The 141,120-nt window shown below is 50.1% G+C and overlaps 3 protein-coding genes across 7 annotated transcripts; 2 read left to right on the top strand and 1 right to left on the bottom strand.

Annotated features, from left to right (window-relative positions):
- Nucleotides 1–58,542: 58,542 nt before the first annotated feature.
- ADAMTS15 (ADAM metallopeptidase with thrombospondin type 1 motif 15) lies at nt 58,543–70,570 on the bottom strand (the record flags this gene model as incomplete). The annotated part of the gene is made up of 8 exons (XM_082330616.1): nt 58,543–61,517; nt 61,971–62,146; nt 62,763–62,944; nt 63,065–63,242; nt 63,568–63,851; nt 64,302–64,469; nt 65,121–65,253; nt 69,650–70,570. 8 exons carry the CDS (start codon nt 70,568–70,570, stop codon nt 60,737–60,739), a joined length of 2,823 nt encoding a protein of 940 aa, XP_082186742.1. The 3' UTR covers nt 58,543–60,736.
- A 9,387-nt stretch (nt 70,571–79,957) lies between these two features.
- Nucleotides 79,958–94,241, top strand: ADAMTS8 (ADAM metallopeptidase with thrombospondin type 1 motif 8; the record flags this gene model as incomplete). Its single annotated transcript, XM_082330579.1, has 9 exons — nt 79,958–80,560; nt 88,473–88,712; nt 88,955–89,087; nt 89,599–89,766; nt 89,941–90,239; nt 90,790–90,973; nt 91,306–91,478; nt 91,567–91,742; nt 93,509–94,241. The coding sequence occupies 9 exons, from the start codon at nt 79,958–79,960 to the stop codon at nt 94,239–94,241; spliced, it is 2,709 nt and encodes a 902-aa protein (XP_082186705.1).
- A 9,314-nt stretch (nt 94,242–103,555) lies between these two features.
- Nucleotides 103,556–140,331, top strand: ZBTB44 (zinc finger and BTB domain containing 44). 5 transcript variants are annotated; one of them, XM_082330551.1, is made up of 7 exons: nt 103,558–103,754; nt 115,010–115,216; nt 122,663–123,732; nt 128,411–128,495; nt 133,507–133,670; nt 136,023–136,323; nt 138,433–140,331. In XM_082330551.1, exons 3-7 carry the CDS (start codon nt 122,715–122,717, stop codon nt 138,713–138,715), a joined length of 1,851 nt encoding a protein of 616 aa, XP_082186677.1. In that variant the 5' UTR covers nt 103,558–103,754; nt 115,010–115,216; nt 122,663–122,714; the 3' UTR covers nt 138,716–140,331. The 5 variants fall into 5 exon arrangements, with proteins under 5 accessions (XP_082186679.1, XP_082186678.1, XP_082186677.1 ...); XM_082330553.1 differs by lacking the exon at nt 115,010–115,216 and having other exon boundaries at nt 103,556–103,754; nt 133,561–133,670; XM_082330552.1 differs by lacking the exon at nt 115,010–115,216 and having other exon boundaries at nt 103,556–103,754; nt 133,558–133,670.
- Nucleotides 140,332–141,120: the final 789 nt, after the last annotated feature.

The following is a 141,120-nucleotide window of genomic DNA, read 5'->3' as shown; positions in this document are numbered from 1 at the left end:
CCAAACTGCAAATTTCTCCTGCTTTGTTATTTTTTTCCTTCCCCTATTTTAACCACCGAGGCCACAAACCTATTATGTTCAGCAAAAAAGCTCCCCTCTAATTATAGCCTTGAGCTCTGTGTTTGCTCTTTTATTTCTCCAGGGGAAGCCAGCTTGCTCACACCTATATGTTTTAGCTGCTTTTCTGCTTGGGCAAGCCCACTTTGAGGGCAGTAATGGTTTAAAAAACCAACAAAAACAAAATGAAAAAAAACAACCCAAACCTCCTGGTTATGGGCACTACCTTGAGTTATTGTAGTGCCAGGTATTTCCCAACTATTTTGGGGAAGAGCCTGCGATCGATGGCTGGAATAAGTAGCCCCTTGCTTTATTTACCTCCCTGGCTCGCTGCTTGCTCCGGCGCTGTTTTGGAGGCTGCTGCGGTATTTCAGCCCCAAACCCCCGGGGCGTAATTTCGGGCAGGCTTCCTCTAGGCAGCAGCCCACCGAATTAGCACCCAGGCCCACCCAGCCCCACGCCTGCTTTAAATCATCCGCAACCCACGTAAGTGGGGGTGATGTCAGCCCTGTGGTGGCTGCCCGTCCACCTTTTTAGCGTGGGGTCCACCCAAATTTCCCCTCTCGACCTCCGCCGCTGCCAATTCCCACACCCCGGGCTTGGATGCGAAGGGCGAGCAATCGCTTCGCCTGCATCCAAATCACGCGTAGCAACCGTGACCGAACCTCCGTCCCCAGCCCATCTGCTCTTCCCACACTTGCAAGCTTTATGTGAAAACAGCTTAAAAACTGCCTTATAAACTTGAGCTAATACTGTCATCTCATTAAACATCAAGCTCTTGTACAAGTGAATCCCAGACCAAACCCCCTCGTGGCATCTGCAGCTTTTTAGGCTGAGCTTAAAGCTGTTTCCCAAGCGCCCGGTGACTGTGAGGACCCATCTGAAAAGTTTGGCTCGATTAAATTTTCAGGAAGTCTTAAATTCTGCTTTCTGCGAGGTTCCCAGGTCAGGAATACAAAGCCTGACCTGTGTGAATAATGGTTTCTGTGGTTTACGGGCAGTTCCTAAAAGCTTAATAATTAAGAAAGTGCCTTGTGGCTCAGTCCAAATAATTCTGTTGATTTTTCTCAGCTAGTAAAAAAATCTGAAGGGTTTCTTATCGAATCAAGACTTGCTTCAGTCAGTAGGGAATTATTTTTCCGTTTCCATTCTGATTCTTTCAACTAAATTTAAAAGGTGAAAATTTAGAAGTGGCAATCTATTTTGAATCAGAAAATTGTAGGTGTGAGAGGAATGAAACCTGTGCCTAGGTCATCTGAAAAAGTCAAAGGGACTATTTTTACTCCCTCAAAATTGTTTCCTTTTGGCACGATTTGCAAAACCAGCGTGAACTTGCGGCGTGTTGTGCTATTTGCAGAGCTCTGAAAACATTTCAGGAAAAAAATGGCATACAGGTGTACTCAAGATGACAAGTCCAGCCTTCCTCCTGCCCTGATTTCTCCTTTTCAGTCTCCGAATATCCGTGACTTGCCTGCAGGATAACCGGTGGGTGCAGCAAACCCTGCATGTGCCGGTGGAGCGGGGCTGTGAGCAGCGTGACACCTATTTTTTGGGTGATTTTTCTGGCCTTTCCTGTTTTTCTGGCTAAGCTGGCAGGAGAAGAGCATTCTGCTGGGGGTGGGAGCTGTTGGGAAGATGAAAACAAGGGAAACTTTTACTGGTGACTTGAGACATCCAAAGAAAATCATCGGTGTAGTGATTTGGAGCCAGTAACAGGCTTCTCAATAGTGCCATTCATCCGGGAGCCCAAAGCCCTTCGCAGGGGAGGGCTCCTCGTTTCTCGGTGGGGATGCAGAGGTGACATGGCCGAGGAGCAGCCGCTGTCCCCTTGTCTCACCCGCTGCTTTACCTCTGTCCCGTCCACTCTGGAGCAGCCTGGATGTGGGTAGATTGGGCCAGACTCTGCTTTGGTCTAAAGTATCGAAGCTCTGCCAAGGTATTATAATGGTTATAAAAGCTATTATGCACCAATATATTGTTGTGTTATACCAATAACAGCAATGATTATTAATTGCAATTGCTAAAATAAGGCAGGACTGTGACTTTTAGGTAGGAGAAAAGGAGGCAGTGAGCGCAAGAAATAAAAAAACCTGGAGACTCACGGCATCGTGTTGCAGAATAGAAAACGAGGGAGACCCTTGGGACAGAGCTCCCTGCCCTGTACCTGTTTTCCTTTGGGCGCTGACAGCTCCCCCAGGGGTTTAGTGCCAAGGTGGCTGCAGAAACCTCAGCAAACCCCAGGGAAGGTGCAGGATTTGGAGCCTCGGGGGGCTGCGCATTTGCGAGGTGTCCAGGGAGGGGGCAGAGGAGGCCCTGGGCCAGAAGGCAAGCTTAAACCTGGACCGACTCTGTGAACCACAGAAAGTATTACACCTCTCCAGACCTGCCTTTATGGATTAAGCCAGTATGATAGTAAATCTGGGATTTTACTATCCCTTATGATAGTAAAGCTGGGACTAAATCTTGCTACTAATAAACTACTTATGATAGTAAAGCTGGGACTAAAACTTGCTCAGAAGCACATTGCATCCTTGAAGCAGGGATCCTGACCCTATCCTAGGATGTGCTGTCATCAATTTGTAATTATCTGTCTCTTTACCAGACTAGAAAAGAGGAGGGTGGCTTGGTAAAGCAACAGGTACCTTTGGTGCTGATAAATGCTCAGCACCGGATTAGAGCGGTGAAATGTCTTCAGTGAACCGTGGGATCTTCCTCAAGATCCAGGGGCTTCTGCAGCGAAGCTAAAGCTGAACCTGGCAGGAATGAAGGAATTAATCTGGACGGAGTACATGTTAATCAGTGGATGGAAACAATTTGCTGTTCAAGCAGAGGGATGGGGGAAAACAAGATGAGAGGTATCCTCGGGGGGGGAATACTATTTTCAAATAAAAGTTTTCTGTTAGAAGTGTCCACTCTGGTATTTCTCCTCTTGCAAGGTTCTGGCATATTCTTTTCAAAGGAAGCCTGAAACCTTTTAAAGAGAAATATCAAAGGAATCATTTTTTCTTTCACTGACATTTTTTCACAAAACCCAAATATATTTCCTGACAGACTATGAAGTGACCCAGATCCTCAATCCAAATGCAAACGGGCATTTAGGAGAGCTTACCAACATATCAAAGAGCTCTAGGCCAGGCCTTTCCTTTCACTGCAGTTGCTGCCATTCCTGTCAAGAAACGTGAAAAGAGGGTAGGGAAAATACCTCCTTGTGCGTGTTTTTGGTGTGAATGCCTCAGAAGAGCTGTTCTACATCCCTCGCCCTGGGCGTATTTGCTAGCTGGAACGGCAGGGCTTGTGGTGGTAAAGATTTTGGCCATGATTAGAGCGCTGTTTCTTTTAGGTCCTTTTGAAAAATTCTCTTTGAGGGTGCTGTAGAAGATGGGGTAACTGTGATCAGCAGTAAAACCTGAGGAAAGACAAAGTTGGGGAATAAATGAGATTTTGTGGACTGGATGTGGCTTTTGCAAAGAACTCTGCCCCAGCATCTTTTGGAGTGAGTCCTTTCCTACCCCCAGGCTTGAGGCTTTTTTCCCCAGGCTATCAGCAATAATCCTCCATCGAATAAGCTGAAGCACTACTGTGCATGAAGGCCTTGCTGGTCCCCACACAAAGGGGTTGCAGAAGCGTGTTTGCTTCGTGCCGAGCCCCAGCAGGTTTGCGTTACACCATGGGCAGCCCTATCCCAGGAAAACGGGGCAAGACCAGCGCAGGCTGGGGAGGTACAAGCGGAGCGACACCAATATGTCCCTGGGCATCGGTGAACGGTGCTGCCAAACGGGGACGTCTGCAGGAACACCGTGTAGGAGGGGGAGATGGAGGAGCCCCATCCAGGCTGCCGTGTGCCATCCTCATGTATTGCTGCAGATTAGAAACATGCAGGGCAGGCAAGAAGGAAATAGGCAGCAACATGAACATTTGCTCATCTTTCATGAAAATTTATGAAAATACTGTGCTCTCAGACAATTTTTTTTTTCCTCTTAGCCCTTGGTGCCACCCACCATTAGTCGGAGGGATGTTGTGACTTATAAATAACCGGAGCGGAGGCTTAAAGCACAGTTATGCGGCTTTATTTTCTGAGTCGCTCCGAATGCACCTGAAGCTGTAACTGGGAAGGTTTATTGCCAATGCTGAGTGCAACAAAAACACAAAGCCTGGCATTTAGAACTGGGGGTTCCTCCAGGGAGTGCTGCAAGCATCTCCCTCGCGTTTTAGCTCCCCATCTGTAAATGAGGAAGGCTGGGGTTTACGTTTGTGCCCCTTGGTACGGGAATGGTCGCTTAACGTGTGCACTCATAGCACCTAGCAGCCTGCAAACCCCCTCTCAGCAGGCCTGTAGAGAAACCATCAGCATTAAAGCATCCCTGTTACCTTACCAGGGGTTGTCTTCTGCAGTGTCTTAAACTCAGCCACGTTTGTCCCGTTCCAGTTAAGCTGAGCTCCAGGCTGATGCCAAAGCACCTTTGCCGTGTGCCCCTTGTACGTTCAGCTGTGCCTGGCAGCACAGGCAGGGATTAGGCAGAGGTTCTCTCTGCAAATCATGGAGGCTGACATTTCAGAGTACCCATTTTTTTTTAATCTGCTTGTTATTTTTTTTTCCTTTTAACAATGATGAGGTTAGAAAGACCAGAAAATGGCTTTCCTTTTTAGGGTGGGGGGGGAAAAAAAACCATTGTCAGGAATTCGTGTGAAGTCTTATTTGCTATAATTTGCCTAACCTTCTGCCTGATGTTTTTACCAAGTGCTTAAAGGGGAGCTGGGCTTACTGAGCACTTTTTCCAGAAGTATGGAATCTCCTTTGTTGTATGAGTATGCGCATGTATGGATATATATAGTTTTTATAGCACTGAGTGCAGCGCAGGACGTCAAACCTCATGTCATATTTTTCCCCTCCTAATGGCATATCTCTGGAGTCCCAATTGCTTGAGCTATTCCAAAAATGTAGTTGATGTCTGTGCTCTGGATGGATGGAAAGCTTCTCCTGTCAATGGCCTTTCCAGCTCCTCGGTAGCGGCTGTAACATTACAGTAGCCATTAGCAGCTCATATCAAAGCGGGGGGCCCTGTAGCTCTGGGACCATCTAAGCAAACACCCGATCCCTGTTACCTGCAAGCATCCATGTGAAATAATTCTTGAGAGAGGAGATGGTCGTGGTGTTCCCTAAATCCACACCAGTTCAGGCACGGAGCCTTGCAGTTGATATGTGAGAATCATTCCTGGGACGTGTTTCCAAATTGCTTAAGAAACTAAGCCCTAAATCCCATTAGGATTAAAGGCTCTTTGGCATTTGGGAAAACATTACCCTTTGGGAGCCAAAAAAGCCACGTTTTTAGGCTGTGTCCTCAAACCTTAGCAAAGGATTCGCTCCATGATCATCCCAGCCAAACCCTGTCTGCTCTGTGCCACGAAGGGTGTTGCAGTGCTCGGTCTGCGTGTTCGATTTGTCTGTATCGAAAGCTGTATCTCCCCAGCAGCGAGATCCATTACGTGGGAATTAGCATCCCAAGAGGAGTTCTGGTGCCAGCAAACAAATGTTTCTGGCTTTTCTGTGTTCATTTTTTCAACAAAGGCCTGAAAAACTTGAAGGAGGGGGGCGGGAAATGTTAATCAAACTTTGCCATGGGAAGAAAACGTAATTTCCTGAGCAGGCTGGAGATGTTGGATGCATCCAGACCTGCAGTTAGTCTTTTCCCAGTTTTTCAAGGTGTTCAGGACCAGGATAGAGTCAGGTCACTGATTGTATACGGGATGCTGTTTCGGTGCAAAATCCGATTACCGCAGGCTTTGGTTGGAGACAGTGGGTGCAGCTCACGCTCCCTGGGGAGCCCCCCCGGCCATCATCGCCCCTGATGGCACCTCGGTGGAAGGACCAGGAGATGCGCCTAGCCCAAAAACCTCCTCAGGATACACGGAGACGTGACCAGCAGTCCGGGGAGCCTCTTTTCCCAGCCCTGCCAAGCTCTGATGCTAACAAGGAGGCTGCTTTTATCTCTGCGGGTATTAGCGCCGCTGTAAGCGTGATAACGCTGGAGTTCCCATAAAAATTCAAGAGGTGGGACTCCCATGAAATGGACACTTCCCAGTGCCGGTGCCGCATATGGAAATAGTGCAGAGGCTGTGGGTTTTTTTTGTAGCCGCCACAACTGCAATTTGAAGAGAGAAAGAGAAGTATTCCAACTATTTTGCCTTTAAAAGGAAATACTGAATAACTTATGGATAAGACATTAACCCGCCCTAGACCACTCATGGTTGTTAAAGAGCCCTCGGCACTATTTGCAAGAGAGGAGGCGGAGGGGTGTTAGTCTTGGACTCCTGCCTAAATTCCAGTTTAAGGAAATGCATCCCAACTATCTAAAATTCCACCTGCATTTTAACTTGGTCCTGGGTGTGTATTCCCAACCATCGATCAATAGGTCGGAATAGTACCTCTGCCCTTCATCAGCGCTACCGGTGAGAAAATAGCTACCGCTTTAGTGATGCGGCTGATTCAGCTGGGAGTCTGGCTTTCATCCCCTTCGGGGGAAGCAAAAGCCTCGCTTTTGGGGTAGGGTGTATGGTTTGGATCTCAAGCCTTTAGCTTTAAAGGGAAAAGGCTTGTTCAGAGGTGGAACAGGTCTTGTGGTGGAAACCCAGGATGCTTAGTTAGCAAAAATATGGAGGGGGAAAAAGGACTAGCGGGGCTGGGGGGATCCAGCATGTGTCTGGTCCAGCATCCGTACTCCAGTCATGCCCTGGGCTGGTTTCTAACATAGAAGATGCTCTGCCCCTGGATCAGGCCTCACCTTTATCCCTGCTGATTAGAGGCTGGCCTCGCAGCCAGCATTGCAATACTGTGTTTAATCACCCTTCCAGAGAAGCTGTTATTAATAACTGCTGCAAGGCCAGCTTATCATTTTAATGGGATACATATCCTATCCCCTGCTGCAGCACGGTCCTGCGTGGGGAAGCCGCTGCTGCATTCCAGCCCGAAGGTGGCCACGCTGCAGCCGCAGAAAAAGTGAGCCCTGTGAAACAAGTTAAAAACAATCCTTCTGGATGAAAGGTGGTGATATTTGAAGACAGTTATTTTATCTTTCTTTGGCTTTAAAGATAACACGCTACCAACATGTAAAAGGGCATCATTTTTCTTCTCTGGGAGTTATTTATGATCTTAATCCTGCTCCACCCTACACATTACAGTTTGTGAGTCTTTTGGGTGAAACTGTTATTGCTTTAAAAAGCAGATCAAATCACATCTTCCCACCCTTGGTTTTTTGGTGGTTTTTTTTTTTTTCCACTTCATCTTCTCTGCACCCCAGCACTGGCACACTTTAATGGAAGAAATCAGCTTACCTTCACAGCCATTTCCACAAATATGGCTCAGGTTCCTGAGCGTGCAGGGAATTGCAAATTTGAGAGGCGCTTTGTATTTGGATATAAATATTTTTCACACTTTGGCAAAGCACGCTTCGCCTTGTCTTTATGAGTAATGATGTGCCGTCCTCTGCTATCTCAGTTTTGCATTTCAAAGTCACCCTCGAAGGAAGTTTCCCGGACGCCTCAGCAGCGGGTGGTAAGGCTGCCATCCTGGTTTTGCAAATGACAGTCTCAATGTGAGATGAGGTTATTTAATATCGGGTGGTTCAGTGATGGAGCAGCTGGGGAGCGGATCTGGTTATGCCCCTGGCGCGGGGGGGCGGTGGGTTTGAACAGGCGCACCCTTTGTTTGATGGGGCAAATGTCAGAAGAGGAACTTTATTGAAAAAGATGGTGGTGGGACTGGAAGCAAGGGGTGATTTCTTGGCTCCGCTGAGACCTGTGGCAAAGCCTGCTGTGCTTTTGAGAAAACCAGAATTTCACTTCAAGCTTTTCACAGCATCCCAGGCATAGGACTTGGTGGCTGAGCTGAGGGAAGGGCTCCCCAGGAGCCTCCAGCTCGACTCATGCTCAGCTGTAGTAGGACAGTGAAGGGGGTTTTATCTTTATTGCTCCCTCGTGACAGCAGCCCCTGAATCTCTGTCCCTGGCTAGTCCATCCTACTTCTCACTTCCAGTAGGGAAAAGGTGTTTCCCATCCTCCTCATAGCCCTGCAGAAGGATATCTTCTGGGTACAGACTCATGAACTCATTTTGCAGCTGGGGCATCACCAGGTAGTGGGCAGTGCCTGCCCAGGCTTTCCCAAAGCACCGCTATCCCTGAATTACACCAGTCAAGGTGCTGTATGGCTGGGCAGAAAAGAAATAGCCCTGCATGGACCCAGCCCTGACTGGGGAGGCTTGGGGAAGGATGCCATAAATGTCTGGAGGGAAGGCAATTGTATCCATGGCATGCGCAAGCGGCCCTCTTCATCCAGCTGCTTTCCTTGTTTTGGAGCTCTCCTGTTATTTGTAATAAGTTGTTCATGCTTTAATCAATCAGGCACATGCCACAGGAATCCTGCCGGTTGCGGGGACCGATTGACTCCAGATGGGAAACGTCTGAGTAAGGAGTGCTGCGATAGCCACGGTCCACAACAAAGCTCGTAGGGAAGCGGAGACTGATGCCGAGGTGGAGTGGGGGGAATTGGTCTTTTCATCGTATCCTTTTGCAGCCAAGACATCGCAGGGAGTTCAGGAGACCTAGTGTTTTAATTGCTTGCAGGTCAGGCAGGTCCTTAGGGTATGGGGTTGGAGAGGAAAAAATGCTGATAATGCAGATGAAAATTCCAGCATCAGGATTCATTCAGCACAAGGCTAAGGAGCACTAACCGGTGAGAGAGTGGGTGCTGCACCAAAAAGGGGTTGCACGGGCAGGTGGGGCTGGTGGCGATGGCTGCAGCAGCCTACAGGAGATCTACAGGCGCGTCCCTGCGCTCCTGCGTTATTGCGGGACAGCCTCGTCCCGGCTGGCCGTGCCGCCCTTCCAAGGGGACCGTGGGCTGCCAAGGGTGACGCTGCGCAGAGCAGCAGGGGCTCAGAGCAGGATTTAAAGGTGATATGAGAACAGGACGGCTAGGGATTCAACATAGATACTCTGCTTTAAGCTCCTGGTGTACTTCATGCTTATTTTTCATGCAAGCCCTGAGATGCAGGACCTTTTCAAAGACCAAGTGTAGCGCAGATGGGGCACTGATGGATGGTGCCTGCGATAGCTCTGCTGAGTAGAGTCCATCTGGTCCAGGCTAGACTGAAAGCATGCTTACTTCTAAACTAGGGTTCACAAATGAACCCGAGCTCCTGGAAGACGGAGGAATAAGCCGGTTTGTGCGTGCAAGAGAGAAAACCCCTTTGGGCAACGTGTGTGTTTTGGTGAGTCTGCATGTCCTGAGCATCCTCCCTTGGGATGAGAGAGCAGGTACGTCTGGGGATGGCTGCCCGTGAGAGGATGGTTGTTTATGTTCACGCGGGAGCTGGAGGTGCCACATTTAGGAGCAGGTTGGGGCGTGAGCGCGTCTGGTACGAGCTGACGTTGCTTTAAGACTAGAATAGGTTTACATTTTCCACCTTCCAGGCAATCAGCAAGGAAGGAGATTGTCTCATTTTTTCATGTACATATATCTCGTCTCTGAGTTGCCGAGGCAACGCTGTATATGTTTGCAGGCTGGAAGGATCTGGGGATGGAAAATGAAGCCAGGGAGTGGACTGAGGAGAGAAGTCCAGCAGGAATTTTCCTCTGGTCTTTTGCGGCCGATTGGTTAGCACTAATTTAAGCTGGTCTCCTGGGATTAGTCATCAAATCTGAGATTTCCATTTTTATTATTTTAAATCAACCGCACTTGCTCTTGGGAGGCCGTTTTTCATGTTAAAAATTAACCTCGCAGAGATTTAGCCGGTGGGGGCTGTAGGATGGGAGCCAGCAGGCAGGGTAATACCATAGAAACATAAACAAGGTACAACATCTCGCTCTACCGGCTGGTGGAAAGCTGAGCCCCTGGAGAGCAGCGGCTCCGTGGCGGTGCAGCCCGCTGCTTCAAGCTTGACGGGAGGCACCGGGATACCTGGATTTTCTCCATGGCCACTCAGTGCATGATTACGGCTCATAACGTTGCTCCGGGGCTTGATTTCTTTAGGATGCTTCTGGTGCCGGGAGGAGCCACTGCAAGGGTGTGCCTGGACAAATAGTGTGCCTATAGCCAAGGAAGCTCTTTGCTATGCAATTGTCTGGAGAGTCCTGTGGCACTGGTGAAGGTTTTTTATAAATTTCTTTTCCTCCCAGGAAAAACCTCTGGCGTTATCATTCCCTGTAAGCATGCGATCTTGCTGCCTCTGTGCTGTGGCCTCGAGTTTGCTCTCAGCGGTGTGCGAGCACGCGGAGGTAGATGGGCACTGCCCCAAAGCTGCAGCATCCCTCGGGCATGGGAAAAGAGTCGGCCCTGGGGGAGGTGGAAGCGACTTTTGTGGATGCCTTAAAGAGCTGAAAGAGGGCATTAATGAGAAAAATGAGTATCTATAAGCTGAGGCACATCCCGCCACTCAGAAATGGGAGATTTCCATCTGCTCTGGAGAGGTTTTGGGGGGCAGCATCTTCTAAGTTCTTACTGATTTTAAGGTTTGTATATTATTAAGGTATCTTGCAGCCTGTATTGCCCTGGCCCTACGAGCTGGAGCCTGTGCATGCCATAACCGTGCAGGCACTTTTCTCCCACCCATCCTTCCCACCGCCGCTTCCCCAAACTCCTCTGGCACCTTCCCCCCTCCAACCAGCTGCCTGCACGATGAAAAGGCCCCTTCGGCTCTCCGAAGCACTTTGGGGGTTTCCTCAAGAACAAATGACCTTCTCTCTACCTCTTCGCCCCGCACCCCTGCCTGTAAAAAGCAATTTGTGCTGAAACTTCAAAACGCTTGGCAAAAAGCTGGTATTTCTGCTGGGCGGCTTCCCCCAGCTTTTCTGATCTCAAGCAAATAAATAAGGTAAGAACTTCACAAGGACAGGGAAAGCGGCGGAGGTGATGGTGCCGTTCCTGTTGGAAAGCTGGCATTCCCCACCTTTGCTAAATGAGGTTGAGAGAGGCCATCTGGTACGTGTATTTCTAATCTCATCATTTTATTTCACTGGATCGAGGGTTGTTTTTCACTCTTTCTTTTTGTCAAGTCACTTGGGAACAGACTTATAAATAGACGAACTGTCCAACGTGCCAGGAATTGGTGTTCAAAAATCCTCCCTGCGAGAAGTATAAGATTTGATAAGAAGTATGTGGAAGGAGTTACCGATGCTGAAGTCACCTTGGGGTATTTCTCCAACCTCCCCCTGTCCCCGCTCCGGTCTCTGAGCCCTTCCATGCAGGTGGCACTTTGCTTTGGGGCGGTTGCGCAGGGACACGGAGGGGTGACATCCATCCATACCTGGGGAGAGCTGGCTTAGCTGGGTGTGCGTGTGTCTTGGAGCAGCATATGGAGGGTGGTTACGGCCGGAGCGTTTTCAGCTGTTGGGAAAAAGGCTGTAAAATATGATTCCCACCATAAGCAGCCCTCTGGGTTCGGAGTACATCAAATTGGGTATTTTGCCTCTGGCAGAAACCAAAACCTGATGTGCCAGAGGATGGTAAAGCCCTCGACTAATCCCTTTAATTGTTTAATACCACAGCTGGCAAGGAAATGTTTTCTGATCCTGTTAATCTTTGCTGTGAAAGAAAAGCTTTTGTAACTGCATCTGTAGCTAGCAAACTCCCCTGTTATTCCCATAGTCTAAATACCAGCCTTTCTCTAGCCATTGCCCTGTGCAGAGCCTGCGACAGCACTGTTGACAGGTTAACAGGAGAGAAGGAAAGATGCTGTCTGCAGCTTTTAAACCCCCCAAAATAAAAAAAAAAAAAAATAGATGAAGCATGAGGCCAGCCAAGGTCCAGCTTGGCAAGAGATGGATGGGAGCAGAATGATGGTGGGCACACGGCAGGGCAAGGCGATGGGGCTGCACCCCGATTGAGGGGATGCTACAGGGAGCTGCCTGGCTCCCCACCAGGGTTTTTAGCCCCTCCGATATCCTAAGCACTGCATTTCATACAAAAAGGAAAAGAGGAAAAGCTCGGAGGGAGGGAGAGAGGGTGTTTCTGGTATTGAGCAGTGGTGCAGTGCTATTTCTCTCGGCAGCTGACAGTGTAAATGCATTTCCTGGCAGGCAGCTCGCTTTGTATTAAAATTCTTGATGAAGATTATTAAAGTGTGTTTATGAAAAGCCTGCGAGTGCTTCTTGGACTCCAACCTGCCTTTTCCAAATGAGATGTTTGGGTGCGGGCTGAGCGCTCGTGGGTTATTAAAACCAGCCTGTCCAAACCCACCCTCTCCATTGGCAAAGCGTGATATCTGCAGCAACCTGGATGGCCTGAGCCCGCTCCGGCTGGGGACTGGTGTGGGGGGACCGGTGTGGGGGGACGGCAGCTGGTGCAACCCCTAGCCATTCCTCAAAACCTCGCTGCAAATACATTTGAGTGTGGTGCATGATGTAAGGAAATGCTCCTGTCCCCCTGACCCAGGCTGGGGCGAGGGATGATTAGGAGCTGCGGTGCTGTGTTGAAGCCCCGATGGGGGCTGTAGGGAAGACATGGGGACATCTGCAGCGACCAGCCCTCCATCTGTGCCGGCAAAGCTTTTGGGAGACGTTTCTGCGCTGGACACAGAGCCCTCAGCTGCCGCACACAGATAAATGTCCCACCAGCGATGCCACCTCCGCTGCCGACGCCGAGAGGTCCCGGTCACCCGCCGCCAGGTAGCCGCCAGCACGTGCTCGTGGCCCAGCTACCGCCCACCCCTTGCACACACACGTGTGCACGAATGCACACCCACTGCAGGCACACCTCGCGCGGGCTCGCGCAGCCCTGCAGCACGTGCCTCCTGCGGCGCGCGCCGTGCGCGCCTCGGGCAGCAGCCTTGGCCTGGGGCCTGGTTCCCTTTTTCTACGTGCTCTTCCCTTTCCAGCCTGAGGTAGGATTTTTTAACGTGGGAGACCAGGTTGTATATCTAAATATATGTCCTTAAAAAAAAAAGTTTCCAAGAACAATGGTGGAAGCAGCCCAAAAATGTGCTAAGAAGGACGAATGTGTTAGGATTGGAGTCCAAGCAAAATATCAGAAGGGTGAATCAGAAAGAAGGAAGGGAAGGGGGGGAAAAAATAGAAACGTATGGAGTTTTTAAAAAGCTATTTTTTCCTTTTAATGTTAATGGCAGCTTTTCAATTTGGGCTTTGAGTGCCGAAGAAATGTGTCAACTGTTCCTGCCCCGAGCCATACTTTGGGGGGATGCAAAAGCATTGTTGCGATGATACATTCAAGCTGGTTTCAGTCCAGCCCTACTTAGCCATTGCAAAGATGTCTTTGCTATTATTGTTATTAATTAGGCTCATTAATTTATGTTCTGTGCTTTCTTACAGCCTCCCTGTCTCTGGGCAGCATGATTCCCCAGTGATGTTTGATTAGCGGGGCCGATTAGCCACTGCACCTCTGGTTTCGACCCTGTGCCTCTGGTTTCAGCCCTGGCTCACCTGTTCCTCTCCCTTGCACTGTGGCAAGCCTGGTAGAAATAAACTGTTGGGAGTGTTTCACAGTAGTTTCTTGATGGGGGGAAAAGCTGAGCTGCTTTGCAGTTCCTCCCTCTGTAGGAAAACGGGAGGTGCGGTAATGGGTGCCAGATAGGAAAGCTGCTGGTTGAGCAGTTCAGTAGCCCAGCAGAAAAAAAGTGTGTGGGTGATGCTGGAGTTGTAAGTAGCATTTTCAGGAGCAGGGACAGCCCTGTGTCCTCTGGAAACGGCATCCACGTGTCACACTGGGTTTAGGCTGGTTTCTTATAACCGGTTATAGTGTCCGGTGGTTGCTGCACTCTCGAGCATCATCGTATGCGTCCTGGCAGATCCCTCTCCCCTAATTCAGTAGTGTGCTTTGGGCAGGCTAAACCCAAGTTGTCTTCTGCCTCACCTCTCCAGCTCCCTCCTTTATTTGTTGTTCGATCTGTCCCTTCGCTTTCTCTGAGCTAATTGCAGCTCAGGCTCCCTTCCCGTGTCATCAGAGGTCCCAGCTAAAAGAGGGCTGATTGCAGAGGGTAGATGGAGAGACCATAAAAAAGAAAGTAATAAAATCTGGGGTTTGATTGCATGGAAAGGGAAGAAAATCTGTTCTCCAGGCCAATCAGGATGGCGTGGTGGCTGCAGTTGGAGGTGGGAGGAGAAAGGGGGAGATCAAGCCCAAATTCATACTTACCCCTGGTGACTGCAACATCCGTCAGGGCTAAAGACAATCTGTGTCTCATTAATCATCTGATATAAACAGAGGGGGACTCACTGCAACAGAGCAGTGTCACTGGATGAATGGCCTGGAGTTGGAAAATAAACATTTCAAACTCTGCCTCGGCGTTTATTTTTGCTAAATGCCTTCGCTGCGCCTGGGCGTTTTGCTAGCAGCGGGGTACAGCTGCCCCAAATCCATCCCCAGGAGCGCGGCTGGAGCGCGAGCTTGTGATTCCCGGCGAGAAACGCAGCAGACAGAAGCGCAAGAAAAATTTTGGAGCAGCCAGAGTAGTAGTCTGTCCTGGGTGCTCCGGTGCTTGGAGCTGAAGGGTTTCTCTCTTTGCAGTGCTTGGTTTTTTAGCAGGTGGGAAATGCAGCAGCGAGGCAGCGTGGCTGAGCTTGCAGGCAGGATGCCTCTCCACCTTGGTCCCACAAACCCGTGGTCAGCAGCGATCCAGGGAGGTGGCACTTGCAGATATAATCGGTGTGTCTCCATCAAACGCTCTCCACGTTCACGCACTGCTGGATTTCCATGAACAGCAGTTGTTTTCGCTACAAACCTCTTCTGCGTGGTGGTTGCTCCCCCCTGCCCCCTTCCCCTCTACAAAAACCCACCAGGTGCAGTCTGGAATCCACGCTCACCCAAATATGCCTCTAATTCTGATTTATTAAGATAGTTATTGTATAGACGATTAGAAACATTCTGGAAGATTTAACGGCCTCCCAACAGACATATAGCCATTACAGAGCTGTTAATCCTTTATAAATATGTTTTTAATCATGTCAGTATTTAACATACGATAACTGTCCTATTAAATGTAATGTATAGCTGGCAGCCGTGTTATAAAGAATTGCAAGCTATTTTTTTTTTTTTTTTTCCTACAGGCTCATTAACTTCTACTGCTCAGGAGATATTAGCAAAACCACAAGTGGACGGCTCAGCTCAGATATCCGACCCTTCCATGCCGCACGAGGATCCCAGCTGGCGCTTGCACTTGCCGTACGAGGACCTTCACCAGGAGAGGGGTTTGCTGAGACCCTAGCAGGTGAGGGGCTTTTGCTCCAGCCAGTGCCTTGCTACCCGTTTGTTTTTAACGTTGCTCGGTGCATCTTGTTCCACCTTTGCCACGCTATCTGTTCAGGTTGTAAGAGCAGCAAAACAACGTGTATAAAGCTATGTCAGTGCTTACAACTTCAGTAGCTGGGTGAGCTCTGCTAAAACAAACCTTTTACATCTTATTCTGGTGCGCGCATGCAGTGTGGCAGCAAAAGCAGTGTTTCCATCTGCAGACCGGGAGCTTTGCGCAAAGCGTGTGCACACGTACTACTGCCTAGCTCATAGCACGGTGCGTACCCCCTCCCGTGTATCTGCTCTGACATCAGGAATAGTAAATTCCATTGGCAATGACATTTTGGGCCTTACGTTTCTGGTGGTGAGAAGAAAACAAGCACCCCCCAGCTATACTCGGTTGGAAAATAAATGACATAACCTGGGCTGGCTTTTCATGTGCCTTCTGACTTGACGTGCCATCCAGCTTGGTTCCCATCCAGCTGACCAGCCATTCCTGAGGATGGGCTGGTTACAGGGAAAAGCAGGTTGAGAAGGAGAAAAATTTCCACTAAATTAAATTATTTTAGCTGGAAAAATAAACCCTCGCCGCAGCTTGAAGCAAATGCCTGCCTGGTTCCTCCCCTGCTTAGCATGAGACGCTGCCATGCAGCAGGAGGACTTGTTCCCATCCAAACTGCTCCATGCCGAGCCAAGGGAAGGCAGATGTGTGTGAGACCCCCCTCGCTCGCCCGACGTCCCCCCGGCACTGTCCCCCAGCGTGCCACTCATGCAATGTGTCCCTCGCTGCCGAATAAGCAAAGCTTCATGGGGAAGGGGCAGCAGCCCTTTCCCTTTTGCCCTGGCGTGAAGCCATCGCTGCGGTACCGCTGGGTAGGGGCCAAGGACTGGGGCAGCCCTGTCTGACCCCCTTTTGCAGCTCTTTTGTCTCTGGGTCTCCGAACTAATGCTTTTTGTCCCCAACACCATGCTGCCCCGCTACCCCCAGCCCCCTTGGCCAAGGGGGAGCTGTCAGGGCGGGACAAGGGACTATTCTTTGCGGAGAACAGTGGGCGATCTCATAACGGGGTGGCTGGCCCTCGGCCATCGCCTGCCACCGTCCTCCACACCTAGGTCACGTCTGGGCACTGGCATTTATCGGGACCGGGCTGCGTCGGACACCACGAGTGAATTGCGCATAGAGGGAGGATGGGGAGACGGGGTCAGCGCTCGGGAGGCAGCCCCCATGTCTGCAGAGGGGTCCTGGGCTCAGCGCTCGAGCACAACCGGTGCCAGATATGGAGTGTTTAACACGTTTTCCTAAAACTGTTTCATTTGCATGTTTCTATGGGGGGAAGGGGTGTGGGTGCTCTGGGCTGGGGGCTTGTTGCTGAGAGTGCAAATGAAACATCCCCCTGGACCCTTCTCCAGCAGCACTGCAAGCCCAGAAGCAGCCAGGGTTAAGGGACGGAGTTATTTCCAGGTCCCTTTGCAGTGGTCCCCCTCGCACCCCATGGTGGCTGGGAGCCCTGCAGCCCCATGTGCTGGTGCTTGGAGCGGGTGCTGTTTGTTTTGGAAGGAGGCAGGCTTTGTCTGCAGAGCTGCCGGCCAGTTTTCCGCAGCCCACCTTATAAACTTTCCCAGCCTCGGCGCTCATCGCACCCAGCAGCTACCTGGGTTGCTGGCACGGCCAAATATTTTCATCGCCAGGTGCTATTTCCGTGCCTGACCTCCCCACGGCGGCAGATGTCGGTGCGTGGGTGGGATGCTTGCAGGGCTGGAGAGACCTGCCACCCCCTTCCAGTCTCTCCCCATGATCCCATCCAATGCGGCTGTTTCCACCGCAGCCCTGGCTCTCCCTTTCTGAGAGATGTTTCCCCATATTGCTTCATATATCGTCTGCAAGGTGATGGGCTCCATCTGAAATGCTCCGCGGTGGTCACAGCACAGATTTTGATGGGTACCAGGAGCCTGAGGAGGATGCAGGCGCTCGCAGGAGCAAGCAAGGATGCCCAAGAGTTACTATGGGCAATGCGGAAAGAAAAGGGGGAAAAAATCAGGGCTTTGACTAAGCCCAGTCAAGGATGGTGGTTCTCTCCATCCTCACAGGCCTTTTCCTCAGTGAAATGCTATCTTTAATTTTAAAAAATGAAACCTGCATTTTGCCTGGCTAAAATCCCAGAAGGAACAAGGTCTGGGGGAAGGGGGGAGCTGAGTGAAGTAGGGCTGTGCCAGTAGCTTCAGGCTGGGGGGGTCAATGGCCCCCCAGTCAGCTGGGGCTATCAAAGACTGCGTTGGGCTAGTGCTGGGCTCCACTGTGGGCAAGACCTGGGTCAGGGCTGGGAAGCAATGCGCAGGAAGGGGCAAGAGGAGCTGATGGGCAGCCTTAGCAAACCTCTGGGGTTTTTTTTTTTCCCTTTTCCTGTTAGAAAAACCTCATCTGGGGAGGTTTTCCTGCTAACCTTCCTCTGGGCTGCAGGAAGGCCAAGCAGAAACTTCCCCAAGGCTGGCCGAATTCCCATAGCTGCTTTCTGGGAGACTTTTCCCCAACTTTTTCCAAACTCTTCTCCCTGTCTGAGCAGCTGTCAAGCAGGGATGGTGCAGGGCCAGGTCACCCCACGGACCTCTCTCAGCCCGCAGCAGCAATAAAGCTGTCGGCAGAGGCAGCGGCGCGGTCTGGGCGGCCGCGTGCTGGAGATGCACTTAGGGGAGGCTGAGCTGCCGGCTCGACCCGGCTTCCCTTCGATCGCCGCGTGTCTCGCCCTCCATCACCGCCGTCGGCATGTGCCAGGAGACAAAGCTGGCGCTTCTCCCGCCAGCAAAGCGGCGAGCCGTCGGCCAAGACGTCTGGTGAGAAGGAAGAGCCTGTCTGCAAGCGCCAAGGGGAAGCCCTCCGCCGACCCTCGCTGCTCGGTCTAGCTTCTCGCCGGTATTCGCACAGCCAGGAGCGAGCAGCCTGAGGCTCCGTCTGGATCTCCGTGGCCATCTGGAAGGGAACCATAGGGGATCGGCAGCCCCAGTGCAACGCATGTGCCAGAGATGTGTTCGTCCTTTCCCAACGCATAGCCTCGTCCTTGCTTTGTGCGTGGGGAAACTGAGGCAGGAGAGTCCCAGAGTTGGTGCACCATGATCCTTCGGTCTCCCCTGAGGACTATCCGCCAGCAGAAAGTTTTAAAGAAATAAAGAATTTCCATCCTGTCAGAAAGTCAAAAATTTCTGACTGTCGGGGTCATCTTTAAATTTAGAAGTTTGGAATTTCAGCTAAAAAGAAATAATCACAAGAAGAAATATTTCCTTTTCTCTTTACAAATAAGGCCGAATGCGAGAGAGGAATAAGGGCACAGCACAAGGCACTAACCCTCCTGAAATGCAATGCTTTCATAATCCTGAATAGGTGTTTTCATCAAATTGAAACATGCCTGCAAAATGCTGTCTGGCAAAACTCTATTCAGCTGGAAAAACACTGTCTAGCGCGCTCTTCCTTCAAGTTATCTCTCTAGACCTCATACAAAGTCTTATTTATTCACGTCCTTTTCAGATGGTCTCCACTTCTCCATCTCTAGGCATCCACAAATCATGATTTTGCCTCTCCAGCATCAGGGACTTGCTAAAAAAAACATGAAGGACTTTCTTTTTAATTTCATTTTTGTTGCTCCTGTTCCTTCTGTATTTTGATTCACTCTTGGATCTGTGTGAGCTTTTCAGTGGCTCTTGGAGCTAGAAATGTGTTTTCTTCATTGGCACTTAAGATGCTAATGAAATTATTCAGCCCCAGCATGTGAAATCAAGCAACCATTAGATATCTTTGAATTTATCAGCACTGCAATAGGGCTGTCTATGCGTAGGGTTAGAGGACAACAGCAAGAAGTTGGTGTTACCCCAAAACCATATGGTAAGTGAGCTTGGGCTCTGTTTTGGCTGTCTGCTTAGTCTTGCGGGCTCTGAAGGCACTCGGAGCGCGTGCAGGCTGTTTTATGAGCAATCCTATCTGTCTATGCCTCCGGTTTGGGAAGGGTACAGGGGGGTGTCTGTAAAAGCAGCGCTTGGGGAGCAGCCCTGAGACGATGCACACGTGCGCTCCGTAATGCTTTCGGCACAGGCGCTCCCGGGAAGCGTGCAAAGGGATGACGGAGACAGTAATGTGCAGGAAAACGGCTCCCTGCCTCCTGTCCCGGGACACGGGGGCGGCCGTTTGGGACCTCTCTGCCTCAGTCCCTGTCTCCTGTGCTATTTCTGTTCATCCTGGTACCCAGGGAAAGCAGGGGTCAGGAGAAGCCGTGTCCCTTTCCAGTGTTACCAGAGGGCTTGCTGAGGAATAAAGAGGTATTTCTGAATTTAACTGGGCTCACTGGAAGCTCCAGTCTGACTTTCTCACGGGAAGAGCGGACTTAGCCCCTCTGAATAGGCCCAGGCCTCCAAATTACCCCCTGCCTGTGTGTGTTTGTGCATGTGCAATCTCCCTGATGTCTCTTCCCCCATGGCAAATGCTGGCCCTGGCTGAGCCCCTGCTGTCCATCCCCGTGGCCTCGGGTACCGCGGTGACGGGGTGACAGCACTCTAAGGTGGGTTATTAGGCTGGGGGTCCAGCAAGCGTGCTGGGGGCTGTGTGACTGCACATTTCCCTCTCAAGGCTGGGGTTCCATCAGCAGTCCAGTGAACCCAGCAGCCCCCAGGGCCAGCTGACAGCTCAATTGGAAATAGATATGGTCCCCATCCCGCCCTCGTGTTGTTGTTGGCAAGCGGGCTCGGAGGCCTCCAGGTTGGGTCTGTCAAGAGAACACAAGCAAAGGAAAAGCAAAAGGAAAATTGTTCTCATCTGAACAAACACCATCAGCTGTTGCCAGCAGCTCCAGTGCCCCAGCAGAGGATTCACATGGCCAGCCATTATCCCGGTCTGGGTAACTGGTTTGACGGGCAGGTCAGAAGGACCCGTCTGTCTTTAGTGGATATTTTCAGGGGACGTTGCATTGCTTGTCCTCCCTCCAGCTCCCATCCAGGTGACGGAGCTGAGCTGGTGCAGGCACTCTTGAGCATTGCCCTTCTTCAGGGACCACCGCTCACCTCCGATACAGGGAAGGTGTCTGCAGGAGTGGTTGCACTTGCCCAAAGGATGGGAGAACAGGAGCTCAAAGCAGGAGGAGGTGACATGTCAGAGCTCGTGGTGCTGGAGTGAAAACGCTGCAACCAGCACAAGCTTTGCCTTTTAGACCCATTTGCAGCAGTTTGCTGTGTTGGCTTTATATCAGATTAATTAGTGTCTATCTCTGTGCAGGCTCACATGATGGCTGCTGACTCTCCTGGAGGTGAGATGCTGATGGACAATATCTTGCAGACACAGCTACGCCCTGCTGAGCTCACACCAGGTAATAACACCTCTGGCATATACCTCTCTCCAAACGCACTCACTTTTGGCTTTTCTCTATGTGTCTCTGAAAACCAGCCCCTGTCCTGCCCGTGGGACCTGTTCTGTAAAGCCTCGGGTGGAGGGTGCAATACGGCACGTGTGACCTTTAAGGAGCTGCATTGCAAAACCATTCACTAAAATAACTCTTGCACTGCTCGCAGCAGATAGACCTGCGGCTTCCCCCGCCGCAGTGCTCTGCAGGGAGGGCGCCGGTTTTCCCGGGGCTGCAGAGCGTGACCGTGCAGCGAGCTGGGCGATCCTGGCAGATGTGCAAACTCCAGGTTGCCCAGCCAACATAAACAGGACCAAGTGACCCAGTAACGTATATTATATCTCCTGTTCACAAATGCAGGCCCTGGGGCTGCTGCCTGCTGGATGTCTGCTGCAGAGGAATTTCTTTGCCCTGAGCAGGGGGTGGCTCCGGGCCCTGGGGGATCCTCCTGGTTGTCTGGGGAGGAAAACATCATCTCTCTGTCCTGGCCAGATAAGAGCACAGACTTTTGCTTCTTGGTGCGTGACGTGAACATCACCGGTGTGAGATGGGATTGTCTTCCACCAGTGCTGGCTGTGCTCAGCGGCGCTCGGGTTTGTTGCGTGGTGGCTGTTTTAATGAGAAACCTTCCCTAGAAAACCCCGCCTGGCTGCGACTCAAACCAGCCCTTACACCCTGCTTAAGAGAGTCTCGTATAGCTTCGATCTGTTCCTAATTGCCATAAAGCAAGCCAAACCCCACCTGCTTCCTACCACCCACGGGCAGTCCACCAGGCCCACTTCTCCCGGTGAACTGCGCAGGTTTAAACTCACCTCTTATTGCTACCGGCTCCTGTAAGACATTTCCAAAGAGTCTGACAAAAAAACATTCAAAAAACCTCCCTGAAGTGGGAGCCTTGAGCGCTCGGGGCATGAAGGACGTCTGTCATTTTCTAACATCATCTCTGCCTTTCTGGGTACCTCCTGGCACCGAGAGATGGAAGGGGGCAAGAAAGGCCGCAAAGCTGCTTAAATTGTGAGTATTTTTTCCTCCTTTAAACCGCAGTGCCCCGCACAGCGTGCATACCCCATGGGTGCAAGGAAATGGCATCCGCGTTCCTCTTTTACTGCTCACTCGCTATTTGGTGATTAAGAAAACGGGGGAGCTGGGGGCACTCATTCTTGACCTTGAGGAAAGCAGGAGGCTTATAAAAACTTTAAGTGCTGCAGGAATTACGAGGCAATTAAAAAATCAGGCCAGAGCTGGGACCGCGTCAATAAAACCGTGAGGAACTGATGTCAGCTCCGTGCAGGATGCGGGACCGATGCCTCTGCCCTCTCCTCCCAGCGCTGAGCCCCTGGGGTCAGCGGTGCTGAGGCCTCACGCTTCCCACCGGCACGTATTTGGAAATGTGGGAGAAAGAAGAGATTTAGGGGCTGGGGTGGGCTTTTTTTGTTTCCCCTCAGTTGATTCAGCTGACCTGAATCCTTACCCCCAAATACAAACCCTGTGTGAGCCCAGGCGGTGGGTGTTCTATGAATGTGAGATGAATAGCCATCAAAAAAGCAGAAATTAATACTGAAGGGGTGAGGAGAGATCCCAAATCACCGTTTTGGGATGTAAGAGGCCCAGTTCTAAGGAGGGATTGTATTTTGCTTGCCGCTGGGTCATAAGGTTTAAACCAAGGGAAGCTGATTCTATTTATCTAGAATTTTATCAAGACTCAGCTTGGGTTTCATGACCTGATAAGAACAAGAAGGGAAAAATCATCTGGGATCAGTGCGAATCAATATGCAACAGCTTTCCATTTCTTCTTGCAATGCTGATTTCTTTCAGACCTGGGTCTTTCCAAGAGCGGGGACTAGTGTCAGATGGGGTTGCGGCTCAGGATTGTCGGGCTGGTGTTTGACTGTTTCTTTTAGGTGTAAGTGATTTCTCATGCAAACCACTTGAGTTAAAGTGCGTGGTGACAGGGAGCGAAGCCTGTTCTCTGCTTCCTCTTAGGAAAGTCCCGGAGAAACGTCGTCTGGCTCTTAGGCCACGGTGAGAGCGTTTGCCTGCGTCCTCTGACCAGTTTTAAAAGAGGAGGAGGCAGAAAAAAGGAGTCTGGTTTTCCGTCTGCACTTGCTAAACTCCCGTTCAGCGGGTTTACTTAGCTTTGGTCATTTATTTACTTGTCTACACTGGAGTGCTGGCTAGATCGGAGTGATGCAAGCGTATTTCTTTAGGGCAGACGAGGGCTCGGAATAAAACCCCGGGCTGACCTAAATGTCCAAAAAGGGTCCTGGGGTGCAGCCCGAGCCCCCTTGGGTTTGGGCTCGGTTTGGCCCCGTGCCGCTCAGCGGCTGCCTCCTTACTGTTTATCTCTTCCTCCGGGGAGAAGGAAGCGGATCCACTTCACATGAAGTGAATTTACACAAACCGTGGGGGCCGATGGGGATAACTTGGAAACGAAACGGTCAGTCGGGCTGGCAGCCGGCCGGGGGTCAGCTCGCACCGTTGCTCTCAGGGACCGGACTGTCTCAGAAGCAAAATGCCATCGGCACCTACTAAAGCAATAAAAACCATTGGTGGAAGAGCAGGGCTTTGGTGTTTGAAAGCAGGGTACCCATAACCAGACCAAACTGTGAAGCTGAGAACGAGCACAGCTCACTGCACCCAGTGCTCGCTGTTTCGAAAGCCCTAGAAAGATTTCTTTGGCAGAATTGCATCGCACCGCCCATGTTCGGAGGGAGAGGGTCTGGGGTGGGGGGTGTCACTGCCGTGCCAGGCTGCTTTCCACACAGCTGGCTTGAAATTTTTGTAAAACTGCACGTTTCCTGTGGTTTTGGTGTTTTAGCTAAAAGCATTTGACTGCCTTGGAGGATAAGCGTTTGGGGCTGGAGGCGATAATTCAGGTGCCAGCTGAATTGGGGAAGGTGTTGGGGATGCAGCGGGGGAAAGCGCCTCAACCTCCCAGCTCAGTCCTTGCTGCTTTTGGGGGCAGGTCCTGGGAGGCACCGTCCTGATGCTCAGGGCCCAAAACTTGCAACCCCCGGGCAGCGTTGCATAAACGCTGTGTGGAAATAACTGGAGTTACCCCAGCAGAAAGCGAGTGAGCAGGACGCTTTGACCCCTCTGCGCTCCGCCAGCCTGGCTACAACTTCAAGGGAGGAAAGATCTCGTCGAGGTCTGGTGTTCATAGTGCCCCATGACTCTGCTGATTCCTGGCTGTAGAAATTAAAAACCTGGAGGAAACAGTCTCCTCCAGCGTCCTGGGCAGGCTGATTCAGCGAGGGGGGGATGGGAAAAGCCGGCTTGCTGCTGCAGCGAGCCATGCTTCAAAACCCTAACTCTTGCTTGGTTTGCACGTGTCTGCTCGGACGGGCTCTCCTCCCAGCAAAAGCTCTGCTGCTTGAGATGATGGCTGGGATGGAGGGTGGGCACAGTACAGACCCTGAGCCTGAAAGCACCCGAACAGGACCGCGTAGACTCTTTTTTTGGGTGTAGGAATGCTCTGTGCATGGGGCTTGGCATTTTGCGAGCTCAGCACGGTAACCCTGGTTAGCAGACCCTCGGCCCCGTGCAGGCACCGGTCCCTCGCCCTAGGCTAACCCTGCCTTTTGCAGCTCCGTTTTTACGGGCAGCGAGGCCTGAGAGCAGCTTGTTAGCTTCCCTGCTTGCTCAGTTTATATTTGCTGGCTTTTCCCTCCCTATAAAACAAAAATGCACAAACACAGGCTCATGCTAAGGGAGTGGGTTAGGGGGCCGGAGGGGAATGACCTTCACAGGGAGGCTTTTCTGCCTCGGCTGCAGAGAGCAAACCTTTCCCTGCCCTCGCCAGCTCAGCCCAGGGCCCCCATCATAGGAAAGGGGCATTGCATGGGGTCCCAGCAAGCAGGGGGGCAAGCCAGGGAGCAGAGGGCTTTTGCCATCCCTGCACACCAAGGGCACTGTGTCTGAGTTACCCGTATCTCCCGACAGGTGGTTTGGTTTTTGAGATAAACCTCAGAAGCCCTTTAGGAGAAGTTTTTGCTCCATCCCTGGTTCAGAGATGGAGAAATTAAGGCACGAGGCAGAGGCAGCATGCCCTCGCTGTCCCCTAAGGCGCAGGGAGGAGGAGAGAGGAGTTTGTCCTATGCCCTTAATGTCCCTGAGCCTTTCCCGCTCGTCCCTGACGCGTTGCCTTCCTGGCCGGAGATGACAGCTCCGGAGCGCAGCATTCGACTCTTATCTGCTCGCCCCGTCTGGTTCCCCCGGTGCCAGCTCCAGATCAAACACGAGGAAGCCAAGGGTCTGGGCTATTGCCGCTCTCCTGGGAAGCAGATAGCAAACTGTGTCTCTGCTGATGTTCACAGCTCGCAAGGCAGCAGATCTGGTGGGGAGGAAGGATTTTGCTTCCTCAGGGACAGCCCCCCGTCCTCTCCCCCTCTTCCAGATGGGCAGGTGCTCACCATCCCTGTTGACTTCAGGTTTGAGGTACCCCACAGGTAGGATGTCTCTAATAAGCTGAGCAATATCTGCTTTCACAGCTTTGGGAGGAAGCACTGGTAAAGGTAACTCCCCCCCCCAAGGCTGGCACTTGGCTGCCAAAAAATGGTGAAACAAGTCCCAGGAGCTCTTGCAAAGAGCAGCTGCCTCATCCAAGAGCAACACAGGGGAGGTTTCTTGATGGGACCCGCTGCCACCCGCATCTGTCTCCATCCCACGGCGGTGGTCCTCGTGTGGCAAAGCAGTAAGGACACAGATGTTGGGTATTAAATGCCAGCAGCCGTGCTCAGCTGTTCTCCCAGGCTTTGGCCCTGGTAGGAATTAAAGCCCAGCCTTTAACAGCCCTACCAAGCACATTCCCATCCCCACATAACCGCTCACGTATCCTTATAACCCGCTTTACAGCAAAACACCTTTTGGGCACTCGGCAGGGAAGGGAAGGTTTCCCCTGATCAATGCTCCCATAATAATTTCCGATTTGTTTAATACATTCGGCCTGTCCCCTTCTCATCATGACCCAGCTGAAAGCCAAGCTGTGATTTTGCCCGTGAGGGAACCTCAGGATTTTGCCTGTTTCCAGGGTCTGCATTAAAATATAAGGCCTCAATGAGAACGGTAGGGCTTGAAGCTAAGAAATCTAGCCTCACTACTTTGTTTCCTGAATGATTTTCCATCTCTGCTGATGGTATCAGATTGGCAGGCGGTGGGTTTCTTTCTGTTTTATGAATGAACGTAATCCTTTTGCAGAAAGGGAGGTGTCAGCTTAGATGCTTTGGTTCTCAGATTTTAGCGATCATTAATAACGCCTGCAGTGCTTTCTGTAAGTGCGAGCCGAGGGTTTGGGATGGAATGGCTTCCTAGTGGAAAAAGTGAGTTTCCTGCGAATCAAAAGACTTTGCAAAAATGACACCTTGTTTCTGATATTTTCTTTTCACTTTATTTCCAATGCTTTGTTTTGCTCTTGTAAAAACCTCCCAGTGTAAAGTATTGTTGCAGGTCGTTTGCCTGGTTTTAGGTGAGACTTTATATTCAGATGCATATTCATAATGGAGATGCCTGCTTTTAACAAGTGAATAGATATCAAAAGGAAATATTTCTGCCTAGTTAACAGGTAACAACTGGATGCTGCCCAAATGGGGAACTGCAGCTACTTGTAACTGAAACAGAGGATGCTGTGAAGCCCCGTTAGAGCCAGGCTGTGCCCAAATCAGGCAAGCACCCCCAGAGATTTGCTATGTCCCCCTCGGTACCCCGAGCCTGGGAAGCGCAGGAGATAGGGGTACCCGGGGAGGGTGCAGGCTCAAAAGGAGGAGCCGGATTCTGCATCGCGCCCACGGGAGCGACGCTGCTGTCCGTGAACTCGCTGCAGCTGCTTGTCTCTACCTTGTGATGAATCCCAGACGACTGCTCAGCCTGAGCTGTACAGTCACTCGCGTTAGATTATAAACTGGAACTTTTACAGGCTGTATGTGGGGTTTGTGGCTTCCTTTCCCTCTCTCCGTCTCCAAAGTCCATGATTCTTAATAAATCATCCTCTAGCCTGAGCTGAGTCTTGCTGTTTTAAGTTTAACTAGCTTATTTTTTTACTGATAAACCAGACTTTGAATTCTTCCCAAGATCACGGGTTGGGGCCAGTAATACGGCGAAGGAGAGACTGTTAATCATGATATATCACATGCCAATGGGAACAGCATCGAGCGCTCCCTGCAAGCAGCGCCTTTCCCTTATATCAGCATTTAGAGGCAGAGCACTTGTATCTCGCAGAGTTGGTGGGAGGGAAAAGTCAGGGCTCCCACCAGATGTAAATTAGGTTTATTATCGGAGCCAACTCAACAGAATTGTAGGGCAGAGCTCTAAGTTATGTGCAAAGGGTAAAGGGAAAATGGACACCAATGGTAGGAAAATGTTGTAGTACTATTTTTTACACTGGATCAGTGAAAACAACTTCTTAAGGCTTTGATCCTGACGTAGCTCCAAATTTCTACTCTTGCACTGTTTTCCATTCAAAGAGACCCAAATCCACCCAAGGGTGGGACTGTGAAGGGTGGACCAAAGCCTAGAGAGAACTTGCTGCACCCTCTTGTTGTTTCTCTTATTTGTTGTTTCTCCCTGTCTGCTGAACCCTCCTCCTCCTCGCAGCCCAGACAAGCTCCCATCACATCCCGGAGACAGAGGTCTTAAAGTTGTGTTCCTGTAGGATTAACCCTGCAAGACCAATGTAGCACACAGCATCGGTCACCCTTTTCAGAAGAGGGACCAACCCAGCTCTAGGTAGAGCAGCTCTTTGAGGGGTTCGTACCCAGCTGGCTTTACTGGTATGAGATGGGAGGCGGAGGAGTCCTCCTTGAGGCATGTCATGTGCTAACAACCTATGGAAAAAGGGATTTATCAAGTAATCCTGATGAGAGCAGCCGGGAGGGCCGGTCAGGAGCCATGAGACACGTGCATGGGGTGGTGGTTACAGCCCCCCTCTCCCTCTGCTAATGCCTGGTACGGGGCAGCCCAGCCCCTTCCACCCCGATCTGCCTTTGGGCTGGCTGTGACCCCCGAGCCTGACTCATCCTCCCAGCTTAGCCAAAAACCCCCCATCCCTTCAGTTCTAGCATCCCGCAGAGAAGCCCCTCAGTGCTGGATGGTGATGGCACATCTTTTATCTCGCTTGGCCCAGCAGGCCACAAATTCCTGTTCCTTTGCGATGGGGGTGGGCAAGGGAGGGAGCATCTTGTTCGGTGCCCCTCTGCTCAGGAGGCAGCTCCCTGTGTCACGCGGATCAGCCAGTTTGTTGCGTTGGAAATTTTTTGCTGCTCGCCCAGCTGGGGTCTGGAGATCAGCCAGGGTCCATCTGTGCCTCCGTGGGAAGGCAAGATGGGAAGACACGGTGAAGGCGCAACTCAGGGCTTTGCTGTCTTCATGGGAATTTGTCTCGCTTTCCTTTTCCTTTTTTGCCTTTTGGGGGATATTTTAAACCACAAGGATGCCATTTTTGTTCTTTTACAGTTCAGAAACATCAATGGCTATGAGCTGATGGCATCTGTCCTATCCTTGCTGCTTGGTTGCCAAAGCTACCAGGACATGCAGCACCAACACCTTCCCCTCGGTGACTTTTGCAGGAAAAGATCAGTTTGGCTGGCAAAGGCTGGGACCACCTGAGAGGTGGGCAGCGCTCCTCTGCAATGAATCATGTTGGCAGGGATGCTGGCAGCATCCTCTGTGGCTCCGTGGGATTTGCAGGGCTGATCCGGCTTGGTGAGCGCTGGCTTCCCTCCCACCTCGCCTCGCTACAGCCATCACTTTGCGATTGAACTCCCGGGGTGAATCCCTCAAAGAGGGGGAGAGCTTCATCGTGCGCCTGCTGATGGATGGATGTGTGTTTTCCTTGGCCTTCCCCGCTTTGTGGCTGTGGATAGTTATCTGAGTGATGAATTCATCTGCCCAGGGACCCCCAAATCGTGGGGGCAGAGGGGAAGCATCTATTATAGCAGCTTGGCACAAGGGAGAAGGAATAACAGAGAGAAGACGGGCAGTGGTTGTACATCAAAGCCAGGTCTCTGCTTTCCTAGCCTATCTCCTAGATTTCATCTGGCCGTGGCGAAACTGCAGGCGCAAGCGAAGCAGTCTTGCGTGTTAGAGGCTCGTATCTTGGTCTGCAGGGAGAGAAGGGAATTTCTTAATTCTAGCTATGCTGGGCATGTTATTTTCTTCCTTGCCTGCTCTGCCAGGGCTGACTTTTTCATGGTGTGGAGAGCCCCGCTGCAATCTTTGGACATGCTTCAGGTCCAGGCCATCGCGCTGCTGCAGGAAAATGTGACAGGGTGCGTTGCAGCTTGGATCACATGCAATGCCCAGGCGTGAGCATCCCTGGCTCCGTCCGGCCACGGTGCCGGGCTGGGGTTGCTCCACATCTCCTCCGGAGCCAGCAGCTCCCAGCTTGCGCGCTGTGCGGCTGCTGCTGCTGAGCTTGCAGATTCCAGCAGCAGGGGGAGGGGAAGAGCTGAGACCCGAGGCCTCATCTGTGGCACCTCCTCGTGCCTGCACGTGTGTCGGTGTAGGATGCTCTTGGGGACTTGCACGGATCTGACGGCACGGCAGGATGGAGGGCTGCGTGCAAGAAGCTGTAAAACCCCCCTGAGAAAGTCTCCTTCCTGCAATGTTTCCTTGCAGTGGACACCAGGAGGTTAGTCTGGGCTCCACGTCCTTCTTCCCCTAAACCACCTAGGACACGTTGCCCTCTCGGGGCTGCGAACCCCTTTCACAGGATCAAGTGACCCAGCACAAACCAGGAGGTTCACAGAGGGGAACCACGGGCTTTACATCCCGCTACGAGGGTCTGTAAGGCACCAGAAGCTCAGAGGAGGTGCAGGCAGTAATCTCTCTGGCAGCTGAAACCCAAATCCCCCTTAGCAACAGCAGGATGGGTTTGAGATGGCTTTGGTTCAGAAAATAGATATCGTGGTCTCTGATGGAAAACTAGGTACAACGAGTCCAGGACAGGGATGCAGGGCCAAGCACTCGTGGGTGGCTAGGTCCCAAAGATGCAGGTGGATATGTAGAGCCATTTGCAAAGAGCTCTGGACCCCTGTTTTTGGTTGAGTGCTATGTTGCTCTGAAAACAAGCCCCTTTTCTGTATCTAAAGCCAAGGAACCCAAAACTATACCAGCATCCCAAGTGGTCTGACAGAGGAGGTGTGGGTAACAGCCTCTTGCCTTGGTTTTTCCTGAGTTGCGTGTCCCCGGGGTGGGTTGTGTGACAGCCAGGGCTGTCAGAGAAAGCTAACCCCTCCATCGCCTCGCCTCCTCCCTTCGCACCGACAAATCGCAGGGCTGCCGTCGGAAAGGCCAGCAGATCCACCTGGACCTGCTGGAAGTCATCTGGGGGGCACGGCGGTAGGAGAAAAAGCTAAAAAAGGGGTCATGTTTCTTCTACCCCACATCCTCAAAGCTTTCAAAGTGTTCTCCACGAAAGGGGACCTTTTGCCAGCATTGTGCAATGCTGGCTTGTGTTTTCCTTGAACTTTAGTCCTCCGTTAATCTATGCCACAGTAACCTCCAGGGGAAAGAGCCTTGCTGATTCCCGATGTAAGCTGCTATCAAAACCTTTCAGCTCTGTCCCAGGCCATTGTTCTGTGTCCTGTCACCCACGTTGTCCCCAGGGCAGGGGCAGCCGCGTACGTTGATCAGTGAGCGGTCCTCCGTCGGAGCCGACCCTCCCATCTCCGTCCCTGCAGGCTGCCAGCAAAGCGATCTTGCAGATGGGTTTTAAAATTAGCATTGTCCCCATTGCTTATAGTCCCACAAAAAGCCACGCCGAGCTTTCAGATAGTTGTTTGTTTGCTTGTTTTGGCAAGAGGAAAAAGGGCCAAATTTAAGTTTGGGTAAATATATCCTGCATCCTTCATCTCGCATTGTGGTTCCAACTGGAAAAGCTGTTCCCCGCTTCCTTCCCTTATCAGTTAATTAGGTGGTTAATGCGGGAAAGGCAGTTGGACAGCAAAAGCCACAGTCCGCGTGTTAAGCATTATTGCTGCGTTTTATTAATAGCCTAACTCTTGGGCAACATTTCTGGGCAACGCTGGATCCAGGAATCGTGGTTTTGGGGAGCATGTGTTTGCTCACCTGGCTCTTTTGGGGCAGGGGGTGCGAGGTCTGCTTTTGGGGGGCTCTCCTTGCCAGTGCCTGGGCGCCTGTTTCTTCCAGTTTGGCCAGTGACTTTGTTCCCATGGGGTGCTGAGTTGGAGGGCAGTGTAAGCCTGCAGGCACTGGAGCAGGCATGGGTGGAAACTTTCCAGCTTTTTGGAAAAATCGAGAGTTGGGGAGGAGAAAGCAGAGGGGGTTCACACAGGCAAAGGGGGGATGTGTCATCCAGATTACAGCCATCCAGCCCCCCCCTCTTTCCAGGAAAGCCTGTCTCTCACCCCAGCCTTCCCAGGCCCTTTTTTGTTGGAAATTACAACAAACCGTGTGTACTAATCTCAGCTGGCTCTTTCCTGGAAGAAGCCTTTGCCGTCCCACCCTCTCGCTGCCCGTCCCCGCCCGGGAGCGCTTCTTCCAGGGATGCTTCCAGCCCTGCCGGCTCTTCCAAAACCTCTCAAGATCATCTGTTTCACATGAGGCCAGTCGCCTGCAGCCCAGTGTCCATCTCGGCTGGAGCCGGACGGTTTTTAGCAACAGGGGATGTGATACTGGGCATTGGGACTGGGGTCTGATTGGGATTTTTTTCCCCCTTAGATTTTGGTTTTTTTGCTCGGATCCAGATTTATTAACACCACAGGGTCAAGCCATCTCTGTGTGCTCGTGGCAGCGGTAAAGCTGCGTTTGCATTCGAGTTAAAGGGCTTGGAAGGGGACAAGGAAGACAAGTGCTGTATTAAGGACCTTAATTTAACTGCCAGGAGAGTTCTGGGTGTGGATACAGGATCCCTACTCTGAGACCATCCTCGAGGGGGTAAAGCTTTTCCTGCCCTGTCTCCAAAGCTTGGAGACAAAACCACAATTTTTAAGCTTCTTTAAGGCATCTGCAGATGTCATTTAAGTGAGGCAAAACCATCTAAATTATGTAAAGGCCCTTCCCAAACTTGCCCTCAGTCAGAGCAGTCCTGATTCATATCCTGATTCTTCAGGTGCTGTTGAAGAAACTGGAAGAGAAATTTGATGCAGTAAATCTATAAGGACTAGGTTTTGGTGGATTTACTTATGCAAATTCTGTATTTGTGTGTTACATGTTAAACTGGGATGTCCACGTTCTGCAGACTTGACCAGAGAAGTGGGAATTGAGCCTGGATGAAAGCATCAGCACAAATAAAAGCAGAAAATAGAAGACTCCTACAAACCCCCCTCTGTATGTCTGAATTAACGCGTGCATCCCCTTCCTCCCCGACCCAGGGGCGACCACACTGCATCTCTTGTCTGCACGGCCATCCTCCCCGGGGCAGGACACCCACCGGAGCGTGGTACCACCGTCTTGCCCGAGGCCGGGGATGGCCGTTGTGGTCCAGACAATGGCCACGGAGCATGAATGGAAAATGATCTCCTGTGTTGGGCTGACAACCGGCTCTCTGTTCCCCTGGCAAGTTCTCAGCTCCTGGGCGAAGGGAGCGCTCCCACCCCAGGCAATCCCTGCTTTGATCTTCCTGCTGGCTGCATTGCATTTTCTTACTGCTCCTGAATAATTCAGCACATTAAAAAAAAAAATAGAGGAGAGGGAAAATATTCTTTTAAAGCCTTATTTGCTGGTTACTCTTCAAGAGTGCCCCATGAAGCCTGCTTATAAGAGCATAGCAAGGAAACAGTGACTAAGGGAAGCTCGCTGGTATACCCAGGCTGTCAGATGATGCTTGTGCTAGACTCGTGTTTACCTGAAGCCATCTCAGCCACCTCTTACAGTCGTGAGAGCACAAATTCACCCTGAATGTGTAGAGGACAGTGGGTTTTAGCATTTTCACATGCCACCTTTTGCATGTTGTCAAGAAGCAGGGTATTAGTTGGGGAATACATGGGCACTGGGGACTAGATATGATTATGGGAGTTCAGGTTGAAGTTTTTTCTTAACTGATGAGCTGGGGCCAAGACTGAGGTCTTCTGCCCATCTCCAGAAGGGAGTATCTGACTTTCTCATTAAACTCTTGCTTTTAGAGGCTGCTACGAGGGAGAAAGGAGCAGGAATCAGCAGAAATGCTGTGACATCCTGGACTCGGGAGCTGTGAAACACCCCGAGCAGTGCAGAGACCCACTCCTCTTGAAGGCACATCTCAGGGGCTTGGCTCCAGAGAGGAAAATTAGTCAAAATAAACAGGTAAGCAATGCCTCACATGTTATACTTCAATACGTACTCGTACTCTTGCATGAACTGATCTGGAAACACAAGCAAACCTATAGCTATGGGAGGAAAGGTGCAATGCTCACAGAGGGGGCAAGTGGCTCTTGAGGAGGAGGGCAAAGCAGAAAACCACCTACCAGTAACTGGAGTGAGCTCCTGCAACACAAGCAAGCTGTCAAGTGCTCCTTTGGGGAGGACATCCTCGGCTAAGCCTCTGTCAACCAGGACGGGGGTAAGGGATGGGGCTGAGAGATGCTCAAGGCAGAGGATTTCCCCTTTGCAACTGAGGGCTCAGATCTCCTTGAACTGGTACCATTTTGGGGGGTCAGTCCCTGTGGCTGCTGGAAAAATCAGTAACCGCTACAATAGGGTGCAAGGATTACAGAGAAAATCTGGGCTAAACCAGGGTAGAGGAGATTTGCACAGCTTCCATGTGAAATAAGGGATAATTAGGTGAGGGCAAGACCTACTTGGCTTAGCATCCTCTGCTGTCCCTTCTCCTTTGCTTGACAAAGAATATGATACCTTGGTAGTATTCTTGGCGAACGTGGGGATGTCGGTGCACAATTTGGGGGAGAGCAGCCTCCTTCTCTCTCCCCTGCCCTGTACCCCAAACAGCATCAGGGCCTGGTGCTCTCCAGTGTGTTTAACTTCGCTCTGTGCTTTGCCAGAGACTGTTATTAAGAAATAAGGCTCTGCCTTTTTATCATTCCTCTGAGCATCTGTCTGATGTCATTCTGTCTGGCAACCGAGCGATCAAAAGAAGCTCCCCTGGGAGAAATTTCTCAAACAAACAGCCAGTGAGAAAAAAAATGATACCCCATTAAATATAATAAAATGCAAAAACCACAGCATCTCCCTGATAAATGGAAAGGCAGTGTAACCTAGACTCCAAACACAGAAACTTGCCTCCTGCCATTCGCCCAGAGCAGGGATGTAGCGTGCCCTGCGCTTACCTGGATGATTATCCTTAACCCAAGCTATTTCACAGTCTGAGATCACGAGGCTCGAGTCCAGGATCTCACAGCGCACACGTTTTGGCCAGCAACGCCCGCTACCATCACTCCCACCTGTGCAGAGCCTGCGTGTGTCGCACCAGGACCCGCAGATCAAGCAGGTTTAGCTCTTAATGTTTTTAAGCATATTCGGGGGGTTTTTTTGCCCTTGTATAAGGCATATGTATGCCTGCAGAGCAAGTTCTGGCTCTGCTCCTCCATATTTATTACTTCTTGCAGGTTGCAGGGGCGACAAACACCCTGTTGCCAACCCCTGCGAGCCCCTGGGATGTGTGTAGGCTTCTAGTTTTGGCAGCCCTGATTTCGATTTGTGCAGCGCTGGCAGAGTCCTAAGAGACCTGCTCACCGAAACAGGTAAGACCGAAAGAATTTAATGCAACCTGATGCAAAGCTTCACCCCCCACACGTTGGGGAAAGTGTCCCCTGACTGCCGAAACACTTCACGGCCACGTTTTTGAAAGGAAAACGACCAAACAGTGACTTGACTCTGGATTTGGAAAACAAAGATAGGAGGAATGGTTTTTAATCTGTCAGAGCAGAGCGTTTGAAGAGGAGCTGTCGTGGAAGGGAACGTATGCGCCGATGAAAAGCCGCCCATTTGAGCTGGATCCCAGCTGAATTATCTTGGATCCGTCACTCACACATCTGTAGCTGTGATCCTCCTTTCCAAACTGCTTCTCCTCGAGGCGCTTTGCAGAGGTCATTCCTCTTTGCGAGCCTCATTCCCTCTTGCCTTGCAAATCTCTCTGCCATTTTCTTCCCTCCTGCTGGGAGGTTTCAGGGCCTTCAGCAGAGCCCCTCTCCTCCTTTTCCCCAACAAAACCGTCTGCTCTTTGCTCAGCTTTGCTGGGAAACTTCCCACGAGCATCTCTGCCCATCGGCAGCCGTAAAAACCAGGTCCGTTTTCATCATAGGGGCCTGAAGCGACGAGCGGAGCTCGCTCTTGCTGACAGCCTGAGGCTGGGGTGAGCATCCCGCAGCCCCGAAATGAGGCGTCGGTGGTTTCTTTGTGGCTTTGCAGGGTCACCGCTGCAAGGCTGAGACGAAATCCAGCCCAGAAGTTTCCCAGGGAGCAGCTCCAGCAAAACTGGGAGGAGGCAACAAGAAGTACCTCCAGCTCAACGAGCGTTGGCAAAATACAGCAGGATTGTACCAAAAGCATCCCTGCTGCCTGAAGGATCCCAAACCTGGTCCAGGGCTGCCACGCCGGGGCTGGGGTCTCGGCAGTTAGGGCAGTGCCAGGGGTTGCAGCAATCTCAGGGCACACATACACCATTTCTTTTTTTTCCCAGGGTGGGAAAACCTTTGGAAATTCCTGGGAAATTTCTCATTTTCCAGCTGCTTGAGGTCAGTTTCCTTCCTTGCAGATAGCAGGATCCCAGGCAATACAAACAGCAGCTTCCCAGCTAGAACTAACTGTCCCTCCAGGTCTTTCAGCCGTTTCACGGCGGGGGTCACTGCTTCACAGCTTCCCAAGGACCCTGCGTCCCCTGCCACCAGCTCTTTCCTTTGCAATGAGAGGGGAAACTGAGGTACAGACCCAACCTTTTCTTTTGAAGGAGACCTTCTCCAGACCGCTGCACGATCTGAAGAGATGGGGCAAATACCCCCATGTGCCAGGCGGGGATTTTGCAGCACTTACGTGTCCAGGGTCAGGGCAGAAGTGAGACTGGCTGCAATCAGAGCAATGAAGCGGTAAATTTAGTTCAATCTAAACCAGCCCATGCATTATATGTTCACTATGGGAAGAGAGGGGTATGGATAAATGACAATTTTGATGCACTTCTGCTCCGCTTCTAGTTGCTTGTCACTGCCTCAGTTTCCCCTTGAATAGAGGTTTTCTCTGTTTCTGAGAAGGAATCTGTGGGATCCTACACATATCTCCATTTCCAGCCCTCTTAGGTGTGACCCTCGGCCCCCAGCCCCCCCAGTCAAACTCTTTTGGGTCTCTCTTAAAGGGGCTGGTATCTCTCACGCTTGGCTGGGGGAGCTGCAAGGTTTTTCAATCATCTGCTAATGATAGGAAAGCAACTTTTATTCTCTCTCTCCCCCGGTCTTGGCAGGAAAGGTGGAATGTGGATCGTGAGAGGAGCAGCCACCTTTCAGGCCAACAGCTGCTTTGGGGGATGGGGTTAGATAAATGTGCAGGATTTCCAATCAGCCCCACACATCCCAGCCAGAAGACTTCACCGGAGCACGGATGTGGGGGAATGGCTGACTCTGATAATGCCGCATTCATCTCGGGTGATCCCGGCTCGCGAATCCACCGTAAAGGTGCCGCTTGGCAGCTTAGGATGCAAAGGAGATGGCGGAGATAAAACCAGGTCAGATTGCTTTAGAAAGAGCTGAAACACAGAGGGATCTCCTCCAAGATATTTTTTGCTGCTTTTGGATGCTAGGGCTGTCCCCGCGGGAGGAACCAACCCAGCTTCGAAGCACTTGCACACAAGGCGAGACCGAGATGTGGTTTTTTCCCCCCCGGCTTGTGAAGGGGGAGCGGAGGTACAGCAGGGCTGCAGCCCCAGCTCGTGCGGGGAGGATGCAGCAGGCTCAGGAATGAAACTTTCCGGGTGCTTTCCCATCAACCTGTTGCCGTTACCCACTTGGCCGGCCACCCGCTTTCCATGGTGGCGATGGGACGCGTGGGCAGCCGAGGGGCCACCCTAATGCATTCATCAAAAGGAGGTGGCACCCAGGGAAGGAGGATTCGCAGCCGTCGGCTCGCCGTGGGCAGGCTGGAGAAGAGCCATGTCTCTGGACAGACAGACGGACTCTACTTCCCGCCTGGCAGTGCAGGACCATCTCCAAATGACTTTCCAGCCACAAGCCATGTCACCGGAGCACCTCTGCCACGGATGAGCTGTGCAACGAGGTGTTACCGCTTAGTGGGTGGACAGCCTCACACATCGAGAGGAGATCTTGTGGGAAGTTTGGATTTCTTCTTCTTCTCCCTCTCTCCTCTCCCATCCAGCCATCCCCCTCCCCGCTTCCCACCCACCCGCCCAACTTCACGTGCAGTGGGAAAGGAAACAGCCCCGGGGAAACACGCTGGGCTGAATTTCCATCTGGGCACAGTATAACACGGCCCCAGGAATGGCCAGGCACGCTATGATCTTCCACTCTCCAAAATCAAAGCAAGGCAAAAGCTGTCTCTCCTTTTTCCCTCTTGCCAAGGGCTAGAAATCCCATCAAGATCCAAAGTGTATCATTCCAGTGGGAGATTTATACTGGGGGAAGGGGCAGAATTGGTTATTTGATGATTGGGTTGGGTTTTTTTTTTTAAAAGTCCTTAATATCTCCCTTTCCTCCTTCACTGTACAGCACGAATCCCCTTTCCAACACATGCACGAGAGCAGAGCTGAACCGTTCGCACAGAAAACAGGTGATAAATCACGGGGCAATTGATTCAAACCATTCCAGGGAATGGGAAACACATGGACGGTCTTTCTAATTAACTGTTTGATATGGCTGCGGTGAGTTTGGGTGTAGTTTCCAATGTTTTGCATTTGGCTTGTCTCAGCCCTCTCCATGGTAACTGCAGTTTACCGGAAAGTGAGAAAATCCTGCGTTCGAGAGAGCTGAAGTGACTTGGTACAGTTCAGCTCAACTACAATAAAAAAGAAAAAAAAATAAAAGTAAATACGGTGTTTCCTCTGTGGGAACGTTCCCTAACATTCCCTTCTCTTTCCCTTTCCAGCTGGAAAAACAAAACAAAATGAAAGGTCCTTCGGCTTTATCTGTAAATCTCCACTTTCTGGTGGGTTACAGAGCCTTTGGACCCATTGCCTTCTGAGACAGAGGCTGAGGTTTGCAGGTCAGGGCAAAGTCCCTCTGCCAGCTCTCCCACCCATACGTAAATGCCGACCGGGGTACCCAAACAGCCCATCTACCACGTCTTCTCAGGCAAGCTGCCCACCAGAAAACCCAAGAAGTTTCAGGCTGCGGACGTGCTGAGACTCCTTTCCGCCCATACTGCTCAACACGTCAGCCTGTGAGCCTCATGCAAGACACATCTACGGGTTTCTTTTTATTTACAGGGTGGCATCTTGCACCAAGGTGTCACCGGCTGGGTCTGGGGTTTCAGGGTGCTACCCCCAGCAGGGCAGAGGGGGCTCAAGGTACGCATTGCACATGTTTAGCCCTGATTGATGCTGTCAAAGTAACCAAGCCTTTTCATTCATGGTTCATTCACAGCGATTCTTCAACACAAGCAGCTCTGTTAAGGACACAAAATGCTCCAAGAGGTGGTTGCATGTTTTGGAAGAGGAGCAAGCCCAGCCTTGCAGGATGTGAAGAGACGTTCAACCTGCGTGCTTCTCCCGTGGGAGACGGGAGCGGAGCAGGTACCCATGGGACAAACCCCGAGAGGCATCCGACCGCCTGGAAGGCCAGCTGCTTTGGCGACACCCACAGCACCGCAATCAGGACGAAGCTGACCCGGAGGAGTTAGAGGTGATGCAGGGCACAAGGACTGGGTGCTGCGATAGCTGCCAAAAAGGGTTTGCAAATAACAGGAGGACGGGGAGCGGGGGGCTGGGGAGGACAGAGATCTGCCAGGGCCACCTGAGTCACTCTGGATGGGGTTAGCAAGGTGCCCTGGGGACACTCACCCCAAACCTATTCAAGCCCAGAATGTCCTGCCAACATCTCCAGAGTAGCCAATGCATTAAAATGTAATTTAAAAAGGAATAAAGGTTTAATCCATCTGTTTTTGAAAACAGTCTTTTCCCATAGCCTGCTTTTGGCACGTCCTCCTAGCTGGGGCATTGCACCTCGCTCTGTAACATGGGCACAGCTGCTGCAGCCGGGGAGGGGAGTGCGATGCAGGCACCAAGCAGCAAATGAGGTTGGGATGTTAATATTTTATTTTTTATTGCCTTTTTTTTTTTCCTCCCCCCCCCCCCATTTTACCCTTTCTGCACCACGACTCCCTGGGGCCCCCGTGGAACATCTGGCCAAGCCACTTCTGGTTCCATTTATTGGCAGATAATTTATTTGCAGATCAGCAGGGAAAAGCGACCCAACCATTTACTGGAGGTATATTGGTTGACCCTTTGGTGATGCTTGCTTGAACACGGGTTCGTTAGGTGTTCGGGGCCTGATCCAGACCCCAGCCAGTCAAACGCAGATCTCCCCTTTAAGAATCAGGGCTGTTAGATCTTGGTCCAAAAACACTGGGGGAAATTAGTCAAATAAATGCCCTGTGAATATTATTACATATTATTCATTCTCTGGGAATATTTTAAAGTATTATTCACTCCTTGTGCATATTATTAAAGCAGCTTCCACTCAAAGAAGGAAATTAAATTGTAAAAACCAGTGTTTCTCTCTGTCCTTTTATCTTTTATGCTCTTTTTCCCCACCATCGCTTTCTTCCAACCTTTATTTTCGGCAGCCTACAAGCTCAGGATAAGGCAGAAGCACCCCAGATCCCAGCACACGAGCAGTTTAACGCAGGGATGGTCCGACGGTCTTCTGGATCCGGGCTTTCACAGCACCTATCGCTGCAAGGGCTTGCCCGTCATCCTCCCTACTGCTTTATTTGTATTGTAGCTGTGAGCTCAACTCATTGTATCTGAAAGGTGTCAACAGGCTAACACTCCCTTGTCAGCAGAGTCTTCAAAACTCTCTTAAGGCTTTCCAATGGCCATGGATCCTATTCAAATTCTGTTCCCCATCTTTGGCTAAAATTATCCAGCTTTCAAAAATATAAATGATTTTTTTTTTTAACTTGCACAATCAAAAGCGTGGGCTTATTTTTCTTTGAATCAAAATGCAGAGGCATTTTCCAAGGAGACATTTTGGAAAAAATAATGAAAATTTTGCAAATTTTGCAGCCAAAAGCAATTGACCCTTTTCCCCAGGGAGGAGTTTCATTTACTTCTGGCATTGCCACGCATACCAGTGGTCAACCCCATCGTACACGTGGCTAATCACAGCATATAAAATGAAACAGGATTCTTTGCATGGGCTTTTGGGAACAGCAGCCAGAGCCTGTGCTGTACAGGGAATGCTTCCCCACTGGGCACGTCAGTGCAGAAACCCCTTCTTATGTGCACAGCACAAGGCAGCGCGACAAATCCTGCTGGTTTTCCAGCACCCGTGGACCAGCAGGACCCGGGAGCTGGCAGCTGATCCCATCTTGATGGCTGAGAAGCTTCCCAGCACTTCCAAAACACCCTGAAAAAAGCAATTTCCCCCGTTCCTGTCTAGCACCTGGGGACTGATCTTTATTTTTATAGACTCAGCCTGTGCACCAGCCTCCCATGTGCATTTTTAGCAGCTTTGTCAAACTGTTAACACCCTGTCCGGCTCTCAGTCGCCACCCCACCGGGACCGTGTCCCCAGCGACGGCCGGAGCAGCGTCCTTTGCTGAATCAGTGATGGCAATGCTTTTTTCCTAACATGTCCATGCACTGGAGAGACACCTCTCCTCCCAGGGGCTGTTTGAGGTCTATGGAGGCCCTGCAGAAATACCCAGATGGATTTGAATCCACCTCGGGTAGCTTTCAACAGAGGGTACGAAGGATTTTGGCTTGCGCCCATGAGATGCCGGAGGACGGCAGGAGCTGCCCATATTTTTGGGCTCACGCAGGAGGTTTCCTTTCCACCTGCACAGCCCAAGCCTGACATCAGACCTCATGGCTCTGGCTCTCACGGGGGATTTTCAGCTGTAATGAGATCAGCTTTTCCTGCTTATGACCAAATCCAAACAATTAAATAAAAAAAAAAAAGAAAGAAAGAAATGAAATCCAAGCCAGGAACGAAATCACCATAGCTTGGTAGGGCTTTGGGATGGGTTTCAGCCCTTCTGTCCTTTGCCTTGTACTTTCGCCCGGGGAGGAACCGGTGGGACTGTGCAACGAAGACGCTGTTTACAGAGACAAACTTTTTCACCAGACATCTACCCTGACTGATGGATATTTGTTTGGAAAAAGAGTGAGCTCTAAATGATGGCGGATGTTGACTTCTGCAGTTTCTTTGAACTCGCTGGCTTAACTGGCCCCGTTAATACTCATTTATGGTGAAACAGTTGGGAACTGAAAGAGAAGAACCTCCTCTAGTCCAGAGGGACGACGGGTTGCTGCTTTCCACTCCGGCACTGACTTACTGCATGACCGCGGTCATGTTGTTTCATCTCCCTTCTCTCCTCCATAAAAGACGGCCTGTGATGCTCATGGAGATGCTGCCATTTCCAGCCCGAAGGCCCCACGGAAAGCCAAGGATTAGTATTTTTAAAGATAGTAGCCACAATGATGTTTTCTTCACAGGCTCTTTCTGCATTCCTGCATTTCTAAATCCTTAGCCCTTTTAATTTCTTGGGAAAGCATCTGGTTTCCAGCTCCGGGTCTCTCCAATCTGTCACTTTACACAAATATACAAACATCCCTTTTTCGGATGATGGATTAGGGCTGCACTTTGGCTTGGATCTCACAGCCCAGACTGGAAGAGGGGCTTTGAAGTCATGAAAATTTCACATTCCCGTACTGCCAGCAGAACAGCGCACAGGAGAGACATACACGCTGGGAAACACAGACCCTGGCCCAGCGTCATCCCGTATAACATTACACACTCACTTAATTCCCCTAAAGGGCATCGTTACCCTCTGCTTCCTCTGCAATAAGAGTTGGATCTCACATGGATTTACATGGATTCCCTCCTGGCCTTTGAGAGAGCCGTCAGGACTGCCACTACCATAGACCCCGTGCTTAAATCCCTGTTAATAATATTGCATCCATCCACTCTGCTCTCCCAGAGCGGTGCAATGCCAACGTAACGCATGCACAAATTGCCTCCATAGCAGAAAACACCCTTGCATTCATTTCCCAGCGTCTCTATCCCTCACGTCGCAGGGATTTGTTTCGGACACCCCCTTTGCAGTGACACCGGGGCAGCAGGAGCCTTGCCTGTAGGACCTAGGACACGGGTGAGAACAGCCTGTAGTTTGTCTCCCAAAACGAGTGCGAGGGCTGCCGCACTGAGTCCCAGGACCTTTCGCCTTGCACGTGGGAAGGCTCCGCTTGGAAAAATATTAGCGAGCACTACGATGATTTTCTGGTGATTTACTAGCCAAAGCCATAAATCAGCACTTGTCAGAGGCTTGAGTTACGGGCCTGTGCCGGAGATTGATGGAGCCAGCTGCCAGGAGGAATTACCAAGCAGCAAACCTGAGTCTGAAATCATTGTTTTAGGCCTCGGAGTGAGCTGAAATATTCAGGTGATTTATACAGGAGGAAACGGCTTTATGTCCTTTTCAACTGGCGTCCTGAATCCTGCCAATAAAGACCTGCAAAATCTCCTGGTTTTAATCTCGCGCTCGGGAAGGGACACCGCCAACTTAACGAATTTAGGCTCTGAGCTCACCAATATGATTAGGTTTATGGGTGAAGTCCTGCCCTCAGTGGGAGATTTTGCTTTAGTCTTCTGCCGAGCAACATTTTACCCAGCACGTGCTGCCCATCAGTTTTTCTTATCCCACCTTTTACGTATATTTTAGATACCGCTCTTGTACAACACCCACAAAAAGCCTCCGCGATGCCTCAGCGCACGGATGTTGCAGTGATGAGCAAGACCAGATGGAGAGGGGTTGTTTGGCTGTTCAGGAAAACAGAGCCGGGTGAATTAGGAAAAGGACGTCCCGTGTCGCACACAAGTAAGTAGTGAGTGAATGAATAAGGTGCCAGCAGATGGTGCTCAATAATTTGCAGCATCCTTGCTGGGGCGAAGTGATCCATCCCCAGAAAAAGGTTGTTCAGAAAGAGGATCAAAAAGCATTTGTTGCACCGAAAGTACCACTGCAAATAGAGCAAGCCGAGGCACGGTTTCTTGCATCGTGCTGACTTAATTACAAACACATCGCAGCATTAACAAGGAAAGCAACTTTTCATTGCAGTCGGACACAAGTGCCTCGGACCCTGATCCTGCTGCTTGTTTGCATCCCCGGGGTTTTGTTTGTTGAGAAAACATATGAGAGGGAAAAATAACATGAAAAAAGACATTGCAATTCAGTTTCAAAAGAATCCCTCGGTGCCGCAGGAAGATAAAACTCCTAATCATATCATTCGCTTTATCTGCCTTGGATTTTCCACTGCCATCGCTGAACTGCTGCAGAGGTTGCTTTGAATTTTCTCATGTGCAAATGGAAAAGTATGAAACGCAGTGGTTCAGATGAGCAAGTGGCCTCGGAGGCAGGAGTTGAGTGTTTTCCTTTCTTCTCTTTCCATGGCTTACATGCTGGCACCTTCCTGGATGTCCCTTTGCCTGGGACACCTGCACGCCTGTCCCCGTCCCTGTTCCCTCCTCCCAGACTGCCCCAAGGTCACGCAGGAGCCGCCTGTGATGTTGAATTTCTTCACTGCTCTGGCCTCGAGCGAGCATTTCATAATGCTCAGAAGGGACTGGTGACAACAAATCCTCCTCCTTTAGACCCAGACCTCCTCTGGGGTCTGGGCACAGGGACCGGGTACCAGCCGTGTGGGCACCCAGCCCTCAAAGGATGCTCCAGCCCATGAAATGCCATGTGATAAAAACAACGTGCAAACAGCTTCGAGCAGGAATGCACTCTTTGGACAGAGCTGGTGCCCAGCCTGCCAGGAAAAACGGCGTTGTCCCAGGGGAGCAGCGTCATTAGCTCATTTCCCATCGGTGCGGGGAGCAGCTGGTTTCGCTGCAAGCGAAGCGTTTGCAGCGGTAGCTGCCAAGCAGCCAGGGAAGGCGGTGAGATAGGGCGGCGTGGGGCACCCCGGCGGCATCCCGGTCCCCCCGGCTGGAGCAGCATCCCCGGCCGGCAGCGCGGCAGAGGCAGCAGGTGCAGGGATGGAGGCAGAAAACTGTTTATAGGGCTTAGGAATAGCTGAGGTTTCTGGCAGGTTCCTGAGACTTTCGGTTTGGCCCAGAGCTCTCCGCTGTATAAATTGTGGAATTAGAGTCAAACATGAAACCGGAGCAATGGGCCAAAGGCAGAGCTGGCAGCTGGCTGGAGGTTGTTTTTTTTCTCCGTGCAAGTGTGTCCAAGCCAGGCCTTTCGAAGAGAGAAAGGTGAGGAAAGGGGAAACAAAGGAAAGGGGAGCCCAGCAAAATGGGGATGGAAATAACCCCCAGAGGAAGAGGGGTGGAGCAGCAAGGGAGTGGAGAAGTTGATCCAGGGACTGCCTAGTGGGAAGCATCTGCAAAGCAAGGCAGTCCGGGGGATGGGGGAAGCCAGCACCTCCCCGGGGACCATCTCCGAGGTGGGTGCCACCAGACCTGGCACCCACCCATCCTCGGTGACACCGGGTGCTGTCCCACTCGCTCCCGGGGCCTCGACTCTGCTGCCATGCAAGCGGGAGGGTGTTTCTCCACCGATGTCTGATTATTATTGGTTTTGCTCGAGATGTACTTCTGCTTTTCAAGATCAGGACCGTGCACTGGGTTGACCTCTAGCATTTTACTGCCGTGTGGTTTGGATTAGCTGACTCATTGTTTATGGCGGGGTTTCTTGGCTGTTTGGTGGGGCCGAGACATACAAAAAAAATCATCTGTGCTGGGCACAGAGGGAGATTTTGTCTGCAAAGCATCGATGTGTTGTGAGATAGGCAGGAAAGCAGGGTTTTCCTCGGAGTCTTGGAGAAACCTGTGATTTTTCATAGAGAATTTCTTATGTGCTGCAGGGAGCCCCTCAGGACCAAGGGGATAAACAGATTTCCAGCATCAGAAGCCTTATCTCCATCCTCTCAACTTTTGTTTTCTCTAACCAGTTGTCCAGACGTGCTGGGGATAGAAGTCAGATGTGGTTTGAATAGATGTGAGGAATTCAAGCAGGGAAAATCATACCACGTGCATAAAGCAGGAATTTGAGAGTAGAGCCGCTCCGTACCAACATTGCCTCCTTCTTTTCATGGTTATCTACTGAAAACCCCATCCTTTAATCAGTCTCTCCCGCAGCTCCGTGTTGGGGTATCTGGGGATGTCATCAGCCTCAGCAACCCAGGCTTTCTTCTTTTGGAGGCAAAGCAAAGCATCAAGCCATACTTCTGGGTGGTGCCATCACCCCGCACGTGACCAGATGCAATGGGACATGCCAGCTCCCCATAGCTGTGCCCACAACAACAGATGCTCTCCTGGTGCGATCGCACCCTGCAACCGAGGAGGGTTTTGCTGAACAAGCCCACTCCTCAGCTGCCACGAGGATATTTCAGGCTTATTCCTCCCGGAGTATGTGACCTCAACCGTGGCTGAGGACCGAGGAGGAGGTAAGGTCCATGTCCAGATGTCCGCAGGGTCTGTGGGTGTTTAGATTGCAGATTCCTTCTGGCCCCAACCCCATTCCCGTTAAAACTCGCAGGAGGTTTCTATTGACTTCACCACGCTCCTGGCTTGCAAAACACCAAAAGATTCAACAAATGCAGCTGCTGTCACCGATTACCCCAACACCTGCTGGCATGAGGCTCCTAAATAACCAGGGAGGTTGTCACCCCATGCAAGGACCTTGCTCTCGTTCCACTCCTTACGTCTGCTCATGTGCGAACATGCAACAGCAAATCCGAGCATCGCTGGTGAATGAATACTGACATTAAGGGAGTCATTTGGCAGAGTCCAGCTGGCCACCGAAGCCCACGTTGGTGTTTACGTGACCGAACCCGATCTGCAGAGATGGGGTTTAGTATGGTCGCAAACCAAGGCTGAAGTTTGGCTTTAGAGTGGGACTTCAGCAGCGATTTCTCCTGGTTCTGGCTGTAAAAAAGGGGCATCCCTCTGTACTCATTGCTCCATTTACAAGTGGAGAGGTTGTTTTTCGGCTCCAAGCCTGCAGGCTCAGCCAGGAGCTGACGACCACACAGGGCTCACTCTTGCTCTTTCATCACCAGAGCTAACGATCCTGCAAGAGGCTTATAAGTCTTGGGTGCAGCTGGAAATGGCAGATGCGAATACAGCTCCAGGTTTCTAACCTCTCTGCGCTTTGGGCCTGCCTCAGTCCCAAGTTTGGTTTCAACTCATGGCAGAAACCAGGGCAAAGTAGCATAATTTGGATCAGACCTATATTTGGGCTCTTGAACTGCAATGCAGAGTTGTTCCCAGTAATGTGCCTTCCTGCAAACCAGCTACGAGTCCCGGTCCGAAGCGAAGGGGTTGGCAGCACTCCCAGAGTCCTTGAGCACCACGTTGTTTCTTCCACCACGCTCATCATCCCTCCCTGACGGAGCAGCAATGCGAGCTCCGGCTGCCCTGCGCCTCCGCTGCCGTTTGCCACCCCAGAGACAGAGCCATTCCTGTGCTGGATGACCTCTCTTGTACGCCGAGCTCCTTCATTAGCTCTTGTCAGGCTTCGCTATTGAATACTGGTGCTTAGCAGCTCATAAATGCAAGGTGTGCTGGAATTGAAACAACATGCGTAGTGTTAAAACGCACAAGTGAAAGACTCTTGGGTCATCTTTATGTTCTTGACCTCTCTGCCACCGCTCCAAGCTGCTATATGCCGCCCGGCGCTCTTAGCGGACAATATCCCATTGATTGCCCGAGGAGCTCATGCCAACGGAGAGGGCCGTGCTGACGCTCTGCAGCGTCGCCAGGCCCTGATCCGCCCTTGGAAATGCCTCGCACAATGCACAGACTGTGTACGTCGGAGCATCGTAGCACCGATACAATGTCGTTGGAAGCCTGATGATCAGCAGCACAAAAAGGGTCTTATGGTGGCGGGGTACAGGCATTCCTTTCTCAGGGTGATGAATGTCATTGATTTATTCCCTTTTATCGCTGGAATAAAAATGCCCTTTAAAAATAAAGCAAAAGAGCTGAACTGGCCATGCCTTCATTCTGAGTAGTGCTGGTTCCCCGTTGCGTGGCCTTTTCTGGAGGGTGCCCTGCCCGTGCCGATAACCCCGGCTCGCGCGGGCCCGGGCCCCCAGGGAGAAGGGAATTAGCACTTCGTATTTCTAACATGCAAATCGGGAGCAAGAGCCTGGCCGGCCAACATCCAGGCTGCTGCTGTCCCGTGCCGAAATTCCTCCTGCTCTTCGCCAGCAGCCCCATTTGGGTTTCAGCTGAGCCCTTTTCCCTGGAGAGACGCCGGCATCGGCATCACCCCCAAATCTCCCTCCTCCCGGGAATCGCTGTTAGCAGGCGGTAAAAGCGAACGTGCGGGGTAGGGCCCAGGCCTTGTAAAAGGCTGGGTGAAATGCTGAGGAGAGCTCAATAACAACATAAACCCTCCTGGCCATGAAACATGGGCAAGGGCTCCAAAGGGCTGGCTCCTGTCGGGGTCTCCATCGTCCAGCCCCATCCTTGGGGTCATGCAGAGACTTTGTTCTGCTCGGCGCTGGGTTGTTGTTTGGTTGCGCTTTTTTTTTTTATCTTTAATACCATGTTATTTTTATATAAGCCTCTTTTCAAAACAGGGCCTATAAAGTCTTCAAGCTATGTCCCCTCTCCCCTGAGTAAATATTTTTAGCTCTCGTAAACACAAGCCATTAAGCACTCGAGAGTGAAAACCAATGCTCTGGGGAGGCACCGCTATAGGGGCAACCCACGTTCCTCTCCATCCAGAGACGCTTAAAGCACAACCCAAAAGTACACCCTTATTTTAGCACCTCTGACTGGACCCCGTGGCATGGGTTTGGGACTCACCAAATGCTCGACCCAACCCCTGCTTCCCTCCTTCACGGGGAGCTGGGAGGAGGCAAAGCTCTGCAAAGCAGGTGCTAAACTGGGTTTTTTTCAAAGTAAGCCCAAAGGAACGAGCTGGCCAGAGCTCAGTGGCTTGCAGCTATCCCCAAAATGTCACAGAGCTTGGAAAACTCTCATTCTTATGGTTAATTGCCCCAAGCCTTTGCCGAATACTGTGCGGGAGATGCTGTATACAAGGATGCTTTGCTGTCTCTTGGACCTCAGAGTGCCTGGATCGTGCGCTGATGAGGCGCTGTCTTTTGGTTTAGATAGCAGAGGGAGAAAAAAAGAAAGATTTATAAATTCTCCAGCTCAAAACCCAAGTGGAGTTCTCCTTTGATTCATCCTCGCCCGTCTCCACGAGCTTTCCTGTGCTGTCACTGCCCGAGCCAGCACCAAAGTACATCTCTCCAGTGTCCCATCCCAGCTTTGATCACAGAATCCCTGCAGTCTTCACCAAATTTTCCTAAAATTGATGGAAAATTCACCCCCTTTTTTTTTCCCCCTGGTCAAAATGTTGACATTTGGGGAAATCTGAGCAGCCACAGCATTTCTCCGTCTTTTGCTGGAGGCCAGCGCCCTGGTTTTATACAAATTGCACAAGGGACCACAAAGGAGATAAATAAGTTGCCCACAAGGATTGTTTGGAACAGTCCAGCGAGAAACGCTGTCCAGTTCCCAGGTCTTGGCATTTGACCCAGGTTGTGCAATGAGCGGGAGGGCTGGGATTGCACTGATGAGTGCAAGATGTCCCCAGGAAAGGGGACATCCAGAAAAGGCTGGAGGAAGGCAGCAGTGCCAGGAAAGGACACTGGGAAAGTCTTTGATGAGAGCAGATATGACGTTGGCTTGGATGCAAGAGTCCTTTGAAGAAGCAAGGGGCTGAGGATATGGCTTTGGGACAGAAAGTGGCTTTCTCTGGCTGGTTGGTGTCGTTTAATCTGTCCAGCTCCGGTCTGTGAGACTCAGGGTGGCCTTGCAGAGCTGGGCTTACCAGGGCAAGGTCTAGAGATGCAGGCTGGGGAAGGGGCTTAGTGGTACAGCTTAAATGGAGTGAGATCAGAGCTGGGCTCCCGTCCAAGGTTGAGGGCAAGGCATAACTCTGAATTTCCCAAGCTACCCAAGCCTCCTGGGTTTGCAGCTTTGCAGCCTCCTGAGATCAGATTCCCATGATGGATTCCCAGCGGCAGAGACAGAAAGCTTCCCAAAAGGGCCCAAATCGCATCTGCTGAGCAGCCTCCTTCTCAGGCTATTTGCGGTATTTGGATTTCTGAAGAAAGCAGCAAACAAAGGGGAATTTCTCCCTACTCTGAGCCTCCTGTTTCCCTCCTCCCTGGGGAACCTCCCTTCCCCCTGCAGCGATGCAAGTCCAAGGCCAACCCATCCAACCGCCCATGGTGGCAACTCTTCCCACCATCCTTCTGCCCCAAAAAGCCTCCTGCTGGGAAACCGTCCTGTTGTCATCAGGTGCGATCAGATCCCTGCTTTATGCCTCCACCAGGCACTTATGGGATTCATTGGGATGTGATTTGCACAATTTAGGATAAGGCACATTTTTTGAGCTTCCCTAAGCAGTTGCTGAAAGCTCAGGAGCATCCTGATTCGTGGTTCCATGTCTAGAGGGTCTCCATTAATATTTCTTTCCCTCTTGCTTCTCTCCCACACCCTCACTTTCACCTTTATAGGGGAATAGTGTCACCTATCAGGATTTGTGGACTTTGCTTTCCAAAGGGAAAGGGATACGGAGAGCATTTTGTAACCCAGTGCCAAGAGCTGAGCCCTCGAGCATCGTTTCCCCTCTTGCCCATTTTCCCCACCCTGCAATGGAAGAAGTCTCATCACCAATGGGTATAAATGGTGGTGACATCAACCGGGAATGACGTGCCTCTCCCCTCTTCACAATAAAATACATATATCATCTGCCTGCTCCATTCTTTTTCCTCTTGCCACTCCCTGCTTTATTTACCCCCCAATTTAAGCCCTGCCAAAAGCCCTCCTTGCACGGCAGTGGGCTGCGGATTGGGTCTGCTGTCCCTGAAACGAGGCGATGTCGGGCTTGGGGGGAGATGTCAGATTGCCCTGAGTCATCACAAAACCGCACACATTCATTTTCCTGTCAAATCGGCTTTAAACAAGCCCAATGTGAGTAAACATGGAAGTGCAGATTGGAAAGGCTGTACAAACACTCCCAGCTAACTGGTTTATACTCAGCAGATGTTAATGTTTAGCAGGCAGGGATGTGCCAAGAGGGTAAAGTAAAAGGTTTCTTTCCACGGTGGGCGAAGAGGGAAAGGTGATGTGCCTGCCGGAGCCGGCCCTTTTCAGTGGGCGAGACCCTTGTCGCAGCGGGCGGTGGGATGCAGGAGGCAGCGGTGCAGCCTGGAGCATCCCTGAAGCCCCTCATACGTGCTTGGTACCTCCTGTTTGGCCCCAGCACACAACTCAAATCACCCATGGGATGTGCCAGGGTGGATATCACCTTTGCAGGGCATGCTCCAGGGGTTTAGGAGGGTTTATCAGTCGGAGCCATTTAGTATCCGTAGGAGCCGAGCTGCGGCACGTGTAGGAAAGCAGCCGCAGTCCTGAAATAATGTTATCTTAGCAAATGGTTTTGTTATGGTTGTCGGCTTCCTTGAGGAGCATTTCTTAATCTAGAAAAGCAGCAGTCCCAATGCGGCGGGAAGTTTTTCATTATCGGCTCCGAGGAGTTGGGAGATGAGAGATTAGGGGGAAAGGCACACAAATCCACTGCTCCGGGAAAGAAAAATACGGGATGTCTCTTCGGTGAGATGTGAAAAAGCCTTGGAAATACTGGCTGCATCCAGATGTGGACGCAGGTAGCCCAAACCCGTGACGAGGGTGACCAGATGTGGGCTGTGAGCAGCTGCCAGCGTTGCTTTAGAGCAAAGAAAATCGAACAGCAAGTGGAGAAAGGAGGATCTCCGCACCTGTGACAGCGCTGCTCCTCCCGTTTCCTCATTTCGCCACATTCTTTGCATCGTTTTTCACAATATTTTGAGCAAACCCCAAATATTTCTACTCCGAGAAGCCCAATATTGGCTCTTTGTATATATAACATAGGGCAACAGTGTTTCCAGCTGCAGACACAACCAGGACCTGCAGCCCAGCTGGGGGAAGGGAGGAAAATGTGTTAAGACTGCAGGAGTTTCACAGCATCTTGGGGTGCACAGAGCAATTTGGTAGTTTTTTCCATTCAGGAAAAATAAAGTGTTCTTTTTTTTTTTTTGTACGGCAGGATCTATTTTTTTTAGGAGGCACCCATAGAAACTGAAGTCGGTCCCAGGAAAAGAGGCAAAGCAGCAGACTGAAGGAGTGAATGGGTAACGAGAGGAGTTTTATGTATCCCCTGCAGCCAGCCAGACTCTGACCCAGCAAAGCAATGTGATTTCTTGCAAATACCCATTTGTCTAGTGCAAAGCGCCTTACATATCTCCTCCTTGCCCTTGGCTGGCGGTCCAAACCCGAGCCCTACCACAGCTCCGATGGGTTTGGAGTCTGGCCCGCAGGGGCAGCCGCGGCTTGAGCACGGCTTGAGCCTCTGCAGCCCGGATTTGAGCAAGAGTTTAAGATTGCTTCTAGCTTCAGAGGTCGTTTGGCACAAAACCTTGCAGCCACGGGAGAAGAGAAGGTACATACGTAGGCGAACCAATTTGAGGGATGAAAAAGCCATACGGAGAAGACCAAAAGGTGCGTGAAAGCATGGAGGAATGGAAATGTGGGAAGCAGAACCAGAAGGTCCCATCCCAAGGGACTTTCACCTTAATGCAAGCAAACATAGGCACTGAAATATCTCACCACTGCTCCGTAAAGGATTTATCCCCAAAGATTTGGACTCGCTACCCAAAATAAGGAGGATTTAGGGCCTCTTCCTAGATGCCTGTGCTTGCATCTCTCCCACCCAGCAGCACACTGCTGGCATCCATCAGCAGACCCCTGCAGCCCCCGTCTGTCTGTCCCATCGTGGGGTTTGGTTTATCGACATTTTCAGCCCCTACGCTCTGCGCCATGAGGGGAATGTTGTCGGGCTTTTTTATCTCCTTCCCACTCCAGTTTTATCACTTATTTATTTATTTGGGTTTATTGCTTTCCTTGTTCGTTTTGTCATTTCGTTTACTCAATCCCCAAGGCTGCTGAAACGAGGCACTGAAAAAGAAAATATAGGACAAATAATTATTATTTGCATGTTCTCTGGAACAAGCCAAGAAAGACTCTCCAGGGAGAGGGTGGGATTCGCCTCTGTTTGTTTCTTCAGAGGCAATATTAAAAAGGAAAAATGTGAAAAGGCGGATGGAAGAGTTAACCCTTGCCGGAGCCGCGTCTCCGCACCACGGAGGGGGCTGAGAGCTCCCAGCAGCGGGGAGGAGAAAGAGGATGAATCAGAAACAGGTTCCCTGGTGCTTTTGGCTTCCCACCAGCAGAAACAATGCAAAAATAAAATGCAGGAGGAACCCCTGGCCGCAGGGAGAGAAAAGCTGTGCAGTCTGGTACCCAGGGCAAAGCGAAGGGCAAAGCGTTTTCCCGTGTAAACTCACCCCTCCCCCCCCAAAATATATACCCCCCCAATGGCATTTTAAGGAGTGAATCCCAGCCGGATTTGGTGAATAATTTCCAGGCCTGGGCGTGGAGGGAAGGGGCTCTCGCGTGGCACGTGCCGGGGCCGAGCGCTCGCCTGCGTGGGATGCTCAGCATCGCCTCGGGGGCCGAGGAGCCCCTGCACGGTCCCCTGGGCGGCTCAGAAGAAAACACTTGGATGCCCATCGCTTTGCACCCACTGGTTGGCTTCGCAACTGAGATAATTTTATGCCTTTTTTTTTTTTTTTTTTCCTTCCTAAAAGGAAACAAAAACATTGACTCCCCCGCACACGCACGCGACACAGTAATTACAGCAGCCTTTTCTTTTTCAGGTCCAAATAGGAAACGTCGGCCGTGGCCGGAAAACCACCTCGGTTGTACACTTCCAGCAACCCTTTGGCTGCATCAGAAAATAAAATCCCTAAAGCCTTTCTAATTGCATCTGCATTGGGGATGGGAGGAAGGAAGGAAGGAAGGATGGATGCAAGGAATTATGCAGAATCATTTATACTGGAGATGGACTTTTTTAAAATAAAGAGCAGCTTAAGTGCTTTAAAATTATGTTTCTTCAAGATGTCAGGTCCTTGCTCTTGAGGAGTTGGTCCTAAGGACTGGAAGGAGGATACATGTTGTCTCTTTTCACTTCCCTTTCTCCTTCTCGAAAGCAGAAAAAAAAAGTTTAAAAGGGAATGACCCAAAGATGTCCTTTTCAAAAAAACACACATTTCAAATGGTTTTATGCAACCACCCCCAAAAAAGGAACAACACACTGTGAACAACATAAAAGTGATTTTCCTTTCCTCCCCCATCACCTGTCGGCAGCCGTGTTTTACCTGTCCCCAGCGGCGCAGCACAGCAGGCACAGATTCACGGAGGGTCTCCGGCTGCTCCGCGATGCTCCGGGGATGCGGAGAAGCCAAAAAAACCCGGGATTCAGGTGGGATAACAGCTGCTTTGCATTAGCATCTCCCTCTTGAGGTTTCCCTTGTTTTTCTTCTTTCTTCTTGTTTCCTTTTCTCTCCGCTCACTCCTTTTCCTCTTGCCTTTGGGATAAAAAAAATCACAGCCCAGGTTCTCCCCATCTTTCAGTGTCCGTTTTCCTCCGTGTTTGTTTTTTCCGCCTAATATATCCTCACCTCCAAAGTAAGTGCTGAAGCCAGGGGGTTAATGGGCAACTTGGGAAAACTATGATCAAGGCCATACCTTGCCGCGGCCGTCCTGCATGACCCCAAGTAAGACCTCTAAACCCCAGATCTCACCTCCCCCTAAATACTGGAGGTATGTACAGACAGATGAAGACGTGGCCTTTAGTCTCCTTAATTTCACTTAACGTCTAGCGTGGGGGTATTGGGTTTCTCCCCAAACTCCCTGGGATTTTTTAAGATGCCCAGATAGACCAGGCTTAAGTAGGCTCAGTCTACTCTTTACTCATCATCTCACTGCACCTTCCTCTCCATCCCTTGTCCAGATGTCCTTTCCCTACCTCTCTCGCCTGTGTTTCTATAGCATACGGGGCTGCTTCTGGACAACATATGTCATTGAGAACACAGCGAGCCTTAATTATCTCTGTCATGATGATGTGGTCCCTATAGTGACCATAATTTTGGGAACATGTGTTTCTGCTATCCGGAGCCTGGACGCTGCACTTTGAAAATATTCTGAACGATATAGAGTTGCAGAAAAGGCTGAAGCAGTATATTAGCAAGAAAAAATACCTTCTTCTGTGATGTGGGGAGGGATATATTTAGGATATTTTCTCGGCTCTGTATACCCCAAAGGCTTTGATTCAGTCTCGGTGTAAACTTCCAGCATGTGTGTGAAGTTGCTTTGCTTACAGGCTGTATCGAGCAGGGAGGTGCTGGAGTGCCTGCTCAAAATTAAGAACATGCTTAAGAGCTAAGAAAAATGTGCGGTATTTAAGCATGAATAGCAATTAAGCACCAAAACCTGTCCCTGAGTGCCTCGGTGGCTCAGGGACAGACGGTATTCCTCAGCCAGCTCCGGCCGTGTCCGGTGCTTCGGCCACCTGAAAGTGTCTCAGACGCTCCGCTGAACCCCTGCGGCCTCTATTTTTTAATTTAGAGCAAAAAGCAGCTGTTACTGCAAATAATTACCCTTATGCCTGGATTACGTACCGTGTTGTTCCTTCCACGACTCCAAAACATTTTTCCTTGAGGGGTTATATTTCCAGAGCTGTCAATCCAACACCTCTCACCAGTGCTAAATTCATTTACAAGGAGGGGTAGGGGGGAAAGAAACGCTTTAAAAAATAAATAATCAAGCCACATTAAATAACCATTTGGGAGACCATCCACCTCCCAGGCTTGCTTGGCTGAACTTGATATTAATTAAGCTAAATCCAAACGCAGCACCTTCCCCAGGAATCGGCTAGAAAGCTCTCACCACTCACCCCATGGCTGCGATTTCCAAGGGCTTTACCTAGTTAAGGATTATAATCTTTAACAGCTGCCTGATTTACTCAGCTCATTCCCTCGGAGACGCTGACGCGGTCCTCGGCCGACGAACGCCGTCTCTCTCCTTCTGCCATCGTGTCTTCAAGGATTAGGCATTTATAGGAGTGAAAGTATGTGATGGAGACCTCCAAAAAGATAAAATCCCACTCCTGACACCGCTCAACAGGGAGGTGGGAGTTTGCTTGCTATAAATCCACGAGGTCTGCTTGCCAGATTAGAGTTGGCCGGACAAATTTGGCACTGACCACGTTGTATAATTAGAAAAAAATATTTTAAAAAAAACAGCAGAAATGCTTGTGGGAACGTGTCAGTTTGCTGGCTGGGGAGGACAACGAGGGGAAGTTTAGTCTGCTGCAAGCAGCCAGCAAGGCTCGGCATCACCGAGGGGCTGGCATCCCCCCGCAGCCGGTCCGGCAGCACCAAGGTGCCGGAGCTCGTCTCCATCGCCCGGCTGCGGAAAAGCTGCCCGGGCTTTCTGCGAGCGCCTGACCCGGGGTTAGGATCAATGACACATCCTCAGACCCGCCGGAGTGGGAAAAAGGCCTTTTCTGCTTGGAGAGCAGGTTTTTTCCTGCCAGATTCGGGGAGGGCCGGCTGTAGCCAGCACAATCTGTCCTCTGCGATCGGCCCTGCAGCAGCTATCGCAGCCGTCGGCGCCGGGAGAGGTGACGGAGAAAAGTGGGGAGAGGGGCTGGGGTCTCTCATCCCTGCTCCACACCAGCATTTCATTTCACATCCCCGACCTCACGTGAACGTCCCCGTTTTCCCCGTGCAGTGTGGGGCACGGCAGAGCGCTGCGCTGCCCTTCGCAGTTTATTTCCCCTCCCCGGGAGAGGTTTTCTGCGGGACATGTGTTATCAATTAGGTCCATTTGTTCACCCTACGTCTGGTTTTGCTTTTGTCTCCTGGCAAAACCCAATAATAATAATAATAACAATAATAGCAATAATAATAGCAAGGCAGCATCCCAACCTCAGGGAGTGGATCAGCAGCCACGTCGAAGTGCCCTGGACCAGAAAGACAGATGAGGCATGAGCACTGCCCTCACCCTCGATGATTTCTCTCCCTGACATTACACTTCAGGTAACCCCCTTTCTATTTTTAATTTTTTTTCAAGCTTCTCGGGTTTCAGCTCAGGACAAATGAAAACAAGCAGATTTGCAGGCGGTCCCAGATGCGGGATCGGGTTTTAGTTTCATAAAGGCATTTGGTATGCGCTGCCCAAGCCATCTTCAATCCTCGGGCTCAGCCAGGGATGGGTTTGGAGCAAAGCACTCAGTGGTTTGGCTGGAGCACCGCAGGACCTTCATTCTCAGCAAATCCCCTTGCGTATTAAATCATTTAGAGAGTTTAGCACTTGCTATACGTATTGCCGCAAGAGCTTAAGAGGCTGGAGATCTCGATGTCCCATCACGAACACCAGCCATGCCTCCTGCTATTATTCCATGGGGGTAGATTCAGTTTTCATGCCATTTTTACTGCTTAAGATGTAAGAAAAGGTGTATTGGGTCAGAGCAGATGTTTGTCTAATCCAGCATCTTTCTCCAAAGGTGGCCAAAAGCAGATGCCTGGGGAAGCGCACAAGAAAAGGGCAAAGAAAGTGGATGGGAGGCTAAAATAACCGGGGGAACTAAATGCATTTGTTCTAGCAGAGGACTTGTCTTTTCTTTTTTGGTAGGGGTTTTTTTTTTGTAGCTTTTTTTCTTTTACACAAAAACCCACAGTACTCTCCGTGTGCCAAAGCCAGGGAACAGGAAAATAAAATGCTACCAGAGGGACACTTCAGAAATACTCCCTGTGCCTGTCCCGGGGTGTAAGTAACTCCTGGGAGCCTGCAGCTTTGCCCTTTGCTGGTTGAGACATTTACCGGGAGCTTGATGGGGACTCCTTGGCCTAAGGGAAAGAGTCTCAGGCCCATCAGTCTGCCACTTTCAGTTCCTTGGCTGTTTTTAACCCCATTTTAAGCAGAGCAAAGCTGAGGTTTCAAAGCTATGGGTTTCCTTCCCATTTAGGGGAGCTGGAGGATGCAGATGAAGATGCATCAGTGTCCCCTGAAGCAAAAAGCAGCCGGCTCAGCCTTTTATTAGGTATCAGAAAATGCAAAGAAGACAAATTCACAGTGAAGGGAAGCAAAACACGAAATCTTTCAGTGTCAGAAAACTAAGCAGCCCAAGAGTCATTGGTGACGGCATCTCATGACTCTGGGAAAAGCTACCTGTTACTCTTGGACACAGCACATGATGCTCCGCATCATTTCTCTTTCACCGGGAGCCTATTCCTGCGGCTTCAGGCTTGATACGGATGCGGGACATCACCTGTGTCACTCGCCTGGTGCCAGGTGCCGGTGTTTGGCTCAGCCCCATTAAATCACCGCCGGCTTTCCTGTTGCAAAGAGCCCTGAGCAAATAGACCGTGACCTGGCTAAACACCAGCCTTCCCTTTGAGCGGCAGTTTCTGGCATCGGCGCTTGGTTCCTTCCTTCCTTACCAGGTATACGCTTGGGGCTTGGGTGGGTTTCTGTCTCTCTGGGTGATTTTTAAGGACACCTGGTTAAAAACATGGCTGTCACCTGGTGCTGGAGGAGCAAGGCATTGGTTTCTGCTCCTGAACAGATACTCAAGGGGCAAGTTATGGCACGGGGTATTGTGCCAGGTGGAAATCTCCCTTTCTGTTGCTAATAAAGCTGTTTGCAGCTGGAGCCTTTGCAGCGTGGGATATATTTGGGCTGAAACTGAACTTTCTTGTGGGGAGAGGCGTGGGAGATCAATCCTTTATTTCTCTGTGTGAGGGAAGGTGCTCGGTCAGGTCTGTCGTGTTTGTTTCTTTACAGTAATGAAAAGCAAAGCGAGCTTGCCCCACAACAAAACATATTAAATTTGCCAAATCATTACAACATAGCAGGGAAAAAAATCATATTTGCTGGGGGACGGGGGGGAATAAAATACCAGGCAATCTGTTGAGAGCTGGAGGGGGTGACATCAGGCAGACGTGTCCCATGAAAGGGCAGGGCTTTATCTCACCGTTGGCGCCCGACGTAACCGGGGAAAGAGGGCTCTGACTCAGGGAGGGTGTGCTGGGAATCGGCAGGAGGAACGTGTGCTGTTTTCCGGACATCCAGTAATGCTGCAACTGTGCCGGGTCGGCTTGGCTGTAAAGCTAACCTCGCTTTTCCTGAACCATCCGAAGGTGATGTGAAAAGGGGCTGAGACTGAGGCTCTGTCTGCATACGGAGCAGATGACTCCGGAATAGCACGTCGGGAAGGGATGATCCTGGAAAATGACATGTGTGGACACAGTTGTTCCAGGATATGAGAGTGCTGTTCCGGTTTACAGTAACCTGTTTAACTCTATATTGCTGTTATCCTGGTAAAAGAGCATCCTGATTTCAGGCTAAAGCAAACTAGCCTCATGCATTTAACATCCTGGTGCAGGCAAGCCCCAGGGCTTGCACGGACTAATCCACCACTGGACTCCTTCAGGCTGGTGGTTTGTTTGTTTGTTTGTTTGTTTTCCAATAAAACCCTGTAGCAGAAGCAAGTCAGAATAAACCTGTTAGGCTTTCGAAGTTTGGGGTTTTTTGGGGTTTTTTCCTCAATTAATGAGTTGAGGCTTGAAAAAGGCCAGGATCACAATAAGACAAGAAATGCTCTGCAACCACCAACTAAATGACGTGGGCACGACCGCATCCCCTGGGGAACCAGGTGTAACTTTAAATACAATTTTATTTCAGGTTTGCTATTGATGCACAAACAGCAGAGATCGATGTTTAGTATACATGGTATACACAAAGCAGCCAGTACGATCGGCATCTCCGTCCTTTTGCTGCACACTCGGCAAAAGAACCGCACACAAGAAATCCCTCCCGCCCCATCCCTCCCCCCCGCCGTGAACAAGGGTGATGATTTCTCGGTGGCTTGGAAACCATCTGTTGGATGGCAAGACACAAAAGGGCAGCCCCTCGGAGCTCTGTCCCCAAACGAAAGCGCGGCAGGCTCGGCTACGCAGGAAAACCCTCCGAAAATGGATGATACGTTCATGGGAATGGAGACCTGGAAGGGATTTCCTAGAACATTAAATCCCATCCCCTGCTGTGCAGAGCAACCACAACATCTGCTCCTGGCTCTGCCGAGCAGCGTGGAGACCCAAAATATTATTGTGTTCAAAAAGGCGTTGCATAAATCCAGGGAGGATGGGTCCACAAACATTGTCACGAGGAGTTTGCTAAGCTGGTGGAAAGGTCTAGCAAGGAAACCCTTGTGCTACCGCTGTCCTGGTTCTTGTGATCTTTCTTGCCTTGCCCACAGCTGGAGACACTTTTGGAGCAGACCAAAAGGCACAAGGAGTTTCCGCGCTATACCTGCGTGGGACCGAGCAAGCAAGGTAGGCTCCAAGCCTCTAGCTGCTGAGACAGTATCTTCTGCCTACCCGTAATCTGTGAATCATCCCCATAGTCCCTTTCTGCTGATCCCAATAACTGCATAGCTTGACCAAGAGACTCTGGCTCGCTCACAGTCACAGCTAATATATTAAGAGGCACCTTCATCAGTGGAAAAGCAAAAAAAAAAAAAAAAAGAAATGGTCCCTGATGGTAGGATCTGAGCAAGAGACATAAATGATGTGTTAAAAGGTTGTTGGGAAGAGAGCGGTGTGTGAGGTAAGACAGCCTCCGACCACAACGGGCATGATGCTACATGACCGTCAGAGATACCAAATAAACCCTTTCACAAAACCCTGGGCGGGGGAAACTGGTTGTAGATGCTCTCCAGCAGCAAGGGGTTCAATCCCCCTTCTTTCCCTGCACACCTGAACCCTGCTGAGCCCCTTTTCCCCAGGAAAACCCAAGACCCAAATTTATCTTCCGCTCCTGCAGCTCAAAAGCGATGCGGGGAATGTCACCCCAGCTCCACCAGCTTTGCTAGAGTTCAGCTCAGGATATCTCAGGGGGGCTTAATGAAGAGGACAAATAACCCAACCAGGCCCAAAGGTTGGAGGGCAGTGGGGTGTCTGGGCATGGCATACTGGTCCCATTAAGCAGCGAGCACCTTTTCCAGAGCGGAGTCAAGTACCGGCGACTCGCGGGGCTGTGTCTGACCCCGTATGGCACCGCGCCGTGGTACTACAGTACAGTTGTTTGTTGCTTTTTTGGAATGACAACGCAAATCTCAGGTCCGTAGTGATCCCTTCTAGCCCTGAAAAATTTCAGGTGGGCAGTTTACAACCTGCCCTGGACCGGGGTGTAAAGGAGCATCCAGCTACGCGCTGGATGCCAGCACAGCCCCATCCCAAAGCACCATAGGAAAACCTCAGCCAGGTGAGAGAGCCCACTGGTAATAATGCCATCCCCACTACAAGGTTTACATCCATCGGCAGGGAAGGAAGGAGGTTAAAAAAAAATACAGAGTTAAGCACCATAAAATCTACACTGGTCAGGTCATAAACATGAGGAGAAAACAAAAACAAAGCCACCACCTTCCAGCCTGGCTGGCGATGCTGCTGGGGCCCTCCGGACCGCCTGGGCTGCAAAGTCATCACCAGTGAGCCCTGGAGGCATCAGGCCCGATGTCTCGTCGCACCGGTGGTTGGACAGTATAATTTGCCATCTTTGCACTGGTAAATCCTTTTGGTCCCATTTAGCACAAGTCTTGGGGGAGTCCGGGGAGAGGGGAGGTAGGCTTGGCCCTGGGAATATTGGGAAGGCTTTGACTGTGCAATTTAGGGGCATCCCCCTGCCTGTCCTCAGATCCATCCCGGGCAGCAATGCCCCTTGTTTCCATCCGTCCCCCTCCCCGAATCCCAGCCTCCACCAGTGGGTTTCTGCGTCGTTCGGCGGCTTCGAGGTAGATGTTCGTTCCCGCTCTGTCTCCAAGCGACCTGGTCGGTAAAATCCCTCTCTCCTGGGCACATGGGGTGTGCGTGCTCTGTCCCCACACCCAGGTCCCTTTTTTTCCCCATTTTTTTCTTTTTTTTCCCCCCTGTTTGATATGTGCTATGGACATCTCCCCCTCTCCCAAGCCCTAGCTGCTGCTCGGCCACATCCAGCCAGAGAAACACCATGCCCTTCCTCACAGACACCCCTTGACCCGCTCAGCATGGCCTTAAGGTGCAGAAATCCAGCTCCTGTGGCTTTCTCCGAAAATTGCAACTCTCCCGAGGCAGCAGGCGCCCGGTCGGTACCAAGCACTTCAGCGCCCGTCTCTTGAAACCCCGACCGCAGCTCTTGGAGCAGGGAGACCAAGGTCCAGCTTCCCACGCCGGACAGGGCTCCCCGCACAGCCGGACATCGGCCGGCCGCTGTGCCGCGTCGCACTCGGCGGCCGGTTGGCCGTAGGAGTCGCGACAAGCCACCGAACGCTTCTGCAACCCATCGCCGCAGGTGACGGAGCAAGCCTCCCAGCCGCCCGCTGCCCACTTGTAGGAGGGACGCTTGTAGCTTGGTCTCCCACTGTCCAAGCGGTTGGACAGGCTGAGGACGCTGTTGTTGAGGTCCGGTGGGGTCTTGCCCTCCTTCTTGTAGGAGGACTTGTCCTCCTTGCTCTCCTTGGGGAGGTAGAAGGAGTAGCGTACCCGAGGAGGGGTCATCTTCCCCACCGAGAGTACCTCCAAAGTCAGGGGTTCCTGGATGGGCTTGAAGGCTTGGAGGCTCTCGACGGCAGTGCCGGTGCCGCTGTACCGCAGAACGCTGCCTTTCACCATCAGGTCCCTCTCCACAGCCGAGACGATGAAGTGGCCGTTCAGCAGGTACTTGCCCTGCCCGTTCTTCAGCGCCAAGTAGTTGTCGTCGCTGATCAGCCCTTTGTAGCCCCGCTGCCTGATGTCGATGTTGGAGGCGCCCGCGGGGATGACCACCACGAAGTTGTAGCCATGCCTGGAAGAGAAGAGCAGGCAGGGCAGGCTGTCAGGCAGGGGACATCACGCTACGACGTGGCCTCAGCCCAAAGCTCTGCAGCTACAGCCCTGAGATCTTCCCACCCTTACGGTTATCTCCTCCTCCCCGTGAAGATAATTTTGAATCTCCTTCCTGCGCTGAGTTTTGTCTAGTCTGGGATCACCCAGGTATGAGAAGATGCTTCAGTCCCTCTGGCTCAACAGTACGGATGTACCAGAGAGAACTCCAGCAGCAGAAGCCAACAGCACGTTAAATGTGTCCTGCTTCTCCCTCAGGGCCAGCCCAGGTCTCCACGCAGGGACATACACTGGCACCAGGAGAATTTGCTCAGAGTGGACTTAGCCCCCCTCACCATCTCCACCACCTTCCTGCATCCACCCCAAAAAACAGAGCTGGGAGAGGGGGAAGCATGCGTGGTCCCCTAACACTTACATGGGTTTGGTGAACAAGCCCGAGACCTTCTTGCAGCTCTTGTTGTCTCCTCCACAGACGCTGCATTTGTCGAACTTCTTCTTGGAGCCCAGCTTCCCATCGCAGCCGGCTTTGATGCATTTGCCCTGGACGCAGACTGAGGTGGAGTCTGGGGAGCAAGGGGTGCCGTCCACAACCTGCACGAGGGTGAGCAAAACAAGCTGCTGCATTTCCCTGTACCACCCCACAAACACCTCTGACTGCGGCCATCCAACCCGGGGCTACCCAAATCCGTCCAACAGGTCCTGAGGAGATGCTAGCAGGTACCGTGTCACCCTTTGCTCATCCTCTGCTTTGCAGTCGGGATTTTTAGGGTCTCTGAGAAGAGACAGATGGGGCTACATCCCTTTTCTGCTGCATCTGTATCTTTTTCTGCCCTTTCTGCTGCATCGGTGCAAAGGGAACAGGCTGCACTGGGGAGAGAGCTAACACCACGCCGTGCCTGGCCGCCCACTCTGTCTGGCACACACATCGCTTCCCCAGCACCATAATTATCATCCTCTATTTCAGGACCATGGGCATATCCCAGAGGTACCTTTACAAACCCAGAGGAAGACCCTCCACAGACCAGCTCCAGCCCTGAAATAAATAAGCGGGCACACATATGCTGATTCATATCAGCCCGACGGATTCCCCTCCTCCATAATCTCATCGAACACCAGCTGCCCACCAGACAAGGAAAATTCATTCGTTTCTAGGCATGCTGGAGCCACGCTACAGCCCAGACACTGACCCCAGGGGTCCCTCACCAACCTTGGGTGCCAGCACGTAGAAGTAGCCAGTGCCGTTAGCCCGGCAGATGAGCTTGCATTTATCCCGGGGTGAGACGCCGGAGTATTTGGGGACCCAGGAGACGGAGGCGGTGAGGCGGTTGGTGCTGTGACTGTAGCCATTGAAAGCCTCACACTGCTCCTCACGGAAGCTTTTCCCCGGCACTGGAAAAAATGGGGATGTGCGTGGGATTGGGGATCAGCCTGGACCTCCAGCACTGGTTTTATGGGGTTGTTATAGGTCATTGCACACAATCATGAGCAAGCCGAGCTCCAGCCCCTTACCTGCAGCAGGGCAGGGGTCCAGGTTGCAGGAGCGGTACTTGACACGGACGCCCTCGCAGTAGGAGCCCCCGTTGGCAGGCACCGGGTCGGCGCACTCCCGCTTGGCCAGCTGCACCCCTCCGCCGCACGTCCGCGAGCACTGCCCATAGGGCGCCCATTTCGCCCAGCCGCCATCCACCTGCGGGGATGTGGCAGGGTGAGATGCTGCATCCCCTTCGTTGCCAGTTCCATCCCGAGCAGGGGCTCTCCAGACTCAGAGCCATCCCTTCACAAGCAAAACCTCTGGCAGCTGCCCCCAAACCTGCCCAGGGCTGGACAGAGCCAAGCAGCAGCATCCCTCCTTGAGAAATATGCAATACCCAAGGGACCTCCAGCTCTTTTCACATCGGTGTCCCCCGCCGGGTCCCCAGCACCAGGAGGCGGGGGACTGCTCAGCCAGCACCCATGCGAATACTCAGGGCGACCCCGCGGGATGTTTTTGGGCTCACGGCGCAGGTACTCACCCTGTACTTACTGATGTTATGCCTCTCAACGCAGGCACCCTTCAAGCAGAAGCGTCCTTCACCGCAGCCAGTGCCGTCCGCCCAGGGGAAGTGACGGGTCTGGCAGACGATCTGCCCGCGCGCTTTGCCCGTGCACCAGAGCTTGGCGCAGTACTGCATGTACGGGCAGGGCTTGGAGCCCACGCCAAAGGCCAGCTCACATTGCTGGTTCAGGCTGTAGCTCGTCCCCGGCAGGTCTTCGGGCAGTGGGATGGGTTTGGCAGGCTGGTCCAGCAAGCAGTCTCCTGTGAGAGCAGGGATGGGGGGGTCTATCAGGTCCTTGGGGGGTTGTGTGGACCAGTGTGGGGAGGGAGAGCATCGCTGTGGGGAGGTGAGGGATGGCTGCCGGTAACTTGGCCAAAACTATCCCAGCCGCACACTGCCAGAGGGACCAAGGTGCTACCCCAGGGATGCCCTCGAGGTCAGCTGCATCCCAGACCCAAGCAACTCCACCTCTTGGTGACACTGGGTAGAGCCGTGCTGGCAGTCTGCTGGGGACACCCTGGCACTGAGGAAGCCTGGCCGATGCAGAAACACCACCAAACTCCCCGTTTCCTTCTGACTTTCTTTGCAGAGGAGGGAGAAGAGTTGCTCTACAGCCCATCAGCCTCTCCCAGTAACCAGCCCCAGGGACGGATCCTGCTCCTACGGGGCAGGGACACAGCTAAGAGGGTGAGGGGCGCAGGAGGGCTCACCGTGGCCGCTGTCGAGGAAGTCGGTGATGATGGCAGCGCTGCAGGCTGACCAGGGGTTGGCACGGTCGATCTGGATGAGGGTGGGAGACATCATGTGGTTGGTTTTCAGCCGACCAAAGACCTCCTCGCAGGCCTTCACGTTGTCATGGGGCATGTTGAAGACGTGGCCTGGGGGGGAGGTAAGGGGGGACAGCATGAATAACCCCTCTTGGCACGCAGATTAGGGCCCCCCCAGCTTCTTGCAAAGGGGGAAACTGAGGCACGGAGTGGGGCAGACCCTTGCAAGGATTGTACAGCCCAGGAGACACCCGGAGAAGGACGATGCTCACGCACACCCTGACTCAGGCCACACACAGACATCGGGAGCTTGCAGGACCGGCACATGCGAGCCACCTTGCCGGTGGCATCCCCGAGCCAGAGCACTTTCTGGCACGCTGTCCCGGCTGCTTCGTGCATGGCCATCAGTGGAAAGGAAGGACAAAGGAAGTTGCAAAGAGAAGGAGATTCAGCGCTCGCTCCCCCTCCCTCCTCCTCCTCCCCAAGTGTCTCCGGAGGTAGGTGTGCCCTCCGCCTGTTATTTCAGGACTCCCGAATCCTGGAAACCAAGCCAAGGTAGCAACCACAACAGCAAAGCCTTTTGCTTTCTCAGCAGCTCTTTCCCACCCGGCTCGGGGGGGGTCTCGTGCCCCAAGGTGGAGTTTCCCCATCACCGGATACCGGTTATTGTCTGATCTTCCGGAGGCTGAAACCAGGGTTATTTTGAATCTTGCCAGCCCCTGGCATTCCTCCCGAGAGGATGGGGAGAGCAGGGAGCCTTACCCAGCTCGTGGGCAGTGGTGAAAGCCGAGGGCAGCCCGTCGTCCTCGATGACGGAGCAGCTGCGCTTGGGGTCGCACATGGTGCCCACGTCCGCCATCCCCAGCGTGTCGCAGGTGGTGGCACCGCACAGGTCCTGCAAGGCACGGAAGCAAGGGGTTAGTCCCAGGGCCAGCACGGGCATCGCGGTTCCCCATCCCCAGTACCCCATGGGGAGCTGATCCCAGGCTGCTGGGGGGAGGCAACCCACAGGGATGGGGACTGCACCAGGCTGCGGAGGCAGGAAACCTCACCCTGACCTGGACCAGCCTGCAACGATGTGTTTGCATTTAACTCTGGCACCGGGGATGCTTTTTGTGTGTAGCATCCTTCCGTGCCTTCAGCGACAGCCTTCCCCACCCGAATAGCTCCACCAGCCAGGGTGGAGCCGGTTTTGGCACAGAGGAGTCAGCCTGGCTCTGTTCTTCTTCAACGTGAGCTCAAGGACCAGACCCAGGCGGGTGGACGGGAAGGCACCTGGCCTTGGGCTCACAGCTAAGCCGTTTCTCAGCCTCATTTCTCAACTTGTTCCTAGGAACAAGAAGCCCCTGGACCAGGTCCAGAGGTTCCCAAGGTTAAGGGAAGTGCTCCTGTCTCTCCAAGACATTTTACAGATGTCCCTTGAGGAGCAACCAAGCCCAGATTGAAGGAGGAACCAGCCCAGCCTTCCACCCCCAACACAAGGACTGCTGGACCCCACGTAGATGCAGCCAGGACAGAGGATGGGAAGGGTCCCATCGTAGGTGGATCTGTCCTTCTTCAGGATCCAAAGGCACTCGCGCAAATAAAAAGTCCCTGTTTGAAGATCCACTGCCGCTGCAGTCTAGCAGTGGCCTTGTCCTCAGATGCCCCCTTCCCTTCCTGGGGTCCCTCGGTGCCTTGGGAGGGCTGGAACATCGTCCCCATCCCTCGGCGCCATTGCAGCTGGGCTGGGAGCTTCAGGGGAGGCCGTGCAGGGGGCAAGGAGCAGCTTTCCACATGAAAAGAAAACGTAAGGGACTCACCGGGCGCTCCCAGGCTATAAATAAGCATGATTCATGCTCAGCGCTCGCCCAGCCAAAGCGCCTGGGTTGCTCAAAACCTTGCATGAGCGGCTCTGCCAACATTTCCAGCGAGGTTTCCAAGCTGAAGGCATTCCCGCGCAGGCAGGTTCAGCCGTGGGTAAATAACAGTCCCGACGACTTCAGAGAGCCCCGGCCAGGGCTGCGATGGCTTTAACAGGAGACTTGTGGCTATGAAGTCTGGAGGCACAGACAAGATTGTGATCTCTGGAGAGGCGAGGCAGAGAAATGCCTGGGACTGGGCCGGCTATTGCAGCTGGTGGAAAACCCCGTCATAGAACTGGGTTCAGCTCTCTGCTCTGCAACAGTTTTCCATGTCGGCTGGGACCCTGCCGCATCCCTGATCCCACCGTGCATCGATGTTGGCAGGGACAAGCAGGTGGCAACCCCACCATCCCTGGCGGCAGGGCCACCGCTGGTGAGTGCAGGGTGACTCAATGGGGCTGGCAAGCCCCAGCACAGGGTGCCCTGTCCCAAAATGCCACCAAGAGCCAGTGCCATTGCCACGCTGAGCCAACCTGGGGATGCAGCTTGCCCAGGCTCCCTTGCCTGTGCAGTCCCAGCTCTGGGGGTTTGGGGGTGAAGGTGGGGTGCAGGGGGGACGACACAGCATCACAGGGAAGAGGCGGCCGCTCGCGGCTCCCCGCTCACTGCTCTTTGAAGAGTTGCCATTTCCTCGCTGGCGCGGCGAGCTTTTGGCTCCCGGCCCAACACCTGCACTGACACACTGACCGACTTCTCGCTCTGAACCTCGCCTGCCGGCTGCGGGGATACATGAACGAGCGGCTCTTAACGGGGTTTTCCCTAACCCCCCAGCCACAGCCTGCTAGGGGCAGCCCACTTTGAAAGGCTGGGCAGCATCCCTGGGCTCTGATGGTGGGTTCTGACCCTCCCAAAAGATCTCCTCCAGCTTTGCCAGGGTCCAGCCTGCTCAGGAGGAGAGGCAACGCAAGCAGTGGTGCAAGGATGGAGCTACGGAGGGGAGGAGAGAGAAATGCAAGAGGTTTAAGGTGGGAAAGCAGCATGCAAAGAGCCGGCTCTGCCTTTGCACAGTGTGCTCGCCATCACTGATAGCCCCCGCTGCCAGCCCAAATAAAGGGAGGACGCCCGGTGCCCCTCGCACCACGCCGAGGGGCTGCAAGCAGCCTGCTCGGTGCGCCATCAAGGCTCTCCTGCCAGCCTGACCTTCATCTGTGGGCACTTCTTCATCCTATTGCAAACTCCTCGAGATGTTCTGCAGGTCAGTTGGGTGGGATCCTTGTGGCTAGCGCATTAATTTGCCTACTCAGAGGCCAGCTCATAAGCACTCTCCCTACCATTGAGGCTTTCTATGTGTGTTCAAAGCAACCCCGAAAATCTGAGCTTTGAGCTACAGAGCGTGGGTTTCCAAATTCCCCGCAGCATCTGCTGCACGCTAGGCTACAGCCAGACGTTCCTTGGTGAGACGTCCCTTCAGTTTTACAGCAGGCCAAAGATGTTCAGCAAACCTTTGCTGGTGGGACGTCGAGGTTCAGGATGGGTGGGAAGCTTGGCCAAGCCCTTTGTCGTGGTGTGCGATGCTATTTCCATGAGGCAGGAGTGTGGTTGAAGGCTGGATGCTCTGCAGGAGCCTCCAGCAAGCACCAGCTCAGGTAGGAAGGTGAAGGTCCCATGGCTCTGGTTGCTGGCAGATCTGCACCCACCGGCCGAGCGGGACCGAGCTCCCCAAAGGCAAATCTGCAATCCAGCACGACCGACGTCGGGAGGGAGCAAAGCCGAGCGGGAGAGGACAGCCCCATTCATCAGCAACTCGTTGACACAACTGGAAACTGCCTATCAACCGGGCTTGAGATGAAATTTAAGTCGGGGGCTTATGTAACAGCTTTTTGGCAGGGAGATAAGCTCCGGGGTGTCAGGGGACCACAGATGGATGCACTCAAGGAAGGCAGATGTCTCCTCGATCGTGTGCCTTTGCACCGAGCTTGCTTTGGGATTTCAGGAATGGATGGTTTAGCAATGTGTAAAAAATGCAGCCCGGCCGTGATCCGCAGCTTTCGAATCGCTGGGACCGAATCCATCCCACGTGCGGCTCCGGTGACCTCACCGGGTTTCCACCAGAGATGGAGCTGGCTCGTCCCCGCAGGGGTGTCAGCAGGCTTCCTCCTCTTTGCAGCCGCCCCGAGCAGGCAGGAGCTGCTCCAGCAGGCTGGGGTTCAACCCTGCCTGTGCTCCGGCAGGATTTGCAGCCGGCCGGAGGACACGGCCCCTGCCCAGGGTGGGGGGAAAGGGGAGAACGGGTGGGACGAGGTCTCACACGTCCTGCACAGCATCGTTCCTGGTCCAGGCCGTCATCAGCCAGGGCTGACCCCAGGCTAGGGGCGGCTGAACCGAGCTGGACGTTATATGCTTCCCACCCACAAGTGCTTGACCCATGTTTTGGGGATGGTCTCCCTGCTGTTGAGGGGAGTTCCCGACCTGTCCCTAATCCAAAGACATCTGGGCAGGGATGGGGGAAGGAGAAAACACAAGTTGGTAAAATGTGACAGTCCCCTTCAAACTGGACTTGTTCCCCTCCCGTTAGCAATTTGGGGGTGCAGGCTGTAAAACTCCACAGCCAGGCACCGCACCGACAGGACCAGAAGGAAGAGGAGGAGAATTTTGGGGAAGGCTCTGGGAGTAGTGTCACTGCTTCGGTGTCACCCGCTTTATAAGGACGGGAGGATGGAGAGCTCACCCTGGCGCAGCCATCCCCCCGCATAGCCAAACGTGAGCAAAAGGCGGCTCGGCAAAGCCCCTCTCCCACCGCAGGGATGCAGCCAGCTCACGGCAGCGGTGGGGGAGACTCTGGCCTCCCCCCCAAAAAGGGCTGCAAGCGCTGGCTGTATCTCCAGTGCTTTTCTTCCAGCCCTGAACTGAGTCCACGCGGAGCAGCCAACGCGTGGAGGAGAGGTCCAGGTTCTCAGGAGGGCCGTGAGTCAGAGGAAGCGGGGAGAGGTTTTTTTCTTGGCAGGTGGCACAGCGAGCTCTTCCCAGCTGGGGAGGGGGAAGCGGGGCTGCACTCCTCCTCTTTTGGGCTCAGACCCCGCGTTTTGGGGCTGCTGAGGCTCCTGCCAGCAGGCAGGGGATGGAGCGGCAGGTTTCTGCCCATGGGAACCTGCCTTTGCATACCTCCTGGCCTCGCTCACCCCCCTGGCAGGGCTTTCCCCGGGCTGCTGGCCAAAACCTGCCCAGAGGACAGCAAGGGCTGGCTCAAGCAGGTTTGCTCCACACCTCTGCTCCCCCCTGCCCCGGCATTTGAGGGTGGAGGGTCCCTTGGGAAAGGGGGATCGGCCACAAGCGCGATCTCCTCCGGTGTGCACCAGAGGCGGGGCGCAGGTGGCAGGAGGCCTTAGCACGGTGCAGGGCTCCTTGAAATTGGGGACAGCCCCTCTGGGTCAGCCCCCCTGCACCCACCTGCTTGGTGAAGAGGATGGCGGTGTCCCAGTACTCGGGGTGCTTGTCGCTGACCTTGTTCCACTTCTTCTGCCAGGCGCAGAAGTTGCGGAGGGTGAGGGCGGCGTTGCCGGTGACCTTGGGCCCCTTGTCATCCTGCCCGATGAGGAGGAACTTGACCACGGAGATCTGGATGGGGTTACGGATGCTGGGGTGCTTGTAGAGGCGGGCGGCCGTGGCCATCAGGGTGAGCAGGTAGTGCTGGAGGTCATCCCCGTGGAACTTCACCATCGACTCGTCGGCCACCACCAAGGTCTCCACATAACGAGGGACCGAGGCAAAGCGCTTGGCCCGACTCCCTTTCCCCCCGCCACGTCCCCGGTACTTGTCCAACGCCTGCAGCACCCCGGGGGTGAGCCCGGAGCCCACGGCACAGCGGGATGCTCCGGCCCCGACGGGGCGGCCGGGGCTGCGGCGTTGCAGGCGGTGGGCTCCCTCGGCCGCCCCCCCGGCCAGCGGGCTGATGATATACTCGGCTCCACGGTAGCCGAAAGCCCCCCGGAGCCCCCCGCAAAGGCTGAGGGCGGCGAAAGACTCCCGATCGGCGTTGACATCCCCCGAATAAAAGCAATGGCGGAGACCGGGGAGGGGGCGGGCGGCGCCGGGCGCGACCCCCAGGTAATGGGCGGCGAAGGCGGGGGCGATGAAATGGGCGTCGGGGGAGAGATGGAGGTAGAAATCCTCCCCGAAAGCCGAGAGCTGGAAAACCACCGCTTGCCCTCCCCGGGGGGGTTCGGCGGGACCCCGCTTGAAGTAAGGTCTCCCGTTGATGTCGGGGTCCAGGCGGAGGGGGGTGACAACCTCGGTGTCCCCCGGGGGACCCCCCGAGGGCAGGCTCAGCCCCGGGGCGCCCAGCAGCAGCAGCGGCAGCAGCGACAGCATCGTCCCGGCGGGTTCACGCCGGCGGCATCGGGGTTTGGGGGAGGCGGGGGGGGGGGGGGGGTGGAAAGCAGGACCCGACCCCCCCCTTCCTCCCTCCCTCCTCCTCCTCCTCCTCCTCTTCTTCCCAAAACTCAGCGGAGGCTGGAGGGGAGCGGAGCGGCCGTGCGAGCCGCCTGCCCCGCCGCTACCTGCCTTGTGGGGCGCATCGGGCTTATATACGACGGGAGCGGGGAGAGGAGGGGGGGGAAGCGGGGCGAGGCTTGGCCCCGCCGCAGCCACTCCGGTGCCGGGGGCCGGGAACGGCGGAGCGGAGCGGGGCCGGCGGAGGAGCGGGGCCGGGAGAGGCGCGCTCCGCCCGGGGCTGCCGCCGCCGCCTCCCCGGGGGGGTGCGGGAGGGATGGGGGTGCGGGATTGGGGGGGGACACCCACGGGACACCCTCTTCTGTTGTATTCTGGCAGCGGAGAGGGGGACCCTGCAGCCCCCCGGGGATGCTCCCGTCGGCCCGGCTCCCTCCCGCCGCTCTCCGGCCGTGCTGGGTCCGGCTCTGAGCGAAGGGATGGATGAAGCTCTGTACCCCTCTCCCGGGAGGGTTCTGCTGGGGGCAGGGCTGTGCAGTGAGGATGAAAGGTCCTCTGCTCCGTGCTGCTGACAGTTCAGCTATTTGGCAGCTGAGGGTTTGGCTCTCAAAATTCTTCGGGAAGATATTAATCTGATTTTGGCGGCCCAGGTGAGTCTGAGATCCAGGCTATGTCCCTCCGCCCACCTTCAGACCTGCCACCCCAGCGAAACGCCGGCCCCGTCTGCCTCCAGACCCAGGGTATCCCGGTGCTCTTCTCCCCAGGGGACCAACTTTCGGTGCACCCCTCGCTACCCTACCCCAGCCCCATTCAGTGGCTCCAACCAAGGGTCAAAGGGGCGATTTCCACTTCCCAGAGAGAGCTCAGCCTCCCTGCATCCCCAGGGCCACCAAAGGGAGCACTCCGTAAGTGTTAATACCCATAATGTCCTCTCCTCTGAGACCCCGGGACACGCTATATGGAATATATGGGAATTTCCCCACGTCCACCAAACAAAATGCTCATCAGAACAGTGTTTGGGATCAGGGAGGACGCTGGGGCAGCTGATGCTATTCGGAGGTAAAAAGATCTCGTCATGGGTGGGACTTTTTTGGAGCAGGACAGCTAAAGAAGAGCGATGAAGAGTCCTCAGTAACCATCTGTGGCTGAGCAATAGATTTATTGACAGCAATAAGGGCCCCGACATCGGGATGGGCTGCACAGGGAGGTGCCCAAGGGATCTTTTTCCCCTGCAGTGGCTCTGTTTCCACACAAGCTGGTTTTGTGCCCAGAGGGAAGGATGGACACTTCTGCAACGCTCCCAAGCTACCACCCGGCACCCAAGTCACACACGTCCTCACAGCCCACGCTCCTTTCCAGCACTCCGGGTTGCTTTAATGAAAAAATGAAGTCCTTCTCATAGACAGGCTGGTTTTGATGTGATTTCAAGCCTCAGCAAAGGCTGCAAGCCCAGCTTAAGAATTTGTGCATATATGAAATATAAGCCAAGACTGTTGCTTAAGACGCAGAGCCCACAGCCTGCAGCCTGGCTCGTTCTGGTGCCAGCGCTTCCCCAAGCTGTGGTTTGCTCGGTCGTGTGCCTTGGAGCTGAACTTGTGACCCAAAATAATCATCTGTCTGCGCTGGGCTCAGTGAATCAGGGATTTTTGCCTGCTGGCCAAAGCGCAATGTGTCCAGGGATGTCGACAGGACCACAAAGAGAAAACGGGCAGCACAGGGAGTGGAGGTGCAAGGGGAAAGGGACACAACCTTGAGCATCCCGAGGTGCCAGGGGGGAACTTCTCCTTCCCACGGCACTGCCCCGTTCAACAGGACAAGTTTATCCCGGCGACCACAGCAGCATCCAGGGTGGCACAGGGTCCCAGAGGTGCCACCTCACAGCAGCAGCACCCAGCTCGGGGCTGAGCCCGTGGCTCCTGGGGACATTTTGGGAGAGAGGCTTATTTTTGAAGCTGTGCTGGATTCCTGAGCAGAATGAGGAGGCTGTTGCGCTTCCTCCCATCCCCACCTCCGCTCTGTTCGCTCTTTGTGGCTTCATATTTAAAGACAGTAAATTCTCGTTCCCTTCACACGCAAAGGGTGGGCAGCAGCGCTTGCACCATCTCAGGCAGTGTTTGGTGTTCAGTGCGGGGGAAAGACACAGCAGAAGACCCCGCAGGCTGGCACGTACGCTGAGCCGCAAGGAGCTCAGGGGGTCTCTGGCCTGCAGAGATACCGGTGAGGAGCAGAGGGGAAAGGGAGCAGAAAGGTCCCTAGGTGCACGGTGAGAGCCCCTTGGCTCCAGGTACCCCAGCCCAGTGGTCATCAAGCCAGGGTTAGTCATGGCTGCCCGGGGAACTCCAGCTCCTCCATCTGGTAGATGATCTCCAGCAACAGAGGATGAGTCAAACCGAACTGGCAGTACTTTACCTCCAGCCTGGAGAACATCTGATTGCCTCCTGATGGGGAAAGGCAGGCAGAAAATGCGAGTGTTTTGGCTCGGCCTGAGCTGAGACCCGCTCCATCTTGTCAGACACTGGGTTTTAGCTGGACTCGCTCCATCCCGTGATGTTAACGGTGTGCCAGCATCTTTGGGGTTGAAGGGAAGAGGCAGATCAGCTGGCTGCTCTCTCACAGCTTCCCCTGTCCTCACTCTCTGAACAGGAGGGAATCACCTACCCAAAGACAGAGCTTTGTTTGCAAGCCAGATCATCTGCTGCCTTCATTTTCCTGCCCACGGTGAGTAGGAAAGCTGCTGAGTATACGGAGCATGTATTGCCCTTAGGGCTCCCCCTTTACAGGCGGCTCCCGGGGCTGCTGGCATGTCTCAGAGCACTCCAGACAGGAAGGGAGGCATATTTTTATTTTATTTTTCCTCTAGCTCAAGGACATGCCATGATTTTCCCAGTCGCTGTCACTAGAGAGGACCCAGACAAAGCCCTTGAGCAGTCCCAGGGTTGTGGCGTCTGCTCAGGGCGCTTCTATCTCCACGGCACGTCCCTCTGGAACCAGGGTGGGCAGAGGGGAATATCTCTGTTACATCTCCTGCCAACATGAAGGGGCAGATTACAGCGATCAGCCACGACAGGGGAGGGTCAGGGCCAGGAGAGAGTGGGCAGGTCCCTTCTTTGGGGACCTCCCAGCAGTTGCTTGCTGCCCGCAGCCCGCGGGAAGGAACCAGCCCAAGATAACACCTCGGTCTCACTCTGCATGTCTTTGCAGGTATTTGGGGCGGAATCCGGCTGCTCTTCATGCCCTGTAGTTTGCCTGGATTTAATGGAAATGGGCTGGATATAGGTGACCTACAGGAGAGCACATGCTAAGTAGGGAATGGAGGTGGAAGATGCCTTTGGACCTCACCGAGCAGCTACGAATAATAAGGTATATTAAGGTATAGAAGGTAAATCCACCTCCTGCTGTGATTTTCAAGGTAAAACCCATCTCACCCAGGTCTGATCTTAAAATATCAGTGTGAGCTGGTCTGCAGTGTAGACCCTCTTTCCCCCATCTTCCTCCTGCTTCATCCCAAGCGCCTCCGGGAAGTGATGACAAGTTATTTTCTTTCTTTTTTTTCGTCATCGTTGTGATGCCAAGGGTGTGAAGTTAAAAATAAAAGCAAAAAAAAAAAAAAAACCACCTCTCACCTATCTCCTGGTTGTTCTAGTTCACAAAAGAAATAGTTTTAAATAGACCATCTCTGAGAGGTCCAGGCCAAAGACAGAATGGAAAGGTCGTAGGCAGGGAAAAGCTGGCGTTGCAAGATGCTCACTTGTCTTTGGCTGAAAGGTTGGCAGATCGGAGGCCTGGGCTCTCACCCAAAAGTTCAGGCTGTGCTCTCCCAACTCCCCACCACATGGGCAGGAAGGAGGATCCTCTCCAGGGACTGAAGATGAGTCAAAGCGAGTTGTTAGGCGGCTTTCCAGGAAAGAAAGGCTTGGAGAAAAAAAGCTGGCTGGGTCTAGATAGGGTCATTGAGGGAGAGATAGGCAAGAAACCTGAGCACGCGGAGGTCTTTGTAACCTAAAACCTGCCCCATCCTTGGTCCAGGAGGATGCTGAATTTAATTAGATTTATTCTGGCTGGGATGATAGCGACTGGAGATGGGCAGGATGCTCTGCCTTGGGTTTCCCATGCAGCCCTTGCAGTTCTTCTATGCAACAGGGATGGCAGCAGCACTTTACCTGCCCCGTGAGAGAAGAGGATCTCTGCTTTGCAAGCCTCCAAACACGCGTCTATGTGCAACACAACAAAAATCAAACCAGCCTGCTCCCCCCATGCACAGGCGGCACAGGAGAAGGATCCCTGTGCCTTGTCGCATTCCTCCTGGAGCGGGAGCATCTCTGCTGCCTTCTCGCATGGGCCCGACACGTAATGTCAACTCTGGCATCTGGCAGGGCTTTGGCATGGGAATATGCTGAAAAAATCATAAAGCCTGGTTTTGCCTGATTCCCAGCCAGCATTGCAGGTCCTGGGGTTGCTGATAGTTCATACACCCAGAAAGCATCCAAAATTCCCCCCTCTCTTCACCCCTCTTGGTATTTAAGGCTCTCTCCTGTTTAAAGGAAGATAGACACAGGTTTTTCCAGTGAAAATTTAGAGGAGCTAGACGATGGTCTCACATATCCCCAAAAACCAATATCACATGTTTCTTATCGTTCATAAACACACCTTCAGCCTGAAGATTTATAACCCAGGAATCCACAGCTCTATATTGTACCCACCTGCCTGAGACAGGGTCCATCCTTGATTAATTAGCTTTATGCAATGCTCATGTTAGAAACAGATAAACCAAAGATGCATAAAGACACCAAGCTTGCAAAAGGGTGAAGCTGCAGATCTGGGTAAGCCTGAAAGGTTGTCAAAATGATGCACATCTGGAGTAAACCTGGGCTGATGGAGATTCACAAGCCAGCTGCTGAGGGTGCTCATCACTCAGGCAAACCATTAGGAAGTTCATTCATTTTTGTCAGCCCATAAACCATGGAATAGAGAGAAGGAGGGATTCAGATGTGGGGTTTTTTTTCTAGAGAAGAGTATTTTCGTTATAACTTGCCCTGTTTATTTAGCGTTATTTATGGGCTGGTTCATAGGAAAAGCAGGCCTAGGGTAGGCTTGGAGGCCTCTGTCAAATTTGAAGGTTTTTAACCCCAGTTTTGCAAGTTTCCCCTGCCTTGCGGCAGGACCAGGCGGTTCTTGGAGGCTCTTCTCACTGATGTGCTGGTCTCGGGGCACCTTGCAAGCCTCAAAACCCAGCCGGGAAGCAGAGAAGCAGCTCCCCAGGGAGCGCAAAGCCTGGGAGGAGGCTGCAGTGCTGGAAATAGGATTTAGCCCTTGATTTTGGAAAGCCATAAACCTGCTTTCCTTACAGCCACACCTGCACGCAACTGGAGCTCCAAGCCCACCCTGAAGCAAGGTTGCCCTCTGGTGACACTTTCTTGCTCTGCAAACCGAGGTGTGAAACGGAATTGAACGCAATGGATTGCATTACAAATCAAAATGCAATTAAAAATAGGGAATAAATAAGGAGGTGCCTTAAGATGGTTTAAAAATCAGAGGCAGAACCCTATCGAATCAAATCAAATCAAATCACAACCATGGCCCTTTCCTCTCGATATACCCAGTTTATGGTGCGTCTACGGCACCAAGAGTTTTCGGAGGTGGCATCATCAGCTGAGAAACCGAGACCCAGCCTGGCTGTCCCTGCCCTTTCCTAAATCATAAAAATCTGATTTCTCCACATTTAAGAGAGTCAGTAGGAATTATGGTTTTCCCAGCATCACTCTCACAGCCACCAAACCTCCGGTGCCGTCGGCAAACAGTCTCCAGGGATGGGCTGCTGCACTGGAGGGCCAAATATTGCACCAAGGGGAAGGCAGAACTAGGTTTTTATGGGGGTTTGAGGTACCAAATGCTAAATTATCACCACTTGTAAGGCAGGAGGGCCCTCTCGTGGCTGTGGTCATGCAGCAGGGGTTCAACGCTGCGATTACAGGCTTATACTAGGATGGCACATTTGGTACGTAATTCACTTGCCGGTTCTCACTCGCTCCAAATCAAGCCCAAATCTCCCCTTCTCGTGCAAACCTAAGGCAAGCAACCCTTTCCCTGAATCTCGCTTTCCAGCTTCTGCAACTAAGATGGTTTCACTGCAGATAACTTAGCAGACACAAGGCCAGGGCCCTGATTTAAAGCCCAGCTGCTTTTCTGGGAGAGATTTCTTCCAACCTGCTTATTTTAAAAGGAAAACTAATAGAGTTGCTTCTTTTGACATCAGGTGGGTTTTGTGCTGGCTGCAGGACCCCTTCGCTCTCCTCTTGCTGCTGCAGGACCCGCTCGCAAACTCGCAGGGATGGATTTAGGGTTTCCCACCAAGCAGCGCAGGGCAGCACTGACATCTAGTGGTAATTTTTTTTTTTTTGAGATTGTAGCTACTTTGTTGATCGCTCAAATAATTCTCCCAAATGTTTTTCCCCAGGCTGAGGGCAAAGCAAACAGGGGAATACCTAAAACACCAGCCTGGCACTGCGAATTTGGATGCGAGCTCATTTGCAGAGCAAGGAGGGCAGAGCAGAGCATCCCAAAGACCCCTGAAATGGGGCAATCTCGCTGCTGCAGAGCACGAACAGCAAATGCAACGTGGGCCTCATCCTGGCAGCCAAAACTCCCTGGGAGGTGGGTGCCAGGAGCGCTGGGCTTTGCCCTCTGGGAAGGATGCGGGAGGGAGCTGCTCGCTGCCCGGCTTTGCAGAGCTGGGGACATGCAGAGGGGAGCGGGGCAGACGTTTGCAAGCTGTTTGATCAAAAGGGTCTTTAAATCACGGTGACTAGGGAGTTAATGGCTTTCACATGCTCAGACAGCCCCATAGAAATGAGAGCTGCAGCCCCGAGTGGCAGGCAAGGTTTGGTGGCAGCGTGTCCTGCGAGGGTTAAGAAGCAGAAACCCCAAAACGCCTTGGGGTGCCTCATCCTCTGCTGGGAGGAGATGCAGAGGGGCAGCCAGGTGAGGCTTTGCTGTCTCCCAGCGCCCCTTCGAGCTGGTTTGTAACAAGCCCGGCGAGGCTCATGTCGGCTACAAGAAATTCCAGCTACTGTTTGCAGAGCAAACCGCTAATGAAAACCAGTGGTGCCTTCAAGGTAAGATGCAAGCATGTCCTCTGAGATCAAAGATGCGGCTCCGAGAGCGGAAAGCCGGGAATAAATTGCATCCTGTTGGAGAGACGTGCCCTGTGTCGCCTGCAGCCTTACCTGTCCTAGTTCAGAGCAGGGCCACCACCTCGCCTTGCCTACCCTCCTGTGCTTCACGCAAAGCAAAGCCCAGTGAGGTGCAGGCACCTTCAGGGGCGTTTGGGCTTGGAGGAGACAGAGTCCGGGCTCACTTTTGGCTTCTGGTCCTGCCTCTGTGCTTGCCTTCTGATTTTAAAATGCAAAGTGTGATTGCATTTTGCAAAAACCCACCCTGGCCACTAGGAAGAAGCTGCTCCAGCTGCAGGCTCAGCTCCCTGCCAGGAGAGGAGGGGGCTGCGGCCGGAGCCGGCTGCCGCAGGAGAGCAGCCAAGGCGCTGGGTGTCGAGGGAACACATGCGATACGCAGCCCTGGAGAGGTGTCCCAGACCGAACCACACCGTGCCTGGCGTTGCTTTTTTTTTTTTTTTTTTAATTATTATTTCCTCCCCTCCTACAGTCACAAAACCTACACTTTAAAAAGAAAAAGTAATCAGAGCCTTGGCCCCAGGGCAGCGCTGCTATTTAGAGCCAGGGCTGTGTGTTTACTATATAGGTAGGGATGTGGCTTTTAAATGGAGATAATAATAGAGAGGCAGATGTAAATACATCCTCGTGTAAAGGGAGAGCAGCCTTTAGCCCCGCGCCCCGTTGCTCAGCTGTGGCCAGACTCTGGTTTCGCAGGAATCCCGAGGTGCCAAATGCTGCTTTACCCTTTCGGATCTTTTTAGGATTAGGCTAAGGGAAAAAAAAACACCACAGTGTAGAGGAGCTGGTCCTTGGGCTTGCATTCACAGCAAGGTTAAAGGAGCACACGCCCAGTGCTGAACATGTGTTACCCCCTGTAAAAAGTTTAGAAAATCAGGGTATGGAGCAGGATAGGACCCACCACCCCCAGACTGTGGCAAGGGCATCCCGGCATATCTCAGTGCCGCACAAAGGGCGCTCCAGAGGCCAGGAATCTCATGAACTAATGGGGAAGGAGGGCTTAAGAGGAAAGAAGGAGTAATATATAAGGATTAATTTCCCTTTCTCCATTACAGCTGGTTGTTCCCTGGTGCTGAGCGGGTTCCCAGCCAGGGACAGCGTGTTTCTGTCCGTCTCCTGATATTTGCCACTGCTGAACTACCTGTTTCTACAGCCTGAGACTTTTATAGTCCTGTAGGATATTCACTCACTGTAAGGGAATACGGATGGGGAGAAAAACTTGATCTGAAAGGGGGAGATCTGAGTTTTAAATGAAGTGGCACAACATCCCTCCCCCCCCCAAAAAAAAAAACCAACAAAACGACAGGAGGAGCTGGCTGCGTTGTTTTATTCTCACAGGTACTTGCCACAAGTCTGATTTAGCCCGTGTCCTTATTCCAGCCGGAGGAAACCCCATGTGGAACCAGCTGTTCGGTCAGGGCATGGAAACCAACTTGTATGTGTCACTGTTGGAGCTTTCCCCGGGGCCCAAAGCCCTCCCTGTCCCCGGCTAAGCGAAGGACATGGGCACGGCGGGGCGAAACCTCCCGAGGCACCTTCTGCCTTGCGGGCTGACAGGAGATGCTCTGCAGCTGGCAAAGGCCTGGTGCTTCCCAGCAGCGAAGGGATGCTGGGGGAAACGGGAGAGAAATCACCCCCCTGGGGCAAATCCTCCCATGGTGGGGAGGAGGAGGGGGGAAATCAGGGGCCGAACCCCAGCCCCTGGGGCAGGACCACCTCCCCGAGCCCCTGGGCAGGATCAGGCCCCGGTGGGCAGAAGGGGTTAATGCTGGGAGAGTAACAGGCTGGAGTTGACACTTAGGCAGGCGGGGCTCCCGGCGCCTGATTGGCCTCAAATCGCATCCAAAAGTGGGTTGGGTTTTTTTTTTTTTTTTTCCTCGTGGTTTTTTTTTTTCTCTGCTTCTTCTTCTTTTTTTTTTTTTTTTTTTTTTCTTCTCTTTCACTTCTCCTCCTCCCCCAGGCTCTGGCTGGCAGGGGAGGGGAGTGGGGAACAGCGAGAGATCAAAAATAAACCTCTTATGTCAAAGCCGGGGGGAGAAAGTATAAATACAGCGGGCTCCGCAGCCGGCTCGGAGGCTGCGGGGGAGCCGCCGAGAGCCCGGCGGGGCGGCAGGGCCGGGCGATGGGGCGGCGGGCGCTGCTGGGGGGCCGGGCTCCGCTCCACCTGCTGCTGCTGTGCCACGCGTGGGCGCTGCCTCCTCCTCCGCGGGACTCGCAGCCGCTGCTGCCCGCCCGCCTGCCCGCACCCCCGGGGCAGCTGGCCCTGCGGCTGGCCGCCTTCGGCCGCGCCGTCGTGCTTCGCCTCCGCCCCGACGCCGCTTTCCTGGCTCCCCGTCTCCGCCTGCAGCGCTTGGGGGGCCGGCGGCCAGCGGGACGGAGCCCGCCGCGCCGGGGCTGCTTCTACGCGGGAGCCGTCGAGGGGAGCCCCGATGCCCCCGCCGTGCTCAGCCGCTGCGGCGGAGGAGGGCTCCGGGCCGCTTTTCTCCTCGACGGGGCGGCTTACGAGCTGCAACCGCTCGGGCATCCCTCGCCCGGACCGCCCTGGAGACGCCTGCACCGCCTCCGGCGCCGCGCCGCCCCGCCGGGAGCCCCCCCCGCCGCCGCCGCCGGGCCCGGGGGGCCGCCGCTCCGCCGGGCCAAGCGCTTCGTCTCCCAGGCGCGCTACGTGGAGACGTTGCTGGTGGCTGATGCCTCCATGGTGCGATTCTACGGGGAGGATGTGGAGGTAAGGGCTGGCGGTGTCCTGCGTCCCCTCCGTCCCCTTCATCCCCCCTCCGTCCCCTTCATCCCCCCTCCGTCCCCTTCATCCCCCCTCCGTCCCCTTCATCCCCCCTCCGTCCCCTTCATCCCTCCCATCCCCCCTCCGTCCCCTTCATCCCTCCATCCTCTGTCCCCCCTGCCCCTTCATCCCCTCCACCCCCTTCATCCCTCCTCCATCGCCTCCACCCCCTTCATCCCCCCTTCCATCCCCTTCATCCCTCCATCCTCTGTCCCCCCTGCCCCTGCATCCCTCCATCCTTCTGTCCCCTCCATCCCCTTCTTCCCTCTGTTCTCTGTCCCCCACCTTCTCTGTATCCCTCTGTCCCCTTCATCCCTCCGTCCCTCTGTCCCCTTCATCCCTCTGTCCTCCGTTCCCCCTGCCCCTGCATCCCTCTGTCCCCTCCCGTCCCCATCCCCGCTGCCTCTCTACCTCCTCCCGTCTCATCCCCTCCTGTCCCCCCCTGCACCCCCAACCCACTGGCTCTGCCTCTAACTGGCTCTAACGTGGCCCCCCACCCCTGCCCGCCCGGTCCCCACAGGGACAAGCAGCCGCAGGACGCCAGGGACCACCTTGGGTGAGCGAAGAGAGAGCTGGGAATGGGGTGGGGGGACCTTGGCTCTGTCCCCCACCTTTCCTTGCTGTGTAGGGGCTGTAAATCCCTGGGGCGACGGCTGCAGGATTGATTTTTGGGGTTCAGTCAGTGTTGGGAACCCTTTCCCAGACCCAGCATCCATCCTGGGGAGCCTTGGTCTGCACAGGCTGGACACCGTGATGTCCCATTGCTCTGGTGTCCCCAAAGATGAGGGACAGAGGGGGTTAATGCCTTTCTTGCTGCAGGGAGAGAGCTGTGCTGCAAAGCGATGGGCTTAACTCCCTTCCGGATAGGAGCTCGGGCCAAATAGTAAATAAACCAGGGGCTGAGTAATGCGCAGTCCCGCTCCTGAGCCACCTGTTAACAGCCCAGCAGATGCACGAACAACCCTTTCCCCAGCCACCGCCGCCAGAAACGCTCCCTCTCCTTCAACACGCTCCGGCTGCGGAGACCCTGCCCGTGGCCAGGCTTCGTGGCGACCCCGGGAGCAGAGATCCTGGCCTCTCGGCCCCCCACATCCATCTCCAGGGCTTTTTTTTTTTTTTTTCCCGTGCCTCTTGCAAAGCCAGCTCCCCACTGCCATGCTCCCTGCAGTGATGGGTTGTTCAGGTCCTCGGGTCCAAATTCAGGTTTGCACGGTCTGAAACGCACTCAGGTCTTTGCAAGGGATAACTGTGCACCGAAGTTGCTTGTCCTCTGCTGTGGGTGGTTTGATTACAGGGCTGTTAGAGGAGTCCTTGAAGCTGGATCTCCGCAGGGAGCAATCGGGCAGCTGAAACCAGGGGCTGTGCTTTGCCAGCCTGGCTTTGCCATTTCTGCCCGCTTTATCCTTCCCCGGGGGCTTCATCCAGCTTCTCCACTCCTAATAAAGCAGTGTTTTAATTCCAGCCCTGCTCAGGCAGGGCTGGACCTTGAGAAATGCTAAACTTCGGAGCTCCAGCTGATTTCAGCTGCTCAGCATCACTCAGGTTTTGCCCCTTGCTTGGGTTTAGCTTGCATGCCACCGAGCCAGGCTGGCAGGAACACATAGCAGATGGATGCTGCGCTTGGAGACAACCCCCCAGAGCTCCCAGCAGTCAAAGACAGTTTGCAATGGAGTAACCTGAATTTTTAAGCAACAGGCGTATAAATGGTGGTAGAAATCACTCTCCCCGTAGTGTTAAGGTGGTCTCTAATTCCCCAAGAGGGCAGAAAAAATAGTGTATTGCATCTTCGGCAGCCAGCTGGGCACCCAATGGTTTTAAAGCAACACCCGAGGGTCTGCCTCCTGCTGCAAAGAAGGTGGTATATCTGGGGGGGGAAATCCTGGTAATGCCCAGATTGAGCTGGGGAAAAAGCAACGACCCTCTGGGTAAATCAGTGCCATGGCAGCTCTCGGAAGGCTGCTGAGCTGCACACGTACACAACGAAGGGGCTGAAACGCTGGTACCCTGCTCTGGTTTGGCTGGTACAGCCCTGGGGATGGGTGATGCTGCCCGGTAGGTCCATGACAGCTCCCTCCTTAGTTATCGGTGACTTTCCAGTCTGCTTGGCTCCCATTTTGCCATCCCCTCCTCTTTGTCCCCAAGAGCAATATCTTTGCATCACCTCTCAGAGTATTTCTTGATGGGAAGGAAGCCTTTAAAAATCTCATTTTGAATGAACAGGGCAATAATGTATTTAAATATTTAGGAGAAAACTTCGACCAGTTCTTGTGTAGCAGTAAAAAAAAAACCCCAACAAGCCACCTGCTGGGTTTCTGTGCCTTTTGTTCTCAGCAACAAAAATGCAGGGAGAAGCACAGTTGCTGCTAACTCAGGAGACCAAATAGCCACCTCACTTCTCCCTAAATACCTTCATTTTGTGGGCCAAAAAAAGTGATGGCTTGCTCGTGCTGGTGAGATCTTAGAGAGCTGACTAGGAGATGCCCAGGAAGCAGAAATGTTGAGTCAGAAGAAACCATATTTATATAGTGACTTTTCTTCCCATAACCACACTTTAATTACCAAATATTTATTAAAGGTCACAAGCATTGTTTGCGTTCCCGGTTATTTTCTTGCATAAGCTGTAATAGCTCATGTGGAAGATAGTCACCATAAGATGCGTTCAAGCGTTGCAAGTTATAATCAATGTCCTGCTGTTGTTAGGAAAATGTTATTAATGACTTATTTCTAATCAATCTGAGCCATTATAGCTCAGCTGTTAACCTAATTTAGGTAACAAGAGCTTAATTCTACCTCTGTCTATATTCATGTAAACCAGGAGGAAAGGATGACGTGAGAGCAGAACCAGATCCGAAATTTGGGGGTTTAATCATTCTTCTGGCTTGATGTTTGCAGGAGATGGGGCATTTGGGGGGCATTAGCAGCAGGACAGTGCTGAGCAATAACACCTGTGAGGAGCCAGCAGGTCGTGGAGGCCTTGGCAGGATGAGACCTGCAGTGATTAAGAAGAGCCCCCTTATATAGGGATGGGTGCGAGGCCCCCTAAGTTATCCTTTGCATTTTTCCTGCAGAGGATCCAAAATGCTTGGGGGAAGAAAAAAAAAAAAAAGGCCGGTGAGCATCCTTAACAGAATTAAGTGGTGGTTTTGAGTATGGGAAACTGAGGCAGGAGACAGCGTAGGGGGTAATCCCTCTGGCGTGCAGGAGGAAGGGCATTTGGGCTGAGCACCTGCAGCGCAGGCTGCGCTTGCAGAGATGCTCGGCGAGGCTCGGGGGATGTTTGCGAGACACCTAAAGCAACAGGTGGTTACAAAAACCGCCCGCAGCATCCCCAGCCAGTTGGCAGCAGAACGGCATTCCTGTGGTGGGATTTCTCCGGTCTCTTGGGCGCAGATGAGATGTGTTTCGAAGCTTTCCTCTGCAAACATGATGGCTACGATCCCTTTTTCTTTTCCCCTTGCTCTTGCAAGCAAGGAGTCTGCGGTCCCTGACTCCAAGAGCTGGCAATGACCAAGAACCATGGCAGAATCAGATCGGTCTGATTAAGCTGGGATTCCTCGCCTGACTTCTGTGGTTTTTCTGGGCAGATTTATGAGGTTTTAGGAGTGCTGTTGCAATCCCTTCCCTCTAAGACCAGGTGGGTGCTGGAGTGTGCGGCACGGGGCACTGCTGGGGCACCACTGCCGGCTCTCCCGCAGCCGGGTCGACCATCAAAGTGACCTTGGAGGCAAAGCCAAAGCCACCCTGGAGCCTCAGGTCCCCTCGTGTCCGGCTCCTAGGCTCGCTTTAGGATATTTTGCAGCTTGAGTGGGTGAGTTTGCTTAATCCCTTGACAAAAGGAGCTGGCCCCTCCTGAGCCCATCCCAAAGGCAACCGGAGTGGGATTAAAGGGGATCTTTGCAAAGCAAAGGGGGACCTGCACTGATGCTGCCATCCACCAGCATTGCTGGTGCTTTTCCTCTGGGATTTGTCCCCCGGGTGTGACCCCGAGCGTGAATCCGCTTCGGTGCAAGGGCTCGGAGAACCGGGCAGCCTCCCTGAATATCCCCCTGGCCGATGTACTTGCTTCCTCGCATCACCCCATAATGTTAAACAGCTGCCGCGTTTCAGCCCCGCCGCTGGCGCGGTGAGCGCCGATTATCAAGGGCTTCGGTATGAAAGGCACAGCGTGAAGGGAGCTGGCTCCCACCGAAGCAGCCCAGGAGCAATTGCAAACTGCAGCGTTCCTGCCCCAGGATGCTCTCGGGACGGGGTTTTGCTTCATGTTCATCCGTGCCTGCAAAGAGGTGGTGGCAGTCCTGCACGTGCCTCAGTTTCCCCTGCCCTGAAAAGGGGCAATTGCTTCTTTTGCAGGTCAGCCCCAAATATCCAGCAAAGAGAGAAAGAGAAGGGGGGGGGGGAAAATCATGTGGCAAACCGAAAAGGGATGAGGCAGAGAGCTGGGAAGGCAGGAGGGCAAGCAGGCACACCGGCAGGCTGGCAAGGTGTCCCCCTCGCCTCCAGCTTGCCGCCCATTTCTTTTGGCTGCTGCCCACATTTTTGCAAGGCAATTCTTGGCCCGGGCTTCAAACCGCAGGAGGAGGCTGGCAGGGTGGCCGCTGGCCGCTGCGGGTACCCAAGCCCGGGGGCCAGCGCGCAGACGTCACTTCGGGGAGAGAGAGACAAGCTGGGATATGTTTTTACCAGTTGTTTTTTTAAAAGCTGGGCAGCCCTCGCATCTGACCCCGTGTTTTCTTCCTTCCATCTGTCTGTGCTCCAGAAATCTCAGCGTTTCTTCCCCCCCCTACAGAAATGCTGGCTTGTAGGGAGAAAGGAGGGAAAATAACCCCAAACCAAACAGTCCTATGAACAAACAAACCAACCTACAGCCCCAGGTCGGGTTGAGCATTAATCTCCACGAGCTGGGGAGCGTGTTGGAAGGGGGCAAGTCATGCTGGGGTGTTACACGGCGCTCCCTGCCATCCTTCTGCACTGGGTGGGTCCGGCGATATTAGATCATTTTGTGCATGCCACAATAATAGTTAGTGTCTGTGTAAGAGCAGTTTCTCCCCCCCCCCCCCCCCCAATAATTAAAAACCAAAACAGTTTGGGGATCTCTGCAGACTTCAGCTTCCGAGTGCTTCCCACGAAGGAGAAAGCAGAGATTTTGCAAGAGCCTGTATCAGAAACTGAAATCCTGCCACATTATCAGCTTAAAAACAACCACTTTAGTTCCCCGTGCTCTGATTTGTATTTATTTTTTCCATTTCTAACCCTCTGCATGTGCTGTTTGCCATGGGCAGTCTCGCATTGGGCAACGCTGGTAGTACCTCTGCGTGCCTGGCTTAGGGCTCTCCCAGAAGCAGCGATGCTATGGCAGGAGGGATATGGGAGCTGCCGTAATGCAGGTGTGTCGGATAAAAGGAATTTGATCTTCCTGAGACCAGAGGGAGCCAAGGATTGCAGCTGGGGTAAAAAGACGGGGGAGGTTTTGGGGGGCATCACCGGGCAGTCGAAACCCCTGCGCTGCCTCTGCAGCGGGGTGGCTCAGCTGCGATGCTTGTGCCTGACCATACAAGCCCTGCAAGGGGCAGAGGAGGGATGCTCCCGCCATCCTCTCGGGCTTGGGCTGGTGTCCTCTCCCCCCAGAGCAGGTAAGGGGCTGATTTTCCAGCTGTATTTACTGGTTGGACAGAAATCCTGCCAAAATCTCCCAGGACGGTGGTTGGAAATGGCAGGGAAGTGCCTTGCGCCTGCTGTGCCGCGGTGCCTTGCAAGGAGGCAGAAACCAGTCCGTTTGTGCCTCTGGGCTCCCCAAACCCAACCCTGAGGCTGCCCTGCATCCGATCCCAATAGCCACATCCTCAGCCTCGATGCCGGGAAGGAAACCCCGGAGAAGGCGGCGTTCCCTCCTGGGTGGCTCGTCAAGCCAGAGCCTGTTTGCAAAGGCATGGGGAGGACGGGACGAGCGGGATTCAACTCGTTTGCAGCCGGTTGTTGGCCAAAAGCACTTGGTCAGCTTCTCCTGAGCCCTGGGGATCCCATAATTTGCTTTTGGCCCCAGCTCCAAACCCTTGGCCAAGCCAAGGCGGTGCAGGTGGATCGCCGCTCTCCCCAGAGCAGTCAGGGTCCATCCGAAACCCAACCAATTCCCGCACAGTCCAAGGATGGGTATAAATAGACACCAGATGATGGAATAAGCGAATTTGACCTTTTAATCTTCACTAAATAGCTCTTTGTTCGGTTCGCTTTCCCTCTTCGCTTTCCAGACGAAGGGAAGGCGGACGGATGTTTTCCAAGTCCCTCTGCTCCTGCTGCTGAAAGAGTTTCTTGGCTGGATGTAACCCTGAGGATGCGAGGGTTGGTGTCCCGGGGGATTTGCAGCAGGGACTGAGAGCTCCCCGGTAACAGCTACCAGGATGGAGAGAAACCTGTAATGGGCTAGAAAAGGATGGGGCAGGATTTGCTCCCTTGGAAGCGAGGGATGATCCCATGATGCGCAGCTCCAGCGCTGAGCAGCCTTCTAGGTCTTCACACATGTAATTTTAGGACAGCTTTGTGATATTTTTAGGAAGGTTCCCAATGGACTTTCCCTGTGGGGTAAACAGTCCCCTGGAGCAACGGCTCGCGGGGATCTCACCTGGGTTTCTTGCCTCGGCGGTGACTTCTCCGTGACATTTGTTGCATGCTTTGGGCTGGGATGTGAGTCATGTTGTGGAGATCTGGCCAGTCTAAATAAACCAGTCTATTCAGCGCTCCCATCATCCTTGCTGGGGCCTGCCCTCAGATAATGAGCCGGGGAGGACTTGGGATACGTCTTGCTGAAGCGAGACATCTGTTTACATGGAGCTGCCAGCGAGGGGATAAAATGCGGCAGAATAATTTAAAATAGCCGCAACTGCCCTGGGCGAGGGGCTCTCAGTGCAGCAAATACACCGCTGCTGTCGGGAGGGGTGTATCTCCCTAAACATCTCCCTTGTTTGCTAAGAAAATGGCATTTGGTGCATATCGCTGTCCCGGCAGCGTCGCGATGGATGAGCGTGCAGAGCCGGCTCCGCTCGGGAAGCATGGATTTTGGGTGAAACTCAGCCGTCGGAGAGGGCTCTCACCGAGTCCTTCCAGTTTAATTAGATAGTGGCGCTGAAGCGAGACCGCGGGGTGTAATGCGCCTGGGGAGGAGAGAAGCCACTTTCTCTTTCCCAATACTATATTGTGTAATAGCTGCATTTTTTTCTCCTGACTCCGGGGCCGTGAACGGGTGCCAAGCAGAGGAGGAATTTCGATGCTCTGATAAGATGTTTACATCAGCCTAAACACCCCTGGCGCGTTTGACATATTAAGTAATCTCTGGTTGTCCCAGTCGCCCGAGCAGGGGATGCGGCTGGGCAAAGACTTGGCTGTCAAAGTGCTTTGGCCCCGGTTTGTCACCAAGGACGTTGGGTTCAAACCCTGCCGACCAGCGCAGGCAGGAGTTTTACAACCACGCAAGGGTGGTTTTGCACCCACGGGAGGTTCTGCACAAGGCGGTTCCTGCCTCAGGGCGACGAGGGCAGGGTTAATGCGTTGGGAATATGCAAGAGCACTCGCTGGGACACGTGAGGTTTTTCCGAAGGGTTTCTGGGTGCAAAGGGTTCATGGCAGGTGGAGAAGGGGATGGAGGGGTGGGCTTGTCCTTCCCGTCCTTCCCACCAGCGCAAGGTATAAAGCATCACATATGGAAAAGGCAGCACTTAGTCCATCAACCCAGGTGGATGCCTGAGTCAGTCTGGATGTGGTAGGCATCATAAATGAGGTTGATTTCTCCTTTCCTAACAGAAAAAAAAAAAGAGCTCTGAGGCGAAGGTTTCACCCAGGGTTTTCCTGCCCCTCTCTCTCCCTGCAGAACCATGTCCTGACCCTGATGTCCATGGCTGCTCGCATCTACAAGCACCCCAGCCTGAAGAACTCCATCAACCTGGTGGTGGTGAAGGTGCTGGTGGTGGACGAGGCGACGGCAGGGCCGGAGGTGTCCGACAACGGCGGGCTCACCCTGCGCAACTTCTGCAGCTGGCAGCAAAGGTTCAACCCCCCGAGCGACCGGCACCCGGAGCACTATGACACTGCCATCCTGCTGACCAGACAGGTCTGAAGGGTCCCTTGGGGATGCTCTGGCGGGGAGAGGAAAGGGGTTGAGGTGTCCCTGCAGGGAGAGGAGGGATCCCCCCACCACGCAAAGGATGGAGCTTGCAGCAAAGCAATAGGGGGGGGTTGCATTTGGCCTGCAGAGCCCCAGTGGGTTGCCCAGCTCTGCTCGGAGATGTTGGGGCTACCAAATGTGGGACCCCTTCACCCTGCCTTACCCGCCTCGGCGCTGCTCGCAAACAGGACTTCTGCGGACACCAAAGCTGCGACACGCTGGGAGTGGCGGATATCGGCACCATGTGCGACCGCAACAAAAGCTGCTCGGTGATCGAGGACGAGGGCCTGCAGGCAGCCTACACCCTGGCTCACGAACTGGGTAATGCATCCCTTCCCGAGGGGGGGGTTCTGCTTTTTCAGTCCGGCGTGGCCTGCCCCGCTGCTGGGAGGGGATGTAGCGCAGCCCAGCGCCCACCTCTCCCGGCTGGGTACCACCCGCCGAGCCTTGGGCAGCACTGAGGAGCTTCTGGCACTGGCAGAAGCTGGTTTGCACCAGCAAATGCGCTTAGAAGTCCCTGAGTTGGTGTAAATTGGTGCATTTGCCTGATGTGATGAGCTAAGGCGTGGGACCAAGCACTTCTCCCCCTTGGTTTGCTGCTCCTAGAGATGCGCTAATTTAGGCTGCTTTGCCCTGCATACAGCGGGCTGTACCTCTGAGGCAGAGCAAGCATGCACCATTTTGTTTATCCCTTCTGATTTATCGAAGCAAATAGCTTTTGCAGCAATAGGAACTGTGTAATAACTGATAGATGCTCCCAGCTGCCCGCACATCGCCTGCAGCAGAGCAGGGGCTGGGAGGCCGCGGCTCACCGATGCTCTCTGCTCCCCAGGCCACGTGCTCAGCATGCCCCACGATGACTCCAAGACCTGCGAGCGGCTCTTCGGGCCCCTCGGCAAGCACCATATGATGGCTCCTCTTTTCATCCACTTGAACAAGACCCAGCCGTGGTCCCCTTGCAGCGCCATGTACCTCACCGAGTTCCTGGACGGAGGGCATGGTAAGGAGCTCATCTTTCAAGAAAGCGTTTTCCTTAATTGCTCAGGCTCTTTGCAATGCCTCGAGGGGTGTGTGGGATGAAGGGGGGTCAAATCAGACCACAGACGGAGGTTTGGGGTGCCCCGCTTGGTGCAACCCATGGCGTCAAGCCTTGATGCATCTCTGCCCTGCCCAGGCGACTGCCTGCTCGATGCCCCGGCCGCCCCCCTCTCCCTGCCCGCCGAGCTGCCTGGCCGAGGAGCCCTGTACAGCCTGGACCAGCAATGCCAGCAGATCTTCGGCAAGGACTTCCAGCACTGCCCCAACACCACGGAGGAGGACATCTGCGCCCAGCTCTGGTGCAGGACCGGCAGCGGGGAGCCCCTTTGCCACACCAAGAACGGCAGCTTGCCGTGGGCCGACGGCACCCCCTGCAAAGCCGGCGGGCTGTGCTGGGACGGCCGCTGCGTGCCGCAGGACGCCCTGATGCCCCAGGTAATGGGCGGCACTGGGGACTGATGGGCTGGGGCTCGAGCCTTTGGGATTCCCAAACCTCTGGCCCCGGTCCTGCCATCTCCTGGACTAGCTTTGGATTTGCCTGATTTGTTTTCTGGATATCTCTCCTTCAACGGCACCTTTTGTTAATCTTTATTACTGGCAAGCCCGGCTCGTAGATAAATGCTGCTGTGCCTTTCGCTTAGGCTCAGGCTGGTCTGAACCAGAGCAAGCAGCCACAGTTCTGCAATTAAATCATCAGTTTTTGCCCTGCTGAGGGAATTAGCGGCAATTTCCAAGTCAGTCAACAAAGTACTTAAACCCAAGCTTAACTTTAAGCACATGAACAGACTGGTGGAAGTCAGTAATAACTTCATGTGAAGTATGTGCTTAAGTGCTTTGCTGGATCAGGGCCCCAGCTGGTGACGCGGGGAGAGGAGCTGGGGGGTGATTTTAACGTTCCTCCAGACCTTTGCTCACCCTGGGAGTGAGCAGCTGGGGATGGATGAGCTCGGGGACGGATCTAGCAGCTTCTCGTGGCCTCTTGCAGCCGGCGGTGGACGGCGGCTGGGGCCCGTGGAGCCCCTGGGGCTCCTGCTCCCGGACCTGCGGCGGCGGCGTGCAGTTCTCCTACCGCCACTGCGACAGCCCCAAGCCCCAGCACGGCGGCAATTACTGCGAGGGCCAGCGTGCCAAGTACCAGTCCTGCCACACCAACGAGTGCCCGCCAGATGGTAAGCCCAGCTTTGCAAAGCCACCCATCCACACAAATGCATGCTCGCCTCCTGCCCCCATTTCTCCGGAATCCGTTGCCAGGGATTGCTCCACTCTCCCTTGAATATCCGTATTTGGGGGGGGGGGGCAATAGCCTTCTGCTGGGGGTTGTGGTCCCCTGTGGCTGGGTGGGAGGTGTGTGGCATCCCTCCTCTGCTTGCACACTCGTCGCGCGCTCGCCGCGCACTCCCACTATCCTCGGCTCACTTCTGCATCTCCGCGACAGCCGAGGAGGACGGTGGCTCCTGCCAGCTTCCCATGGTTTTGGGTCACGTTTTGCCTTTCCTTTCAGGGAAAAGCTTTCGGGAGCAGCAGTGTGAGAAGTACAACAGCTACAACTTTACAGATCTGGAAGGGAATCGCCTGGAGTGGGTTCCCAAATATGCGGGAGTGTCACCCCGAGACCGATGCAAGCTTTTTTGCCGAGCCAGAGGGAGGAGCGAATTTAAAGTCTTTGAGGCCAAAGTAAGATATTTGGCGATGATAATTGCCCCTCCTTACCCCGTTTCAGGTGAAATACCCTAATTGCTCCTCTGCATCCCCCCTTTCCTAGGTGATCGATGGGACGCTGTGCGGACCGGAGACCCTCTCCATCTGCGTCCATGGCCAGTGCATCAAGGCTGGCTGCGATCACGTAGTCGGGTCCTCCAAGAAGCTGGACAAGTGCGGGGTGTGTGGCGGCAACGGCTCAACTTGCAGGAAAATATCCGGCTCACTCAACCGATCCAAGTAAGGCGCTGCGGAGAAGGGGCTGACAGAGATGGGCTGGGGGATTAAAAACCAGCTTCCTCTCATTCTCCTTTCTTCTTTTTTTATTGCAAAAGTGCTAGGCTAGGAATATTAGGACTCCTCCTAGGTCACGTAAAGCCAGTTTCCTTTCCGCACCCGAAGCATCGCATCTAGCTACGGACCTTGTTTCCAGCAGCTGGGCTCGAGAAGTGCTTGCCTTCCCCTCCGTGCCGTTAACCGGGGTTTGCAGCCGTGCAAACACCCTCAGCTGGGTGGCCTTGCAACAGCCTGGTCTCCTCCCCAAACTCAGGAGCTTACGCTAAGTTTATTTCGGGGCAGCATTCTGCAAGCCAAGCAGAGTTTATTTCCTAAAATAATAGCTGGTGCTGACACTGGCGATGGGCTCGGTACGCCACTGCAAGTAAATCTGCTGCCCCGAGGAGTTTATAATATGCATCTCACCTCAATGCAGCAAGCTGGACACGTATTTTGAGGGCTGATGTGGGATATAAATAGTTCAATAACTTTTCCCTGGGTGAATTTCAGTCCTGGGACACGGGCATCGAGGCAGCCGGTTCCTTCGCCCAAGACCTCCATTGCTTTGCCAAAGAGCTGAATTCAAGGCTTTTGTTGAAAAGACCGTAACAAAAGCCCAACGCGTCCAATTCCATGCGGCGAGGTGACTCACGCAGTCAAATTAGATTTCCTAAATGGTTTCCTTCCAGGGAGTCAGCTGAAATGGGGCTTCCACTCTCCTATGAATTGTTTGTGGTTGACTAAAGAGAGATTAGTGTGGTAGCTACAGCCAAGAAGAGATCCCATTAAGATCAGGGTTAGGGAGGCCAGGGTGACTGAGAGCAGAGTTTGACCCGAAGGCTTTGTTCCAAAATACTCTAAACCTAATTACCGACCACAGCATCAACTGTGGGGATGCGTGCAAAATGACCCTGCCAGCCCCACGGCGTGCGCCACGCCAGGGTGACATTTTATTATAGTAGCAAGTAATTGCCATAGCGCTGGGTGCTGAGGGCTCGACTAGCAAAGCCTTCCCGGTGCTGTCCCAGGAGCCGTGGTGCTCCGGGGATGGGCTCTGGCTGGCTTTGCAGGGAGATCCTCCCCCGGCGTGGGAATGTGCTCTGTGCCCTCCAACGGGAGCTCTTCTGCATCGTGGTGGTGGCTGCAAAACCCTTCCAAAGATGAGCCCAGGGTGCAGAGACGCCCGCCCATGGATAGGGATGGTTTTGCTGCCGTAGTACTTGCTGTCTTCTAGGAAAGGCTTTCCAGTTGATATCAAGTCATCTCCAATAGGAGATGTCTGTTGGGTTAACTGTTTAACTGCTGATCTGGTTTTGGCAGCAACATCTGGCCGATGTACATATCCTCAGCGCATACAATGCCAGCAGCGCCCCAACTCCCTCCTGTTCTGCTGTTCTATATCTATCTTCAGCATCACTGGGCAGAGCCAGGCTTTTACTCCCAAACGCTGCACCCGTTTCAAAAGAAAAGGGAGTAAGGGGAATTTCCCACCAAGGCTGGTAACCGCAGGGCTGTTCATTTAATTGCATCACTCATTTTTGCATGTAATTCAGCAAAATCTTCTAGCCAAGCACACATCTGGCATGACTGCAATATTTGCAGCTCTTGAGCGCTGTGGGTTACAGAGAGATGACTTCAGAGCCATGATGCCCCTCGCAAAGTGCTATCCCCTGCATGTCTCTCCTCTTAATAAGTTCAGGAAAATAACCATGTCCCTTTGCCCCATGCAGATACGGCTACAACGACATCGTCACCATCCCTGCCGGAGCAACCAACATCGACATCAAACAGCGCAGCCACCGCGGGGTCCGTCACGATGGGAATTACCTGGCCCTGAGGACCCTCGAGGGCAAGTACCTGCTGAATGGAGACTTTGCCATCTCGGCCATGGAGCAGGACATCCCCATTAACGGCACCATCCTGAAATACAGCGGCTCCATGACGACCCTGGAGAGGCTGCAGAGCTTCCGACAGCTCCCAGAGCCCCTGACTGTCCAGCTGCTGACCATTGCCAGCGAGGTCTTCCCACCAAAAGTCAAGTACACCTTCTTCATCCCCAAGGACATCCCTTTCAGCAAGCAGAAGGGCAAAGAGAAGAAGTCAGCCAACGTTATCCAACCGATGCTGACCTCCCAGTGGGTCCTGGGCGACTGGTCCGAGTGCTCCAAGACATGCGGCTCCGGCTGGCAGAGGCGGACAGTGGATTGCCGGGACATGGAGGGTCAAACCTCCTCCACCTGCGACAGAGCCCTCAAGCCCGAGGACATCAAGCCCTGCGGAGACGTCCCCTGCCCGCTCTGGCGCCTGGGTCCCTGGTCTCCCTGCTCCCAAACTTGCGGCGAGGGCGTGCGGACACGCAACGCCTCTTGCATCGATTACACCGGTAAAATCACCGCCCCGGAGAAATGCAGCTCGCCGGGGCTGCCGCCGGCCACTGCTGCCTGCATGCTGCGGCAGTGCTGAGCCGCGCCGGGACGGGCTCAGCGGCGATGTGCCACGCCGGCAACGCCGGGGCAGGATGGCGAGGATGCCACGGGCTCGCTCGCCAAACGAATAACCACTCTCCAGCGGTTCATCCCCACCCGATCGACGTCTACCTCAGAGGGGGGAATAACGGCGGCAAAATGGGGAGGAATCACTTCCTTTTCTTTCTTTCTTTCTTCCTTTCTTTCTGGCTGGTTGCTCGCAGGCAAGCTGTAATTTAAGGGGAAAAATAAGCGTATCTGTAGGGGGTTTCCAAAGAGCTGTTGTTAAACATGGTTGCAGACTCCATTTGTAAGGTTTGCTGGGGTTTGTTGCTGGGAACAATGCAGAGCCTGGCTTTGCCATCGCCCCGTCCCAGCTGCAGGTCAAGGAGGTGCAGGGTGGGTGGCTCCACCGATTAAAATCAGGATCCCTTTGCAAAAGGCTTGGATCGGGTCGCCATCCCCTCCCTGCGGCGGCGTGGATGTCCTTGAGCGTGAGGAGCATTTTGTCGGCTGTGGGTTTAGCTTGGGAGATAACTCGCTCGTTTGGCTGGGAGCAGGAAAGAGCCGAGGGCCAGATCCTGGCACGCGTTAGGCAGGAGGACAGGCACGATGGTCATGGTGGTTTCTGCTGGATTTATAATCTACGAGGTGACAAACCTCTGTTTCCAAACACCCCCAGCATCTGCAGAGTTATTCCTAGAGCTGCAACCTCATGCCTCAATTTCCCCAGCTATAAAACCAAGGCTTAATTACACCTGATCTGGCTTGCAGGGCTGCCGTGAGGATTAATTAATTACTAATTCTGCAGTGCTTTCACTGTGAAATGCCTATTGCGGTACCCCGTTCCCCCTGCTTTCCCAGGATACGTGAAGATGCTCGGATCTGGTGCCGGGTTCCAGCCTTGCTTGAGCAATTCTCGGTCTAAACCTGAGCCTGGCAAGGCTGGAGCTCTTTCTTCCCAACAGGGAGCAGCCAGGCCCCTCTTCCCAGCCCGGCCGCTGCCTGGCCCCGGCGCAGATGGCTGCTCAGTCCCCGAACTTTCCCCCTTTTGAAGCAATCGCCATCCATGTGCTGGCAGCAGCCAGTGCCTGGGGAGCGGGGATGGAATTTGGGAAGGTTTTGCCATCGCTGGACAAGCGATTTGGTATCTCCAGGCTCCTCTTTTGATTCCCCTCGCCGCTTCACTGCAGATGCCTGTACCCTGCCTTGGTTCCCCTTTTGGCAGCAAAACGTTGAATTTCCAGTGGGAACAGCCTTTCTCTCATAGGAAGGGGAGAAGGGCTGGAGGAGGAGGACTTGAATTTGCAATGTCTGAGCTTCTCCATTTGCAATTGCAGAGCAAATCCTTTTTCTTGTCTCTTTTGCCTGAGCTAAGCTCACGTGAGACCCTTTTCTCGCTGGCCAGGCAGGTTTGGGATGGGACTGTGGGGTGAGCCACTCCCCAGAAGCCGTGCCAGAAACCCTACCATTTATTTGAAAACCCGAGATATTCAACTTTTATCTCCCATAGGTGATTCCTATTGAAACCAAGGGTGCAACAGCCAAGGACTGAGGGTACCAAGGGCTTGGCTCCTTTTTTGTTTTAGGAAAGAAGAAAAAAATAAAGGCCAGCTGCAGCGTTTGGATGCAGAGCTGTTTGGGCTGTTGTTCAGACCTACCTTCGGGCAATGTTGTGCGTCCGCTAATTAATCTCCAGGAATTTAAGCCCTCTCTCGCTCTAACAAATAGCTGGATGCTAAAGTCATGTAGCCTTGCAGGGTTATTTTCTTTTTCCCCTTTGAGTCTGTGAGGGTTTTAACTCAAAGGCCAGCGTGTGTTTCCTCTCCAGCGTCGTAACCAGCATTTAGGATGGGTCAGAAATTTCAGCCTGAGATGGTGCCAAGGAAAACGTCTGTATTTATCACACAGGAGTTGTTGCACGCCAGGGGTCTCTTCCAGTTTTTTTTTTTATAATCACTGCGCAGTCGCTTAGCTGGAGCTTCTTAGATGCAAAAACTCCCTGCCGCAGGCAAATCCTGCTGCTTTTCCAGCAAGGAGGAGGATGGGGACCGCAGGCAGCGATGCTCGGTTGAGGTGTGGGGTCTGGGTGATGTTAAGTGGGATTCCTGCCCTAGCCTTCCCATAGAAACACGTAGCCTTTACGCTGATTTAAGTCAAAGAGGTTATATATTAGGATATATATGTGTGTATATATGTTTCCCTTCAGTGAAGGATTGTAGCAACATACTGAGCCTCTTGTGTTAGGTATTTATTATAAATTTGTGTTTGGTTTTGTACAGTAGCTGTATGGAAAGGAGAGGAACAAAAAAAAAAAAAAAAAAAGAAAAATTAATTAAAAAAAAAGAGAAATTAAAAAAAAAAAAAAAAGACTGACTGTGTTTTAACATGCTGCTCCCACATCCCCACTCCGAAACCTGCAGCGGGGTCGGAGAGGGGGTGCCTCTGCTCATCGTTTAACCACTTTGGTATAGGATGCCCCCAAACCAGGGTGCGATTGCCAACCGAGCTGTGTAAGCATAACAAATCCAACCAAAATTAAGCTTTGGACTTTCCTTTTAAGGGGGGAAAATAAATACCATTTTCTGGTTTTTAGCCTTTTGTTTGTATTTGTTTTTAACTTTGAAAACAGTCTGTTTGTGATTCTGCCTTTACCCCTTCAATAAAGGATTTCCTGCCTCCTACCTCTTCGCATTTGTCTCTATTTGCGCTTTTCTCAGGATATATTTTTTTTATCTCCATCCCAAGAGCAACACTTTAAATCTCCCCTTTTCCATAGCTTATTCAGCTATAAATAAATGGTTAATTCGGTTTTGAGATGCTAAACCAAGACATTACATGACAGAGTAGGCAAAACCCAGGGAGCAAAAATTATTCCCCACCAATTTTGAATCATCTCTGTTTTGCAGACTGCTTATGAGCACCTACCTCCTCTCTATACGTCCGTACGTATAGATAATTCTGCTACTTACTAGGAGGACATACAGCCTAAACAGGGCTAAAACAGAGGGGTTGCTGGCTCCTTTGCTTAACTATATAATAACCATGGATAGTGGGAACTCGGTGCTGTCTCTTTAGGTGCGGTGCTGTCCTCTGAAACACAGGAGTGCTGAAATTTGGGATATGGCGACGCAGTTTTTGGAGCTATCTCATTGGAATAAGCATGGGCTCTTTACAAGGTAATTTGGCTGTCTTTGCTTGGGTCAAACAGGCTCTGCTGCTAGATGTCCTAGGTGAAAGCACAGCCTGATGTTGAATAGTGGCTGTGGTTTATTATCTGTACATGGGTGATTTCCATCCACTGATGGGGCTAGAAAATGTTGCTGCCGCAGCTGGGCAGAGGCTGCCTATGTTTAGCCCCGTGGGAGGGCGAGGGAAAGGGTTAACCCATCGCCGTGGGACGTGTGACTACGTTAATGGGCACAGCGACGCATGCCACCCTATTTATAACCAGGTGTGACATTCATTTTAGATGACTTCCCCTGGCGCCCGTACAGCCGGGTCCTGGCTTTCGGCTCATTAAGGCAGCAGCCTGCCCCAGCTTTTCCCCCACCTTTCTTTTTTGTCGTTTTGTTGCCATCGCTGGGTTTGAGCTGAATAATTGGAATTTCAAACAATGCGAAAGGCTTTGGGAAATTACTGGGTAGGAAAAAGCCTTTAATGAATCATAGCAGCGTAACCATCATAATTTAACTGTTAAAAAAGAATAGTGGGATAAGAAAATAAACCTTATGGGAGCTTCTCTGTCACTGTATCCACGATGGTACCCCAGAGGCAACGGGGACTGGCAGGCAGAGAGATGCATTTCTGTAGTCCCATTAGGGGAAATTTTCCGGGTCGACCCACGGCTGGACCCCCCCACCCTGTGTTGCGAATAGTGCTGCTCCCCAACCAGGGGTAATGATATTTTATCGGCATATTTCCTCTCATAAGGCACTTGCAGAGGATGTAGGATGCCACGGGCGGCCTCCTCTGTGCATGAACATCACCAGGTACGTGTTGAAATGGCGGTTTGCTCCTTTCTTCCAAAACCTCCTCCCTCCAGGGGCTGGGCTCTCCTGATCTCCAGCCCCAGATATTGCTGGATAGTTGCTCCCCCTTGTCCTTGTGCTAATGCTGTTCTTTAGTTGAACAGCTTTCCTCTCTCCTTGGTTTATACCTCCCCTCCCATGTGTTCGTAGACAAGAGTTGTACCCTCTTTCAGCCTTATTTTGCTAAATTTTGCAAGCCAAGCTCCGTAGGCTCAGCTCATAAAATACCCTCCTCTGCTCTGGGCTGAATGTATTATTCCCGGATGGAAGTGACCACGGTGTCCCAGCGAGGTCACACCAGCACCTGGTGCTCCAGCCACAAATCCTTCCTTATTCCTGATGGAAACATCCTTCCTGATGTGTCCTAGGACCATAATGTTCCTTTTCTGCCCTTATCCTCTGCTCAGCTCATCCATCCCGGTCTTACGACCCCTCTGCTCTTCTAGATCTCTCTTTCTCCAAACAGATGCCTGTTAAATCCATCCTCAGTTGCCCAAGCAGGCGGTCTGGTTCCCAGAGCTTCTGGGCGATGGCATTTCAGAGGGGCTGTTGCAATTCAGAGCATCTTAGAAAACAGGCTCCTCTCCTAAACTGCCCGCTTCAGCCTCCTCTCCTGCCGACCAGGATGCTTTAATCCCCGGGACTGTGCTTGCCAAGGACCAGGCAAAGCACTCTCAGAGGACATAAAGCCCAAATCCTCCCGATGCCAGGAGAAAATCAGGGGTTGCCAAAGAGAGAAGTCAGCAGGATTGAGCTAAAGCAAATTAACCGAGCCCTGGGGACTACAACAGGCAGGAGAATGGAGAGGAGACGGCTCCTGCACACCGGTGCTAAATTAAGGAGGAGGCAGCGAGTCCTCGAGGGTGGGAGCAAAGAGATTTTCCCTCTGTGGGTGCCAAGGTCACGGAGGGGAGAGGAAGGCTGCGCAGGCAAGGTGTCATTTGCTTTCGGTGTTAATGGATGCATCCTGCCAGGAGCAGGAAAGCAGGCTCCTAGCAGCATGGGATCTGCTCCAAGAGCTGCTGAAGCGAAGGAAAACATATTCCACAGGCTGCAAAAAGAGGGTAAAACAGCCTCCAGCCAGGAATTGCATGTTCCGGTTGCTTGGATGGAGTGAGCAAGCCAGGAAGGGAGAGATTCAAGGATTAAAGCAAGAGGCCAGACCCCAGTGATGGACGGGAGACGCAGCTGGGTGTCTTCTGGGTGGATGGGAAACCACGATTTCTGTTTAGACGGACAAGGAGGGCTTTAAGGGGACAGCACAGCCTCCTGCCGCCTCCATCGTGCTGCAGACGGGACCCCCTTCCTCGCAGCGGCCGCTGGCAGCAAGCCCCGAGAGCGATGACCGCTCTGCTAAGCATCCCCGGCTCCGGCACATTGCATCCCATTTAAATGCCGAAGGTGGAGGCTATGAGTCTCCCTCAATGCTTTCTCCTCATTTTTCTGCTGGTGTTTTATACCCGTCAAATTCCAGCCGGTTCAGCCAGGGCCCCCTGAGGTCCCTGTAGGTCTCTATAAATGAGCGCAGGCTCACCCTCAATAGATGCACAGAGCAGATTTACCACTGAATTACTCAGGGTTTACATCAGTGTTGCTCCATCCATGTCCATGAATTGAGGCCACGATGTTGTAAAATGTGTGTAAGAGCAAATCCCCTTACCGGGAAAATACCGGGAATCAGTATCTCTGCAATTTATTGCAATGCCTCTCACTGAGAAACTCAACTTTGCAGAAAAAGCAAACAGTAATAAAGGATGACCCGGTAGCTTAGGAAACCCGAGCAGGCGTAAATCAATACAGCTCCCTCCCGGATTTACTCCAGCAAACGACCCGGCTCTGGGAATCGCTGGAGAACCTCTTCAGGTATCAAGGGCTAATAAATTGTTATTAATAAAACAGCCTGTGGAGTGGCCGAGTGGGAAGAAATTAATATCGGAGTCGGGCTGGGGAGGCTGATGTGCTCCTCCGCGGTGAGGATGCGGAGAGCTCTCTGTATCCCAACCCTACCGGCTTCCCGCACCCGAACGCCCTGCCATTAATTGGAACCCTAACGAGCCACGCGGAGATGGCGGCTGGGAGGCGGGTGTGCCATTGCGGGAGGCGGTAAGGAAAGGGGAGAAAGGGAAATTAAATAAAGGTTTGTTGGGTTTTTTTTAGCAGGGATAGGTTTGAATCGCCAAAGACATGGCGATTTTGGCGGGGACAAATCAATGCATGTGTGCGGGCCAGCTCTCCTCCTTGCAAACACCGCCGCCTGCAAGGCAGCTTGCTTTTATCGGGGAAACGCCGTTGATTCGGAGGCAAATCCAACCTCCGTACGCCGATTCGCACCAGGCGAGCATCTCGTGCTCAGCTCTGCTCCAGGGGAAGCCTGGGCATCCCAGCCGGGTGCCTGCAGCCCTATCGCTTGCCTGAGGCTGGGGCCGTGCTTTATTCTCGGGGTGTTGATGTGTAATGAATTAATTCCTAAAAAAGAAAGCCACAGTGGTGTTTTGCTGGGCAGTTGTATGGCTTATTTCCAGGCCACACGTTTAAAGGTTGTTGGTTTAAATGCTTTACTCGGAGGATTTTGTTATTTTGCTGAAGCATGGTGAGGACATAGACCATGCTGAATTTCACTGTCTTCCAGACACGAATTCGGGTTGTTCGGACCCTATATCCCCCCCGTGCAAAGCCCATGACCTGCTCAGTGCAAGCGACAAGCAGGACACAAGCAAGCGTAACAACCCACAGTCATGACCAACCGTCTGCTGCAGGAACCCGAAGCTTTAATCATGAAATGGTTACCAATCAGCATTTTGAAGCAATTCCACAACCTGCTGCACCCATGTCTACGGAGTCAGCAAGAAAAGGCACGTTGGATTCAGCGTCTTCAGGAAACGGCATCAGCTGTCGGTTGACTAAAATCACTCGATCTACAACAGTTTCACCATCAAACACCCCCAGCTTGACACTTTTCGGAGCAGCATTTTGAAGGTGAGGGATGGCAGTCTGAGTTTTTTTACTAATCCTCTGTGATTCAGGAGTTAGCACGGATAGCCAGGAGCAGATTCTTCCTTGCCTTGCAAATGATGTCTTATTAAAGCGGGAGCAAGCCGTGTACACGTGCAACCTGCTGAAATCGGTGCTGTTTTGCTCCTGCTTTGCACAGGAGTAGATTGCAACGGGAGGCTGCCGTGCATCAGGGTTGCAATACAGCTCCTGCGAATATAAAGCCAATATAAGAGGAAGCGAAAGGAAAATTAAGCAGCAGAGAGTCCAACCCTGGAGATTGCTGGGGCTCTGGTTCTCTCCCCAATTTTGCAAGTAATCATCTAAAATGGTCCCAGGGTTTTTACTACAGCGCGGGGAGTTTGGCCTCGGGTATTTTTTGTTTTTGCCAACAGAGCAGCGTGGCGTTTTCCAGGGGCCGGTTTTAAATTTTTTACTGCTGATTAACATTTTTGGATGGCGGCCTTTCAATCTGTTTCCTGCTTCAATTTACTGAGCGCTCATCGCAAAAAAAGAAAACCCAACCCAAGAACAACAAAAAAAACCCACTGTAAAACAAGTCATGGAGCAAACGGTTGCACTAATCACGTTGAATTAAGCTGCGCTTACCCCGAGTTAGCGCAGACTTGGGCCAAATTATAGGAGTGGATTAATGAGAGACTTGTTAACTGTAAACTTGATTGGGACGGATGCAAACTAGAGGGCAGTTTGCACAGTCTTGGCCCTGGGGGTGCATGCACTGGAGCACCGGGCGGTTGGGATGCACCGTGTGCACAGTTCTGGGCCCTGGGAGTGCATGCACCGGAGCACCGGTGGGTTGGGATGCACAGTCCCGTCCCCGGGGGTGCATGCACAGGAGCACCGGGTGGTTGGGATGCACGGCGTGCAGAGTTCTGTCCCCGGGGATGCTTGCACCGGAGCACTGGGCGGTTAGGATGCACGCTCTGCACAGTCTTGGGCCCCGGGGGTGCACACACCTGAGCACCGGGGGGCTGGGAGGCACGGTCCTGTCCCCGGGGGTGCGTGCACTGGAGCACGGAGGGGCTGGGATGCACAGTCCCGTCCCCGGGGGTGTGTGCACAAGAGCACCGGGTGGTTAGGATGCACGGCGTGCACAGTGCTGGCCCGGGGGTGCACGCACCGGAGCACCGGGGGGTTGGGATGCATGGTGTGCACGGTCCTGTCCCCGGGGGTGGTTGCACCGGAGCACCGGTGGGCTGGGATGCACAATCCTGTCCTCGGGGTGCGTGCACCGGAGCACCGGTGGGTTGGGATGCACGGCGTGCACAGTTCTGGCCCGGGGGTGCACGCACCGGAGCACCGGGGGGCACGGTCCCGTCCCCGGGGGTGCACGCACCGGAGCACCGGGGGGCTGGGATGCACGGTCCCGTCCCCGGGGTGCACGCACCGGTGTGCACGGTGTGCACGGTGTGCACGGTCCCGTCCCCGGGGTGCACGCACCGGAGCACCGGTGTGCACGGTGGGCACGGTCCCGTCCCCGGGGTGCACACACCGGTGTGCACGGTGTGCACGGTGGGCACGGTCCCGTCCCCGGGGTGCACGCACCGGTGTGCACGGTGTGCACGGTGTGCACGGTCCCGTCCCCGGGGTGCACGCACCGGTGTGCACGGTGGGCACGGTCCCGTCCCCGGGGTGCACGCACCGGAGCACCTGGGGGTTGGGATGCACGGTCCCGTCCCCGGGGTGCACGCACCGGTGTGCACGGTGGGCACGGTCCCGTCCCCGGGGTGCACGCACCGGAGCACCGGGGGGTTGGGATGCACGGTCCCGTCCCCGGGGTGCACGCACCGGAGCACCGGTGTGCACGGTGTGCACGGTCCCGTCCCCGGGGTGCACGCACCGGTGTGCACGGTGGGCACGGTCCCGTCCCCGGGGTGCACGCACCGGAGCACCGGGGGGTTGGGATGCACGGTCCCGTCCCCGGGGTGCACGCACCGGTGTGCACGGTGGGCACGGCCCCGTCCCCGGGGGGCCGCCCCGCCGCGGGGCGCCCCCGTCCCGCCCGCTCGCCGCCGCCCCGCCCCGCGCACGCGCCCCTCCTCCCCGCCGCCGCCCCGCCCCCGCCGCCCCGCCGCGCTGCATTGTGGGACACAAACAAAGTGCCCGGCCGGGCGGCGCGGCGCGCGCGGGAGCTCGCACCGCCGGGACCCCCCCCCCGCCCCCGCCCCCCTTCCCCTCCGCCCCGCCCCGCCCCTCGAGCCGGCCCGCGCGCGCGCCGCCGCGTGCACACCCCCACCCCCCCCCCCCCGCGCACACCTCACGCGGGGGGGCTCGCGCGCGGCGCCCCCCTCTCCCTCTCTCCCCTGAGGGGGAGGCGGCGGTGGCGGCCTCGTCTTCCTCCTCCTCATCCTCCTCCTCCGCCGCCTCCCGGTCCCCCGTCATGGCCCAGGCAGGGCCGCGGCGCGGCCCCAGATAGGGGGCTCGGCCTCCCGCTGCACGCCGGGCCCAGCCGGCCCCACCGACGGCAGGTAAGCGGGCCTGCGGGGGGGGCTGCTGGCGCGGCGGCCGTTGGGGCCGTTGGTTCCCCTCCGGCGGGCGCCCACCCGGGGGAGGGCTTTGACTGCTGCACCCCGCGGGTCCGTCCCCGTCTTCCCCCCCCCCCCCGCCCCCCGCCGCCGCGCTGTACACGCGTGTTTCCCGCGGCGGGGGGAGGTGTGGCGTGACCGGCGTCCCCCGGCGGGTTCCCGGGGAGGGGGTTTACCCCCCTGCGGGCAGCCCCGGGGCGGTCGCGCTGCCCGGTGTGCGCCGTGTTTACACGCATCCCGAGGGAGTTGCGTCGCCTGTGGAAGCCCGTGGGTGCGCTCGGCTGCCTGGGCGCACAAATATGTAGTTTTTTTCGGGGGTGGAGGGGGGGGGGAGTTGTGTTGTCTCCTGCATCCCAGCGGGATACCTGCTGCCTCCCTTTTCCACTGCAGCCTTATGGGAGGAAAAGAGGGATTCCCACTAGCTGTTAAGCAAAGCTTGCTGTCCCTTTGTTGTTGCTGTTTGGTTGTTGGTTTTTTTTTTTTCTTTCTCCTCCCTACAACACCCCTTTCTGCATATTTACTGCCCATCTGCCAGGGTCTGCTGTGCTGCCTCTGCTTGCACCGGTGTCCACGCATGATGAGGATATCGTAGCGCTCCTCTGCCAAGATCTGTTGCATGTTTCTCTGCTCTCTTTCCATGTATTCGGGGTTATTTTCCTATATACAAACATAAACATTGGCAGATGCTGGGGGGGGGGGTAGAGCCTGCTTCTTGCTTGCCAAGAGCCTGTTGCCTCCTTTCATACACGCAGGGCGAGGGTACCGCTGCCTTGCAAAATCTGCTGTACTTCTTTCCACACGCAGGTGTGCTGGGGAATGCCTCCACGCTTGACCACCACAGCCTGTTAAATACACACACCCAGGAGGCTTCTTCCTGTCTATGAAAAGCTGCTAAGTTGTTTTTTGTTTTTGTTTGTTTTTTTTTTCCCAACCGAATAGACATGCAGATATCTTCCACCAAAGCCTAAGGGACGAGCCCGTCTCCTGTTTGCGCTGTGGAGCTTGTTCTGCCCACTGAAGAGGGAGGATCTGTCTCCTCCTACATATATATACACACACCACCAGGGTTATCCCACCCAAAGCCGGTGCGTCCTGCGTTGTGCGTGTTTGCACACATCAGGAAAGGTGCAGGCAGCCTTTCACCGGTAGCCCTGGGGAGGCAGGCAGGCATTTCTCCTGCACTCTTCCAGGGAGAAGGTTTCCACTGTTTGTCCTTTCATGTCTTGCGTGTTCCCACAGACACCCAGCGGCAGCTGTTTCGGTGCCTGCCCCCAGACTGTAGCACTTCCTCGCTACACGTGCCAGAGAGGTCACCCGTTCTTACCCATTCCCTATCTCTTCTTGGCTGCCTGTTACATCTTTCATGACTGAGACTTTCAACCCTTTTTCTTCATGTGCCCTGCTGATACTGCAGTGCGATACAGTCAGGTTAAGCCTACCTTGTTTTTTGCTTCGCCTTTTGGTTTTTGTTTTCTGAACAGTCCGCCAGAGTAAAAAGAAGTAGTCTGCATACTTCATAGGTATCTGCAGATCCCAAGTTGGAAACCACAGGTCTAAAATGCATTGTTTCTCTTTTTCTGGTCATATACATAATTTGTCCAGCCCAGGATCTATGCTGCATGTTTCTAGAAGTCTCCTGCTTTCATAATTTTCCTCACATGAGGTCTTTGGTTTGCTGTACCCACATGGGGAATTTCTCAGGTTTCCCATTTACATGTTTGCCCCTGCTTTCTCTCTGTGCTTCTGCCTGACGTGAGGCTTTTCCTCTTCCTCTTTTTTTAATTTTTATTTTATTTGTCTTTGAGGTGTCTAGTACGCTTAGCTTTTACATAGGTGGAGGTCACCCAGTTCACCTCCTGAGTTGATCCCCGGCTTCTAGCTGCGTGTTTTCATAGACGGGGTGACGAGTTGTTTATCTTGTGCGGGGCACGCCTGCGGCACCGCTCTGCGGACCCTGCAAGGTGACACTGAGTCGGCATGGCTTTAGTGCAGGCGGGTCACAGGCTAGCATCCAGGAGTCTTTTCAGGGTATTTTGAGTGCAACGTGCTTTTCTTCTGCCATCGAGGTCTCTTACTACAGCTTGACGTCTACGCGTCACGCAGGTGTGAGGTGTGATGCACCTGGAGACCTTGCCTGGGTTTAACTGCATCTATTTAAGGAGATAGAGCTGAACAAGTGTTAACCTGCTAGCTTAGACACAGCTCTACTAGTATAAATGCCTCCATTGATGTAAAACTGTTTATACCAGAAACCAGTTACAATGCTGTAAGTGTCTCTCCCTGGGGACTACTTCTATTTAAACAGCTGTTTTTAATCCGAAACTTTAATTGGTGCGAACACTCCAAGCAGTCCCTTTCCAGGGGAAGGGAATTTCCAGCCCTGCTTTAGTCTCCCCAGGTGGATGTTGCACGGACGCTGACTTGTCAGGAGGGAGGATCGCGCTCGCTTTCCCGGACGGAAGGTCTCGCGCTGGTTTTGTTTACAGGGTGAGAGAATTCCTCCTCTTGTGACTGTGAGGTTTGGAGGGGGGGAGTGTCCTTATGTATTTCTTCTGTAAATACGTAACAGTAGTAGTCAGCAAGTGAAACTGAATCCTTGCCATGTTTGTTGCAACAGGAGGTTAATCACAAACTCTGGCAACTTTTAAAAGGGGTGGTTTCGTTCTGTGGTGTCTGTAGCAAATGTGTGCTGTTAGGAGGGTCTGGTCAGCTGTTTGCTAGGAGGATCAAAAACAAATACAGCTTCGCCCCCGTGTGAAGCTGAACAAGCGTCCGAACGTTATTTTTGGTTGTGTCCCATGACTTGCTTGGAGGAGGCTTTTTATTTTTATGTCCTTCTTGTGAATGGACGTGTGATGCCCGTGCTGTGAGGTGAACGGTGTTTGCGTGACCTGTCACTGACTAAGAGAAGGTCTTGGCTGCTTTGCGCTTGTCGTGCTTTCTTCACATCTGGCATTGCGCTGGCATTGTCTGTGACATCTGGTAAACTTCTTTTTCAATGGTCTTTGAGAATGTTTGAGTATATTTCTGTGAGAAGATCTGGCGATACGTTTAACTTCCCTCCTTTTAGGCATTGTAATCCACTAGCTTAAACAAGAAGAAAGTCAAGCTGTGACAAAGCAGTGATGCTCTTGCTGGCACGTGACGAGGAAGGAGATGTCCCTTGACGCAGAAGGGATTGTCTGTTGACATTCTTCTATCTCGCCCGGTTATAAGTAGGTTATCCCGGCTCAAATTATGCAACTGTGCAGACAGCCAGACTTCAGGAATTCCAAATACTTCAACGTGTCAAGTGCTGACTTCTAAATTAAATGCCACAGTTGCAGAGCGCGTTCACAGTCTGTCGCTTGAAATATGACATCAATCTTGGAATCGCGTGTGGCTGAAAAGGGGCAGCAACTTAATTGCTTGTTTTCTTTGAAAAAGTGTCGTGTAAGATTGCGGGAACAAAACTGGGTGGGAGATGAGCCTCTACCTGTAATAGCATTTTGATATGGAAGTAGGTGGTCAGCATTTCAGCAGCTATAAGCAGAAAAAAAAAATATTGAAAACATTGATTTACCTGAGAAGTTGAAACGCCTCACTCTTTGTGGCTGCTGCCGTTGCCTCGAAAGATGCAGTTTCTAGCATATAGAACTAATTAAATAGTTGTGTACTTATTGCTGAGTAAACATAGGAGTCCATTACTCTTAACTTGCCTTGGAGACCAAATTGATTCTTCTAATGGTTTCACTGGATGAAAACAAATGTCCAGTATTGCTTTGTACAAGGTGCCGAAATGAAATGGTGGTGGTAGGGAACGAACTGCAAACCCAATAAAATGGCATTCGCACGTACGGATGGGAAGAGAGGAACTGTAAACGCTTGGCATTTCATTTAATTCTTACATTTCATTTAATCAAGTTAAGGAAGTGACTTAAACTGCGCATTATTTGTAGGTAGAATGTTTTTAATATATTCCAATTTAGAGCTGGGGAAGTAATTATTTCACATGAACAGGTTTATCACAGTACGTGAATGATGGGATAATAAGGACTGCAAAAAAAATGTGTGTTGGGCTCAGCATGTGGTCTGTGACGGTGGTCAGAAGTGAATCATTAGAGGGAAAGTGGAAGAGCATACATAGGCAGTGCAGTAACTGCTCCTCCGTACGTCTGCCAGCGGTGCAGGGTTGGAGGTGGCCCGAGCTAGAGGGTATGCGCTGGCAGTCATGTTTAATAGTGCCTGTGGGACTTGTCATCTATGGATTTGCCTAGGCCTTTTGAACAGCTTATGCCTGTAGCTTCCACAGTATACCACGCGATGAAGCCCACAATTTGTGCAAAAATAATTTCCTGGCTTTTGGCTTTTTTTGTTTTGTTTTAAACCCGATGAATGGTAATCTCATTGAGTGCTTCCTAGTTTTTGTAGTATGAGAAAGAATAGAGAATCTTTTCCCAGTCACCACCTCATTTGCAATTTTGTAGATCTCTGTGTTCTCAGTTTTCTCTCTTTGGGTTTTTTTTTTTTCTTTTCCAAGCTGTATTGTCCCAGTCTATTTAGTACATCTGTCTGCGGAGGCTGTTCTACATCCCCCTTTTTTTCCTTTGAGCTCTGCTGTATTGTTTTGAGGTGATTTGACCACATTTGTTTGCTTGCTTTAGCCAAGACTGAATAAAGGCAGTTTTTTCAGAGCATTAAGAGATGCTTTCTAATAAAGGAGCACTTTGTAGCTCATCTGTGATAATATTATAAACATTTACTATGTGTAATGTTTTATATTCAAAAGTACAAATGAACATAGTAATTGTAGTGAGAGCTATTTTCATGGAAATACAGTTACAGATACTGAAGATCGTAGTTTATAAATCTAGCTACAGATGGTAGTTGATACGGCATTTGTATTTGGATATTGCCAAGAGTGCTTTATGGAAGAACTGCAGTTATGGTGGGTACTTGCTAGAGTTAAGTCTTTTGGGAGCGTGAAGATGCCATGTCCTATGGAGACTCAAGAGCCCTAGAAATCACTAGTGGGTTTGGGAATAACTGGTGGGTTAAGGGGCAAGTTGGTCCCATGTTAGGGGCAGATATTTACATAGTGTTGGACCTCTGCAGGTCTGACAGTTTCTGTAGTTTTCTTTTAGCATCTTGTTGTTTTGTTTTTTTTTTAAGTGGATAAATACCCCTGTTAAGAAAGACCTGCTCTGAGAAGTTCCCGTGAAATGTTAGTAAAGACGCTAAAGGCTTAAAAAAACCCCACAGAACTCTCCTTATCCCCAGCCTGAACCATGGATACGGTTCTGCCAGTCCGGGTTTGGCCATACAAGGGAATGAAGGTAGAAAGCCTGTATAGTTGCTGCTCACCTGATAACGTGATTTGTGGATAAATACAAGGATTTTTAGTTTTTGGGGCCAAGAAGAACTCCTTTTAGGCATTTAAGTTTATCTGCATAAATGAGTCATTAGGAAAATAAAGGGTACGCATAGTGCTAAAAGGGTGATGACACAACCACATTCCTGCCTTGCTTAAACTTGTTCAGGATTCTTTATAGCCGCTTCCGTTGGAAAGGTGGCTGCTTGTTTATGTGTCTGTGACACCTTGACTAGCTGGCCGCCGTCCATGCTGTCTGGATTAGCTATGCCTTTTTGCCTCTTCAGATTGTACGCGATGTGTGACTTTGCCTTGATCTCTCCCTTTTGCTCTTTACGCAGGTTTTTCCGTGGTGTTGCTTGTCAGCGCAGGCTTCCAGTACTTCGGGCGTTAATGGGGCTAGCGTGCTTCAGGGAGATTTAAGATTTGCCTTGGACCTCAGAAAAATTCGTTTATTGTAGTTAACGTGGATTTCATTAAGGTGTAACGCTTCCTTGCTAATCTGGAATAAAAGTGAGAGAAGGAAAGCTGTCATTTTTTGTAATAAACCTGAATACTTCAAACAACAAATCGGTTGACAGGTAAGCTTTGTGCTGAACTAGTAAAAACTAGCACTTAGCCAAATTTGACTGTCACAAACGGAATGATTGTGATATGCAGTTACAGTCATTTGTTTCTGTAAAATGAGGAGACAGGTTTGTCATTTCCAAGTGACAAAAATTAAAGCCTCGTGCACAATAAGGTAGGAGGCACAGCTTGGGGGTGATAGCGGAGAGGAGGGGTTCTTCATTTGGGTTGCTGTTGGCAGCTCCTGGGACGTAACGCACCCGTTTAGGCCCTGGTTTTGTCTTGGAGGAAGTGAAGAAATAATTTCTTTTCCAAGTGTGGTTTTCACTGTGCTATTGGTTAAAATGATCTCTGAAATTGACCCTTTTGTGTCTGAAAACACGAGGCCCTTTCTTCAAAGACGTGTAGTAGGACTTGGCACTATTCTGTAAATAGGCGTACACGTGTGTGAGGAAGCACAGATAGTATTGCTATTTATTTTTATTTTCCTTTTGACTCTTTCATGGATCTCATGTAGTAGTGCTACCAAAAAATCTTGAACCGTACTAGAATATTTTGGTATGCAGATACAAAAAGCATGCCATCTTCCTTGATATTTCTTTCACGTGGTGCCACCAAAAAGGGCTTGGAGATTTTTGCTTTTGTTACAAATTGTGGAGGTTGGCTTGAGTAGTCTTTTTGATGTATATTTTTCATAAGTTTATGTTCATACGCTTGCAGAGCTTCTGAAAGTGAAGACTGGAATGGACATGGTAGCCATGGTAAAACAAGAAAAAATAGCTTTCTGGAATTAGTTTAAACTAGAAGGTTGCTGCCACGTGACAAATAAAAGTACTTTATGCATATTTTTTGGCAGTTTGCAGCACTTGGAAGACTTTAATGTTCAACTTTTTGTTTTGTGTCATTCATTTGCACTGCCGTTAAAGACCAAAGACAACAAAACCGAAGCCTTGCTTTTTATTACACAGAGTGGGAAACGGTCATGTAATGGCTTTTCTACACTGAGAAATTAGGCAAAAATTTAACCTGAATTTGCACGGAGCAAAAGTGGAAAGACGGTATTAAGATCGCATAAAAATTACGCGTGAACACTGTCATCGAAAGAGTGGTTAACTTTGAATGCGTGCCTCAGGGATGTAACACATGGGTCCATGCAGTATAATCTGATTACATTCTGTGGGGCTTGCCTATGTGAGGATAGGAAGAGGACTGTGAATTCACTTGTTGCTTTTATTCTAGTAAAAAAAACCCAGATGGAGATTTGCTCATATGTTGATGGCACAAACATCTCTAGCATGAGCTTTCAGGGCAAACCACTGTTAAGCTAGCGATCTAATAGTTTGATCGTGTGCTTTTTCAGAGAACTGGTGAAAAACAGAAATTGTAGGGCAGTGAATCAGTTGTGAAATATCTCAATACGTTCTGTCTAGTGAAGGTCACATTAATTTTTATTATGAGAACAAATGTAACTCAGTATATAACAAGACCTTTTAGCAGTTACTGCTCGTATTGTTAAATGAGCCTCAGTTTTAAGTACTATCAGAAAATTTGCTTTTATGTGTTATACGGAACACTAATGTGAGACTCCTACAACGAAAAGTTCAAAGCGCTGGAGGCTGGGGAAAGTGGCATTTATCTAGTTTGCTTATTCAACCATGTGAAAGCTATATAGGGCACATAAAAGTTTATACTTTGCACTGCAGCTTCAAAAAGGCAACAAGTTAAATCTGGATCCTTTGAAGTAGTGAATGGTAACGTTCTGTCCTCTGAAAGAGCCGACTTCAAATGATCACACCAAAACTTGAAAAACTCTGTCATGGCTAAGGAAAACAAGACTTGGGGGGGGGGGGGGGGGGGGGGCATACAGGCTATGAAAATGTGTGGAGTTTCTTGCATGTCGTTATGCATAAAGAGTAGCCAAAATATTGGACCTGATTGCATTCCTGAAGCTCTTTGCCTGTTCTGCACCCGAGTGGTGCAAAGTTACTGTTTTAAATTCTCCCCAGATAAATCTTAAATATTTAAGAGTTCAGCTGTTGCATGAAACGTGGAATTTGTTGGAGCCAGCGGACCTCAGTTATGTAGAAAGGTACAGAGTCTTTTAAGAAAATAATGTCTCTCTTCTTTACGTAGCTGTAAATGGCTTCAAGAAACATCTTGTCTTCTAGCTGTTGCGTAAAAACAGTCAGTGGTGTCAGATCAATGATTTACATATGGCACACACTACTGTACTGCCCTGATTATTGTAATCTCTTCTTTTAATTAGATCCCGAGATTAAGAACTGTCTTGCTGATCAGTGCACTTAATGTATGCCCTATCAGTTCTAGCTAGTACATGTTTCTAGCTGAAACATCGTCTGGTTAAGTCAGATGCTCTGAAAAGATCTAAGCGTAGTTTACTTTACAGACACGTGAAGGGGGAGCTGCGCAGAGAAGAAAAACTCCAAAAAACCCCCTTGAGAACCTTTCAGGAGGTTAAAATAGACATTGGCAAATACCTGACAAAAAATGAGGTATTAAAGTAGTCTGGTTGTTCTGTGGGCCTTTCAGTTGGCTGTTCGGTTTAATTTAACACTGTGGAGATCTTTCTCCAAAGTCACTTTTAACTAATTAGCTTCCAGATTATCGGTCGAGTCCGTTACTAGCTCCCTAGTATATAAGGTCGAGGTTTTAATTTCATACTGTTGGGTTTCCCGTGAATTTCGTTCTGTTCCTAGGGCTCTGATGCTCACTCATTCGTTTTTATGCATCGTGCTGACGATACGTCTTAACCTTTAAATCAGCATTTTTTGAGCCAGTGTCTTTACGGAAACACTCAGAGATCATTGCTAAAACAAGTCCTTATGGCACTTCACAGGCGAATTCTTTAACCTGTTATTTCAAGTATATGAACTACTTCTTTTCAGCCGGCTCCGTAGCTGAAGTTTGTCTGTTCATCTTGTTTTCACCAATAGCTCTGTATGTCCTGTTATTCAAACGTTTTAATGAAGTTCTCATCCTATGTGGCATTTCCTTTTTTTCTGAAAAACACATTATCGGGGCAGTTTGACATACTTTAGCTTCAGTAAACACAGGTGGTGTCTCATTTTCTGTTTGTTTTCTTATTCTTCATTCTTCTTTTCAGATTGTTTTCATTTAGCCAGATTTCTGCAGTTGTACGCAAACACCTATAATGGTGTATCTTTGAGAGATGAAAGCATGGTTATATTTTTAAATAGTCAGAGCTTCTGCACTAAATATTTGAGAGACAAAATTAACACAGAGTTAATGTTGCCAAGCTTTCTGGCAGGTGCGTACCACGAAACGAGACAGCCTTTGAACAGTCCTGCCTCTTCTCCTGGTACACCAGCACCTTTTCCTTGAGAATTAAAATATCAGTTTGCATGTTTGTAATCACAGCAGCGTCTAATGGAAACATTTTTAGATTGACTTCTAATGAAAGGAGTGGTAATGTGTTTTACACACCTACAACGTGATCTTTAATCTTCAAGTTTTATCTACACTAGGAGTTGTAGCTATGCTTTAATCTTGTTGCTGTATTAATCCAGCACACTCAGTGCCTACATACAGAGCTCTCGCTTGTCTGTCAGTGGTTCCCAGGCTTTTTTGGTTACAAGCTGTTCTCAGCTCTCAGCTTCTCCCATCAGTCATAAGGGTCTGCTGTTGGCCACGGCCATTTACAATGCCGTGCAGACTAATTTTCGTTGCCCAGAAGCCAACGGGACCATTTAGCAGGTTAAATTTCGCAATGTATGACTTGAATTCCAGCTCTGTGACACTTCACAATTAATAATTTCCCAATTTATCTGTGAATCGGTTATCTGCTGTAGAGCTGCCTCATGACAGCTGTGAGTTTGTCAGCTGTAGAGGCCAAAAGTCTCATTTGTCTCTCATTTGCCCGAGACGCAAGTGCTGTGCAGTTCCTGCAATAGAATTAAAAAGAAAGGTTTACAGTAGGATTAAATTCTCTTGCCAATTTGAGATCGGTCAGAAGAAACTCTTGCAGGCTGCTTCCTGTAGGCCATATATACAGGGCGATCAGGGACAAGAATAAATCTAGAAGTGTCGCTTTCGCGAGGAAATGACAAGCCAGAGCTGCACGAGAGTCTGCTGCAAGTATGTGGCTGCTGGTGAAGTTAATGAACGTGGCCTTGGCATCTGTAATCTATTACAGTCAGGCAGATGACTTCTAAATTCTGCCAGATGCAGGGGTTGGAAGAGCTCCTTTCCGAGTTCCAGGACATGCTTGGGGCTTTCGAACAGATACAGTCTGCAAAGGACACGCTGGATGATGTGTCGGCCCAAGTTGAGAAGTTCTGTGCCTTGTTCTGTACCATCACCGGGAAGTTTTCGAAGGTTTGTGGAGGCACTGTTATCGACAGATCCAGCTTCGTTTGGGCGCACACATCTCCATCCTCTCTGCTGCGTGCTGGGCTCTAACGTAGGCTCCTCTTTAGGCTGTAATACTTCTTCCTATCGGCCTGAACCCAGGCTCTCTTTATCTAATATCTCCTGCCACGCTGTCAGAACATGACTGCTGAATTTTTACATCCAACTTCTTAATTTCCATGCAAATGACTAATCAGGAAGAGAAAACAAAAATCCCTAAGACACATTGCGCTTCACATTATATGTAGAAACAGCAGCTCCTGAAAATTAGTGACGGTTTAACTAGTGATTTACAGCTCTTTCTTTGTTATGACGTCATGGTACAAGAGGAACAGCTCTGTGATGTGTTTTATGTTGGTTTTAATATTCTAAAATAACACTAGTAGGCATGTTCACCTCCTTTTCATTACAGTAGATGTTGCTTTTTTCGTGTATCCAGCAAACATCCTGCTTTTGTATGCTGAGGCAGTCTTGTAGCATGAGGAAGACTTTGGTTTTCTTACTCTGGAATCTGTACACTTTTTACTTGGAGCTTGATAGTTTAGAACCAGTACAACCGAGACGTTTGGAACTAGGAAAATATTTCTGATTTATTCTTCGTCTTTATTGCTTTAACAGCAGGTATTGTGCTGTTTGTGTTTAATACCTGTGGTGTAAAAAAAAAAAAAAAAAAAAATAAAAAAATTAAAAAAAATCTGCAAAACCGAGGAGGAAATAGAAGAGCATGCTAAGGTACTGCCTGTCTTTTGGTGAACAAAGTTGAAATCGGGTAACTGGAATATGCAGAAGTGGATTGGAAAAACAGTGCGTTTCCCCATCCTGCCTCGCAGCGGAGATTTGGTAATATGTTGTTACCAGGGTCTCTAACAAGATATTTTGGCTTCTCTCACAGGCCCCTTCAGTTCTGTTCAGATCAGCTCTGAGTCAAGACAGCCGCGCTAAGTGGACGCGTTTCTTGCCCTGCGTGCCAGGAGGGCAGTGGCAGTTGAGGGACGGGCTGCTGGAGTTTTGGGAGAGTGCTGGCCCGGAGCACGCTCTGTTCAGTCAAAACTTTGGAACCCACTTCGAGGTGATGAATGAGGATGACAAAACGATTTTGGTGAGCAGGCCCTGGGCTCATCATGGCAAAAGCTGAGGAGAGAGCTGAGAATTTTTGTAACTGTTTTTAGGAATTTGCACAGAAATGGGAGCTCTTTCATTAGCTTCATACCTGGTGCATATCGGTTTCCTCACCACTGAGTAAACCACATGTTCCAGCATGTGGAGAGCTCGAGTTCGGTGCATTTAGTAGCAGCATTGGTTTCTAACCTTGATGCTAATAACAGTTAGAACGGAAAGCCAGAGTAGTTGAATCTTTTGCTATCTCTTGTATGGGAATACACTTCAAGAAGTTCATCTAATTAACTCCTTTTAAAAAAAAAAAAAAAAAAAGTGGCAATTAAAGCATAGTTGCCAAAAACGGTACCTGGGTTTTGAAAGATAAATTGCAGGGGAGGTAAGTGGCTGGGAGCCACGGCATGTTGAAGAGGAGGGGTATCGGCTCCCTCTAAATTCAACGCCCAGCTGAAGCTCCAGTCATGCAAACCAGTCCAAGATAGTCTGTGTTCTGCTGTGAGGGGCAGGTAGTCTGTTGTTACTGCAAAAATGACACCCTGAACTTTCCCTTAAAATGTATATGTAAATGTTTTCTAATTTTATCCTTTCAGAACTATTTTGTTGCAGCTGACCTACCATCTCAATTTACAATAAAACCATTTTGTAGAATAAATTGCTCTTTTTGGCACCCCACTACTTGTTTCGATGCTTTCACCAGCTCTGAGAATTAAAATGCACCTACCAGATTTGCGTCATGCAAATCCACTTTTCCATCATCTGAGTTGTTCTTTTCCTATCCACATTAAAGATTAATGTTTTCAATAGCAATGATAATGTGAGTGAGTCTGTAACAGCGATCTAGGACTTTGCCATGCCCTCACACATCTTCTTTTTTCTCATGGCGTGTTACAGTTAAAGCTTTTCCTTTCTATTATTATAGGGTTTAATTTGGGGGAAACTTAAGAGATCTGTTAGGAATATCAAACAGGTATTTCATGGATACTCTGAGCCTTCCTTGTTCCCGAGTAACTATTTTGGAAGAGGAGCTGTTGGATGCTTTTTCTCCTTGTCCTTTGGAGATAAATACTATTCCTGGTTTGTTGGAGAACTTACAGTAAAGGAATAATGTGTGCTTTTGCACTTGCCTCTGTGTCTCCTGTACTGCAGAGGTTTACCTTGGTTGGTACCAAGCAAGTAGAGTTTTCGCGGACCCTGGAACAGCTCAGGATTTCCAGATGTGCAAATCTTTCCAGCAATTTTTTGTCAAGAGTTGCAGCCTTAGTGCTTCGACTTTGTAAACCTCAGCTCTTAAAGTGCTCGCGAGGAACTTCGCTAGATCCTTACAGATTCATTCAAGACTGGGGGGGGAGCTTCTTGCCACAATGCAGTTTCCACAACTGTTAAGCAGAGGCCTGGGTGCATAGAGTTCATCTTTCATCTGAAGATTATGCAGGCTATTTACAAAGACCTGAATCAATTAAAATTATGTGTGTGCACTTACACGTTTGAAACCATAGCTGCTTCCTGATAGTGTTTTAGTCTGCCTCTATGAAGCTTAACGCTAGTTCTGAAATACTGCCTGCCACCCTCCTGCACCAGCTTCTGGTGGTCTGTAACTGAAATTTAGGAAAACCTTCTTTTGCAAAGTCTCTTTGCCAGGAATTTTTCAGAGGAAGAGGTGGCTGCTTCAGAAGCAATTTGCCACTGTAGCATCCTTGGAGAGAAAAAAAAATTAAAAAAAAAAATTAAGTGGTGAACGTAGGTACAAGCTCGTGTGTGAGTACAAAGAAGCTAACAAATGCTTTTTGTGAGTGACACTAATGGTAGCTGGAGTCAATGGCCTCAAAAGCTCTGGCACATGAACTTGTTGAAAGTGATGTGCCAAAACCCCAGTTTTTACAAAATAAATGGCCTTATCACATGCGGTACTTCTGGAGTACGTAGGAAAAGCAGAACACCCTCTTTTATATGCCTTCAACTGTGAAAGGGAATATTACTGCTAACAATAAATAGACGGATTGTAGCATTTCAAGTCTTCAGCTTGCTACGTGAAATTGCTCTACCATTAAAGCTCCCGAGTGGAGTTCTCCAGAGTCACTTATCCGGCTGTTAGCGATTCTTTCCTGGATAGACAGAGGTCTTCCCGGAGGACTGTCCAACGTGCAGCTTGAGAGCCCTGCCCAGGAACAAAAGCTCCCGATAAACTCCTTAAAACAGAAAAATGCCTGAAAATTGTGCTTTTCTGTGAAGCTGGGAGGAAGGGGACACAGCAGCAATTTCAGTGTCTTGGGGTATTTTGGTGAGAGTGGTATGGAAAATAAAGGTCTGGTTCCCGAACCGAGAGACCGGGCACCAGGTCAGCCCCGGTACTGAATGCTCTCCTGTTTTTTGCAGGCTGTAGTACCACCTCGGCCTCTCTTTATAGACTGCTCCTCAGCATCTATTTCAGGTTTTAACAAAACGGTGTTTATGAAGCAGCTAACTTAACACTAGCTCCTTTGTGCGCTTACAGTTTGAAGTATGCTGTCCTAGAGGAAATTGAAGTTCTGAAACACTGCATACTTACCCGAATGGTTCATTTCCCTGGTCCAGTCACCCACGGTAGCTAAAGGTTACAGGTTTGCATTCCACGGATACCAGTACACCAAAGTGAATACTGCACATTGACGTAATTTTGAGCACAGGAACCTTGTGTTTGCCTTCTCTTTTTCATAAATACCGTCAGGCTTGGCAGTGGTGAGCTGAGTTCAAACTAGGTTTACTGACCTGACTTAAAATACGGTTTTTAAAAAAATTTAGAAAGTGCTGTTGATTCGTTTGAAACGAGAACAGTTTGGCAGCTCCAGCCAGCAGTTTTGTCAAGTGAAGCAAGGCAAGATTTGTAGTGGGAGATAATACCTTTTATTAGCCCAGCTGGTGTTGGGGGAAACAGATGCGTGTTTAGATACACAAGTGTTTCAAGTCTGAAACAGAAATGGCAAACGTGAAGCTAAGTACACACTAAGAGCAGTTGTTCTAATTCAATTATAAACTTAATTATACTAACCAGTTAGTTTGGGGGAGCAAGGGGTGCTGGTACCTGTGTAGCACAGTGAGAAGCTGTCAGAGAGAAGGTTGTCCAGGTCACACATTTATCCCCGTGGGAGATTTGCCTGTGCTGCTCCCACTGTTCATGGGATGGTGCTGTAACCGGTGCCCAAGGAGTGGTCTGGGTTAAAAATAAATTAAAAAAAAGAAAAGATAACCAGTGATCTGATTTATACCATGATCTCACAGCTGAATGAAGCGTACCCGAGGGATTGGTGAGCACGAGGGTGGGAATTGCCTGAGCTTTCTGGGCACTAAAGCCAATGTGGCATTTAGGTATCTGAAGTCTGTTGGGTTTAGTATTCAGAAAACTTAGTGCTTTCATGATATTTCGTACATTGCCACGGTCAGGATACAGAGGTTAAAGGTGGGGTGGTAGGTTTGTGGTGCTAAGAAATTATTCACTTCTATTGTACAATGATGTAGCTGAGTGAGAAACCGCATGTGAACAGCTCTGTGAGTTTACTTCACTGACTCCTCCAAAGAAAAAAATGAGATTATTATAGGTACTATGTTTCAAAGCCAATTATTTGAGCCATAAAGTTAGGCAGGAGGTGAATAAGCAGCTAACTTCTGGGTACGTGGAAGCAGGCAGGTCACACAAGCGATATTTTTCAATTCTGCTGCAGTTTCTTTTCCATTTACACAACACGGTGCACACTTTCACATGTTTGCTGTTTCTACGCAGAGAAACTTGAGGTGTTTAATCATTGTCCCAAAACAGTGTAAATGAATTGGTAACTGTTGCTAAAACGTGGTTTTCGGTAGCCTCGAAACAGTAAGAATGAGCGAAGTTACTTTGAACTACTTAAAGGTCAGGTCTATATTAGTGCTCCGAAGACTAAAAAATAAAAAAGAACTAATTTTCAAATGAATTATACAAAGTCTTTGGTACGGTAGCACTTACCTTCAGACTGCTTTTGGCTAATAGTGGAGAAGATGCTCCTTGCTCTGGCAGTCCTGAAGTGCTCGCGTTTGAATTCTCACCTTGTCCGGGGATCCATGCTTTGGTGGTCAATCCCCACGCATTTCCAGTGCAGCAATGCACGCTGGAAAAACCATTCTCTCGAACTGTAAGTGTCTGCGGCAAAGCTAAATGCAGCCCATTAAATACGGGCTGAAGTGTCCCGCTGAGAATATTTTCAAAACTTTTGAAAGTGTCTTTAAATTTCACCACGTTTCTCTTGAACTTTGAAATACTCCAGTGTATTGTGGGCCAGGGCATAAGCGTGTGCGTGGGGATTGTGGGGAGGAGGAACCATGCTGCCAGCAGCTGGGCAGGAGGACCAAGCCACCATTTCTTCGATATCAACCCCAGTCCCTGCTTAGAGAATCGCTGATGGTTTGTAGCTCAAAGATGAACAACTTTTCCAGCTGCAACGCACTTATCACTTAGCGTACGTGCGCACCTTGATCTCCCCACCCCAAACACTCCCAAGGTACCGTGTATATTTAGTTCTAGTTTGTGGTTCTTTAATCGCTCCTGAATGTAGCACTCTATACCTTACGGTCTAACAACTGCTGCTGTGGACTATCTAATCATCGGTAATAAGACGTGACAAAATGTCATTTCGAAATGGTGGTGATCCAAAGATGTTAGACTTGAGGTGAAGTTGTAGCGTTGTGGCCCTTTACTCTTTTTACTCACTGTGACTTAGTGCAGCTATAAAAGTGCCCTGTGCCACTAAAAGATTAACAAAGAGAATTGAACCATTTTATAACCTGGCTGAGCTTTAGCATGCTCATCTTTTCATGCGGAAAATATTTTCATATTGTTTAAATTACCTTCTAAAAATATTTGACGTTTTTACTACCTCGTTAACTGTAAAGAACTGATATTGTTCCCCCTCCTCAGCCCACCCCTTTTGATTTGTTTGGAAATAGCACGCGTATGCATACGTCCTTTGTCCACACCGAAGCCTGTGTAAGGAGCCACTTGTTTGAATGGTGGTGTCAGTGAGGGGGAAGGTCATTTTACAAAAGTGACTTAACAGAGCAATATCCCACATTCATGGCAGGCACGCTGCTCCTGTGATAAATTTAAATCGATTTATTGCACATCACTGACTTCCGCTATTTTATTTTAAATTCTGTAACCAGATCAAGGTCAAGGAAGCAAAAGATGAAAGGAGAAGGGGAAAGGAAGCCAGAAGAGGGGAGAGGCGGGCAGGAAGGGGGAAGGAGGACAAGGAATGGTTCAGAGCAGGGTTTGAAGGAGGTAGAGACTGGAGAGACGAGCATTACTCATTCAGAGGCACAGAGAAGGAAAATGGGTTAGTCTTCTGGGCGTGTAAGAATTGGGAGTATTGCTTGCTTAGGTTGTTTATAATTATGTAGTGGTACTGTTTCTAAATGCCAGATATACTGTTGATAGTCCTTGCAAATGTATTCTTCTTTTGGTAGCTGGTTGCTGAGCAGAAGTACTTCTGGACTTCTGATGTGCCAAGGAATTGCTGCGGTGACCGGGACTTCAGAAGGAAGGGTATCCCAAGGCCGTTTTAGAATATGCCGTTACAAGATTTTACTGTAGTGTTTTGGTCTGAGATCAATTAAATATGCTTTTCATTTGATTCATGCTGGAGAACAAACAGTCTGGATCTTCAGATGCCTCTTGAGGTCGATATGTTTTCTTTCACTGAAGGGAGTGTTTTGCTTGTGCTTAACTACTTCTTCTGCAGTAGTGTGAAATTTAATTTTAAACCCAAATGGTCCTTATAGCTTCACTCAGGCTTTATATATATTGTTAAGTGTTAGTTCATCTGTTCTCTCAAATAGATATTTTTCCTCTGTCTGAAAGGGTTTGCAGTATCAAAAGTGAAATCATAGGAACAAGAAGCAGCCAAGTGTAAATGTCTGTGGAACAAGGTAGGCTCTGACAGCTGCCATTTAAATATGTGCTAAGACTGGTGAGATTTGTGGTAAGTTGTTCCAAGCTTGCAGTGCTCTTTGTATCTGCGAAGCTCCACATGAGCAATTTGCAAGTGGGGTATGTTTTTGCATACGTGTAGGGGAAAGGAGAAGGATGATGTGAAGAAGCTGGCTGACTCCAGGAAATAATCAGATCCAATTATGTTGTTGATGTTTAACCACCAGCTTTACCGAGATGATATTTCTGTATCATGTTAATTGTGTGAGTGGTGCGGAACACAGAAGACTTTTCATGGAAGCTTGGGGGGGGCCTTAAGAAGGTGAAACATGGTGGCTCATGTTTCCTTTACAGTGAAATAATTCAGAAATAATTGGAGCAAACCCAGGAGCTGATTTTCCTTGTTGGGAGATGCTCCGCTCTCTGCAAATAGAGACAGCCTTGGTGGCTGCAGAATTCCCACCGCAGGGGCAGGGCCTGTCTAGGCATACTGCACCTAGCTTGGCGCAGCGTCTTTCCCCTCTGTGTGGCAGAGGGAGTGAAACGTGGATCGGCTTCGTCCTCCTCAAATCGGAGGCATTTGGTTTTCAGATACTGCTGCAGCCTTAAAACTTGCAGACAGTGTGGGGCATACAGTCCCTTCTACTCCTTCAGGACCTTGCACAAAAACCATGCGTTTGCTCCCACACGTAGGAGAGAACTGGTCTCCAGGAAGGTGGTGTTGTATTTTTCAGAAGAAAGAAGTTGCCCTCCTTGTATTATTTATCACATATATAAAATCAATTTGTGTGTATTTGATTTAAACTTAAACTTCCCTTTGAGGTTTATAATCTGTTGTGTTTTTGAAGGAATTTTCAATAACTTCTCATCCTAGCCCCAAACTATTTATTAAAAGCAGCTTTAGGCAATCAGTACCTGCACTACAGTAGGAAAGCAGAGCTATTGGCAACTGCTGTTTTATGTTTACTAGCTTGAACTCTGTCCTCTGAAAATTCATGGTGTAGTTTCTCTAAAGCTTTTCTGGTATTAAATACCTTCTCTGGGAGATTTGCTTGCTCCTACACACTTGTAAGTGGACCCAAGCTAATGTCTTTTCCACTTAAAAGAAACATTCGACAAAGTTGGTCAGGCTTAAGAACCGTAGGCAGTAGTTTCCTGAGCCCAGAAAATAAAAATACAGGTTTCTTACACAGATGATAGTTTGAAGAATGCTTTCTTTTTTTCATATTACAGACATTTGTTTTTCTGTAAACTGTGTTAGGAACTTGTTTTGAGTGGGCAGTAGCAGAAATGTGGAAAACAATATTAGCGATAGATTACGAATAATTTGAGCTGCGTTTTTGAAAATTACAAGTAGGTAATTGCATTTCTGTAGAGTTAGTCTGGATCCTAGAAAAACCTGACCCTAGAGAATCCTGCTGGTCATACAGAGCCTTATAATCATGGAGCCACTTCTGCTTTCAGAGACGAAAATGACTGTTTTCCTCTTTGTTTTAGGATACCTGTGATCTCTCGTATGTGGGAAGAACGCTAGCAGAAAGGTGAAAAAATGGGTGTTAAAACATTCACTCATAATTCCCCTGCTCACAGTCAGGAGATGCTGGGAAAGCTGAACATGCTCCGCAACGACGGACACTTTTGTGATATCACCATCCGCGTCCAGGACAAAATCTTCAGGGCGCACAAGGTGGTTTTGGCAGCCTGCAGCGACTTCTTCCGTTCCAAGCTCGTTGGCCAAGCAGAAGACGAGAGCAAGAGCGTGTTAGACCTGCACCATGTGACAGTGACTGGTTTTATACCTCTCCTGGAATATGCTTACACAGCGACACTATCTATTAATACAGAAAACATTATTGATGTGTTGGCCGCAGCCAGCTACATGCAGATGTTCAGCGTTGCTAGCACATGCTCAGAATTCATGAAGTCCAGCATTTTATGGAATACGCCCAACAGCCAGCAGGAGAAGGTGCTGGATGCAGGACAGGAGAACAGCGCAAACTGCAATTTTACTTCTCGGGACGGCAGCCTTTCTCCGGTTTCTTCTGAGTGCAGTGTAGTGGAAAGAACCATTCCCGTTTGCCGAGAGTCGCGAAGAAAGCGCAAAAGCTACATAGTTATGTCTCCTGAGAGCCCCCTTAAGTGTAACACACAAACAAGTTCCCCCCAAGTGCTGAATCCTTCAACTTCTTACCCGGAGTCCAGAAATCAGCCCGTGGACTCGTCCTTAGCTTTTCCCTGGACTTTTCCTTTTGGAATTGATCGAAGACTTCAGTCTGAGAAGGTGAAGCAGGCGGAGAACTCTAGGACTTTGGAAATGCCTGGGCCCTCCGAGTCCAACAGAAGAATCGCAGACTACGTGACTTGTGAGAGCACAAAAGCCAGTTCTCCCCTTGTGATTGAAGAAGACGTGCGTGTCAAAGTGGAAAGGTTAAGCGATGAGGAGGTTCACGAGGAAGTATCGCAGCCCGTTAGCGCATCCCAGAGCTCTCTGAGCGACCAACAGACAGTCCCAGGAAGCGAGCAAGTGCAGGAAGATCTCCTGATCAGCCCGCAGTCTTCCTCGATAGGTATGACCATTTCTGGGGTTAGATATATGTACCAATAGGTATGTGTGCACTTGTGCTTTTATTGGAGGAAATCCGCTTCATGTTTTTTCGTGCTTTACTTTTGCGCAACTGCATTTTGTTTCCTGTTTTATGAAATGTTACTTATGAACCCCTGGTGGGGGGGACAGGGCTTGGAGCTCTTTAAATAACTTTGCAGACGGCAGCTAAGAAAGGTAAGCCTGTTGATAGACCTCCTTACTCAGAAGAGATTGATAATCCCTTTTAACCTCTGGTTGCTTGATTGGGGAAAATAATTCTGTTTCCAGTAGTGTCAAAAGGCATGATGTCAGCTGAGCTGCAACGCCAAATCTGAAAGACTTGTGGCTGTAACCACAGAGGGATAGAATGGTACTTTGCATCAGACATAAAATCTTGTATAATCATGACAGAGAGCCTTTGTAAGAAGATTTGCAAAATAAGTGGTGGAACACTGTCATCTTAATGCCCCAGACGAAAACAAAACCACACAGTCGTAACATTGAGAATCTTTCCATTTCTGTGGGATTTGGTTCTCAAGTTGCTTCTTCAAATACTGCCAATTGCTGAGAGAAACCTTTTTTCCATGAAAGGCAATTTTAAGCCAATTTCGGGTTCTTCTAGCAGGCTGCTGTTTATTAATAGCTAATACTTAAAGGTTACTGTACCAATCCTTTTTTTCCTCTTTGCACAGAATACATTGAATGGCTTTTAGTAAGTCAGAAGATAGGGGGTTTGCAATACTTCTAGTTTAATTACCAAATTTTTGCCTAAGTCAGCTATTTGGCTTTCAGTTAAGTGGCTTGATCTGTGCTTGGTAGAGTGTTTGTTTACTGAAAGATTTTTAATAAAGCCTGTTTGTTTGAAGACCATAAGAATGGCAAATGTACTGGCTGCTTCATTCAAATAATGTATACATGAAAGGCTGCTTCAGTTAATTAAATAAATAAACTACGACAAAGTAAATAAATGTAGACTAGTAGCCTACATTATTTGTTTTCTTTGGTCAGCGTGACACTGCCTTCCCTGAAGAAAGTCAGTGTTAGATCAGTCTGACCGTTCCAGGATTGCAATATATAATCAGTGTTGTTAAACTATTCAGGTAATACTTGCTAAAAAGAAATGAAAATATTTTCCATTTATCCCCTCCTTCAGGACTTTATGTTGTTGCGTTTGTTCGTGGGTTTGTGTAGCTCATGTGTTGATATTTTAGATAGGTCATGCTTTTTCCAAACGAAAATGTTTTATTTACTGGAGACAAGGCCGTTTACCTTTTCTGAGAAGCGGACTTAATATCAGTTTAAATATAAATCTTTTAAATGTAGTTTGCCAAAATAGTGCATAGATTAAAGCCGAAAAGAAATAATTTGTTTGCTCCTGGGTAGTCTCCAGGAAAAGTGGTCCTTGATCAAGAAGAGGTTTAGTTTGACTCAGTTTTTAACTCATTATAGTAGGAACATCAGAAAGGCCTCGCCAGGGCCATGTGATAAGAGATGCAAATTAGTTAATCAACATAATTGTACCATCACAGACAAAATAGAACAAGTAGAAATAATTATTAGTGAAAGTTAAAAATAGCATATCAAGTGAGAGGAGGGAGTTTTTACCAACTATAAATATCATACTCAAGCAGCTTAAAAGAACAAACTGGGTGTAAAGTCTAGGTTATGGATGAGTAGCATACGATCTAGGGAAGTTTTCAGAGGACATCTCTTGGAGTTAGAAATATCAGAAAAATTGCGTAGTCAAAAGTGGCTTGAATGAATTGGGACATGAGAATGTGAGAGTAGGGCTGAATTGTAGAGAGAGAGGTGCCACTGAATGCTCTGAAATCTGCTTTTGTAAGAGAGGCTTAGTGTTAAATAAAAGTGACTTTGAAACTTACTCCAGTAGCCAGGCACCTTACTGAATTCTGTTCCTGCTTTAGCCAGTTCCCAAAATGATTTCTGTTGACAAGCAACTGTGCACGTCCATCCTCAAAAGGTATCTGTTTCGAAGCCACATGTTGTTTTGGGGAAAGTTTTCCGTTTTCTGTTTCCTAGTCTAGGTTTTGTACCACGGAGGTCATGTACCTGACTGTTTGTATGGCATGGGGCAGAGGGTCTTAGGCTTTAGTGATTATAATGTTTAAACTTGAATGTCTTGTTATTGAGGATGTTAGTACAGCGTGTTCTTCCTTAAAATGGCTACAGAGAGAAAAAAAAGAACGCTAGCCCCAAACCTTTAAAGTACAAATCTGTTCTTTGTCCTTGAATATGTTGGAATTAATATTTAGTGGTCTTTGCATAACATTGTTAACTATCCTTGTAATAGCTTTTATTCACATTTTGCTATAAAGAGAAACAGTGCTCCTGCTTTTTAGCGCAGCTCACATGTACCTAATATATGATAAGGCACGCTTTGTAGCTAGAAAGCACCTTTTACCTCCCAAAGATGTGTTTCCTTATGTAGTAATAATATAAGAACAGTAAATGGAGGCAGCAAGATATGTTGAAGTACAGCTTTCTCTTCCCTGAACATATTTTCCTCGTATAATTGCATATATTTATCTCAATGTTTTATAGTGCATTTATAAAAGCATTCCTGCCTCTCCTTCTGATATTGCAAAAAGCTCTTATTCACTCTTTGGGCAATTTCAAGAATTGTTCATTTGCGATTTATTATACTTGGAAGCACTTTATAATATGGAAGGAGACGTGAAGCAGGGCCTTGATAAATAAGTCATTATGGTTACAACAATAGCAATGTCTGAGAAGATATTTTCATAACTCATTAACACTGTTTCCATTTGAGAGGTGAAGGCATAAAATTAAACCTAAGAGCAATTGGGCTTATTTTTCAGTAGACTTTCGGTTAAGTATTTCATGAGAAAGAAGGATAAATCAGAACAGGATTCACTTCTGTCACTTTATAGATTACACAGTAGCTGAATTTCCCAACCATAGTTTGTCAGCTTGTAACAAAATCAAAAATTTTGATTCTACTGGTGTTATTTGGAAACTGCTAGAGATGCAAGTTTTCTCCCATCACTGGCCCCGTAACATGAGGTCACGTTAAGACAATAATCTTTCACTTCAGTAAGGTTTTGTAGAACACGCTGTCCTTTATAGGGACAGCCTTTTTTGGAGACAGCGCTCTCATTCTTTTTGACAAAATAAGCACATTTTCTGATTGTCTTTCCATATCTTTGTTCCTTCTCTTTGGTTTTCCATTTTCTCTGACACTTGTCATGGTAGGCCTAATGATACTCATTTTTCCTAGTGAGCTTTAGAGAAAGGTTCCCAAATTCAGGTTGCTCACTTACCATTCCCGTAGAAAGTGGAATTATTTTTACCTCAGCAGCAAGAGCAGCTCCTAGCACTGGCCTAAGCTTCGCTCGTTCTCAAGATGTAGGTGTAGAGAGAGAAATTTCATTCCCCCATCTGTTCTCATCTCACACGGGTTTGGTGGTGGAGACCCAAAGGCTGCTTGGCTGTCCAGAAAAGTTCAAGCGGTGCTTAGTATTCAGTCTCAACAGAGGGAAGAGGAGGCAAGACGGAGTTACTTCTGCACCACTTCCAAGTGCCTTTCATGCTACTAATCATACACGCGTCATGGTTTGGGAACCCCTGTTTTGGAGAGGAAGGACAGCAACTCTGAGCCTTTTGGAATTTGGCAGAGTTCAGTCATTCATTTTTATCATCTCCCGTAGACATCATCAGAGGAAAAGGAGGAATGCGAGGAGATCCGGTCTGCTCTCTGCACTCAGCTTAAAGGTGGAACAACACATGGTTTATCTAAACCTGAGGATTTTTTTTTTTTAATCAAGGCGTATGGTTGGCGGGGGGTGGGTACCAGTTCTTAGAATTGTTTTGGTACTGTACTGCCAACTTTCCTCTCTGTTATGGTAACATCAGGCCAAAATAACCTTGCCTAAACAAGGATTGAATACCAAACTCCAAGTGGCGATGAGGGGGGCTCGTCTGAGCAACAGCCACATCAGGTGAATGAAGTCGTAGTTTTGCTTTAGTGCTGCATTTACCTTAGATTCTGTTTGCAAAACCCACTTGAGCTGTATTTGCTTGATTGCTGGTGCACCGAACAGAGCTCGGGAATGGTTTTGTGTGTACATTTCTCTTACAAACAGATGTTTGGTCTCTTTTGTGGTGCATTTCTAATTTCTCAGAGGGCTCTTCCTGTCTCAGCATCTTATCAATAAATGAAGGTGTTATCAACGAATATATGTGTGCGGAAGATTTGGAACACAAAAGCAATGTAGCGTAGCAGGATTGAACTCTTTATTGCTCAAGAAGTCTTGAAAACTGATGAAACAGTCCCTTTAGGTGAAGGTAACATTTGTGCTTAACAGTGTTAGTACTGGATGTGTTTTGAAAACTCTGGCTGTGTTTAACATAGATTGTTTCCATTTTCTAGGTGTGCCAAATATTTGCCCTTTATTGAGTTGTCCATTTGCTAAATAATCTGTGCAGAGGAGCAGCTGAGTTGGAACACGTTGCTTCTGGGTTTTCTAAATGATTTTCCCAAGACAATTCTAGTGTCTCATCACCCAGGAAGCAGTGTCTCTCAGGGATTTGGGAAAGCAAGCGTGATGTGTATTTACCTGCCCTCCCCAAGCCTTTTTGAACACTTCTTTGCATTAAATCACCCTTTTTTCTTTGCCTAGGCTCAATAGATGAGGGGGTTACGGAGGGATTGCCCACACTCCAAAGCACCTCTGGCACTAACGCTCATGCAGATGATGATGATCGGTATGTACCAATGTAGTGTGCAAACTGTTCTCCAGCAAGTGCTGTGCTGTAATTAACCTACCCAGCCTTAATCCCAGAATGTTTAGTTGTTCGTACGTCTACTTCTCTGTGTTGATCAAAGTACAATCAGTGCCTGAAGGATCAGATGCTTTAGAAGAATGTGGGTGATGAAAGTCAGAATTTGCTTACTTGTTGCTTTTCATTTCCTGTCTATTTCCAGGCAACACTGGTGAAGAAAGATATTCATGTTTTTGCTGTTTCTTCATCACTGCTCTTTATTAATAAATAAAAAAAAAAATCTTTACTGTGAAACAGGTGTGGTAGTTGCATGCATGCTGAAGCTGACGTAAAGCCACAAAAGCAAGAAAATGAAAACAAGTACCTAGTCTTGGCTTCGCCAGAGCTTGCTATTGCCATAAACCACAGAGCCGGCAGAGCAGCCTTAAATCTTGTCTCCCAAACTTCCTGCATGTAGCTTCTTACCACGATGCCGTGTGTCATTTACTGTAAATATTTAGCGGTCTTTTGCTGTGCTGGGATGAGTGATTTATTAAGGGAATTCCTTACAAGGGAAGGCTGGCAGAGAAGGCTGAACCAAAATGGGTCTGTTTGGTTGAAGATGTATCGTAGTTCTGTTAAGAGCGCCGCGGTGTACCTGCAAGTGGCATACAAGGGTACACACAACTGATTTGACTTTTATTTCTTTGCTTTTGTGGTGTATGTCAAGTACGGCGTAGAGCTAGCTATTTCCTTTCTAAGCAAAATTTTTAAAGTATTGACAAGCTGGCTTTTGCATAGTATTTTGTTAGACAAGTGGGTCTGGGGAAGAAGTGTGAACCTTTGAGAGTTGTTCCAGAAACTGTGTCAAGTGAAACTCCCTATAGAGATAACTATCAAGAGCTGCATTTTCATAGCTCATAAAATCTTTCCTGTCATTTCTGTCTAAAACCTGTCCCATTGTAGGATTAAATCTGAAGGGAAAATAACTGCCTAGATAAGATTTTTTGTTTGACAGAGAAGATTTTATCTGCTAACAAGCCTCAGTATAAAAATAATACCCAGCACTTAGGGTTTGAATTGACAGTAGGAGCACATGTTGCATTAGAATTAATCCAGCTTTTTAAAGCTATAATTCTAAAGTCAAGTGGCATAGATGTTTTCAGCAGTGGATTATTTCAGAAATTTCCTATAAAATTGCAGAGCTTCAGCACAAGCTGCATAGAAAATTCAAAATATGTAAAATCTTTTTAACACACTGAAAATTCCCACTAAAATATCTCTTCCATGGAGAGAAGGAAAGAATACTTGCCTTAATTCACGCCTAAGTTTGAAAATAATTAGTCTCAGAGTGACAGAAGAATCAGCAAAATGAACTAGAATTTGCACGTTGTTTGTATAACAACAAGGAAACTAATAGTTACGGGAATTTATGAGAATTTTAGACTCCAGAACTAAAATTTTCTACCAAGTGATTTATTTTATAAATTCAAACGCACGTGCCAAGACCGTACTTATTCCGTGAATCAGTTAGATGAGTAAAATGGTGCTTTCAAGTCCTAAGAAGTTTTCTTTCACATGCGTGCATGTATATGCCTGTCCGGATGGGACAGTGCATTCTGATACGCTGTCACAGCCCTTCAAGCACTGGACTTTTGAATTCCCATTTCAAGCACAGGATGGGCACCTCAGCAAATAAACATGGCCTGTCATTCACTGTGTAGCAATTTGGGCACACGGTTTTGGGTGCACAAAATGAGATAGTACAGAATTCTGAATAAAATCAAACATTCAGCTCTAGCTGAATCAAATGAAAACATGATTAATAAATCATATGGATGGAGAAAGTTTCCCTCACTTTTTGTTTGGTTATTTTCTCTAATGCACGTTTCGTTTAAGTCCAGGTTGTACATTGCTTTATTAGTAGAGATTCTCAAAATGTCAAAATCAGTTGCGAGTAGACAATGCAAATTTATATTGAAAAATATCTATTTCAGTATGTATTCGTTATATTTCTATTCATAAAAAAGCGCAAAAGGCTGTTCCATCTATAGGTCTTTCAATATGACATCCTTATCACTGTGGAAAGAATGACAAATATTTCAAAATTTAGGATATCTTATCTCTTGAGTTTCTGCGTTAAATGATTAACATAATTAATTGATCCTTCTCCATAATCAGTGTTTCATAAACAGCAGGTCACATGTAATTGTTGTCAGCTTAATAGGCACGCAGGAATCTGTTAAGTATTAAAACTACTGTTTCACAGTGAAGCCTGATATATTCTTTCTCTGATATTTCGCATTTGGATTGCAGTACACTTTTCTAGCATGGATCTGTAATTCAGCTGTGGCTGGTTTAACAGTTAGTCCCTGTATCAGTTCATGGCTGCATTTAAAAAGGAGTTGCAAAGGCTCAATTATAGAAGATCTCTCTGATCCAATATAATGAGAACTGCCACTTTTCTAAAATAGTTGTTATTTACAAATAGAGAGCATTTCTAGGCTCACTGAGCATTCTGGCATTCACATTTGTCAGAGTTTAGTTCTACGTAGTTAAATATGTATATAATCTCTTGGTGAAAAGAAGAAAAAAATTGCAAGCAGAATACTGTAGTGTTACAGAGAAAACATTTTAAACCTATCTCTTTATCTAGCTGTTACAGAAATTCTCTGAGATGTTAGACGAATCTCAACTGTTAAATGCCACATTTGTCACAAATTGCAAGTCATGAAAAACTGAGTATATATGGGGAAAAAGAAGCAGGGCAGAGAAAATATAATTGTGTTTCAAATGTAATTTCTTCATTGTGCTAAGGTCCGCAGTTATGTCACCAATAGGTATTTCAGCCTGCTTGCAGTGTAAGGATGGAAAAAGACATGCCAGTCACTGGTAGCTGGAGAGCCTCGTTATTCCCATTTTATTTGCTTTAACCAGCCTTTCCGTCATGAAGCTTTTCTGTAGGAAAAAAAACTTTATTTTAAATTTCTTCTAGGGAGGTGGTCCCCATAGTACTTCTCCTTTCTGTTTCGGTTGCAGAGAAGTGTTTATTTTTGGATAACAGACCTGTCTGTTAGTCTGTGTGGATGGAGTTTTCATTGGTAAAGTGGAAAGCATACGGTCATACCAACTCCAGAGACAGAAGTAGTGTTTCTGCATCTGAGTAGAGCAAAATCTGTTCGTTATCCAGTGATTTGCTCACAAAGAGGAACAGGAGTGCCAGAGTTTATGCCAGAAATTTGGTTAGACAAATCAGAACCTATGTTTAAAAACGCACTCATTTATCTCAAGTGCATTCGGTGAGCCATCAGTTGGCTTTTTTAGACCCACAAGTGGCAGTGAACTATATTCTGCCAGGCCCAGGATCTGGGCTGGTAACTTCCCTCTTGAAAATATCCCCTTTGGCAAAGATCAACAAGTCTGTCAGCATCTATCTTTTCCACAGCTCTCTAGGAGCCTACTGTGTATAAAAAGAAGTGAAGGACAATAAAATTTCTTCCTTAGAGCAAATATTATTCCAGTTCCATGTGAGACCAGAAATCCTTATGGGTTTTACAGACTGATTGATACCAAACTGCTGCAGGAAACTCTTTTATCTCGTGTGTATCGAGAGATACCTGGTGCTCGCTCTCTCCAGCTAAATTTTACAACTGGAACTTTTGCTACTGGGAAACATTGTACTTAGAATTCGGAGACCTAGTTCTCACAGTTGTATTGACATCCATTTCCAGAGTAGATGAAGACAATTAAGGTCTTGATTTTAAAGAGACAACTCTAGTTCTTGTCCTCCTGTGCTGGTCTGGTCTGTGGATTTTTGCATGATGTGTAGGAAAACGTATTTGTGCAAAGTGCACGTTTCATTCCCGTGGACGTTAGAAGTCCCCAAATTCAGCCTAACCTTGAAAACAACAGTCTGGGCTTGAGATGGAAGCAGACCAGCAAAAGGATTTGTTCAGTTAGGGAGACTTTCTGACTACGTGCAACAGGAGACATTGTTGTACTTTTTTCTCAATGCATTTCAGACATTACAGTTTAGTAAAACTAAAATTGCATTGTTCTGGCCATGGGATGTTCAGGGTCAGAGCAGTTCCCTGCTGCCAGTGACGTCTGATCTTCCATCAGGCTGTGAGCAAGCTGAAATGTCTATTTCAACAGAAAATATAGACCTTAATGCTCAGGAAAGGGAAACCCCAGGTAAGTACAAACTCCTATTGTTACTATGTTTGTACCAGCAGATTTGTTTTTATTTCAGTATGCCCTTTAGCGAAGCGAGTTCCTTGCCAGAGGACTTGGATTGTAACACTGTAGTTCCCTTAGACAGTTTGCAGCTAGAGGCTATGTAGGAGCAATTAGTCAGTTTTAAATAAATTACTTTGAAAGTTAAAGTGTTCCTTTATTATAGTCTGTGTGCTGTTTTTTAAATACAGCGCTTGAGCTGTTCTTATAGAGCCGATTGAATCAGACAAGGAGCAAGTATTGATTAATTACAATAATATTTTAAACTTAGAAATATGTAATTGTAGATACTAATGTTTGTTCATTGAACTTGGATCAAAATGAAAATGAATCGGCTTTAATTTCATTTGTAAATATCACCAAAGCTACAAAATACTCCTTTGCTTTCCAATTTGCTCAGTGCTTTAAATTCTTCCTCGGGGCCTGTTTGCTGATTGTAAATCTTTGATATGCTTAAGAAAATGCCCATGCCTGGAAAATAAAGTCCAGTTTGCAGGCGGTGCTCAGAACCGTTGCCCAAAGAAACAGAAGTCAGAGGTTATTCTCTGGTTTTGTTCAGAGGTCCAAAGTCAGTGATTATAAGACTTGAGATGCACGTCAGGCGCACTGCTATAGAGGCAGAGATTTCCAGCATAAATCCAGATCTCAACAGAAGTGCGAAAGGCCAGTCTTTTTCTTCTTCTCATACAAATGCGTTCAAGGTTGAGATTTCCACGGGCAAGGCTTCTTATTTTTTTCCTCTAGCTTGCTTGTAAATCAGTGAATTTTTTCTTTGTAGTTTGGAGAACGTTCAGTATCCCTACCAACTCTACATTGCTCCTTCTACCAGCAGCACAGAGAGACCCAGCCCAAATGGTCCAGACAGACCTTTTCAGTGTCCAACCTGCGGGGTCCGGTTCACTCGCATTCAGAACTTAAAACAACACATGCTTATCCACTCAGGTAAGAAACACTACTGTTTCCAAGAATTACTAATTTATAGACTCGCAGAGGTTTGTTCGCTGTGCCACAAACAGAATAATGCAATTCTTTTTTAATCACCTGCCAAGCGCTTGAGAATTGGTTTCAGAAAGACTGGGTAGAGGTACGTCTCATTGAATGCTTGTTTTGATACATCAGATCTGACTGATAGCTCTACTCATGGATGATTAGCGTTTGTGTGGACTGAAAAAAATCTGATTGCCTGAAACTCATGAGAATAAGTCATTTTCATGATAAAGATTTGAGATGAAATAAAGTATACTTGGCTTCTTTATTATACTAAAGAAGTGATGCAGATTGAAATTCTTCCTCTTACATGTTGTAATTGTCTGCTCTGTTTTAGAGGAGACTTGCAGATAATATAGAAATAATTAGGGTTAGAAAATATTATCTGTCTTATGTCCTTGCACTGAAGAATGTTGTATGCCTTTGGATCTCAGAATTTTTGGAGGGATTGCAGGACAACTGACTTGGTTTGATAATCAGTGTAGCTCCTACAGATAGCACGGGTAGCAAAAGGTTTGTGTGAATGCCTCCTCTGAGTCTTGATCCCCAAATTGTTGCATTCATTTTGATTTCTCACCTAAGTATGGACTCCTAATGTCATTGCTCTCAGCGTTTTTCAAGACTTGGCAGCATTATCCGGCAATAGCACTGACATTTTAGTGAATGAAGGGAATGTTAACGGGTTATTGCACCTGAGCACTGAGCCTCATGGTTTGGCATCTCCTGGTTTGAGCTTGACTTTTACCTGCCCGCAGATGCTCTACCATTTTTGGGCAGAGCAACCACAATTGTCAAGCTGTAATTTTTTCACTGTCAGCAATTATTTGTCAAATCCCTTCAAGCAAAATGATCATATGACATAATAATATGTGTTTAATACTTAAAAAAAGCAAACTTTGTGGGCATATCGGGTGCGAAATTATCCGAAGCCGGTTGCTAAAGTCTTAGCTGACAGCAGAGAGATAGGCAAAGCATCTCTGGCCGACGTGTCAACTGGCAACCCCTGGGCAAAGTTGGGAGAGATTTGAATAGCTGTTTTAGAGTAATTAGTATGCAAAAGAAACTCTCAAAACTTGTAAATGTTGAAAGTGTTTTCACATAAGCAAAATGGCTGAAGAGATTTTCCTCAGACTTTCAGAGGAAATAGATGCCCTTGGACAGTACGAAAGCATGAAAAGTTTTAGCTCCGCGAGACAATGTTCTAGTATATTAACTTGTTTTCACATGCTTAACAAGGAGTTTCAGTGTAACCTTAACTACAGCTTTCTCTGTATAAAAGCCCCAATTAAAAGTTCAGCTCCCGCTTTGAACATTAGGAAAGCAGAGTGAAAGACTGGTGGAATTAACGGCCTGGACTGATGCACATTCAGCCTTTTGAAAAAACCTTTTTTATTGCTTGACAGCCCTATTATGAATAGAGCTCCATATTCCAGATTCTTGGCCTCGTGTTTGGATTTCCACACTTTCTGGAGTTCAGACTTTTATTAAACCTTAACTTTTTGGTGATTCAGTCTTTTATGTTGTAATAGTTCTGTTTGGGTGTGATTACATACTCTCCGCCACTGCAACATGTTGCAGAGCTCGTATGTTTTAGGGTTTTATTAGTGCCTGTAATAAATGAAAAATGAACTACTAACAGAATTTCTAAATTAATACGAGAAAAAAATGAGAGGCATGAACCTAAACTGTCTTAGAGAGCTGTCTGTCATGCAAAGTTGCTGAAGGTTCTTGTATAGAAAGGTTCCCACGCGATATAAAGGCTGCTACTTCACCCTTTTATCACCATTCCTGCTGCATTACAGGGGCATCCTTGTGCACGCAGTCCCCCTGCCAGAACACTTCTCTGAGGCCAAAGGCAGCCAGAAAAAGACATTGCAATTAAGGGTAGTCTGATAATTGCATTGTTGAGAACCAGTCTGGCACAAGAATCTCCCGAGATCAAAGGAGTTCAAAGATGGTTTGAGATGACTGCTGCATCGGATACTTTTTGGCTGTGGCTCAGGATCTGAGCCATAGTATAATCCATGGAGGCTTATGTTGGTTTTAAACTGTGGGGAAGAAGACGTGTAAGCGTTACGGACAGGTCACATTGTTATGAAATTTATTGGCAGCTGGGTCTGAGAAAGCGTGTAGCTCTGTGATAATTGTTTCCGCCATTCTAAAGTTAACCAGAGAATTTCTTCCTAAAACAGCGCTTCGCTGTGACTGGCCACAGCTGCTGTCCTTTTGCCGTTAGAAATCTGGAAGGATTTTGCTGGTGACCTCTCGTTACAAAAGGTGAACGTTTTTTTGCTCTCTCTTCCGCAGGCATTAAACCATTTCAGTGTGACCGCTGTGGGAAAAAGTTCACCCGAGCTTACTCGCTAAAGATGCATCGCCTGAAGCACGAAGGTAAACGCTGTTTCCGGTGCCAGATATGTAGTGCCACTTTCACTTCCTTCGGGGAATATAAACACCACATGCGGGTTTCCCGGCATATTATCCGCAAGCCTCGGATTTACGAGTGCAAAACATGTGGCGCCATGTTCACCAACTCTGGAAATTTAATCGTTCACCTGAGGAGCTTGAACCATGAAGCGTCAGAGCTAGCAAACTACTTCCAGAGCAGGTGAGGTGCACAGCAAAAACCTAACAGGGAAACTTGCTTCTTTTTTTTTCTTTTTTTTTTCTTTTTTTTTTTTTCCTAAATCATCTTTTCCTGCTTTCAGGGCAGCCTGCTGTGCCTCTCATCAGGTTGCCAGCTAATTCCAGTCAAATTCATTCTTGCGCCACTATCTGTTGTATCTGATCTGTCTTACAGCATATAAGCTATATAGGAGGGCACTGAAGAATGGAGTGATATGCAGAAGCTGCTTCTGGGCTACTTAATTTCTCTTTTCAGTAGTGTCCATGGACAGGTGTTAAGCCATAGCGTTCTATACTACAGTATCTGTGGAGTTCTGTAAATGATTTGCTATTCAAAATCGTGTGCACAGCCTGTTCGCTTACGTAGGGCGTAGACTTATTACTTCATTTTAAGTACTTGCTTGATGGTGGATATTGTGGAAAGATTGCATGACGCCATACCTTTTCTTTTTTCGTTTTCTAGGTAACATATTACTAAATGACCAGACTAATAGGGTTCGAAATAGTAAGGGCCAGTTGGACATCTCTTGTTTATCAGGGCACAAAAGACTTGGCAAATCTCACAAATGCACTTCACTAAAGACTATTAAAAGGGTTCTGAGGCGTGAGACTAGCACTGTATTCTCATATTGAAATAAATGTTTGTAACCGTTGGAATTTGAGCTGGCAGAATACTAACGTGGATGAGGGAAATTGGAGGAAGATAGATCTCACAGCTCTTAAATCTATAGAGAGGGTGCAGCTTAGTATGTATGTATCATCTGCCTACAGAAACGTGAAAGAAATGTATTGTAAATGTTACGGCATCTACAATACCATCCCTTGTGATTTCTAGACATTATGCTTTTTCCCCTACAAAACATTTCAGCATTTTGTTCTATTTAGTTATCTCAGAAGTGATGTAGGATGAAAAAATTGCAAAACAAACCAGGAAAGCCAGTCACTGTTTTTCCAACAGAATATTGTTTAAAAATACAAGTGCTTCACACCTGCGGGTTTGCGCGGTTCTTGTTCTTAGCGCTTGTGCCAAAACTAGAGCGAAAGCTCTTAAGGGATGATGCCATGACTGTGGTAAGCACTTTATTGTTGTCGTCAAATTAAATTCAGATTAAAGTATGTGATTTTAGTTGTCTATAGGCCCTCCTTTAGTTTGAATTTACAAACACTAGGTTTTGCATCGTGAATTTGGATTTGAAGCAGTGAATGCTGCTGTCATTTAAGAGAAGGACCGCTTTTAAATGGATTATTACCAGGATGAACCAAAGCATACGAACGTGCATATATGTAATATATATGTATACTTGCCTCAAGTACAAACTTGCATGTCTGGTGCTGAACATTTGCAAAGAAGTTTTGTTTTCGTTATGTGCTCATGCTCTGAAAATACTACTGGAGAGTTTGGTAGATTTTCTTTGGATACGCTGGGCCATCAGTTGGTAAGAGTAAGTTACAGAACTCTTGTCCAGAAAGGACTGAAACGGGAAGGAAATGCAATTCCGTTCTTTTCACAGCAGCGCGATACGGGTCAGCATCACAAAACCCCGCTGCAGCTGGCAGCCTCCGTATGCTTTCAGCAGAACCCTTGCTTCCTCGCCTCATGCTTCTGTTTTACAGCCTGTCCACTCTGAGAGGAGTGCTGCTGCTGTTTCTTGGGTGGATCTTGTCTCAGTGGTGGAAAAGGCCCACGTCTTTGCCGGTGCTGAACTCATTTTTGTTTCTATTTTTAAAGGTTGAGTGCTCCCTTTTTTCAATGAGGTTTTCAGTGCCGTATGATGTTCCAGACATTAACTTTCATTCTCATCAAGGTGATACAATCTAAATAATAAGAAGTCGCTGTGTAGGAAATATGGATGCAAACCAATGCGAAATAGATGCCTTTGAGTAAATTCTCTGTGTGTTTAAATGAGAACCAGGTTATAGTGCTTAGTGAAGTATGTCACTGTGATGATCTTAGAGCAATGTGAAATGAATATCTTTGTTCTCTGTGCAATGCAGTACGTGGCTTGTGTGATGTAACTGATACAAAGAAACTGATATCGCTAATGTTTGTGTGAGAAATGACATTCTCTTCTGTCCTTTGCCCCTCTTCTAGTGACTTCCTAGTACCGGACTACTTAAACCAGGAACAAGAAGAGACCCTCGGGCAGTATGAGCTAGGGGAGCATGGCTTTGAAAGCAACTCTTCTGTCCAAATGCCTGTCATTTCACAGGTGTCGTCAACTCAGAATTGTGAAAGCACTTTCCCCTTGGGGTCTCTGGGTGGGTTGGCAGAGAAGGAAGAAGATGTGCCAGAGCAGCCAAAGACTAACGCCACTGCTGAGGCAGCCGCAGGTGACCCTCCGAAACCGGAGCTGTCATCTATTACTATTGAATAATTCATGGTTTGGTTTCAGTTTTGTTCTTTGGAAAGTGCCTGTGTTTGGTCCTGTACATTTTAATTTAATTTTTTTAAACAAAAGTGGGGAGATTTTCCCTTTTTACTTTGTAAGCTACGCTTTAAACAGAAAACTGCAACAGATGTTACGTTATTTTTCATGACTGAATGATCACTTCTGTGAAAATATTTAAGACTGAATGCACAAAAAGATCTTGTCAGAACATCATGGAAGCTGTGATACACTTCTAAAGAAGAACAACTGATTCAGATCACTTTATCTATTTCTTCTTCCACAGTTAGAGCAGCTCATTAAGTTTCTCTTGCTTCTGCAGACCCTCTGGTTAAGGGAAAGAAATCAGAGGAAACCTTTTTAAAATGACAAACAAAAGGATGCATTGGAAATCATTATTGAACAGTTTTGACTAGTTTTGAGTGGATGCTTTAATCTTCTGCATAAAAAAATGACACCTCCTATCTCTGTGCCTGCTGTTTTTCAAAGCGCTTACTGTAACCGTTTTCTTGGAAATGGTAAGCATTTTTGAAACTTAACAGTCACACGCTTTTTAAAAACACATTGTCCCTTTTCATCTCAGATGAATCAGTTTCGACAAACCAAGTGATGTCATGCCAGGTATTCCTACTTCTTATATTCCGGTCCTTTTAGAAACTGCTTGATCAAATCGCCTGTCCAGATTTGCCCATCTAAGGTTAGGCGTGGACATATTACAGTCGGGAAAAGTCTAATGGTGCATAATGAATTGAGGATGATAGAAAAGTATATAGCCGTGCAAGCCTGACAAGTATCTCACGACTGTATCTTTCTGTGGAAGGGGAGCCACGTACGAAAATGAAGGTGTTCCCAAACTGAAATTGTTAAATCGTGGTCAGATTGTTTGCAGTTTTGGTCACTTCCCCCTATCGTATACACTGTATTTTTACTGATCTCCCAAAAGCTAGCTAGAGGGAGATTACAGATGGGAAAAAATGAGCTCTTTTGTGCATTACTGCACATTTTTTTGTTTATACATATGCATGTATAGTTTCTGAGATTTTTATTAGTCTGTTTTGGACAAAACAAGCAATTTATTCTCTTTAGAGGCCAACTTTCTAACCCAACAGGGGGTTGTTTACAAAAAGCCTATATAGCAATGATGAATTGTTCCTGTTTCAAAACATTTTAAATCCTGGCCAACTCGGTTTATTAAAGGCCATTACTCCAGCTACATACACAGCTCAAGTAAGCAATAAATTGAGAGATTTGCAATTTCATTTTTCCATATTTAGAAAAAGCTGCAAATTTAGAGTGCGGGATTTTCAGAGCAGTGGGTCTTGTTTTGTCGAGGCTGTTTGGGCTATAGTACTGCTTTGAAACCTAAATTAGGAAATACATTAGGAGGCTTGTGATTTTTCTTATTGCTTCTGAAGTTAACTCAGTGTTTGATGCCAAATGCCTCTCGCCTACAGATGACATGCTGAGCGAGTAGGTATTACTTGATCTTAGTATTCCAAAGGCATGATATACTCCCTTAGTTTTGAATCTTGTTTTTTTTTTTTTAAATTGTTGCTTTCTGTCCAGATCTGTTTTACGCAAACATGAGGAGGAAATGAAACCAATAGAGAAAGGTTGCTCCTGAAGAAACAGAAGACACAAAAGTCGTATTATATTGCAAGATCAATTTGTATTCAGTTAGCTTAGGCAGCTCTGATGCTCTGTAGGTCTGAGTTGTTTCTACTAATAGCCAACTTTTGTAAGGAAGAAAGTTTATTGCCCTTTGGAAAGAGCTTAAAGGGTTTCAGTGACTTTAACGATTTTTCTCCGCTGTGTTTTAGGTAAAAACCACACATTTTAGTTAAATAGAGTGAAAACAGTTGGGATTTAAGTCCTTTCCAAGTTACTGGAATGAAGTTTCTCCACCAGATCCGAAGGGTGTTTTAGAAACATGCTGCAAAGAAGTTCTCTGCTACAATTCAGTCTTGTATGTCTACCTTTGAGAGTCGTCTTAAAAGGGCTTGAAGGAGAAATCCTTCTTTTGGGATGCTGTACTGTGAATTAGTCCAGTGTCTGCTGATGGGCTGAATTTAAAGACCAGTTCTCTTCCACTTCTGATTTCCATAACTGAGAAGCCAGTGAGACAAGAAAATGCCTTTTGCTGAGTTTTATCCTGAATTATAGGGCTATGACGCTGAACTCAAATACATTATTTTCTTTTTTTCCGATGTTGCTCCACTTTGCAGGTATATGAGAATCCTTTGTGATTCATGTAGTAAAAAGTGCTTCACACAGAAACACATTTCCAGACTGTACAGATGTAATAATCAAAGGTGGTTAGATACAGCCGGACATAACCTTCTGTTAGAATCTGATCATTTTCACCCATTAGATATTTTGCTAAACAGTTTATC

Source organism: Platalea leucorodia (assembly GCF_965183815.1).
Source record: "Platalea leucorodia genome assembly, chromosome: 20".
NCBI lineage: Eukaryota > Metazoa > Chordata > Aves > Pelecaniformes > Threskiornithidae > Platalea > Platalea leucorodia.
This window is presented reverse-complemented; position numbering and strand designations above follow the sequence as displayed.

What these genes read in the sequence shown, in the direction of transcription:
- ZBTB44 (XM_082330551.1), top strand. Translation starts at nt 122,715, where the DNA reads ATGGGTGTTAAAACATTCACTCATAATTCCCCTGCTCACAGTCAGGAG. An exon ending in CATGCAGATGATGATGATCG is followed by an intron (nt 128,496 to 133,506) that starts GTATGTACCAAT and finishes TTTTCTTTGTAG; the next exon opens with TTTGGAGAACGTTCAGTATC. An exon ending in GCAAACTACTTCCAGAGCAG is followed by an intron (nt 136,324 to 138,432) that starts GTGAGGTGCACA and finishes CCCCTCTTCTAG; the next exon opens with TGACTTCCTAGTACCGGACT.